This window comes from Giraffa tippelskirchi, chromosome 9 (assembly GCF_054371585.1).
Source record: "Giraffa tippelskirchi isolate mGirTip1 chromosome 9, T2T-mGirTip1v1.2.pri, whole genome shotgun sequence".
In the NCBI taxonomy this organism is placed as follows: Eukaryota; Metazoa; Chordata; class Mammalia; order Artiodactyla; family Giraffidae; genus Giraffa; species Giraffa tippelskirchi.
The window spans coordinates 22,212,717-22,335,810 of NC_137283.1; the positions used below are offsets into that span (position 1 = coordinate 22,212,717).

The following is a 123,094-nucleotide window of genomic DNA, read 5'->3' on the forward strand; positions in this document are numbered from 1 at the left end:
CCGTGCCTCACCTCCCCGCCCCCCACACCAGATGTGCTTCTCCAGGTCCTCTGGAGAAGGTGGCTCAGACAGTAAAGAATCTGCCTGCAGGGAAGCTGGGCAGTGTCTAAAGAAACAAGAATAGTGCTCTAAACTGTATGGAAAGGAGGAACCTGGAGGTATATCCAGGCAGTGAAGGGACAGGGTCCCAGAGGATAGGACGAAGGTTAAGGTACATACTGTGAACTACGATCTGAATTCGCAGAGTGATAGAAAATGAAAGCTCATTAAGACCCAGGAAATCACTCAGCCTTGACCCTCCCCGTTCACAGAGAGAAAGTGACTTGTGATCATAAAAAATAGAGATGATAGCACCCACCTCTCAAGATTGCTGTAAATGCAGTGAGAGGATATGCGCAAAGCATGTGTGTCAACTGGTCTCAGAGTAACCATTTAATATGTGCTTTCTGGTCAGTGAGTGACAGAATGAGAACTAGGTCTTCTGACTTAGAGGAAGTGCTCTGTTTGGCTGCCAGGAAGCCCAGGCACACAGGAAACTCGTAACAAAACATCAGTCATCTCAAGAGTGCAGTCCTGGACCCAAGCTCTGGTCCACTCAGAGGGACTGTAGGTGTCTCTGTTTGGATAACAGTGACTCTCAAGCCCAGTGTATGACCCCATCCTCTTCTTGGGTCCTTAGTTTTGATTAAGCTTTCGGATGGCTAATGTTAAGTCCGTGAGTAATTTCCAAAAATGTATTTATTTATTAGTTTTGTCTGTACCGGGTCATCACTGCTGTGCGCGGGGTCGCTCTAGCTGCAGTGAATCGGGGCTACTCTTGCGGTGCGCGTGATTCTCACTCTAGTGGATTCTCTTGTTTAGAGAGCAGGCTCTGGGGCACACAGGCTTCAGTCATTGTAGATCAAGGGCTCAGTAGTTGCGGATTCTGGGCTTAGTTGCTCCGAGGCATGTGGGATCCTCCCCGAACAGGGATTGAACCCATGTCTCCCGCATTGGCAGGCGGATTCCTATTGGCTGTACCCCCAGGGACACCCCTGTAAGTAATTTTTGTGAAGGATGGTGAGTGGGTGATACACCCCTTCAGTGCTTGCAGAAACGTGTTCCCTCCTTCCAGCAACTGTCACTGTTTACATGAAAAAGAATGTGTGCTGTGGCCACTGCACTGGATACTTTGTCAGGTTGTTTATGTCCTTGGTTCTCCGACCTCTGCCTTCAAACGAGAGCACAGCCAAGAGCAGATGTTACATTGCAGTCATCTTTTGGTCTCTAAGTGGCTCATTATCCTTCTGCTCCTAGTAGGATTAAGCCCCCCGAGGACAGGCACTCCTGTGTGTTTTCTTGTATTGTCAGTTACCGTGGTTCCTGTAACATCACCTTGCACACGGCAGACAAGCAGTGAACATGCTTGTTATTCTGAGTTTGAAGAAGGACAAGTGATTCAGAGTCTGGAGTCTTAGAATGCTTTTAGTCTCTGAACACATTCAAGTTCTGTTCTTAGCTCTGGCCCTGGCTTGCAAATCATCTTAGCCTTTTTCTATCTACTTGGATTTCCAGTTATTAATAGTTTCTCTACCGAACACATTGTTAGATTCCTTTATCCACCATTCTATTTTTCTTTCATTGAAGTTCACATTTCTTGTGCAACCATTAATAACTTTATATGACATATCTTTCCCAATTAACACCCAGACTTTTCTGCTGCTTTTTGAGGTGAATGATAAACTGAATTCAGTGGCAGCTAAGAATGTATTTACTAGAATTTGGGGACCTGGATCATCTTCACACTGTTGAAATCATATTTATTCAGACCCTCATTTGATTGGTTCTTCTTTTCTCTCTTATGTCCCTCATGAGTTGCTTGACTTTCTCACATAGTACAGATGCTATGAGATACTTTATTGTCATTACCTCTGCTTTGGTCATTGTTCTGATGTCTTATTTTTGAGCTGGTAGCTTATGACGTTACTCGATTCCTGGCCTAAGGTCACATCACCGTGTTTTAGAACTGTCCAGGGATTGTCAAACCACAGTCCCCCTTAAGTGTAGAAGAATGGCGAGAGCTAAAAGCATAAGCCTCAACTGTCCCACTTTCATTTGTTATGTTTATTTATTTATGCATCCATGTAAATTTCATCAGGGCAAAGAATTCTGAAACATACATATGTGTATATTTCTGAATATGCGTATATATGTTTGTATGTTTATATATATAAGTACATTCTTATATGCACACACAGGCTTCCCAGGTGACAACAGTGGTAAAGAATCCACCTGCCAATGCAGGAGATGCAAGAGACTCAGGTTCTATCCCTGGGTTGGAAAGATCCCCTGGAAAAAGAAATGGCAACCCGCTCTAGTATTCTCACCTGGAAAATCCTTTGGACAGAAGAGCCTGGTGGGCTACAGTTCATGGGTCTGGAGAGAGTAGGACATGACTCAGTGACTAAGCACACACAAACATGCATATACACATCTACAAACACGCATGAAAAACTCTGATTTAGTTCCATTGTGTGGCTGATGTTCCTAACGCAACCAAAGGACAGAGTGTTTTGAAGTCAGGCTTGGATTCACTTTGGCCAGTGAAATATGTGTGGCGGGGGCAGGTGTCACTGGCAGGCAGGAGCATTTGAAAGGCAGTGCTCAATTCTTAAGCTTTATTCTCTGCCACGGCAGTCAGTGATTATCGACCTGTATAAGATAAAGAGGTGCTGCAAGATTGAAGCAGACCAGACTGGGGATTCATCTCGGAGAAGCACCAAACCCGGAACAGACCTGATTTGGGCCAGAAGCACACTTGTGTGAAACCACTGAGATTTTGTTTGAACGGCCAAACTTCACACATCCTGGCCAGGCCAAGAATAGAAGGCCAAGGGAGAAGATGCTGAAATGAGCCAGTCTAGATGGCAGCTGGAAACAAGGCGAGGACCAGGACCTAGGACTCTGTGCTCCTTGCTTTGCGTTCACCTCCCCCTATGCTCCAGGCGCCTTTAACTGCGGTAGAAACAGCACACTGCAGTGGGGAAAGCTCCTGGATGAGCCGTGAAAACAGCAAACAAGTTTAAAAGCATAAATTGCCCCACATATTACTGTTTTGCAAAATCACTCCTCCTTTGCCTGTCAAGTCAGAGATGGATGGGATGGCAGGAAGTCTTAGTGAATTGCAGCTCTGAGTATCATCACCCGTAATCATTTTTGCGAATAATCCAACACGTTTGGGACTTGAATAGGCTCTGGAGTCCCTGGAAATACTACCATAGCAGTGAAAGATGTATATAAAGGCATTTCTTAGAATCCCAAATTATTCACCATATTACTGAAATATGAAACTGAGTAGTTAATAACATTGTCAACATTTTGAAGGAGCCATGAAATATCCTTACTCCATCTGGTTTTATGCCTGCTCTCTCCCCTCTAGGTCTGCATAAAGCAGACAGGATCCATCTTTCATTCCCTGGTAACTGTGGGATTTACAGGATAATAGATGCCCAACTGCACATCCTGTGACAATGGTTGCTAGACCCAGCACTCACTGGAAAGAGAAGGAAAGAAGAGCTACATAGCAGGATTGAGTTTCTTTCTCTGAAATTCACGAGTCCTCCTCAAGTGAAAAAAGATCTTTCTGCTTGGACAAGTTTTGCAAACTCTTTGTGCTTAATGGAAATTAGGAACATGAGAATTACCAGGGTTTTAATTCCAAAGTTTTTTTTTTTTCCCTTAAGTTACTCACAGCACAACTAGAATAGTTAAAAAAACAGAAAAAACCTCATGAAAACAATGCCCTTTAAGAATGACTTACAGAGCCACAAAGGATTCAAGATCCCTAATTTCAACCCTTTCTTGTCAAAGGCAGCTAAACATGAATATGAATTCTCCACATGGGTTGTTGAAGACTGTGTAGACCCAGCACAATGCTCGCAGCTCCTCTGGGCCATGTGATTCGTTGTACAGGCTGGCACACTTCGGGGAGTGGAAGGGGGCAGTGGGTGCCCTGGTTCACTGGACACACACCGTGGCTGTCCTGGGCCGGTCAGGGTGTGGTGTCACTCTCCCTGTACGTGCTCATACGTCAGGTTGCAAACACAGTGCCGACGGATTCTGGCAGGTACCACACTGGCAGGCTGGGCTCTCTGCTGGGTCTGTGGGATCTCTTAGTTGCCCTGCAGCATGTGGTATCTTTCTAGACCAGGGGTCAAACCCGTGTTCCCTACATTTAGATGGGCCACTCCATGTAAAAGGGCAGCTGCCAGTTTTGGTTTAAGACAGTTGTTCCCATGCATGAATCTAACTTACAGTTGCCAGATCTTCCTGTTTTTAAAAAGAAATTGATAACTGCATGTGCCAATTCATTCAAAAGCTCAAAATGCCACAAAAACCAAACACATCCGTAGAATTCTCACTTGGGGTTCACCAAGTGAACTGTTCTGTCTTAAGAACAGTAGAGGGAACTGTCATACCAGAAGACTCGAAAGGCCTCTGGAGGTGAAGTAAACCTATCAGTTTATATGTGCTTTTGCATAAAAGGTAAAGAATTGGAAGATTTATGCAGTTCCAAAAGTAATGGATTCCTTCCTACAATTTTTATATTTATTGATGCATTTAATTTTTTAAATTATTTATTTTTTGAAATTTTTGGTTGTACCAGGTCTTTGTTGCTGACCACAGGGTTTCTCTAATTGCAGTGAGTGGGGACTACTCCTCATTGTGGTGAATAGGCTTAGTCGCCCCGTGGCACTTGGGATCTTCCTGCACCAGGAATCGAACTGTGTTCCCTGCATTGGCAGGCAGATGCCTATCCACTGGGCCACCAGGGAAGTCCTCATCCCTTCAATTAAAAATGACAACAGAATATGCCTACAAGTAAATCTGGCTGTGCTTTTTCTGAAGTTCATGATTCTCTTTAAAATCTCTTAGGTGTTTGTACTCGCTTGGCTCATTTTATTGGGCAAACCAATATGGACCTTAATCTTCATCCCTGCAGGAGTACATAGGAATGAAATATGTTTCTTTAATCATATAGGAGCACCTTTCCCTTCTCACCCTTCTCCCTGGCTGCCAGAACGACTTTCTCTGCATTACATCAGCCAGAGCTGTGTCTCGGGGCTACCACGGGCTGCAGAAGATCATGGGGGAGGGGACTGGGGCATGACGGACCGAGAGCGGGCATGAGGGACCGAAAGCGGGCATGACGGACCGAGAGCGGGCATGACCCCACGGGGCTGGGCACACCATCGCCCCAAACCACAGGAGGGTTCTTAGGAAGAAGAGAGGAATTGGTGCCGGATCAGTCAACAGTGTCTCCCATTAAGGGTGCCATTCATTTATTCCCTCTGTAAACATTTTTTGAGCACTTACTAGGTGTCGGGCTCTTGGGACACAGGAGTAAACAAAACAGGCACAGATCGCTGACCTCTCCCACTGAGTTTACACTCTTGCAAGTGTAAGAGTGTAAAAAAAATCCAAGGAGGATTTTTTTTTTTAATAATTTTATGTACTCATTTATTTTTGGCTGTGCTGGGTCATCGTTGCTGTGTGAGCTTTCTCTAGTTGTGGTGAGTGGGGCTAGTCTCTAGTTTGAGGGCATGGGCTTCTCACTGATGCGACTTCTCTTGTTGCAGAGCCCGGGCTCTAGGGCACATGGGCTTCAGTAGTCGCAGCTCCTGGGCTCTAGGGCACAGGCTCAGGAGTTGTGGTGCACAGCCCTAGTTGCTCTGAGGCATGTGGGATCTTCTCCGTTAGGAATGTGACCCACGTGGCCTGCATTGGCAGGTGGAGTCTTTACCACTGAGTCTTTACCTCACAGGGAAGCCCAGTGAGGAGGATATTTTTAAAAAGTAAGTTTCACAGTATCTTAGAAGTTGATCAATCCTCTGGGGAAAAAAAATAGATAAAACAGAAAAGGAGAATAGAGGGTAATGAGAGTAAGGGTGGGGTTGCAGTTAGATGTTGGATAATCTGGGAAAGACTCTCTAAAGAAGGACATTTCATCAAAGACCTGGAAGATGTAAGGGAGCAAGTCGTGAATCTACACAAGGAAAAAGCATTCCAGGGAAAGGGAAGGGCTAGTGCAAAGGCCCTGTGATGGGAGTGGCCCCCTGCTTGGTTGAAACACAGAGGCCAGAGCAGAGGGAGAGGTTGGAGGGTCACGGGAGGTCAGAGCAGGACATGGAGGCCACTGGGCGGAAGTGGCTTACGGTGAGATGCGGAGTGATGGCGTGGTTCTGAGCAGGGTGTCACGTGGTCTGACCTGTGCTTTAAGGGGCTCACTCCGGCTGCTTTGCTGAGGATGAACTGTGGAGACCAATAGTGGAGGTCAAAAAACCATTATTCAAGCTACTGTAGTAATCCAGGTGACAGATAATTGACTGCTTAGGCCAAGGTAGTAGCTTTCTTTAACATACTAAAACTATACAGTATATGCAAATGATTTAAAAAAGCAGAAAGGAGCAATAAGGTGTCTTACAAGTCTGTGTATCCCTTTCTGCTAACATAGTGTATAGACATCAGAAATTAAAAGTACAGTGGGGACTTTTTTGATTTGTATTTTCTCTCATCTAATACCAGCCTCACTTTTATCCTATTAAAGGTCATTCTTGAACTATAAGGCAAAGATCTTATACATTTGTCTTATAAGACAAAGCTATAAGTTTCCTTTCGCACTGGTTTGCTGAGTTTCTTATCAATGAACACATTTCACAGAAGCAAGAAGAAATGTGAGCTACGTTGTGTGATGGCTCGCTTCAGGATACAGTTACCCAATTAAAAATAAATGGTGAATGATCATGTTTTCCTTTTTGGTTTTAATAACCAGGGCTTAATCCAAGAAGCCTGCTTGCTGAGATGTTTTTGTTCAGTGGTCACTTGCTGTTACCCCTATTGAAAGACACAGCTATGGATGACTGGGTAGACTTGGGGCGGTGGGGGTAGGGAGGGATGAAATGAATGCAGGAGCAGATGGTGAATGTGAATGGAGGCGAGGAAAAGGAGGCAAATGGGGAGTGGGAGGCGCACAGATGGCAGCATTGGTGACCCGGCGGCCGAGCACAAAAGAAGAAAGAGGCCCAAGTGCTTCTCCAGCCACATGTGCTGACCCCGCCAGGCTCACAGCTGTCCTCTCTTCCCCGCAGGATTCTTGGTTGACCCAGGGTGCAGGGCACAGTGCTGGTGCCACCTCTGGGCAGGACCCGGGAAGGTCAGAGCTTCCTTGTTTAGGAGCCAGATGTTTGCTGTGTAAAGAAACTTCTGCTGGAGGTAAGCACCGTTCTTTGCAATTCTGTAGACCAAGCATTATGGAATCCTATAAACCGAGACTGATAATGTGTATACGTGTGTACTTGCAATCACCCTTCTCCCTCCCTCCCTCCCCTCTCTCTTTCTCTCACACACACATACACACCTTTCTCTATCATTCTCTCTTGCATTTTCCTTTCTCCCATCCTTCACCTGTCTAGAGTGACCATCTTACTTTCAATAACCCATCATGATAGTATATCCTCTGTAACTGTTATTAATCTATAACTTGTAATGGTTATACATAATCATAAACGGCAATGCTGTCATTAACACCGCAGCCATTATTAGCTAGAACAAATCTGAGACACTGCTTGGCCTACTCTCATTCAGGAAATGGATGAACTAATCATGTTTTATGGCCAGAAGCCATAAAAGAATTGATGAAGGTCACAGAGTGGTGGTTTGGGGACAGAAGGCAGAATGGCACTTAAAGTCTCCATCAGCCTCTCTCCCAAGGAGATTTTTGGCTTTTAAGTTTTCAGCGAGCAAACTTTTGGAACAAACATATTTTAAACTATTCGGTTCATTATTTCCCTCAGAGCAATGCTGTTTCTTCCCCTCACCCTTCTCTCCACCAAGAGTGAAGAGACACTAACAAAGCTTTTGTCCATCATCCAATCAGCCCTCTGTGCACCAACGCTGACAGAGTTTTGGAGGAACAAGGAAAAGTAGCCTTATTTCTTTGCCAGGCAGAGATGGGACACCACAGGCTAGCTCCTCTGAAACGGTGGCCCCCTCCCTGGGAACAGGGAGAAGTCTTACAGGCGGGGCTTGGGGCTCGTGGTCTGGGGTGAGGGCGCAGGATCAAAGCAGTGAAGGTGTGGTGTTCTCCTTTCTTCTGCAAAATTTCAAAATGGCCACAAGTGGCATCAGGCAGCTAGGTAACTGGGTCTGGTGGGCTCCTGGTTTACTGCCTGTGACCTTTCTGAAATGAGGAAGGCTACAGGGGAGTGTGGGCGAATATAGCTAATTTACTTCCTTGTACAAAAGAAACTAACACAATATTGTAAAGCAGCTACACTCCAATTAAAAAGAAAATGAACACCAGGTGACTCGGTGGAGTATATGATTCACATAAGTCAGAGAGTGACTGTGGAATTCTTTTGTGAAGGACAAGTCTAGGTGCATGCACTGTGAATAGTAAAAGTTAGAGTAAAACTAGGTTTGCCTAACTCTTACAGGCCTGTTTTGCCATTCACTCTTCCCTTTGTTTGTTTCCCTTGCTTGTTATTAGGAAAACCCCATTTTTTATTTCTCTGGTAACACAATGACTCATTTTAGTTGAAGTAATTAGCGAGTAAGCTATTTTAAATTGACAGTCTCGCTTGCCAATCATAGGCCTTTCTCTGTTCTCTTATCATTTCTAGTGTTTGTTTCAGACCAATGCTTATTAATTTTGGAAAATATATATGAAAACTACTTTTGATTGTTGTAAAGAAACTCAGGTATAACCCAGCCGTCTTCGGAATAACTGATGCATTTTCCCAGTCTTCATGTATACAGTTTTTATTTTAAGGATTGGAGCTAAGGCTGTATAAATGGGTTTCTATTTGCTTCCCGTCTCCCTTGTCAACAGCAAGGTGGAGACTAAAGAATCCGAGCCTGTTTGCCTATGTGTGTAAGATGTCCTACCAGGGACGGGACCAGGCGAGGGCTCTGTACCAAGCGCAGCGAGCACGAAGGGCGGCTGACACGGCGCTTAGTCCCCGGGTGACGGCCCTCCCGCCCGGCGCCTTTCCCAGCAGGCCAGTGCGCTGTCCTCCCCGCGGGCGCCGCAAGGGGGAGCTGTGGCCCGGGGCGCAGCGACAGCGGCGCTGCACCGGCCCTCCCCCGGCGGCCCGGGCGCCGCCCTGTCCCAGGCTCCTTTGCGGGTAAACAGACATGGCCGGCGAGGGAGACCAGGAGGACGCTGCGCACAACATGGGCAATCACCTGCCGCTCCTTCCCGGTAACCGTGTGGGGCCTGTCCCTGGCAGCGGGAGGAGGCGAGGCCAGAGGCGCGAGTGGCGCGGCGGGGCCGGGGAGGCGGGCGGGTGGTGCAGAACCTGTGCGGGGCCACGGGCCCGGGACCGTGGTGTTTCTTGCTGCAGCTCGGCCCCCCTAGTCTAGGGACCAGGGTTTTGGGAGGGAGGAGGCTGCCCGCAAAGGCAGGGACTCCGTGCTCTCCATCCTCCGTGTGCCCAGAACTTGGCTCCAAGGAAATGGCGTGAAACTGGGTGGGGAGAGAGAGAGACTGGGACGGCCCAGCATCCCAGACTTTTCTGGGACTTCATCCCCCTCATAAGAGTGACAGCTAATTTATTAAGTGCTACCGTGTCACCGGCCCTTCCCTAGGCGTTTTGCGTGAATTTTTCCATTTTATCCTCCCCACGTCACTGTTCTGGTCCTGACTTGGTGGGTGAGAAATGAACTGGCAGGTTAGTGTGTGACTTGCGCAAGGTCACACAGTTGCAGGGCCAGGAGTCCTACTCAGATCTGTCTGTCTGCATAGCAGGTGTCTCTTAACCACTCAGTGCTGCGACGGTGTTTGATCTGTTCTTAGGCATGTAGTTCAAGTACATGGTAGAACACGCCCAATTTTAGATACTTAGAACTGGGATGTTAAACTTGGGATTCTCTTTCCTTTATGTTTTGTGAAAATTTAGACCTTGGCCTTATGTTGGAATAGTGAGTAGAAAAAAAGTCTGGAATAATTGTACAGTTTTGTCATGGAATGCTGTAGACAAGAGTTGCATTGCAAGAGGTGGTATCAGCCAAACTAAGACTATTAGCGGAGTCACTTCACTGTGTGCCAGGAAGTGTGTTATGTATCCTGAAGGTAAAAAGAGGTATAATGCACAGTCTGATACTTGAGAAAGTTTATCATGTGTATATGGTTCCTGAAAATAGAACTAGCAGAAGGCCACTGATGTAGGCCAGATAAGTAAATGTCAGAGGGAGGGATTGATTATGGCTGAGACGGACTGGGGGAATGCCCTGTGAAGTGTACTGCAAACATCCAAAAGCATTATGACCTAGGCTAGGCTTGCAGAAGATAAGGCCTGGAAGGTAGGTTGGCTGGGAGTGTTGGAAAGCTTGCATCTCTTGCCAGTGGGATGGTGAGTTGTTCCATGGATTAGAGAGAAGCAGTTGTGGATTTCAGACCTAAGGGAAGCTGTGCTTGGAGGATGACTTTGCCCACTGGGAGTGGTGTGGGCCAGAGGAGGAACAGACTGAAGGCATGCCCCCGCTGTATGGAAAGGACCTCTTCCATGAGAATAGATTAGAATCAGAGTCAGTGGTCCCTCTGGAAGCAACCTAGCTGAACTGGATTTGATTGAAGAGCTGAGCTGTTTTTTTTCAGAGACATCAGCCCAGCTCTGTCCGTGCCAAATCCAGTGTGTCAGGGAAGATGCTGATGTTCTGTTGGCATCCACGTGGTGCTCCTGCATGAGATGAGTCATCCCACTTAACCCTGGTAGCTCTGAACAGTGTGTTTTGTCGAAAAAAATTGAGAGCACAAGGGGCTCAGAGAGGTTGTCAGTATAATAGTCATGCTCCTGCAAATCATGTATGCCTTATTTTTAGAAACATTCAGTTGTCCATACATACATGTAGTATGAGTTGTTTGGAAGAGTAATTCCCTTTAGGTGCTTAAGTAGTTGCTTAATATTTAAGATTTGAAGAATATGTCCCAGCCAAAAAACAAAAAAAAAAGATAAACAGCCAAGTAGGAGGAAGTGGATTTCAGCCATATATAGGAGAAAGGCTAGTTTATATAAGGAAATCATTTTGAGATGAAGTTGGAACAGTTAAAATATAAGTTTAAAAATTAAGGGTTCTACCCTTAGAGCTAAAAGTTGACCTTTAAAACTTTGCATAATAGAGTGCATAATAGAGCAGTAAAGTGTCAAAAGTGCATAGTGAAAGCCATGCTGTCAGAATTGTGAATGCAAGGAAGTAGATGCAGTATATTTTTGTCATCAGTTTAGATTTTTCTTTGTTATCTCTTGGTCTCTTGTTGAATTCTTTTTGGTTCTTAGGAAAATTTTGTATGCAGTGTTAAATCACTGAACATTTGAATTTAAGTTGAAATAATTAGGTTGTACTCTTTGACAAAGCCTTATATCTAAGGACTTTGTAGGAATTAATAGAAAGTCCAAAGCAGTTGCCATATTGAAAACATTTATATTTTCTTGTCAGGAACCTAGCTGGAGGTGGTTAGATTTAAATAATGATATACACAGCAGAAAGTTAACTATTTTGTAAAGCCATTTTATCTATTTAGAAGTTTATTTAGCAATTTGCTTACTTTTTAGCCCTTTCTTCTTTCCTTCCTTCCTGTTTTCTCTAGAAACTCTTGAAAAACATTTGAAAAAACTTTACAGAGATTGTCTTGTTCATGTCTGTCATTTTTCACATGAGGAAACTAGGGTGTCATCATGTAAGATGAATTGTCTACTGTGTCAGAATTGGTTCCTAGTGAGGGAGAAGAGATACATCTCCTGTGCAGAAGAATTTCAAATAATTTATGCAGGTAGTCACCCTTCAAGGAAGTGGGACACAATCCCTACGCCTTAGATGTGGGTTGTGCTTAGTGGTTTGCTCCCGAAGAGTCCAGTGTGGAAAAGAGGGTGAAAGCAGCTTTCCAGTGGAGAAGTCTGACTCACACTACCTCAGCCAGGTGACCCAGGTCAGCTTCAGCAGGTGAAAGTCACGTCAGTAGTGTGCAGCCTTGATAAGACATGATGAAAATGGCTCTTCACCTCCCTGGGCTTCCTCCCCAAGAAAATTCTGACTTGAGGGACATTCTACAAAATGCCTGACCAGTAGTCCTCAAAACTGTCAAGGCCATCAAAAACAAGGAAAGTCTAAGAGACTGTATCAGCCCAGAGGAGGCTAGGGAGACCTGACAACTCGATGTAATGTGGTGTCGTGGACAGGGTCCTGGAACAGAAGTAGCATATTAGATAACAACTCAGGAAATCCAAATAAAATGTGTTTAGTTAACGGTACTATGCCAACACTGATTCCTTGGTTATGGCAAGTGTGCCACGCTAATTAAGATGTTAACTATTGAGAAACAGGTGGGAGGTATAAGGAACTCTACCATCTTTGCAACTTTTCTGTAAGTCTTAAACTATTCTAAACTTAAACATTGATTTAAGAAAAGTAGTTCGAGGCAGACCCAGCCTAGGCCCCAGCCCTCTGGCTGCCTCTTCACTGTGCTGTCGAGATTCCCAAGTGTGTGTGGGGTTCATAAGAACTCCTTCCCACGGGCCTGGAATCCCTAAGAAGGAATTATGTATTTGAACAAAACATAGCTTTACATCTCCATGCCTCTGCTTTTTTTTTTTTTTGCTTATAATACTGTACTTTTACAGCAGAGGAAGAAGAAGAAGATGAAATTGAAATGGAAGTTGAAGACCAGGATATCAAAGAACCCAAGAAACCAAACATCATAAATTTTGACACTAGTTTGCCGACATCACATACAGTATGTAACTTTGTATTAGATCTAGTATGAGAGATGTGTGCATTTAACTGTAGATAAAAGTTCTTGAAAATGAATGACTGCTTTTAGCATTACCTGATATTACCTCATGCTTGAAATCGTGGATGAGGATGTGGGCTTCTTGCCAACTGATAAATAGTATTAAGCTGTAATTTCTAAGCAGTTTGGTACTTTGTCTATTACAAGTAACAAGTAATTCTTTGCACACTTAGCATCCTCCTTATATCTTGGCTAGTAATAGAACTATTAAAGTACTGCTTATTCTCTGTACTGCAGGGTTCCAGGGTGTTATTTAACATACTAGCATTTTATACTTGTCATTGATGCTTTTCAGATATAGAGATGTCAGGCTTAGTCAAAATCAAATATTTTGAGCTAGAAAAATGCTCTTTAATTTGTATATGAGAGATTCTTCACAAGGAATTGAAAATTCTACTTCCAGGAGTCACAAACAGACTTTCCCGTGGGATGCTGATATGGCAGGTTTATTGTTGAAACGTGCGCCTTCCACGTGTGTTTCTCTGTCAGTATGCTCGCGAGTCTGTTGAGCTGTGTTCTGTGGCCTGTCTGTGATGACTGAACCCGTGTGTGTTCTGCAGTACCTGGGCTCCGACATGGAGGAGTTTCACGGCAGGACTTTGCATGACGACGACAGCTGCCCAGTGATCCCCGTTCTGCCCCAGGTGATGATGATCCTGATTCCTGGACAGACCTTACCTCTTCAGCTCTTCAGTCCTCAAGAAGTCAGTATGGTGCGGAATTTAATTCAGAAGGATAGAACCTTTGCAGTGCTTGCGTACAGGTAAAATCTTAGAGCGAACTGACTTTAATACTCTATTGTGCACTCACAGAAGAGGTTGTTTTAAAGGCAAAACTGACTACTATTTTGCCTGCATAGAAGTGTAGACAAGGCTATGAAGTAAAACACTTCCATGAAAAGCTTGGAAGTGGAAGTTGGAGTATTTTGCTATGATCATTACCATCTAAGCCAAGCTTTAACTTTCACACACAGTTACGTTTCTGGTATGTGAAAGTTTTAAAATCATTAATATGTAATGAAGAACATTTCTAGAACCTTATTTTCAAGAGCTGTCTTCAAGAAAAAGAGGGCTTTTACACTGTTTGTAAAGGATGGTTTTTACAAAGGAGTGACTAGTTATTTTTTGTCCCTCAAAATTCCCAAGTTGTCCTCTTGTAGATGAGTGGTAAGTTGAAGCTAAATGTCAAGTGTCCAATGACAACTAGAGGAAATCAGCGGTGGGGGCAGGAAATTGATACAGGAAGTCCCTACTCCCCCCCCACCCCAACCCAGTGCAGAGCTGCTGATAAGCGGCAGAAAGGATGATCTGCTGAATAAAAGAATGTTTAGTTTGGAAAATGACAGTTTAACCCCTGTCAGCTGTGGGTTATTTGCAAAGACCAGAAATCTGTTCTTCTGCTAGTGGGCTCTAATTGTACTTCCTGAAGCCCTCTTTATATATCTCAGTTCCCTGTGTGATTCTAAAATAAATAAAATTAAATAGCTTCGCAGTGAGAGTGATGGCTATAAAGTGTTTTCCCACGTGTATTGCTTTTGTCAGCTTTGCATATTTGAAAATTAAATGTTCAAAACTGTTTCCTTTTTAAAATTTACCTTGGAAGTAATGTACAGGAAAGGGAAGCACAGTTTGGAACAACAGCAGAGATATATGCCTACCGAGAAGAACAGGATTTTGGAATCGAGGTTGTGAAAGTGAAAGCAATCGGAAGACAGAGATTCAAAGTCCTTGAGATCAGGACACAGTCAGATGGGTAAGAAACACTTGTCTGTCTTAAAGCTCCTCAAACATCATAAGATGAAGTAGTTTTCTTATATTTTTTCTGTTTTGCTGACGTTCATATTTTATAGCTTTTAACTAGTTTTTCTTTTCCCTTTCAAAGTGCAGTCTAGGGTTTCTAACTTTGCTGTGCATCATAGTGACCTGGGCAGTAAAACTACCGACATTGGAGTTCCTGCCCTTCCTCCCATCCTTAGAGAGTGACTAGTCTGGGAGGAGGCCACAGCATCTTTTCTGTCCAGGTGTCCATCTGTCAGATGTCCAGGTGACTCTGATGCCCCTCTAGGTTCCGGAACAGTGATGTAACCCCAACAGGCAGTGTCATTTGGGACAGGGCTCCTTTGGGATTGAAGACTTCTCTTCAGATTGGGAGGGTGGGAAGTCAGGGCTCGGTGAGCTGTGTGCAGCATCGGGTGCTTCGAGAGCTGTGGTGCTCACGCTTGCCACCCGCTCTGTCTGGGTGTTGGAGAACATGTACACTGTGTGCCCATCTCCACCACAAATGTTCTGTCACCCATAACGGAGCATATATTTACTAAGTGGTCAGGAAGTGCTTGTCATCTCTGTGCCTTATACAGTTTAGAAAGTCTCTTACTGTTCTATCTAGCACTTCCATTTTGGTGTGACTCTCATGTTAGAGTTTTTTTCACAAATTTAAGGAATACCTCATTCCTTAGTGAGGAATGAATACCTCATTCCATTTTAAAAAATGCAGTTCACTTTTAAACAAACAGACCTCCAAAAAAACCACAGAGCATTTGTCCTCATCACTGTGTATTTCCTTTTATAGGAATGGTTCTTAATTCTGGCGCATAAGAATCACCAGTGAATCACTAGTGAAGTCTTAGATACAAATTCCTGGGTCCTCCCAGCCTTAGGGAATTGATCTCTTATCTGTAGTCACAGTTGAAAATCTTGTCAGACGTCTGTGTTGGACAGGTAGTGTCTCCTGAAATCAAGGACATTCAGAGGGTTTTTTTTTTTTTTTTTTTTTTAAGATTTAAGAATATGAACTGCATGAGGGCAATAACTTCTGTGTGTTTTCACATAGTGGGCATTCATAAATACTAGTGAAGTCAGCCACCTTTGGGGCTTGAGCGAGCATAGGAGAGGAGGGGTGGGTGCCAGAGCCCATGGTGCTCCCCGCCTGCTCCTTCCCCAGAGCGTTTGCCCCGAGGGCTCTCACCGCACTGAACACAGGTACTGGCAGTGTAGTGGTGTGTGTCTGGGTCCCTCAAGATGCAGGCTGCTCAGGCCTGTCGATGCAACTCCTGTGTGTTCTGCAGTTAGGACCATCAGTGTTCCATGGATGAGTGAGCGTTCCCCTGAGAGCCCTGTGTTGAGACAGCAAGCTGTTTGTGCTGTGGATTTTACTGACAGTTCCATTTTAAAAGTACTTCCTACCTTTGTGCTTATAAAATTTTCAATATTTGTGAGTACTATATTCCAGAAACCATAATAGCAAATTGACTTGGGGAAAAGTATATTTCTGAGACTGTCGACATCAGTGACTTGTGATTGTGGAAAATTAGTTTGAACACAAGATGGCAATAGAGCCTTGACTCTGAAAGCAAGTAAACGGATGTGCGTTGGACTCAAGTAGAGATTAGCGTCAAACTGATCAGGTGGGACAGGACTGGGAAAGGGCCTAGTATTCCTTAGACTCACCACCATGGCTATCACAAAAATGTCTGTCTTAAAAGACCTCCATAGAGTGAGAATGCTCTGGGTCCACTGCGCTCCTGGCCCTGTAACTGCCTTCAGTGGAAATGGTGAGATGGCAGAGACTAGAGAGGATATAGTGCGAGCTCCTCTTTTTTCAGATAAGGAACCTGAGTGTGATGAAGATAAGTAGTTTGCCCAAAGCTGTGCAGCTCGTGGGCACCACTGGTGAGTTCTAGGCCCCCGACTTCCAAACCAGTGCTCGTCCCATCAAACCGGAATTCCTCGCTTGGACATTTGCAGCTCAGGCCAATTTCCTTTTCTCTGTAATGCAGGACCAGATGATAGTGATTTGTCTTATTAAGACTCTTCATGTAAACAAGGCGTACTGCTGCCTTCTGACCTTTCCAAGTCACATCTGTATTTCTTTGACATCTTCTGAACAGATGGAATTTTTTTTTGAAAAATTAATAAAAAAGTAGAAATGTATCACTGAATCACTGTAAGACTATTTTAGAAATTTCTGAGTATTTCTTAACATGTAGAGAGGAAGAGGAGATTAATACTCTATTTGTAATTACAAAAGAAGCTCTCATACCTATCATAATTGAGGTGAGTAATTTTTAGTCAAAAGGTTGTTAAAACTAGAACTCATAAAAATATGTATATATATAAATTTATATATATCCTAAACATTTTATTTTAACTTAAAATATGTAAATGCCCCTTCATTCATTTTACATTTGATGGTAAGACATTAGTCTTTCTTGCATTAGTTGCTTTCATTGCATCATCTGTCTGCAGTGCATACCTGTAGTTTTTCTTTAGAGAGATTCCAAAGATACTCACAAGGGCTTTGAGCAGTGAAACCTTCCAGATTCATGCACTTTTGTCCCTGTTAGAATTGTCTGAACCTGATTCGAAAGGATTTTTTTGACTTAAGCTAGTGTTTCATTAAGGCAGTTTTAATTTTGTACTCATTTTCCTGGTTGCCATAGTATTTACATAAATTACAAAACAACAGGGCTCTACTATATAGCCCAGGGAACTATATTCAATAACCATAATAATAAGCCATAATGGAAAAGAATATGAAAAAGAATGTGTATACATACACAACTGAATCACTTTGCTGTGTAGCAGAAATGAACACAACACTGTAAATCACCTATACTTGAATAGAATAAAATTTTTTATAAAGTTCCTTCTACTTCAAAACATATTTATATAAATTATATAGCTATAATTGCACAACAGCTGCCACAAACAGGTTGGGAAGAAACAAAACTAGTTTACGTTAAAACCAAAACTCAGCTGCTGGGAGAAGAACCAGCCATGTGTACAGCAGACCCTGGGGGTGCTTCACAAAGGAACAGAGAGCAGTGCTTTACCCTTTGAGGCAATTTAGACAGCCTGTGTACACTAATTATTAAAACGATCTCTAAGCTGATGTTTTTGCAGCATTAATCTTTGTATCATAATAAAATCTTCAATTAGGTGAGGAAAACATGATTATTTAGTTATTTTTGTTTTTAATTAGCTCTAATAACGTAAGAACATTTGAACATAGTCAGATTTATGTTACCATTTTCCAAAGTCATGTAGACTTAAATTTGAGCTTGCAGGACAGAAATGAAGTTAGTGGAGTGTGTCTAATACTATCATGACAGTAAACCTGCATATTTTCAGACACGTTTAGCTATTTTCATTTAATAAATCAGAAGAAGTATTAAAGTGTCATAAGTTTTTGTGGATTGAGACAGTAGTCACAATGAAAGACCATTTTAGAATTCCTGAATGTGAACAGTAGTGAAGCAGAGACTTGTAATATATTTGACTTCTTCCGTCTGAGACAGTATTTTTCGTTCCAGCATTTGGATGTGTTGATACTTTCTGCATTTGAAAAGTTATCATAGGAGATAATTCTGTCAGTGCCTCCTAAGACAATGGCTTGGGGGTACAGCCTTTTTGGCATTGATTCATGAGAAGATAACTTGCAGTAATGATATTCTCAAGTAGCATTTTTGAATGACTTTACTATATGAGTAGAAATAATTTTTAAAGAGAATATGGACTTTGATTCTTTGCATATTCGGGGTGAATGTTTAGGAATGAGAGAAGGAACGCACATAGAAATAAGGCTACATATAATTCTCTAGTCTTATCCATGTAAAAGGGCTCTTGATTTTCTCTTCCTTTACCTGCTTCTTAGGGTAGGTGATTCATAAGAAGGGACAGATGTAAGAGCTGGGTCACATAGAGAAGTGGGGTGAGGGGAGGGATGGGGTGTCCAAGAATGAGAAATTGTTATAGAAGTAGCAACACATTAGGGGTTGCTGGTATATTGATTTCTTAACTTTATTTCATTTACAGGCTTTGTCTGAAATGTAAAAATAGTGTTTTCCATTCCACAGTGATATAGAAAAATCTTTGGTTACCTTTGGTTTTAACTTTGGTATGATTTATAAACCACAGTATTTTTTGAAAATTTCTTGTATCTTAATATCAGGATCTGATGAATATGTTGAAAAAAGAAAACCTTGAAAATCTTAGTACTTGAAACTATCCATAACACTTAAAACTTAGTAACTGGAGTTAGTTTATCCTAAAAATGAACACTGTGCCTGGTTCTCTTTATTTTAGAATCCAGCAAGCTAAAGTGCAAATTCTTCCTGAGTGTGTGTTGCCTTCGACCATGTCTGCAGTTCAATTAGAATCCCTCAATAAGTGCCAGATATTTCCTTCAAAACCTGTCTCATGGGAAGACCAGTGTTCATATAAATGGTGGCAGAAATACCAGAAGGTGAGAAACTGATTTTTTTATGCATGTTCAAAAAGCGAAGACAGGTTGCTTTTTTCCTGTTTAAAAGAAAGGAACACCAACAACTCTCATGATTCCTTCCCCAGACATCTTCTGAGCAATACTGTGGTTGCATTTGTTCATAGCTGGAGTTTCTAAAAATTTCATAGGCAGCTGTTGATGTAAGAGCAGTTTGCAAAACCAAGTAAAATGTTACAGTACTATGAGGTATTCCCGCTATTATGCCTTTCAAGTTATGAATTATTTCACTGTAATTGTAAATGCTGCAGGAAACGCTTATTAAATGGTGATCACAGGAGATGCTTGGCTCTTGAGTCACAAACACCTGGACTCAGAGGCAGAGTTCGGGAGAGTACGCAGTGGTAGTTGTTTTGCTCCTTGTGGACTTCTGAAAGGCAGCCTGTTTTTGTGCAGCGATATGGACATCACCAAAACTGGCTTGGGACTAGGCGCCCTTTAAAAGTACTGCCTCTGGGGCATTAATTCCTGTGTATATCCTTTTGGCTAGATCGTTCTCGAACAAACACCAGTGAAGCTTGTTTGTACTTACCTGTGAGATTTATCAGTTTTGAGTATAAAATACCTAATATTTATGATTTCTCCCTAAAGGAAAAAAACTGTACTAATCATCCTTTTCTCTTTGTTGAGTATCGAAGGTTTTAATTTTGATATAGATTATCCTAGGGTCCTAATTTGAGGTAATAGCCAGCGGTAAAGAATCTGCCTGCCAGTGCAGCAGTTCAGTTCAGTTCAGTTGCTCAGTCGTGTCCGACACTTTGCAACCACATGGACTGCAGCCTACCAGGCTTCCCTGTCCATCACCAGTTTGAGGAGCTTGCTCAAACTGATGTCCATCGAGTCAGTGATGCCATCCAACCATCTCATCTCCGTCGTCCCCCATCCAACCATCTCATCTCTGTCGTCCCCTTTCCCTTCTGCCCTCAATCTTTCCCAGCATCAGGGTCTTCTCCAGTGAGTCAGCTCTTCGCATCAGGTGGCCAGAGTATTGGAGTTTCAGCTTCAGCATCAGTCCTTCCAATGAATATTCAGGACTGATCTCCTTTAGGATGGACTGGTTGGATCTCCTTGCAGTCCAAGGGACTCTCAAGAATATTCTCCCAACACCACAGTTCAAAAGGATTAATTCTTTGGCGCTCAGCTTCCTTTATAGTCCAACTCTCACATCCATTCATGACTACTGGAAAAACTATAGCTTTGACCAGACAGATCTTTGTTGGCAAAGTAATGTCTTTGCTTTTTAATATGCTATCTAGGTTGGTCACAGGTTTTCTTCCAAGGAGTAAGCATCTTTTAATTTCATGGCTGCAGTCACCATCTGCAGTGATTTTGGAGCCCCCCCAAAAAATAAAGTCAGCCACCGTTTCCATTGTTCCCCCATCTATTTGCCATGAAGTGATGGGACCGGATGCCATGATCTTCGTTTTTTGAATGTTGAGTTTCAAGTCAGCTTTTTCACTCTCCTCTTTCACTTTCATCAGGAAGCTCTTCAGTGCCTCTTCGCTTTCTGCTGTAAGGGTGGTGTCATCTGCATATCTGAGGTTATTCATACTTCTGGCAATCTTGATTCCAGCTTGTGCTTCATCGAGCCCAGCATTTCTCATGATGTTCTCTGCGTGTAAGTTAAATAAGCAGAGTGCCAATATACAGCCGTGACGTACTCCTTTCCCAATTTGGAACCAGTCTGTTGTTCCATGTCCACTTATAACTGTTGCTTCTTGACCTGCATACAGATTTCTCAGGAGGCAAGTAAGGTATCCCATTTCTTGAAGAGTTTTCCACAGTTTATTGTGATCCACACAGTTGAAGACTTTGGCGTAGTCAGTAAAGCAGACGTAGATGCAGGGGATGAGGGTTCAATCCCTGGGTTGGAGAGATCCTCTAGAGAGAGGCACTCCAGTATTCTTGCCTGGTGAATTCCATGGACAGAGGAGCCTGGCGGGCTGCAGTCCGTGGGGTCACAGAGTCTGACGTGACTTAGCGACTAAACAGCAAACAGTTTAAGTTTACAGTAACTTTTGTAAAGCTGTGCAATACTTTTGTTTTCAGACTTGATATAGATGCTTTATTTTTTTAATCTATTTTTTTATTTATTTAGCTGTACTGGGTCTTAATCGCAGCATGCAGGATCTTTCATTGCCATATGTAGGATCTTTAGTTGCAGCGTGAGTGATCTAATTCCATGACAATGGACCAAACCTGGGCCCCCTGCGTTGGGAGTACAGTTGTAGCCTCTGGACCACCAGGGATGTCCCCAATACAGATGCTTTACATATACTTTAAATCATGTTTATTTGACCAGTAGCACAGTGGGAGATTTTGCCCTTCATCATTTTCAGCATAACTTGAAGTGAGTTTGTGGAGGACAGCACTTTTGTACGTGGCTGTGTGGGGTGTTCTGGAATGTGTGGAGTCGTTTAGTACACTACCCAGGAGTGTGTCGGCAGTGGGTGGTGCTGAGATGCTGTGTGGCGAGGTCACTGTGTCAGGGCACTGCCTATATAGCCTCTCAGGATTTAGATAGCTGTGGGTTTCAATCATTGGACATTTTTTCCAGGAGGTATTAAGTATTTCATTTATATAATAGTTCTTCCACACCAAGATTTTTTTGTTAAAAATTCTTAACCATTTAAAAATCCTAAGTTACCTCTTTGCAAAGTTCTGAGGATAGAGTGAGAGTCTGTGGAGTTAATTCCTGACTTCAGTGCTCTGGACAATCAGTTCCGTGTTCTCTCTGCAGGATCTTGCCATCGTAAACCTGAACTTGGGTTAGACAAACAGAACTTGTAAAAATCTTTTGTGTGAATTACTGATTAACTCCTTCCTGTGCTGTGGCTAAAGCACCCCAGCTTGTTCACATTGAATTCAGACATAGGTCTCTGCAGCTGGGCTGTCAGGTGTTAGGAACCAGATCCTCTGACCTTCCCCTGATGTCTTATTGCTCCAGTAATTCTGGATTCTCAAACATCAGCCCTCAGTTTTCTTCATGTTCAGAATTGCCAAGGATTAAACAGAAGGTACCGAGGAGTGAGGAAGATATGAAAGGTGTTCAGAGCTACAGGTGCCTTCATCTGTGTGTGTTTTCTAAGCGTTCCGTTTCTTACACTTTGGGTAGAGTTTCTTAGGTTCTGAAATTTGGATCTAAATCACTAGGCCAAGAAAACACACTGGCCGCTCTATTTTGGACTCCGGGTGTCCTGCAGACTCTGTCTCCCTTCAGAGCCTGCTGGGAGCCGTTCTGCCGGCCTGGCGGGGAGCGCGGGGAGGGGCTGGCAGATGGCGCTGCTGGGGATCCCAGGGGCCCTGGGCCCGTCTCGGGGGTCATCCTGCACCTGTAGCGGACACTGACTTGTCACAGTGCTTGTCTTCAGGCCGACCTGGGGCTCGGGTCCGCCCTCTGTGGAGTTTATTCACATCTGACTGCTCTACCTGCCACGGCCCCAGCAGGGCCTCGTGCATCTTCTTGTCTGAGAAGCGGTTCACGAGGCCAGAACTGGGAGAAGCTTAGTTGACTCTTAAATAACTCACTCTAATTGGGTAGCCACCCACTTTTCCACCAGAAAATGATACTTAAAGGATCTAGGAGTGGAGTGGAGTTTTCCTGAAGTGTATTCAGTTGACCTTGAAACTGTGTGTACATAACCTCTCAACGTTTGCCATTGAAAACAAAACAATTGAAATGACAAAAGTATTTTCGCTTCGGTTATCTTCAATTCTGACAAGGCAACACTGGAGAAAGTGTCCTTAAGGATTGAGAAGTTAGGCCAGTATAATCAGGCAGTGCTCTTCCAAACCCACTTCTGTCTGGAAACTTTTCTCATTCAGTGATTCGATCTTTAAAACTCTTATTTCTTTATTCCCTCTTCTCACAGTGTCTTCTTCTCTTAACTGTTTACTATAGCGAAATTCTCAAAATGAGGAAAATGTTGTTTAAACCTACTTAGAATACAGTGTATATGTTTCTGAGGATACTCTCTCTTGCCCACACATTTGCTTATTTATAAAGCCCTTCCATGTTAATGGGAAAAGAGTGTGAAGTGCAAAAAAGTAAATGTGGAAACGAAATAAGAAAGTGATGGAAGCTCATCTTTCTGGTCTCCGCTAAATTGATAAGCTTTTGCTTCTCATACGGAGCAGGAAAGAACTGAGTGTAACTCAAGGGCGGGACCCTCAAACAGGAGCTCACAGGTTAGCTTCTCAGTCTTCTTGCAGAGTTTCTTTATGAAAACACAGATAAATATTCTTATTTCTTTCGTTTTCTTATGTAGGAGGATCCATGCTGTCCTGCACCTTATTTTAAGAGTATAGGAGATTCTTCTGTTTTTAGTTTTCAGAGCAGTTCTTCCTTGTTTTGAAAGCTGCACAGTATTCTTTGTATTAATGACGGACCTAGACTCAGTTATATACATAGATGACCTTTCATATAGGTCAGTATTTGAGAAGTGAGATTATTGGATGTCAGGGCAACTGCATTTGTAACGTTGACATGCATTTTCACAGTTTCTTACTTTAAGGAGTTTGTTCCTATCTGTACTCTGTCAGTGTTTCAGTAAGGCTGTACAGTATCCAGCTTAATTTTTGCTGATCTGGTAAGTGATATACAGGAGCTTGTTGAAGGTTTAACTTGAATTTCTCTGAATGTGAATGATCTGTGACATTTTCTGTTTAAGAGCATTTCATATTTTCTTTAATTGGAATTGTCTTCACCCCCACTCTTTGTTTATGGCTCGTTCTTTACACTTACCTGTGTGTAAAGGAAGCTTATCCCTTTATCTGCAGTTAGTCTCAAACATTTAGTTTGTCATTTTTGTCTTTTAACTGTACTTCGGTGGTCATATAGTTGAATTTTTTTTAATACTTCTGTATTCTGAATCATAGCTAGAGATACCTCCCTGTGTGAAGGAATCTTCATTCATCCATGAAACGTGCCATTTTTTACTTTTGACTTCATTTTTTCTTAATGACATCAGAATGTAAGCTTTCATCCATGTGTGGTTTCTCTTGGTATGATTCCAGCACCTGTCCCAGGCAGAGCTACCCACTGTCCTTTGACCATTTTCTGAAAGGCTCCTGTGTTCACGCAGCACACCAAGGTGCTGTGTTATAGACCAGACTCGTGTTTTTTACTTTATTTTTCTTCTGCTCGGTGATCAGTCTGTCTGTGCCCCACTAGGATACTGTTATGTAACTGTGGACAGTTTGTAGTTTTGTAAGTTTTGTGTGACCACTAACCCCATCACAGCTTTTCTCTTTTCAAGATTTGTGTGGCTACTATTGCTTATTACCTTATGCATAGGAACATTAGAGTCTGTTTTTGTCTTGTTCCAGAGTAACAATAAGAGTAGCAGTAAGAGCAGTAGTATTTCTGTATGAAAGAGAAGTCCTGAAATGGTAGGCTAAGTGTAGTGTGGGCAGAGACTTCCTCAAGCAGAGGAATGGTTTCCCAGCACACACTGTAAGCTTGTAGTTGTGTATCTTCCATTATGAGCTTACAAGCCTCAGAATCTAGAAAAAGCTCACCATTCCACTCCAGTTCTTACAAGCAAGCAGGATTTGATAAATGAAGGAAGGAAACAAAAACTTGTCATGTTTCAATTACTTGGATAAATTATTTGTATCATTTACATTGCTGACTGTGCTAGGACCTAACACAAGGGACCACCCTTGGTCATCATGTAAACCACTGTTTGGTCTCACAGCTACAGCACCCCTTCCCCACCCAGCTTCAGGTGGCATGCCCTCTGTCAGTGAACAGCTTCTGTACAAAATTAACATGTCTGTAGATGTGCAGGCTTTGTTTTGTATATAGAGAAAATGGGATCATTCTTTATATTTTGTACTTTTCTTCGGTCAGGTGTAGAATCTTCTCTAGTGTAAGCATATTATATTGGACTGTTGTTGATAGATGGTTAGGTTGTTTCCAACCTGTTGCTATTAACAGCACTGCTGCAGTGCATCCTTGCACTGTGTCCGTGTTCTGTGTAACACTTCTCTTTCCAGATTTTCTTGGTTGTTTTTACACATCTGTTTTTTCAGATGAACTTTAAACTACTTCTGAATTCCAATTCATTGGTATCACATTGAATATATACTCTGAGGACTGACGTCTTAATTATTAAGTCTTCCCATCAGTTACTGAAATTTTACGGGAATTAAGTAAAAACATCTTTGTCAAATATAATCATCTCTTACGGGATTCTCTACAAACTTTTTCATCTTTTTTGAAATTAGAATGTCTTCGTGGGCCAAGATAAGTTTTTAAATGTGTTTCCTTCTACCCCAAGATCTTGATTCTATGGTATTTAAGTGACTTTTGTTTTCTTTTCAGAGAAAGTTTCATTGTGCAAATTTGACTTCATGGCCTCGCTGGCTGTATTCCTTATATGATGCTGTAAGTAACTTACATTGAACGTTTTGCTGCTAGGAGAAGCCCTGTCAGAAGGGTCATTAGACGGAACAAATGACGTTTTATGTTTGGAACTGGTGCCATTCATTTAAGGGGAACAGGCAGGAATCATTCTGCTGGGCAGGCCTGACTTCTAACCTATAGATCTTTAGTTTTCTGTCAGTGGATAGTGGCTTATAACTTCAGAACAAGATGTGGCATCTTCGGGTGCATTAAGCATTTAAAATTTTGATGTCAAGTTACAGTTACATTTAGAAAAATACAGAATCCTTAATAGTGTTTTAGTTCTCTTGTAAACAGGTATGCCCACCTCTGTTTCCTGCTTTTAGTGTACTAATTGATGTATTAGTCACGAGTGCTTTTGCAGTTCAAATTTTTTATATTAGGCGTCATGACAGCTTGAAAAATTGAGTAAGAGACTGTTGGGATAGTTCACAGAATGTAGGTCATAAACACAGGCTGTGTTCAAAGCCTGATTTCTGTTAATTTTTCTGTGGTTTGGGGCAGAACCTGAGTATAAAAGGGGGTAAAGGTGTAGTTACTGTCTTGGGATGCAGCAGAGGGTCTTAGTCTTCCCTTGGGAATCGGCCCAGAGAGCTGGAGCTCTGGGCTTCCTGAACTGGGGGGTTGTGAGCACTCAGCACATGGGCAACACTGAAGGAAACGATAGTTCACTCTGCTCTTCAGCAGCTTAAGAGGCATTACAAGTACATAATAGACAAGAGTATTTTTTTACATCCACTTGTGAAAAGAGCGCTCTGATGTCGGAGATAGTACCTGGTAAGGTGTGTAGGTAGCATGTGCTAGTGCAGCTTACAGGGGCCCACAGAAAGGCTTCCTAGAGGGGGGAAGAGGAGAGGGACCCGCAGAAAGGCTTCCTAGAGGGGGGAAGGCGACAGGGACCCGCAGAAAGGCTTCCTAGAGGGGGGAAGAGGAGAGGGGCCCGCAGAAAGGCTTCCTAGAGGGGGGAAGAGGAGAGGGACCCGCAGAAAGGCTTCCTAGAGGGGGGAAGAGGAGAGGGGCCCGCAGAAAGGCTTCCTAGAGGGGGGAAGAGGAGAGGGGCCCGCAGAAAGGCTTCCTAGAGGGGGGAAGAGGAGAGGGGCCCGCAGAAAGGCTTCCTAGAGGGGGGAAGAGGAGAGGGGCCCGCAGAAAGGCTTCCTAGAGGGGGGAAGAGGAGAGGGGCCCGCAGAAAGGCTTCCTAGAGGGGGGTAGAGAGGCCCTTGAGAAGCCAGACCCAGGGGGGAGAGGCTGGAAGGCCAGCCTCGCTAAGCAGGGGCTGCAGTCATTTCTGTGTGAGAGAACATGGAACTTTATTGCTACTAATATGTTAGATTTATTGAGTTGAAAAGCTGGCAGTGAAGTGTAAAAAGTGTGTGAACCTTACTATGGCTCGTTTCAAACAAGGAAACCTTAATGGATAGAATCAAGAAACAGCTACGCGAATGGGATGAAAATCTCAAAGAAGATTCTCTTCCTTCAAATCCAATAGGTATGAAAAATTTCTTCCTGTGATGTTTTGCTAAAATTTTTTGTGAGTTTTCTGTTTAATGAAACCAAAAAATATATTTTTTTTATTATCCTGAAAAAGCATACACATTTGTTTTCATCAATTACAGAAGAAAAATGAGTATTTTTTAGTTAATTGTAACAAGGGTCTTAAATTCTGAGCATTCCTATTTTAGGCATAAAAGGCTCGGGTTGCAGTAAATGGCTTGCATCCAGAAATGCTATCTGGGTATAAAGACTCCTTTCCTTGGTCTTCAGGGTGCCTTTAAAGGTCACCTTAGTTCCAAGACTTACTATTGTATTTACATAGCTGTTAATTAGGTACAATTTAACTATTTTTCTAATCTCTTAGTAAATAAGTGACTTCTAATAACATGGGTTTGATTCCATGTTTAGTTTAAGACATTTACAAAAACAAGTATGGGAAAAGAAGTTACATCCTTAAGATATATATATATATACACACTTGAGAGCTGATACATTTTAGTATTGTTTATAACTGTGTGAAGTGTATTCTCTGGGAAGGGTTTATTTGAAAAGGATGTTATTGCATTCGTAAGTTATCTGATATGTATCTGCTTCATAAGTTTAAAAGTTTGAAAAACCTATCTTGTCTTTAAGATTTTTCTTACAGAGTAGCTGCTTGTCTTCCTATTGATGATGTATTACGAATTCAGCTCCTGAAAATTGGTAGTGCAATCCAACGACTTCGCTGTGAACTAGACATTATGAATAAAGTGAGTAATGAATGTCTGGATGCTCACATTCTGTCTGGGGTGGGAGGTGGGTTGCACTGTTTGGACCAACAAGGCTGTCTGTAGGGTGTCTAGTCATGTAGTCATGGAAATAGAGAACTAATTGTGGTTTGCATTAAAAATATTTTAAAGGATTATTTAAACATTTCATTTGAGATCACTGTTTTGCATTCCTGCGTGTATCCTAGTGGGTCATTAGTTTGGTGAATATGTCAGCTTGTGTCTTCCTTGTTCCATCTTTAAAGCTATAGTTAGAGGAATCAACACTTCGAGCATTTCCCCCACTAATTTTCTCTTAAATATTTTAGTGTACGTCACTTTGCTGTAAACAATGTCAAGAAACAGAAATAACAACCAAAAATGAAATATTCAGGTGAGCTCTTTATTACATTTTCCCAACTGCCGTAACAGAACAACAGGCAAGATTGTATTTCTGTTCCCCATATATTTCCCTCCATTAAATTACAAATACTCAGCAAATGAAATATGGGAAGTTACCTCAGTGGTAGGTAAAGACACTTCTCCTGACTGGGTACCAGAACAGCAGTGGGTGTGGACGGGATTAATTCACAGCAATTGAGTGAGCCTGGTGAAGGAAAACCTCCCGACCACTCAACCTTGTGAAAAATCTGTCAACTGTATCTGTCTCAGCACTTAGGGACGTAGCAGGAATGCCTCGGCTGTATGCACTGCTTCACTCAAATATCAGTTTCACCACATGGGGTCAGAGATAAAAGCAGGACATGCTTCTGGACATGTACTGATGCTGTGTGATACATAGTACTGCTGTTTGCAAAGTACTCAGATGCCCAAGAGTGACCAAATGGAACCTTTTTATTGGACTTCCCCTCTCACCCTTTTTGGGCAGGTTGAGCTTCCTGTATATTACAGTGGGTATCTTGAGGAAGATTTTAAAAACTAGTACTACTTTCCTTTTTGTCATCATGGAAAACATATAGCGAAAGTCACTCAGTTGCATCCGAGTTGTTGCAACTCCAACCCCACGGACTGTACAGTCCAGGGAATTCTCCAGGCCCGAATACTGGAGAGAGTAGCCTTTCCCTTCTCCAGGGGACCTTCCCAACCCAGGGATTGAACACAGGTCTCCCGCATTGCAGGTGGGTTCTTTACCAGCTGAGCCACAAGGGAAAACATACACCAAATAAGAGGTTGCCAGTTTTATTAGTTTTAACTACACTAGAGCTCTTGTAACTTCGTTTCTTAGTGAACTTTGTTAGATTCCCCCCCCCCCCATTTTGACTCTCCTCTGCACTGATTCTCTATTTTAGTTTATCTTTATGTGGGCCAATGGCAGCTTATGTGAACCCTCACGGATACGTGCATGAGACGCTTACTGTATATAAGGCTTGCAACTTGAATCTGATTGGCCGGCCTTCTACAGACCACAGCTGGTTTCCTGGGTAATGTAGTGGCGTCCCCTTTTGGGTTTTGTGTGTGTGTGTGCGTGCTTTAACTGGGCAGTAAAACTGAAAAGAGTATTAAGCAGAGTTGCTAGAATTGATAATCAGAAATAGGCCATGAAATGAATAGCTATTTAAAGATTCATTTCACGAGTGGCTGGAAAAAGTTATTCCTGCGCAGTCTCACTGTACTGTCAGGTGGCAGCTGCAGTTCTTACATCAACTATGCGGTTGATCCACACCCCTTCAGAATGAGCTGACAGGAAAATGAAATATCAACTGTTTCATGATCCAGGAAAACTAGAGTTGACCCTTGAACAGCATGGTTTTGAACTGCTCACTTCCCACTTAGATGCAGGTATGTTTCAATAGCCAAATACAATACTGGCTGCTTCTCTGTTGGTTGAATCGTTAGATGCAGAGATGAATTGCAGATACAAGGACTGACTATAAATCATAACCCCGTGTTGGTCAAGGGTCCACTGTATACCTGTATTTTATAATGTGTAAAATTAAGCAACTGTTACCCAAGCAGTGATAGACACAAAACATGCAGAACCCAGCTTTTTGTCTAGTTTGCAGGCTTTGCTTTTGTTGGCTTTAGCCTGCTGACCTTCAAAGTTTGACTGTGGGACCTACGACACTACCTGAGAACTTGTGAGATCCTTTCGGCCGTAATGCCGACTCAGCCTTTTGATTTTGAAAGAGGCAAGCTGAGCAGGGCTTAGTGACTATATTTGTTATTCTGGACCTAGAACCATGCCACTTGGACTGGCCCAAAATAGAATTAACTGGTTAATAAAAATACTAAATATGGATCCCAGGAGAAAAAGTTTCATTATATGGTTTGGGTGACTTATGGTTTGTTTGGGATTTTTTTCCTCTAATGCCAGGGCTTATATTTTGGATAAATTATGTGACAAAACCATTCTTCTTTTAGAAAAGCAGTCCTTAAATCTTATGTGAGAGAAACACTTACCTCTTCCATCCCCAGTTTAAACTCACAGAAGAAGTGTGTATTTGTATAGGTGATTGCAAACCAACTAAGAAAATGCTGCTACGACTTACAATGTGCTCCTGGCAACCAGCAATTTGGACAAAGACATCTGTATTAATTAACAATTGTTTTTTTTTTTCTTCCTTGGCATTGGAGAAAAAATTTAAGCATGGCTTAAGAGCATAATCAAATAACTTTATAAACACTGATGCATTACCATTACCATGATGACTTGATAGAAATCAGAAAATCTTTTTTGTGAGGTCTGTTTCAGGGAACTGTATAAAATCACAGCTCTGCCTTTGCTCTTCCCCATCCTTGGGACTTGGCTACTAGACGATCTGTCTAACAGGTTTCTGAGGTGATAGGCTGGGATACAGAGATGCATTTCCTGAGCTGATTTACCTTTCCTTCATCTCGTAGGTATGCCTGGACTATTGCCCAGTGCAGGATCTGTGCCAGCCATATTGGATGGAAATTTACAGCCACCAAGAAAGACATGTCACCTCAGAAATTCTGGGGTTTGACTCGATCCGCGCTGTTGCCCACCATCCCAGATACGGAAGATGACATAAGCCCTGACAAAGTAATACTGTGCTTATAAATGAATACAGTAGAGATAAGGTTACTTAACACATTGGTATCCTAACACCAGATCTGCTTTGGAAATTACTGCTTTTGATGCATACCTAAGTAAAAAGCAACATTACATGGAATGTTGCAGTTTCTTAGTCGAACAGGATTTCAAGATTTAAAACTAAGATACTCTATTGAAGAAGATGAAAAGCAGTCTAGAATACTTGGTTTTCAGGAATACCTACTTTAGGAGCTTGGTGCCGTTATCCTGTGGACTCTTGATATGCCTGGTAGTATTATCACTGAGAGGACATGAGACGTCTGTGAAACTGGTGAGCATGTTTTCTGCACAAAACAAATCTGAAATTCCTATAAATTGCTGTAATTAATGCAGTTCATCATTTATTTGATCCTGATACATGGAACAGAATGATGTGTTTGCATCAGTGCTCCAAAGGGCAGACGTTCCAGAAGGCAGGGTGCCAAGCTCTAGTACTGTTCCTTTTTGAAAGCGGCAAGGAAATGCGTATAATGTTAAAAGGGCTTTGTTCCTTTTCTTTGGTTTCTGATTTGTAAATTTTGAAAATAAAGAGTTATAATATGCAGTTTGAGCCCCAAAATAAAAGTTTTCATAACATTTTTTGTTAGTGAATAGTAATATCTCGTGTATTTGGTCAGTGTTTGGTTATTCTGTTCCAAAGTTGAATCTGAACTTAAGACTGTTGTGGAGCACAGATGCTAAAACACGTCTCTTTCCTACAGGCTAGAGGTGATGATGTGTTTCATAGGCTATTTTGTTCAATGTAAAGTGAAGAAACTCTGTAAGTAAACTATAAAAGCAAAACTAAACGTTTGTTTAAATAATGTAAAATATCTACTCAGATGTGGATACTTTAGGTGTAAGAAGTAAGATAAAGTTCTAGACAGAAAGATTTGCCACCTACCTCTTTGCTTACACATTCAAGGGGTTTATTGGGTCCTTTCACATTGATGTAATTTAATACTCCTCCACTGCTTTACATAATTCACTGGGAAAAGTTCAGCTAATTAGGTACAATGTATGTGGCCAAAAATGGACTGTTAAAAGTTTCTTGCATTTTAATTTACCAATATTTTATTTTTCCAAAAATGCAATGAATGCAATGGTTTTGACTGCCTCGACTCGAAACCTAAATTGAGTATCATGTTGCATATTTATGTAAAGAGAGTAAACGAAAAGCAACTTAAGAACGCTCACTGTTGATTCTTTAAAATATGCCTAACCTTTCTTTACCTTTTTACAACTAACCACCACCTCGGGTTTTCATGACTTGACTACTTTACTGTTTTTCATCTAGTCTTACACTGGGCCAAAACTGCCTCTAAAGGGATTCCAGTGTTTTTTTTTTTTTCAGTAACACAGCACATCTCTACATCCAACCCAGCTGTAGTAAGGAAACACTGCTTTTACATTTACCCCTGAAAGAGTGTAAGCTCAGAATGTTCTGTACTGTTTACTGACTCTTGCAAATAAAATATTCTGGTATATAAAATACGCATATAATACTAATCTAAGGTCTTTTAACCTGACAAAACCAGACCTCTAATAGCTTAATCTGCATATGTCCTATAGAACAGCAGGAATTGTAAAATACATGTTGCGTCCAATACATACCTTACTAGTTCTTAAATATCTTAAGCGTTACTTCATAAGCATTCAGTTACTGACCTGTGTGCAGATGTTTTTGAGGCTCCCTTTCTTGCAGCATAGCCCCCGTTACACTGAGTGTGTCACACTTCCTCTTATCTGGGTTTTAACAGAAATATGCTTTTTTGTGTTATCAAGGTCCAAAAGTGCTATTTGCCCATAGTGCACAAAGATGCTCTGACTGGCTACACAGAAAGGAAAGTTAGTTATAAAATGTCAGAATACAGCAGCTGAAATAAACAATACTTCGTGCTGTTTACCTCTTCACCTACTGAAAGCACATAGGCTCAAATCTTTAAAGAGCAAATATGTAGGCCATAACTTTTTTTACTTTAAAGCAACAGGAGTACTGTCACTAAGTATATATGGCACCTGATATATAATGTCTTCCAATAACAAAGGAAATTTTATTAAAATAATGGGCGTAAGAATCTTAAGCTAAGCCTTCCCAGCTTACCAGGAAGTTAGGGAAATTTCATTTTGACAGAGAAAACTACCAACTATATCCTAAACTACAGCTCCCTACAAATATGTCCTGGGTGTAGGAACAACAGCCACTTGGGACACATCTAGTCTTCACATTTTATATGTTATATTTTATGCAAATTTGTTAGCCGTATTCAAACACAAGTTTATTCTGGAATTCAGAAAAAAACTGACACCATATACAATCGTTGTATGAAATTAACCCAGTTATTTCAATTGCAAATACAAAGAAACATGTTTTTCAAGACATTGGAACAATCTTAGCACTGTCGTATGCAATAAAACCAACCAAAAATCCACTTTAAAAAAGCCTAGACAGATCAAGAGATGCCAACTCTACTTTTCTTAGTAGGAACTATTCCAAAAGAATTACAAGCTTCAGTGATAACAAATCAGATTAAGAGGAAGTAAGACTTGACTTTAGTGCCTGAAATATAGTTTTCACAAAATAAGACCTTTATTCTTCTGAAGAGATCCCCTAAGCTGGCTTTTATTCTGATATATATTCGAGTTTCTTAAATCTCACTAAGAGGTAGGGGAAAGAAAACTAGTCTTACCCAAAATTTTCTGCTTTGTAGTCGTCAGCTCTCATGAACTTGAGGTCTTCTTTATGTAACTCAGTAGTTCATCTTTTTCCAATTGGTAACCACTTTTCTTCCACTGTTCTCGCAACTGCTGTAAGAGCACCCCAATTTCTTTTCCGGAAGAAATGCCCACTTTCCTGATGTCATGGCCACTTACAGGAAACGGGGGAATGGACCACTGCTGCATCTGCTTCAGAAGACCATGCTCGCCTTGGTACTTGAGAAGCTCACACACACGAGCAGTCGCATCAGCTTCTCTAGACTGAGGGCCAAAACCAAACATCACCACACTTGCAATGATCTTATGCTGACATTTAAGTAAATGCAATGTGCAAATTTTCATTTAAAATAAAGGAAATTCACATAATACACTGTGGGTCCTAGTATTAATGAACTGGTTGTAGTTAGTGGAGACGATCTATACTCTGACCAAGCCATGAATATACTTACGTCTATAATGAAGTCTTGATAGGGTTTCAGTGGTTCTGAACTATCGACTGCCTTAATTAAATCTTTCCTATTTTTAACAATAAATAAACCAAGATTCTTCTCTTCTTTTGAAATCTTCAACCTCAGATCCAATTTCATGACATCATCGTGTACTTTGAACAATGAGGTCAAGAGAGTCATTGGCTTTGGTGAAAAACCTTCCACATTTTTACTGACTTTGTTAAATTCTTCTAAACTTGCATTAGCAGGTAAGCCTGTAGGGACAAAAGCATTTTCCACCCATTTTTAGATACATTTTAAAAACTCCCATCTTAAGCACACTTTGTTCTCATATACAGAAATGCCCTGGTACCAGGATTCTCTGCTGGTCCATCTGCTCTCCATCTTTCAGGTGAACCACTGCCCACTGCTGCCCTCCCTTCCCACATCTCAAACTGCCACTGTTGCTCTGAATGTTAATTCTAACACCTACTGAACTGTGTGCAAGGCCCCATCTTCTCCATGCTCTACATGTATTAACTCCCTGAAGTTCTCAGCTCTTCCCATTAGACAGATGCTATTATTTTCATATCCCTTTTTTAGATTTGCAAGCAGGAAATAACCCAGGTTACAAAGCTGGTACAAAGTGGTGCAGCTGCACTCAAAGCCATGATGGACCGACTCCCGAGGCCACTCTGTCCCCCCGCACATGCCGCCCTGTGCTGTCCCCTGCCTGGGAAAAACTCCTACTCCCGGCTCCGAGTCGACCATATTTTAAAGTAGTCCATTTTTCCTTTTAGAATTGTTTAACTTTTTTTCCTTATGAAATTTTAAACCAGATGTGTTTCATTGGCAAAAATGCAAACATTTTACATGTTGGACTTACCTATGTAAGGAGCCACATCGAGTTCATAGATGAGATGAATCAGATGGTTCACGTGGCTACCAGTAAGTATTTTTTTCAGTTCCACCCAGATCCTCTCTCCTGATATTCCTGCCAAGCCTTTTGCATTTTCTGCAATTGCTTCCAAAGTCTCAGGATCGTGGTCACCAGGTGTGTCAACAATTTTCCCGTAAAACCTACAAAGCAAACACGTCCAAAAGTACTGCCTTTATGGCTGGCATTTCACCAGAAAACTGTGCTCTTCATTTTCCTGGTGCTACTAGTGAGGTCTAGGAGGGACCTTAGAAATCATCTGGTCATCTACCTTCTCTTGTTTTCTCCACTCAGAAAACCTGAGCTCCAAAAAGTGTAAGCCAGACTGGCCTTCAATAAAGGTCTATTGATTGGTACTGACAGTGGATGCATAAACCAGAGCAGTCTTGGGCAGGTACTAAAACAGGTCCAAGATATTGTCATGGAGTAGTCTTGCTTCCTCAAAGGTTGCCTGTTTGTACACATCAATGCTTTCAATTAAGAGTAAGAGTTTCACATGAAACACATCTCACTGCAGACATGGGAGTGTATTTCATGGACTCTATTGGAAGCATTAAAGTATACCTGCTTTTACCACGCATTTCTTCACAATGCATTTCTATAGTGATCTAATTAAATGACTGTCTGTACCTTAGTCTGTGTCCTGTTATTTGTAAAGAGAGACTGTTTGCAAACACTGAAGTGTAAAGGAATAGTAGTTACTGACAAAATGTAAAATCTGTTAAAGAATATTCTAAGCAGGTCCCAAGCTGTAAAAAATTAACTATTAATAGATACAAGTTAGCCAGTTACAACAGCTTTCAGTGTTATAGTTCAGAGTTGAAGACTGCTACCCACAAAACCATCCAGGTGCATTACATATCTTCCAGATTCATCTAACACATCTCCCATGACCACCTACAACTGTAAGCCACATGAAGGCACACTGCCACTCATGACTGCAGGTTCAAAGCACCCAAATACCTGTGTAATGAATGACTGGTGCAGAAAATGAGAAGACTTAAAGCTGAATTATAGAATTATAGAAAAGATCACCACAGAAAGGAGCGAATAAATAAATGACTTGGAGAATGCAAAGATAAGGCATCTCAAAGTCACAGTGTCCTGTCTTGAAGACAAGAGATGTGAGATGTCACCACTGTGTACACTAACCTGCTGTGCATTTCACATGATGAGAAAGAACTGCACTTTGGTAATAGTAATATTCAAAACTCTAGTATTATAATTTATAAAAATCCTTACCTGAAATACCTTAAAATTCTAAGATAATCTTCTTGTATCCTCTGTTTAGCTTGTCCAACAAATCTAACTTTCTTATTTTTTAAATCTTCATAACCATTAAAGTAGTCAAATAAAGTACCATCAAAACCTAGTCATTAAAAGAGGGAAGAAAAATCACTATTAGCAAATAAGAATTGGAAAACATTGGTGCATATATAATTATTATTCGGCCATAAAGAATGAAATCTTGCTACTTGCAACAACATGGATGGATCTTGAGGACATGATGCTAAGCAGAAGAAGCCAGACAGATACTATATGACCTCATTCTTACATAGAATCTTAAACAAGCTGATAGAGAACAGATTGGTGGTTGTCAGAGGCTGAGGCCGGGGGTGGGGGGGGTACAATGAGCGCACAGAGTCATAAGGGACAAACTCCTAGCTGTGAACTAAGTCCTGAGGAGGCGGTGTACAGTATGGCAACTGTATTAATACTGTGGTGTGTACGCTCAGCTGTGTCCGACTCTGCAACCCCAGAGACTGTAGCCCACTATAGTTAACAATACTGTATTACACATTTGGAAGTTGCTAAGCGTAGATCTTAAAAGTTCTCATCACAAGGGGAATAAAATTCTGTCCGATATTACTTAGACTTGGTGTCAGATATGGTGTCAGATATGAACTAGACTTACTGTGGTGATCATTTCTTGATATATACAAATATCAAATAATACTGTATACTGACTCTAATGTAAGGCTGTATTTCATTACCTCAATTAAAAAAACTAAACAAAAAACTGGAAAACTTAAGAAAATCTACCAAAAACTATCACAAACAGTAAAAAATTAGGGAAAGAGGTACACAGGTGAAGTACTGATATGAGTAACATTCATCTGTATCCAGTACCAAGTGGAACATATAATGGATTAAAAGGCTGCATTTACAATAGCAATAAAAAGACGACATACTAAATAAACAAGATGTGTGCCAGTATGAAATGGGCAGAAACAATAAAACAAGCTGATTTTCAAGTTAATAATGGAAAATAAACAAGAACAGCCAAAATAACCTGGAAGGAAGAAATGATAGTCAAAACTACCTGGAAAAATGTAGTAAAAACTGTAATAAACTATAGGGAAAAAATTTATAGTCCTAACGTAGGGAAGACCTTTCAAAATACAATTACCAAAAGAAAGCAAAACACAACACCAGAGCCTTCAAAGAAATTATTAGTAAATCCAACTACATGAAACATCAGATATTCATTCCTGGACAGCAAGAAAATGCCACAATACAAAGCATAAGGTAACATACCGGGGAAAACATTTAAAGTCAGAATCAGAGACAAATGGCTTTCTATTATCTACAAAAACCTAAATAAGAAAAGCCATCTCTAGAAAAGTTGAGTTAGGGGAAACGTTAAATTGGTGCAGCCACTGTGGAGAACAGTAGGGAGGTTCCTTAAAAACTCAATACAGAACTGCCATGTGTGACCCAGCAATCCCACCCCTGGGCATATCCCCGGGAAAAACCCTAATGCAAATGGACACATGCAGCCGTGTTCACAACAGTCAGGACATGGAAGCAACCTAAACGCCCATCAACAGAGGAACGGATACAGGTGACATGGTACATGTATACAGTGGAACATTACTCGGCCATAAAAACAAAACTGGATCATGATAGAGATGTGGACGGACCTAGAGACTGTCATAGAGAGTGAAGTAAGAAAAACATCCTGTATATTAACACGTAGATGTGGAATCTAGGAAAATGACATAGATGATCGTATCTGCAAAGCAGAGAGAGACCCAGAGGTAGAGAACAAAACATATGGACACCAAGGGGGGAAGAGGAGGGTGGGCTGCACTAGTTGAGATTCACACACACACTACTGGACACCACGTGCAAACAGATAACCCATGACACGCTGTGTACAGCTTGGGGAGCGGTGCTCAGTGCTCTGTGGCGATCTGGATGGGAATGAAATTCAAAAAAGGGGTATACATATACCTGATTCACTTTGCTGTACAGTAAAAACTAGCAACACTGTAAGCCAACTATCCTCAAATATTTTTTAAAGAGGGAAAAAATGAACTAAAAATATATCTTATGAAATATAAAAAGCTTTAAAGATGAAGACTTTTAACTTTAGTTGTAAGAAGTGCACATTTATGAGAGAATCATTTTTCAGACCTACATCAACTTGGCAAGGACCTAAGTCCAATTCCATGTTAGCCAGGGGACGGTGCAATCTGCCCGGGACACTTCTCCGTGCAGCCTTCTGACCTTGGTGCATTTTGAACCATGTGAACCTAACATCTGTTCAGTATGTTATAAACATATTTCTAGCACAATATCATCTCATGTTGAACAAAACAAGAAACTTAACAATTTTAATATAAGGCACATGAAACCTCAGGTATGTGTAAAGTGACCGAGTTCTCCCAGCTATCCTGGGACTTCCCTGATTTAAAAACTGAAAATCTCCTGTCTCAGGGATCCCTTAGTCCAGGCAAACTGAGACAGGTGGTCACTCTGGGAACTAAGATGGAAAAACAGAAACACCTGGAGCAAAGGCACAGGTGCCATTCAACCACCCAAATGCAGAGCTCCACGAGCCTGAGACAGACCTCAGCACCTGGCATCACAGGAAGGCAGGAAAGTAAAGTAACCACTCGTCATGATTATGGCAAATGCAGCCACACTTTTAGCTCAGGCTTAACTCCTGCCAAGCTCTTCTTGGCATTTTAACACTTAGAGCCAATTTATAAGGCTCCAGATTCAGAAAGATACAACAGGAAATGAAAACAAACAAAAAAATTAGACAACAATAAGATTACAACATACATGCAGTATACCTATCTCCTGTTACTTCTCTTACTGAATAGACTCAACTCCCTGGGGACTGTGGAAACCAGATCCTTTTCAGTAAAGGGAAGATCAAAATTTGCAGGAGAAAAAACACAGTGTTACAAAAAGTAAAATAAGAGTTTGAGAAACACAGTGACCATCACCCCCAGAACTAGGAATGCTTTGTCTGATAAGGTTTGAAAAAAGCTTGGATGGGAAAATGGGCTGAAGGTAAAGATCACTCAGTATTACCCGTGTGTATTTTGTTTTGCTCTGAATATCCTTTTTAAAAACTGATGAGTAGAAGTGAGAAATAAAGTTGAGGTGCTGAGCATAATGCAGTGCGTTAAGGACGTAACCTCTGGAGCCAGGCTGCTTAACACATTATTGACCAGGAAACTTTTGCAGAAGCTAACTATATAGACTGAAATACTCTATAGTCAATAACATTCGGGTAACGAATGATGTTATTATTAATATGTTTCTGGTCAATAAACTGTTAAGTTGGAATCCTAATTCAGCAGTTTACTGGCTGCAGGACTTTGAGCAAACCTTCCCTAGTTACACACCAAGATCTGCCTGATAGGGTTGGTGGGAAGATTAAATTTCTGTGATGGGCTGAGAACAATGACTGGCACATTTTATAAGGGCTCAGCAAAAGTCAGCAAACAGTAGCACTGATAAGAATAGCTTTTATTTTTATAAAACAGTATCTTGAATATTAGTTTCTCTCTTTTAGTTATGTCTGGTTATGAGACATTAGTTATAAGGTTTTCATACACTGCACTAGTTGGAGCAGTTTAACGCTAAGCAAGAATGATATAGACGAAATTAACACCTGGAGTTCGACCCCATAATGGAGAGAAAACATGCCTCCAACTAGGCTCCCTGTGGTCATAAATCACCCAGGCTCTGGAAACCCGGGCTCCAATCAAAGCTGTCCGTGACTTGGGCTCAATTACTTAACGTCTCTGAGTCTGCTTCCACATCTGTTGAATGAGTTTAATACCTACCTTATGGAGTTTTCCTGAGCATTAACTAAGCTGAAGTACATCAAGTGAGCACTGATGCACCTCAAGCCAGGGAGGCACCCTAGAAATGTTACTGGGCATTAATGTCATTAGTGAAGCAAGCCCACTTGGGCCTATAGCCCCTTCTCCATCCCACAAAGTGGGTACCACTGCTTCATCCTTTCACTATTACTGTGCCACAGACCAGCTTACTAAGAGTGGGTGCCCACCTCTCTTCTAATCCAATGACTGAACCCTGAAGAACTTGCCTAAAATTTAAAGGACAAAAAACAATGCTTCAATTGCACACAAAAACGCTAACCTAATTCACACTGACTCCCATTATGATCCTCACTGCTTTCTCTCATGAGCAAAATGTTATCCTGAGATGATCAACAGGTTTCCTCTCACATGCCAGGGCTGAGTAGAGACGGTCCGTAAGACGTGGAGCCATGGAGGACTGTGAGGTAGTGCTTGGCACACGGAGCCACAGAGGAGGTGACATCACTGACCGTGTCCGCCACAGGCCCCAGCAGAGACGGAAGGTGGGACATGTGTGCGTCCAAGGCAGGAAAAAGGGGCAAAGCGTGTGTGTGTGTGCACGGTTCTCACCTGAAACCTAACATCTTTAGATGCGATTCATAAGGAACCCTGACTGAACATGCACACGCACCAGGGACTCGCCACGCCCGACTCCTCTAATCCTCGTGATGGCCCGCAAAGGAAGCTGGTACCAGTGGCCTCCCGTCACAGTGAGAGCGACCAAGGCAGAGGAACCCAGGGATCTTGGCTCCACAGTCAGCTTTAACCAACAGCCTGTCTCTTCATAGAAACTAACACAAGCCCTCCTGTGGGAGAACACGGCCAGAAAACAGGTTTCACAGGAAAAGAAAGCATTCGGACTGAATGAATGAAAACCTGATCCCCATGCATTACCTAAAAACATGGAATTTATGGTGAGATCTCGGCGCTCAGCATCCTTTTGCCAGTCAGTTGTGAATTCAACCTCGGCATGCCGTCCATCAGTGGCTACATCAATCCTCAGTGTAGTAATTTCAAAATTTTCTTCATGAAGCTAGAAGTAAATATGTTTTTCAAAAATTAGTTTTCAGTATCACTGGATGGATTGAAAAAAAAAAAAAAAAAAGTAAGTCCTGACAAGTATATCTTCTTTCCTTTTTAAGTCAACTAATACACATATACCTTGAAATACAATGACACCCACAGTATTCAAAGATACATCCAAAGAACATTTTTAAGAAATAATAAACCCATCTTAATTAAAAAAGAAAAGTTTGCAGAGAAAAAATGGCAAGCCTGACAAATTTTGTGGCAGAAAGTAAAATCCCTTAAAGTATTCTGGTTCTTCAGTACAAAACCAGGCTACTCTTTGAAATATTTTTTTTTCTTTATATTTTTTTAATAGCTCCAATTTTCAAAGAGCTGAATATCAATTTATAGAATATAAACCACTGAGCAAAGGACCAACAGAGGAAGAAATACAGGCAACATATCCTGCAGCTCCTTTGCTGGTTATCTTCAATTAAGTTAAAATAAAGTGCCCTGTACATCTTGGGAAGAGAGGTTACCCCCTGCTGGGAGAAGTAGAGTAACTCCCTTACAGTGATGTGTGAGCTCACCCTTAAAAAGTAAGGGAGATCCGGACATGCAGATGAGGGAAGAAGAACAGTTGAAATGAAGAAAAAAGATGAGCAAAGGCAGAGTGGAGAGGAAGAGGGGTACATGTAAGAGCAAGTTCACAGCATAAACAGGGCATCCACATTTAGGGGCAGACAGCAAAAGGTTTTACAAGCCAAGCAGGAGTTTGGGATCTTTTCATTAATCATCACTAAAGTCTGTTCTGGCTTCCCTGATGGCTCAGTGGGTAAACAATTTGCCTGCAATGCAGGAGGCACAGGAGACGTAGGTTCAATCCCTGGGTTGGGAAGATCCCCTGGAGAAGGAACTGGCAACCCACTCCAGTATTCTTGCCTGGAAAATCCCATGAGCAGAGGAGCCTGGCGGGCTACAGTCCGTGGGTTGCAAAGGGTCAGACACGACTGAGCACCTAACACACAAAGTCTGTCTGGAATTCCTCTCAATCTCATGTATTGTTTTCTACAAACTGGTTCTCACTGGGAAATTCCAGAATTAGGAATTTGAGGCACAATTTAACTCAAGGAAAATGGTGCAAATATTGAGACATTTGAAATCTACAGACAACAATGAGACCCCCAGGGTGCCTCCCTCGCCCAAGCAGAGAACCAGAGATGAACCAGAAAGGATGACCCCCAAATAATCACAATTTGAGGCACCATATACAAGATCATGGGAAATGAAAATGAAGATAAGGTCGTGAAGAAAACCCACCATGACCTCTATCCCTTTCTGCAGTCAGTTTTCAAAATGTTCATCAGCAGCCTTATTCCAACCTGGGTAATGCTAGAGGATTTCTCTGGTGTCCCCGGATGAAAAGCCCTCCTGATACTGACAGCAGGGTCCCATCACTAACAAGGCTGATGCTTGCCACACAAAACTACAGTCAATTGCCCAGGGCCTTCTGCATGCACTCCATTACTCCAACAAAGAGACACTGAAAAGTTTCCACACTGAAGGAATGCCAACAGCAAAGACAGAACAAGCTCAAAGGAAATAAAGACATCATCAAAGTACCTAGCCCCTTCATGGATCACAGTCTTGTTGTGGCAAAGGGGCTTGCAGACCTCAATGAAGCTATGAACCATACTGTGCAGAGCTACCCAAAACAGATGGGTCATAGTGGAGAGTTCCGGCAAAACATGATCCACCGGAAGAGGGAATAGCAAACCACTCCACTATACTTGCCATGATAACCCCATGAAATGTACGAAAAGGCAACGAAAGATGAATCCCCAGGTCAGAAGGTTTCCACTACGCCACCGGGGAAAGGCAGAGGACAACCGTTAACGGCTCCAGGAAGAATGAAGCGGCTGTGCCAACGTGGAAACAACACTCCGCTGTGGATGTGTCTGGTGGTGAAAGTAAAATCCCATGCTATAAAGAACAGTATTGCATAGGAACCTGGGATGTCAGGTCCATGAATCAAGGTAAATTGGATGTGGTCAAGCAGGAGATGGCAAGAGTAAACGTAGACATTTCAGAAATCAGTGAACTAGAATGGACTGTAACAGGTGAATTTAATTCAGATGACCACTATACCTACTACTGTGGGCAAGAATCCAACAGAAGAAATGGAGTAGCCCTCATAGTCAACACGAGTCTGAAATGCAGTACTTGGGTGCAACCTCAAAAATGACAGAATGATATCGGTTGGTTTCCCAGGCAAACCATTCAACATCACAGTAATCCAAGTCTATGCCCAAACAGTAATGCTGAAGAAGTTCTGAAGCTGATCAATTCTATGAAGACCTACAAGACCTCCTAGAACTAACACCAAAAAAAGATGTCCTATTTATCACTGGGGACTGGAATGCAAAAGTAGGAAGTCAAGAGACACCTGGAGTAACAGGCAAGTTTGGCCTTGGAGTACAGAATGAAGCAGGGCAAAGGCTAACTGAATTCTGCCAAGAGAATGCACTGGTCATAGTAAACACCCTTTTTCAACAACACAAGAGACAACTTTACACATGGACATCACCACATGGTCAATACCAAAATCAGACTGATGACATTCTTTGTAGCTGAAGATGGAGACACTACATATCGTCAGCAGAAAGAAGACCTGGAGCTGACTGTGGCTCAGATCATCAGCTTCTCATAGCAAAATTCAGGCTTAAAGTAAAGAAAGCAGGGAAAGAGCAGGGAAAACCACTAGGCCACCCAGGTACAACTTAAATCAAATCCCCTATGAATATACAGTTGAGGTGACAAATAGTTTGAAGGGATTACATCTAGTAAACAGCATGCTTGAAGAACTTTGGACAGAGGTCCATAATACTGTACAGGAGGCAGCAAATAAAACCATGCCAAAGAAAAAGAAAAGCAAGAAGGCAAAGTGGTTGTCTGAGGAGGCTTTACAAAGAGCTGAAGAGAGAAAAGAAGTGAAAAGCAAGGGAGAAAGGGAAAGGTACAGCCAACTAGATGCAGAGTTCCAGAGAAGAGCAAGGCGAGACAAGAAGGACTTCTTCCATGAACAATGAAAAGAAATAGAGGAAAACAACAGAAAGGGTAAGACTAGAGACCTCTTCAAGAAAAGTGGAAATGTCAAAGGAACATTTCATCCAAAGATGGCTGTTAAAAAGGACAGAAGCTAACAGAAGAAGAGGTCAGGAAGAGATGGAAAGAATACACAGAATTGTACAAAAGAGATCTTCATGAACCGGATTACTATGATGGTGTGGTCACTCAGAGCCAGACGCTGAACGTCGGCAAACTCCAGGAGATGGTGAAGGACGGGCAAGTCTGGCGGCGTGCTGCATTTCATGGAGTTGCAAAGAGTCGGACACAGCATAGAGACCGACCAACCACAGAGCACCTAGAATTGACACTCTCAGGGAAATAGCAGATGATACTGCATCTGAAACAAGAACAGGAAGCTTTCAAAAATATTCTAAAAAAGACCTTTTGAAAAGTAAAAAAGACAGCAAAAGTTGCCAAGAGAAAAACTGGATGATCAAGTTAAGGCAATCTCACAGAAATTAAATGAAAATATAAGAGACAAAAGATAAAACTAGGGGATCAGTCCCTGTGGCCCAACATCCAGCATTCACAGAGGTTTCCACAAGAGGAGACCTCTGCCCAAGGGGATGGAGTCAGGAGAGGAATGCACACAAGAAGGCCGGCTCAGTGCCCTATGCCAAGGCAGTGCCCAACCCAAGCCAAGGCGTGTCCTCTGCAAATTAAAACCCCCAGAGAGAAAGTGATCAGAAAGGCTTCCAAACCGGGAGCAGGGCATCAGTTCTCAAACAAGGGAGAAATCTGAACAAGTTCAGGCTTCTCAGTGGCAACTCGGGGAGGCAGAGAACAAAGCCTTTACATTTCTGCCTGAGAATGATTCCCAGCCTTGAATTCCACAGCCAACCAAACTATCTGAACAGCATGAATGGAGGCAAACTAACACTGTTTTCACTCAGGCCGACCCCTCTCAGGCTACTAACATGAGGGCATAAACCAAGACAGAACAGCACATGGGATCAGGAACCAGGAGGTCTGACAAGGGAAGGGGCACGGACACTCCGGGATCTGATGCACGGACATCCCAGGGTGAGCGTGGGTGGGAGGAGGCCGACGGCGGCAGGTGAGCTCCAGGAGGAGGAACTGAAACCCGCTGCGGGGATGCCCCGGGCAGACGCGCACGGGCGGGGCACAGAGTGAATGAGCGGCACCCAAGAGCCGTGTCAGAGACACACTACTAGCTGCAGGGAAAACCCCAAGCATGAAACACAAGGAGTGGAGTCAGAGCACATTACACCGTCAGGCTGTAAACAACAGGGAGGAATGTGTTCTGCCAAAAATTGTGGCATAAATGTACTGAGAAAGGTAAGTTGTCTTCCTTGTAGGAAGTCAATAAACAACATCTTAAGACTGGAAATTTAAAATGAGAATGAAACACTGAATCATAAGAAAGGTCTGTTTTAGAAATGTGGAGGGAAAAGGTATTGACTATAATTATTAGCTGAAAGGGGCTGCAACAAAGGAGGGTGCAGGGTTTCACAGGAGGCAGAGGAGACTTTTTTTTTTAATGAGGCTTCTTTGCTATTAGGTTTTTAAACCCTAGAAATCATCTATAAAATTTTTTAAGTTTTCAAAAAAGGCAACGCTGCTCCTGTCAGACTCGTCACTCACCCTGGCAGTGATGGTCCCGTGCTTTTCTCCTTTGTTGTTGATCATGCGGATGCCGACCGACTGGAACAGCTCCTTCATCTGAGCTGGGGTGGCCGTGGTGGCAAAGTCCACATCCTGCGGCTTCACCCCACTCAGCAGATCCCTCACGGCTCCTCCCGCGATTCGCAACTCATGATTTTCCTTGACAAATAATTCTGAGACAAAAAGGAATGTTTTTTATTTCAACAGGTTTCTTTCAAGAATCACAGAAGCACAAGTTCTTCCATCTTTTTGGCACAGCAGAGATAAATGAACTCAGCTTTTTTATATAAAACTGGGAGAACTGGGGCAGGTTGGGGTGGGAGGTGGGAGCTATGGTATACTCTTGGCTGATTCACATTGTGGTATGGCAGAAACCAATACAACATTTCACAGCAATTATCCTCCAATTAAAAATAATTTTTTTTAAAAAATTGGGAGAACAAAGCCCACAGCAATGACGGCACCTGCCTACAGCAGAACGCCTTCAGCAATCATGAGAAGCAGGGAACTGGCAGAATTTTCCTTAGGTTAATTCAGAGTATCTAAATGCCTCAAGGTCATCAATGTAAATCTGAATCACTACCAAAAAGTACAGGGAATACTGTAGAAAGGTGAAGTGTTCCTGCACATCCCTCATGTTTTCTGTTGAAGCGACAGCATTCTGATGCAGGAAGCCATCAAATGTTATTTATCACACCACGTATGGTGAACAGTGCAGCTAAGAATCCTTCCGGCAATAAGCCACATATAAAACCAGCTCATAGCTCTGCTCCAGAGAAGCCACACACGCCAACTACCATGAGGACTGAGTCCAGGAGACCCAGAGCTGACTCCTCTGCAGACAGAGGACAAGGCTGAGTCCACCATAACCACCCACGTGACTGAGGGACCCACATGGAATCCAGTGAGGATGAACCAGGGCCCGGCCTGACTCCCCACCCAAGCTGAACTGCTGCTACGTGGACTCGCACATGAGGCCGGGGTATCCTCCTGTGAACATTATCACGTCAGGGAACATCCACAGGAGACAAGGCCTCTCTGTGACCAGCGTGCATCAAGACACCTAGTAATCACGTGTGAATCAAGACGAGACACACACACTGTCGGGACAGCACCCCTCACACTTAATACATGGGACTGTGGCTTAGCTACCACTTTTATCCTCAAGCTGTGTTCTCCTCTTCCAGGTAAGGATTATTAAGACCATCAGACTAACCCCTGCTTCCTGACACCCTAATCCACAGCAAAGCCCCCAAATCATGTGATACAAGCCCAAATCCTACAAAAAGTTGTTTCTACAGTGGTTTTTCTCAGAGGCCTCGAGGTTCTCCTTGGTCAGCAACCCCCACTCTGCCTGGACTCGCTGAGGGGTGTGCCTGCTGGTCCTCAGCAGGAGAGTGCATCAGAGTTGTAGCACCCCAATCACAACTCAAGACGTCACCCTCCAGCCCCGTGCCAACCTCTGTGCCCCACCATCCTCCTCCTCTACCTGTTCTTCCCAAACCTCCCAGCTCCACCCCTCTGCAGACTCCCTAGAATCATCTGCTGAAAAACCACCAAGGTTGCTCCCTCTACCTCCCTGCTCGACTGAAAGCTCTTGCACCCGGACACCACTTCCGGGAGCTCCTCAGAGGGAGCGCTCATACTCCTCTAGGCCCACACTTCCAGTCAAGCCCCAGTGAGTCCGTAATATAGGGTCCGCGGTTCCTTAAAATAAAACATGAAAATTATCTGTTAGTGCGCAGTTTTCATGAGACTCAGACAGGGAGGGTAAAAAAGAGTTTCATGAAATAGTACTCACCCTTACTATATATACCATGCGAGCTAACCTGTTCTATTCTTTATTTCGTTTCCTCTATTTTTTTAACACTGGTCATGACCACTAAGTTGATTTTATGACCATTGAACAGGTCACACGGACTCTGGTGCTAGAGAAAACTCCTGAGAGCCCCTTGGACAGTAAGGAGACATTCAGTGGAAGGACGGATGCTGAAGCTGAAGCTCCAATACTTTGGTCACCTGATGCGAAGATGCAACTCACTGAAGACCCTGAACCTGGGAAAGATTGAGGGCAGGAGGAGAAGGAGGTGACAGAGGATGAAATGGTTGGATGGCATCACCGACTCGATGAACATTAACTAGAGCAAACTCCAGGAGATGGTGAAGGACAGGGAAGCCTGGCATGCTGCAGTCCATGGGGTGGCAAAGAGACAGGACTGAGCAACTGCACAACAACAACCATTTAACTTACACAAAAATTATTACATTTGGAGCTTTAGCCTCATTAGTATGAAGGTGGGGCTTCCCAGGGGGCTCAATGGTTAAGAATTGGCCTGCCAAAGCAGGAGACGTGGGGTCGATCCCTGGGTCGGGAAGACCCCTTGGAGGAGGAAATAGCAATGCACTTTAGCACTTTTGGCTGGAAAATCCCATGGACAGAGAAGCCTGATGGGCTATCTAGTCCATGCAGTCACAAAGAGTCAGACATGACCTAGCAACTAAACAACAACAACAACAGTATTATATGGCTATCCTTAAGCAAAAGGAAAACAAATTACATGAAATAAACTGACATAAAATTCTATATGAGCATCATACACTATCCTAAACCTCCCAAATTCTTGCACACTGGAAACTAATTTTACATTTGGCAAAACAGCTATCGTGATTTAACAACTGGTATAGTATTAAACTGCACAGTAGCACCATACAACGGCCATCTTTTTTTTTTTTTCCTTTGTTGCTTTTGTGCACTGTTTTCACACAGAACATTATATTTTAGCAAGACATTCAAGTCTTTAGAAACCAGCAGAGATCATATAGAAGTAATTATTTGATTTTCTAACTGTTGGGCATTGCACTAAAAGATTACATCCTTGCCACTTCCACTATAACCTAGAAAACCTGGGCTGGTCTTTCAAGGACAAGGCCATGGGCCCGATACCACCTCTCTCCACCATCCCCTTCCGTTTCCCACTTCCTTAGGACCTCACCTCTCAAGGTAAAGAACACTCAGCTCTTGAAGTCAGGGTTAGTAAGCCGAATGCAACTGTTAAAAACTGTTCAAGGACCTACAGTAATCAATATCCACGGTCTTGTTTCCAAAAGAAAAACACAGAAGGGGCTTCCCTGATAGCTCAGTAGTAAGGATTCCACCTGCCTATGCAGGGGACGTGTGTGCAATCCCTGGTCCGGGAAGATCCCACATGCTACGGAGCAACTAAGGCCGAGTGCCACAACTGTAGAGCCTGTGCTCTGGAGCCCAGGAACCATTAACTACTGAGCTCACAGAACACAAGTACTGAAGGCTTCATGCTACACAGCCCACACCCTGCAACAAGAGAAGCAACTGCAATGAGAAACCCCCACTTGCCGCAACTAGAGGGGGGGGAAACGGCACAGCAATGAAGACCCAGCACAGCCAAAATAAATAAATATTCTACATCCAGTCATTTGGCAGCTATCTTCCAAGAAACCTCTTACAATGAAGATGGGAAGAGTGGGAGCTGGGAGAGACATATAAAGAACAAACTCAAATTCAACTGTAAGTCGGAACCTACAGACATGAGCTGTACACACAGTAGCCACATGTGGTTCCTGAGCATGTGAAATGTGGTGAGTCTGAATTAAGATGGTTTGTACTAAACACAAGATTTCAAAGATTTATAAGCAAGAGTGGGAAATATGTCATTCATCATTTGCACACAAATATGACTTTAAAATGGCGGTATCTTAGATGTACTGAATTAACTGAGATGTACTAAAAAGTTATTAAAATTAATTTCACCCATTTCTCTTTTTCACTCTAATTAAAAATCAGAGTGAACAATCTATTTTAGGCCCCCCACTTCAAGACCATGTGAAACTATGGTCTATAAAACTATAAAACTCAAGTAGTTCTGGACCATTTACTTCTAACATATACCTAAAAATCACCTTATTTCAAGAACAGGAAAGTAGCTTTGTCAATAAGCTAATACAGGGACATCCCCAGTGGTCAAGTGGTTAAGAACCCACTCTGCAATGCAGCAGACATGGGTACAATCCCTGGTGGAATAACTAAGATCCCGCACGTCACAGAGCAACCCAGCCTGTGCCCCATAACTCCTAGCCTGTGTGCCAAAACTAGGGAGTCTGTGTGCTGCAATGAAGATCCCACATGCCACAACTGAGACTGAGGCAGCCAAATAAATATTAAAACAAAAAATTAGCTACTAAAAGGACAGTCATTTTAAAGCAATGGTCCCTTCACCTTCTGGGCATCAGAATTAAGGGAGTAGTTTTTATAAACATTTTTAAGTGCCCATACTCCTCAGAGATTCCAGCCAGTAGGGCAGAGTGGGACCCTAGCATTCGTAAGCTATAAAAGCTCCCCAGGTGAATCTAAAGGACAAACCAACATGTAAGGTCACGTTTCCACATACATACACCTTAATATACTTCCAAAATCACTGTGGACGGTGACTCTAGCCATTAAATTAAGACACCTGTTCCCTGGAAGAAAAGCTATGACAAACCTAAACAGTGTATTAAAAAGCAGAGACATCACTTTGATGACAAAGGTCCATCTAGTTAGAACTATGGTTTTTCCAGTAGTCATGTAATGTGAGAGTTGGACCATAAGGAAGGCAGAGCGCCTAAGAATTGATGGTTTTGAACTATGGTGCTGGAGAAGACGCTTGAGAGTCCCTTGGACAACAAGGAGATGAAACCAGCCAATGCTAAAGGAAATCAACCCTGAATATTCACTGGAAGGACTGATGCTGAAACTGAAGCTCCAATAGTTTGGCCACCTGATGTGAAGAGTCAACTCACTGGAAAAGACCCTGATGCTGGGAAAGGTTGTGGGCAGAAGAAAGGGACGACAGAGGATGAGATGGTTGCATGGCATCATCGACTCAATAGGCATGAGTTTGGGCAGACTCCAGGAGATAGTGAAGGACAGGAAGTCTGGCGTACTGCACTTCAGAGGGTCCCAGAGAGTTGGACACGACTGAGCCTCTGAACAATAAAACACTGCATTTCTAAAGACATGATTAAGAGACCATAAACTCTGCAACGCAACTGTGTGCGCTGCAACAGCAATAGCTGATACCAAGTTGAGAACTGCGGCAAGCACATGAAGCTCCTGTGACCAGACACTTAGCTAAAGCCATTTCCTGTGTCTCTTCCAGATAAGGTTTGTATATGCACAAATGGAGATGACTCCCACTTACTTCTGCTTCTGGTTCTCTCAGAAAGCACTGATACCTGGGCCAGAAATATAACTTAGTGGTGACAAGCTGGGTTCTCAAATCAGACTGCAAAAGTTCAAATCCAAGCTCTCCAGTTATTAGTTATAAAAATGGTGCCAAGGAATTTCACATTCCTAAGCTTCTGCTTCTGCAACAATACAACAAGAGAAAAAGTATCTAATCCTTAAGACAGCAGGCCAAATTCTGTGATGCATATAAAGTATGTGGGGGTAACACAAAAAAGCCGTGCTTTTTACTGCAATCATTATTTGCCTCTTCTCATGACTTGGCTGTAGTTTTGGATTATTCATAGTAAACTCTGCTTTCATTAGCTCAACAATCACAAAAAAACTATGACTGTTGGCTTAAAAACGTTACCTCTCTGCCTCTCCATTTATACAAGCTTCCAAAGCAAGAAGAGGCATCCGACTTCTCACCTGTCAGACTCTTCAATCCTTCTGTGAAAAGTGACTGGAATTCTGGAGACTGCAACTTCATTGTAAACAGAGAGTGCTTCAGAAGGCACAGTCTACTGCAGCTGCAGCTCAGTAACCACCTGCGCCAGGGATCCAGGCACCTCAGCATCTGGGGAGAAAGTCACCACCTCGCATCTACAAGACAAGCATGCACATTCCACGATGAAATTTACAAGCGCAGGACAATGAGGGGGTGCGCAGTGATTTTATTTATCAACAGAGACACAGTCGTCTCCTGATCAGGTGAAAACCAGAAAAAGCTGACAACGTGAGGAGAATTACAACTAGATCTACCTCTGCAGTTACCCGGTTTTGTCCTCCTGAAGCACTTGCTACTATGTTAATACCGCATTCTACTGTTGGGATGCTCTCCTGGGAGACCGGTCTCAGTTAAAGCCTGAGGGGTACAAGGCTGCCACGAACAGTGATTCCAGAAAATGTAACTCAGACACTTGCAGGGACACTTGCTCTCCTCCAGAACATGTCACAGTCGTGTGTACATCAGCATACTTGCCCACACACAACTGAGACTCACGACCCCGAGATGTGTCCTATGCACTGTAAAATAAGACATTTTCCTATCATCTGTCCTTGCTGCCCGCTTCTTCCTCATTCACCATCCGCCTATCCCATCAAGTCTCCTGAATCCCACCCATCCACACTCTGCCATCTGTCGTCCATCATCATCACGCTCCGTTTTCCATGTAGGGTGGGCCTCTGGGAGGCAGCAACAGATCGCAAACCGAAACCGACAGAAACCCAGAGAAGAACCATTCCTTTACTTGGAAAGCAGGTGTCAAAGAGTGGCGTTTCCCACCAGGGGGCGAGTTCTCCTGATCCAAAGAACTGGGGAGGAAAAACACTGCACTTCCTTCCACGCTTCAACACAGAAAACCCAGTGGGAACCCAGGACCTCAAACAGCGTGTCCTGTACCCCACAACAGGTGCTGGAACTAAAAGGGAGACCAGAGGCCCGGCCGCAAGGAGGGAAAGCGCTCAGGGAAGCCCGATGAATCAGCCCGCAGTCAGTGAGATAAAGCACAAACGCGATCTCACGACCTCGACAGTGGGCTCTATTCCCGAGGGCGGAAGAGGCCTCTCACCGCCCCGGCACCCGCCTTCCCCAAGACCAAGCCCGTGGGACAGCCCCAGGGTCCTGCCATCGCTGTTGCTCGCCCCCTAGCAGCGCGCACCCGCACGTCCCCCGCACGCCTTCTCACCGTCCCCACGGCTCCGTCGCCGTTGCATACACTTCCGGGCAGCAGGCGCCGTGACGTCACCAACGCGCGCCGGTCGACGGCAAATGGGAAGTCGCAGAATGGAGTGGGCGGTACTTGACCATGCTCTCCCTGTCTCTCCCACTGCGCCGCGGGCAGCGAACCCTCCTTCAGCAACCTCTGTTCTTCCGAGTCCTGCACAGCCAGGCTTTGCTCCTGGGGGGACCTGAAGGACCAGAGGCTGTACATTTATTTTAATTATACCTCACCGCACCTTTCTCTGGCCCTGGGGTTGTTAAGACACCCATCTGTACTGCATACCTGTGTGACCCTGGACAACTGACACCCACTTCCTTTGTAAAATGAGACTATCAATAGAAGCTATCTCAGGGAATTGCCAGGCTTAAATGTCATGTTATCCCCTAGTAAAGGGGAAGTGCTCAGTAACTGTTTACTTGTTATTCTTGCCTGCTCCCTGGTTGGCACTTGACTCACATTACTATTCTATACCCTAATTGGTGTGGCAAACAATTTAATATTGTAGATGAAACAGACAAATCCTTTGAAAAATACAACTTACCAAAATTGACCTAGGATGACACTTAAACATCTGAATAGCCCTTCTGCTATTAAAGAAATGGAGTTTAGTTCAACAAACTTGTTACAAAGGTAATTCCAGACACCGATGGTTTCAGTGGTCAAATTTATCAACCACTTAAGGAAGAAATGACACCAAATTTGCACAGTTTTTGCTCAGCAAATAAAAGAGGGAACAGTCTTCCTTTCATTTGAGGCCAGCATACACTGATAACAAACTTCAAATAGATACTACCAAAAAAGAAATTACAGATTAATATTCATATGAACACAAAAACAAATACCTCTAATGTGGTATTAGCAAATTGAATCCATCAAGTTGTATAATGTTGGGTTTATTCAGGAAGGCAAGGTGGATTCAACATTTAAAAAACAGTCAGTGTTACTTACAGGGTGGTAAAGAAAAACTGTATGATCTCTACAGTTGCAGAATAAGTGAAACAGAGCTGGACCCTGTCGGGCTCCTGGGCACAGAAACCTTTCAAACAGTTGTCGGTCAGGTAAGGGAGGGGATGCAGAGATAAGTGAGGAGCAGACAAGACACAGTAATGTAGCCTTCAGACAGGGTCCTGGTTCCAACTCAAGGGAGACAAATAACAGTATATTTGAGCTCTTTTACAGAAATAAAATCCCCAACAAATTAAAGATGTTATCATTCTTTATTGTAGACTAAAGGACCAGAGAAGCTCTTCAGGAGGACATGTGAATCCTAAATAGCCAGCGCAATCTTGAGAAAGAAAAACAGAGCTGGAGGAATCAGGTTCCCAACTTCAAAATATACTACAAAGCCGCAGTAATCAAGAAAGTATGGTATTACCATAAAACCAGAAATATAGACAAATGGTACAAGACAGAAAGTCCACAGATAAACCCACCCATCTATGGGCAATTCATCTATGACAAAGGAGGCAAGGATGTGCAATAGAGACAAGAAAGACTTCAGTAAGAGGTGCTGGAAAAGCTGGACAGTGACATATAAAAGAATGAAATAAGAACAATATCTAACACTATGCTGTTGTTCAGTTGCTTAGTTGTATCCAACTCTTCGTGACCCCATAAACTGCAGCACAGCAGGTTTCCCTGTCCTTCACTATCTCCCAGAGTTTGCTCAAACTCATATCCATTGAGTTGGTGATGCAATCCAACCATCTAATCCTGCTGCTCCCTTCTTCTCCTGCCTTCAATCTCTTCCAGTATTAGGGCCTTTCCCAATGAGTCGGCTCTTCACAACAGGTGGCCAAAATATTGGAGCTTCAGTACCAGTCCTTCCAATGAATATTCAGGGTTGATTTCCTTTAGGATTGACTGGTTTGATACACCCGATGTTCAAGGTATTCTCAAGAGTCTTCCCCAGCACACAATTCGAAAGCATCAATTCTTTGACCCTCAGCCTTCTTTATGGTCCAACTCTCACATCTGTACATGACTACTGGAAAAACCATAGCTTTGACTATAGGGACCTTTGTTGGCAAAGTGATGTCTCTGTTTTTTAATATGCTGTCTAGGTTTGTCATAGCTTTCCTTCCAAGGAGTAAGTGGTTTTAAATTTCATGGCTGCAGTCACTGTCTGCAGTGATTTTGGAGCCCAAGAAAATAAAATGTCTGTTTCCACTTTTCCCCCACTTTTTCCCATGAAGTGATGGGACTGGATGCTGTAATCTTTGTTTTTTGAAGGCTGAGTTTTAAGCCAGCTTTTTCACTCTCTAGATGAACTTATTTCTAAGGCAGGAATAGAGACACAGACTTAAAGAATGGACCTACAGACATGATGTGGGGGTGACAAACTGGAGGGAGATTGGAATTGACCAATATACACTACATGTGTAAAACAGATAGCTAGTGGGAAGCTTTAGTGTAGCACAGGGACCTCAGTTTCACGCTCTGTGAAGACCTAGAGGTGGGATGGTAGTGGGTGGCAGCTCCAAGAGAGAGGGGATGCTGTGCTGTGTTTAGTCGCTCAGTTGTATCTGACTCTTTGCAACCCCATGTACTAAAGCCCGCCAGGCTCCTCTGTCCATGGGGATTCTCCAGGAAAGAATACTGGAGTGGGTTGCCATGCCCTCCTCTAGGGGATCTTCCCCATCCAGGGATCGAACCCAGGTCTCCCACAGTGCAGGTGGATTCTTTACCATCTGAGCCACCAGGTAAGTCCAAGAATTCTGGAGTGGGTAGCCTATCCCTTCTCCAGGGGATCTTCCCAACCAAGGAATCGAACTGGGGTCTCCTGCATTGCAGGTGGATTCTTTACCAGCTGAGCTGCCAAGGAAGCCTGACAGAAGGGATATATATATGTATATGACTGCCTAGTCAAGGCTATGGTTTTTCCAGTGGTCATGTATGGATGTGCGAGTTGGACAGTGAAGAAAGCTGAGCGCCGCAGAATTGATGCTTTTGAACTGTGGTGTTGGAGAAGACTCTTGCGAGTCCCTTGGACTGCAGGGAGAGCCAATCAATCCATCCTAAAGGAGATTAATCCTGGGTGTTCACTGGAAGGACTGATGTTGAAGGTGAAACTCCAATACTTTGGCCACCTCATGCGAAGAGTTGACTCATTGGAAAAAACCCTAATGCTGGGTAGGATTGCGGGCAGGAGGAGAAGGGGACGACAGAGGATGAGATGGTTGGATGGCATCACCGACTCAATGAACATGGGTTTGGGTAGACTCCGGGAGTTGGTGATGGACAGAGAGGCCTGGCGTGCTGAAATTCATGGGGTCGCAAAGAGTCGGACACTTCTGAGCGACTGAACTGAACTGAACTGATTCACTTCATTGAAGAGCAGAAAGTAACCCAATACTGTAAAGCAATTATAGTCCAATTAAAAAAAAAAATATCACCTGAGGCCCAGATTGAAGGAGTGCAGGCCCTGCACACACCCTGATCCTTATCAGCAACTTCATCTTTGCTACATAAAACTCCTCACAAAATCCTTCTGGGTTGGGACACTTGGTCTTGAAGGCATGAAAATGCTGTGTTACCCTTTGCCTGGCAAAGGGTAACATCATATCATTTGCTAATATCAGCAAAAAGAATGCCCATTCTCAGTATTTCTTTTCAACATTTTACCACAGTTCAAACTGTTAACATAAGGAAGGAAAAGAAGTAAAAGATATGATAGAAAAAGCCCAGAGACACACCCATGCGCATATGGTCACCTAATCTGTGACAAAGGAGGCAAGAATATACAATGGAGAAAAGACAGTCTCTTCAATAAGTGGCACTGGGAAAAATGGACAGCTACATGTAAACAAGTGAAATGAGAATACTCCCTCACACTGTACACAAAAGTAAACTCAAAGTGGATTAAAGACTTGAACACAATGCCAGACAGACACTATGAAACTCTTAAGAGGAAATCATAAACTCTTAAGAGGAAATCATAGACACAACATTCTCTGATATAAGTTGCATCAAGATTCTTTTTTGATCCACCTTCTAATGAAAATAAAAACTAAAATAAACAAATAGGACCTAATGAAACTTAAGAGCTTTTGCCCAGCAAAGGAAACCATAAAAAAGATGAAACAGCAATCCTAAGAATGGGAGAAAATATGTGCAAATGAAGCAACTGACAAAGGATTAATCTCCAAAATATACAAACAGTGAATGCAGCTCTATGTAGACAACTCAATCAAAACATAGGTAGAAGACGTAAATAGACATTTCTCCAATGAAGATGTGCAGATGGTCAGAAAACATAAAGAAAAGCTGTTCTACATCACTAATTACTAGAGAAATGCAAATCAAAACTACAGTGAGGTACCACCTTACACAAATCAGAATCATCATTATTTAGAAATCTAAGAACAATAAATACTGGAGAGGGTGTGGAGAAAAGGGAACCAACCCTCTTGCACTGACAGTGGAAATGCAAACTGATATAACCACTATGGCAAACAGAGAAGACTCTTGAGAATCCCTTGGACTGAAAGGAGATCCAACCAGTCTATCCTGAAGGAAATCAGTCCTTAATATTCATTGGAAGGACTGATGCTGAAGCTGAAATTCCAATGTTTTGGCCACCTGATGCGAAGAACTGACTCATTTGAAAAGACTCTGATGCTGAGAAAGATTGGAGGTGGGAGGATAAGGGGATGACACAGGATTAGATGGTTGGATGGCATCACCGACTCAATGGACATGAGTTTGAGTAAACTCTGGGAGTTGGTGATGGACAGGGAGGTCTGGCGTGCTGCAGTCCATGGGGTCACAGAATCAGACACGACTGAGCGACTGAACTGAACTGGTGGAGAACAGTGTACATGTCTCTTGAAACACTAAAAATAGAACTATGATATGACCTAGCAATTTCAGTACTGGGCATACTCTGAGAGAAAACCATAATTCCAAAAGACACATGAAACCCAACGTTCATGGAGCACTATTCACAATAGCCAGGACATAGAAGCAACCTTAATGTCCCACGAATAGCCAGAGGAATAAATAAAGATGTGGTGGTTGTTGGTGTTCAGTCACTAAGTTGTGTCCGATTCTTGCTGTCGACAGTTCATGCAGCCCCATGAACTGCAGCACACCAGGCTTCCCGATCCTTCACTATATTCTAGAGTTTGCTCAAAAAGATGTGGTACATATGTCCAAAGGAATATTATTATTGTTTAGTCGCTAAGTTGTGTCTGATTCTTTTCGGATCCCACGGACTGTAGTCCACCATGCTCCTCTGTCCATGGGATTTCCCAGGCGAGAATACTGGAGTGGGCTGACATTTCCTTCTTCAGGGGATCTTCCTGAGCCAGGGATCAAACCTATGTCTCCTGCACTGGCAGGCAGATTCTTTACCACTGAACGACCAGGAAAGACCACTTTGGAATATTCCTCAGCCATTAAAAGGACTAAAATTGGGTCATTTGTAGAGATGTGAATGAACCTGGAGATGGTCATACAGAGTGAAATAAGTCAGAAAGAAGAAAACAAATATCATATAGCAATGCAAATGTGTGGAATCTAGGAAAACAGTATAGATGATCTTATTTGCAAAGCAGAGGAAGAGAGATAAGGACACAGAGAACAAATGTATGGACACCAGGGCAGGAGGGTACTGGGATGAACAGGAAGACTGGGATTGACAAATAAACAGTACTGATACTATGTATAAAACAGGTAACTAATGAGAACCTGTTGTTTAGCTCAGGGAGCTCTACTCAATGCTCTGTGGTGACTCAAATGAAAAGGAAATTTTAAAAAAGAGGGGATATATGTATACATACAGCTGATTCACTTTGCTATATAGCAGAAACTAACACAACATTATAAAGCAACTATACTCCAATACAAATTAATTTAAAACATTAAAAAGTTGTAGTATTTGAGAAGGAAGCAAAACTGTTTTCAGATCACATAGAAGTTTACACAGATATATTAGGAATTGACAAAACTATTAGAACTAGTAAGTGAATCTGACAAGGTCTTAGAAGGTTAATATATAACAATTATTTGCATTTTTATACAGAAGCACGTAATTATAGATTTGAATTTAGATAATAAATAATAAATTCAAATATAATAGTAGTTAAAGTATATGCAAACAAACACAGTATGATGCAGAAATAAATGGAATGATAGAAGCTATATGGCTGGCAACCAAGCATATGTAAATGAATTGAACATCAACAGACAGTAGGAAAATGCAAAGCAAAACCACAATGAGATGTCATTACACACCTAGGGAACATTTTAATTAAAAAAAAAAAACAAAACAGTAATATCAAGTGCAGGTGAGGATGTAGACCAGCTGGAACTCTCATACATTGTTGGTGAAAATGCAAACTGACGCAGCCACTCTGAAAAACAACTTGACGGTTTCTGATAAAGTTCTGTATATACCCACCATACAACCCAGAAATCCTATTCCTATATATTTACTTGAGAGAAGCAAAAACTTACCTTCATACTTAAAAAAAAAAAAAATTACGTGAACTGTCACAGTAGTTTTAGTGATAATCCTTCAAGTCTGGAAATACGTCAACTTTACTTCAAAAATAAATGGATGTGTAAACTGTGGTCTATCCATACAAAGAAATACTACTCAGCAATATAAAAGAATTAACTGCTGATCCAAATAATACATCAAAAACTCCAGTCAAGAAAGCCAGACTCAGGAGGCTACATTCAGAATGATTCTACTTATGGGACTCCCTGGAGGAAGTAAAAGTATGGTGACAGACACAAAAGACTCCAAATAGCCATCACCATCTTGAAAAATAAAAACAGAACTGGAAGAATCAGGGTCTATGACTTCAGACTATACTACAAAACAGTATGATACTGGCACAAAAGCAGAAACACAGATCAATGGAAAAAGGGTATAAAGTCAAGAGATAAATCCATGTATGTATGGTGACCTAATCTATGACAAAGAAGGCAAGGATATACAATGGAGAAAAGATAATCTATTCAATAACTGGTGCTGGGAACACTGAACAGCTACATGTAAATTAATAAGATTAGAACACTCCCTAACACCACTACTCAAAAATAAATTCTAAAGGGATTAAAGACCTAAACATAAGACCAGATACTATAAAACTTAGAGGAAAACATAGGAAAAACACTACTTGACATAAACAGCAGCAATATCTTTTTTGATCCACCTCCTGGAGTAATGAAAATAAAAACAAAAGTAAACAAATGAGACCTAATTAAACTCAAAAGCTTTTGCACAGCAAAGGAAACCATCAAAAAAAAAAAAAAAACCACAAAAAACAAAAAGAAAACCCACAGAATGAGAGAAAATATTTGCAAATAAAACAGACAAGGCACTAGTCTCCAAAATATACAAACAATTCACACAGCTCAAAATCAAAGAACAAAAAAAAAAGATCAAATGGGTGAAAGATCTTAATAGACCTTTCTCCAAAAAAGACATACAGACAGCCAGCCAAGAGGCACAAGAAAGGGAGCTCAATATCACTAATTACTAGAGAAATGCAAATGCAAACTACAATGAGGTGCCACCTCACACTGGTTAGAATGGCCACCATCAAAAACATCTACAAACAATAAATGCTGGAGAGGATGTAGAGAAAAGGGAGCCCTCCTACACTGTTGGTGGGAATGTATTAATAAGTTGTACAGCCAGTATGGTGAATAGTATAGAGGTTCCTTAAAAAACAAAAAACAGAATTACTGTTTGATCCAGCAATCCCACTCCTGGGTATAAACCCAGAGAAAACCACAGTTCAAAAGGATACAGGCATCCCAATATTCACTGCAGTACTATTTACAATAGCCAAGACATGGAAGCAACCTAAATGTCCATTGATAGAGGAAAGGATAATGAAGATGTGGTACATATATACAATGGAATATTACTCATCCATAAAAAAGAATGAAATAATGCCATATGCAGCACACAGATGGACCTAGAGATTGTCATACTGAGTAAGTGAGACACAGAGAGACAAATATCATGTGATATCACTTATATGAGAAATGTAAAAAAAAAATGGTACAAATGAACCTATTTACAAAGCAGAAATTGAGTCACAGATGTAGATAACAAACTTAAGGTTACCAAGGGAAAAAGGGGCTGGGATAAACTGGGAAATTGGGATGAACGTATACACACAAGTATATTTAAAATAGATAACTAATAGGAACCTACTGTATAGCACAGGGAACTCTACTCAATACTCTTTAATAATCTATGAGGAACAGAATCTTAAAAAGAGTGGATACGAATGCATGTGTAACTGATTCACTTCACTGTACAGTAAAAATGAAAAGAACTCTGTAACTTAACTATACTCCAATTTTTTAAAAAAAATAAATTAAACAGAAAAACTAAAACAGGATAAAAAACTATTGAGACAGAAAACAGGTCAGCTGTTGACCAGAGATGGAGGGAGGGGTTTACTACAAAGGAGCATGGGGAATCTGGGAGGGCAGGTTATGGAACGGCTCTGTATCTTGATAATGATGGCAATCGCATGACTATGTCTTTGTCAAAACTCAGAACAGTATATTAAAAAGGGTCAACTTTGCTGTATGTAACCTATACCTTAATAAACTCAACCAAAATATCCTCTTTTTACAAATTAGCAAAAAAACAGCTAGACCATGAAGTTTTTTAAGTATATATTTTAAAAGACTCTCAAGGAATGCTTATTCAAATGAATTTAATTATTAAAGCATTTACATGTAAAGGTAGAAGAACGAACTTTGAGGCTATTAAACTAAAAGGGGAAGAACTTTATACATAAAATGCCCCACCTCAGTATAGTAAAGATGACCACAGCACTACAGAAGTCCTTCCTCTTCCACACAGCATGTTTAGTATTATGTCTTAATACAAACTGGTCCTAAGGGACATCAGAGTTCACCTGCCAAGAACTGACACTTACCATACTGCAATCCTATAGGAAATTTTCTCTTTGTAGAGCATATCATGCAGTCGTGTTTGTGTGTGCGCAGTCGTGTCCTACTCTTTGCGACCCTATGGACTGTAGCCTGCCAGGCTCCTCTCTGCATGAGATTTTATAGGCAAGAATACTGGAGTGGGTTGCCATTTCCTTCTCCAAGCGATCTTCCCGACCCAGGGATCGAACTCACATCTCCCATATTGCCTGCACTGCAGGCGGATTCTTTACCACTGAGCCACCAGAGAAGCTGCAACGTAACTGAAAGCAAATATTATGAACAGAGAGTATTGTGAGAGGAGGGCAGGTTTCTATCATATTCCTAAAAGTACCACATCCACGAGTAGGCAACATATTATTAAAAAGAAATGTTAAGAATATGAGATAAGAACAAATACGTATCAGTAATTATATGTACCAACATTAGGTCTTAACAGTTATCAATTCTCGTCTGAAAACTCACTAATGCTGGTTAGAATATAAGTTTAGTATTGGTTAAAGATTCCCTCAAAAGTGGACAGCTTCCATCTTTCTTCACAAGAAATCACATCTTTGATCCAGTTTATATATTTCAGTGGCCAAAATTTGGCTCCCAAGTATGTAGCTGTCTCTTCAATCATCTAAGTTATGATTGTGTTCTTCTGAAACTAGAGACTCATTTCTGCCAACTAGAGAAGGAAGCAATTACATATGTATGGCAGGTGATGGAATTCCAGCTGAGTTATTTCAAATCCTGAAAGATGATGTTGTTAAAGTGCTGCACTCAACATGCCAGCAAATTTGGAAAACTCAGCAGTGGCCACAGGATTGGAAAAGGTCAGTATTCATTCCAATCCCAAAGAAAGGCAATGCCAACGAATGCTCAAACTACCGCACAATTGCACTCATCTCACACGCTAGCAGAGTAATGCTCAAAATTCTCCAAGCTAGGCTTCAACGCGAACTGAGAACTTTCAGATGTCCAAGCTGGATTTAGAAAAGGCAGAGATCAAATTGCCAACATCCGCTGGATCACAGAAAAAACAAGAGAATTTGTTGGGAAAGGAGTATGTCAAGGTTGTATATTGTCACCCTGCTTATTTAACTTATATGCAGAGTACATGTTGAGAAACGCTGGGCTGGATGAAGCACAAGCTGGAATAAAGACTGCTGGGAGAAATATCAATAACTTCAGATATGCAGATGACACCACCCTTATGGCAGAAAGTGAAGAGGAACTAAAGAGTCTTGTGATGAAAGTGAAAGAGGAGACTGAAAAAGCTGGCTTAAAACTCAACAGTCAAAAAACAAAGATCATGGCATCTGGTACCATCACTTCATGGCAAATAGATGGGGAAACAATGGTAACAGTGCCAGACTTTATTTTCTTTGGTTCTAACATCACTGCAGATGGTGACTGCAGCAATGAAATTAAAAGACACCTGCTCCTTGGAAGGAAAGCTATGACAAACCTAGACAGTACATTAAAAAGCAGAGATATTACTTTGCTGACAAAGGCCCATCTAGTCAAAGCTATGGTTTTTCCAGTGGTCATGTATGGATGTGAGAGTTGGACTATAAAGAAAGCTGAGCACCAAAGAATTGATGCTTTTGAACTGTGGTGTTGGAGAAGATTCTTGAGAGTCCCTTGGACTGCAAGGAGATCCAACCAGTCCATCCTGAGGGAAACCAGTCCTGAATATTCACTGGAAGGACTGATACTGAAGTTGAAGCTCCAACAGTTTGGCCTCCTGATGCCAAGAGCCGACTCACTGGAGAAGATCTTGATGCTGGGAAAGATTGACGACAGGAAAAGAGGATGACAGAGGAACAGACGGTTGGATGGCAACACTAACTCAATGGATATGAGTTTGAGCAAGCTCCAGGAGATGGTGAAGGACAGGGAATCCTGGCATGCTGCAGTCCATGGGGTGGCAGAGTTGGACACAACTGAGCGACCGAACAACAACAAACAGCAGTTGTGAATGTAATACTATTTTCTTTTGTTCATTCATCCATCCATCCAACCAAATGTTTGTTTAGTGTCTTCTATGAGCCAATGATATTTGTGAATACTCACAATAATAAGTTCATCTAACTATTTATATTGTTCTTAGGACAGTGTTAGGCATTGTATTAATAAATCAACCTTCACAAACAGCCAATGAGGACACTGAAGCACAGAGAGGTTAATTTGTCCAAGGTCACACAAGTGGTAAGTGGCACAAGCAGAATGCAAACCCAGACATCTGACCTGGAAACCGTCACTGTCTTCTGATAAACCCGGAGAAACAGACAGGGACCAGGTCCAGCATAAGGCTGGGCACTTCACAGGATGACATTTGGATTTCTTTTTAAAGGTAATACAAAGAAATTAAAGGTTTTCTACATAGGGCTTTTTATAGCCCTATTTGTGTTTTCACGTGATGGGTCTTGCAGCAACATGGAAAATGGCAAGAAGGGCCTGATGCATAAATTTATTATCTCATGGTTCTGGAGGCCAGAAGTATAAAATGGGTATGCAGGGCTAAATTCCTTCTGGGACACCTGGACAAATAATAATAATTTCAACTTCTAGTGGTGCCCTCCCTCCATCTTTACAGCACACCAACATGATCTAGTCTTTCCTCTCTCAGCCTCCTGGCTGGTGCCCTGTGATGATACAAGAGCCCTGTGATAACAATGGGCCCCCTGGACTGCCCAGGATCATCTTCCTATCAAAATACCCTCAGCCTATTCACATCTGCTATGCAAGGCGGTGCATTCATGGGCTCTGGGAACTAGGCTTCGGACACCTTCAGGGGACCATGCATCAGCCTATGCAACCCCACATGTGTGCTTCAGTGACTGGGGGATGGGAAGACACAGGAAACCCAAGGATTATTATGTTACAAAATAACTGACCGGTCAACATGTGACATTCGTTGCATGGACCTCAAAACTGAATATATTCCTCTTTCTTTCTTTTTTTTTTTCTTTTCTGGATTCTAGGCAGGCGGCTTGATTTCAAGTAAAAACACAAGGTTGAACGGAGGCAAGAACTATTAAATGGCACTATGACGCCCTTCAGATCACAGTTCTGTTATTTCCCCTGCCAGGACCTTTTAGCAAAAGCCTTCCTAAACAGATCGGGGCTCCCAGAAGCATTTGCATTTTATATTAGAACAGAGAAGGGAGACTAAGAATTCACATAAAGATATGAATTTATAATGATAGCAGACTCAACCCCCTTGGGGAGATATCTGAAGCAATATTTAGAGAAAGTCAGATAAAAACATAATCATGACAAAATTTTAATATTTTGCAACTTTGAGGTGGTGGTGATTATCTTACCCAAACCTCTCCCTCACATTTTTACTTTTTTGTTTTTGAGTAATTTGCTTAAAAAGAACACATTCTGTTTCAAGTATGTGTTCTTTCTTTGAAACAACAAGTACCTGTTTGAAGAAAAAGTCATTCACTCATTTTGTTCTCATAAAAGTTTAATAGAAGCCAACTAAAGTTTAAGATCTCCCAGAGGACAAATAAAGATATTTCTCAGCAAATGTAGCATTGTGATTTTCATTGGTGCTGGGGGATTTTACACACAAATGCAATTTTATTTTACATTTAAAAGAGGTGAGTAAATAGACAAATCAATTTTAGCTGTTCTGAAATTTCATACTGGGTCATTAATTTTAAAAGATGGGACTTTGGTAATAGTTAAAAGAACAGAAGCCCAAGGGTAAAGACTGAGAATGTGAAGTGAAAGTCACTCAGTCGTGTCCGACTCTTTGCCACGTCGTGGACTATACAGTCCATGGAATTCTCTAGGCCAGAATACTGGAGTGGGTAGCCTTTCCCTTCTCCAGGGGATGTTCCCAACCCAGGGATCGAACCCAGGTCTCCAGCATTGCAGGTGGATTCTTTACCAACTGAGCTATCAGGGAAGCCCTAAGGACAGAATAATCACCTTCAGAATTCTGACTTATCAGTAGCCTCGGATGAGAACCAAGAGGGATCTAAATCAGGTTCCTTCTGATATTCTCCACTGTATTTCTTATCTTCATAGGAATTCATCTGGAATTCCCTGCTGTAATAACACCAACCCCCTCCTCTTCTTTCTTTAACACTGCTTACCCAAGGGATTCTGATAAAACCAAGCCAGATAAAATAAAGACCTTTCCTCGTATCTAGTTGTAGAAACAAAGACGTAATACTCTGTACAAAAATAAAATTGGCATGTAAATGCAGCACTTCAACATACACTTAGAAGACAGTAGAATCAGAGACAGGTTTTCCCACAGGAGTTCAGACAACTTCAAATAATTAAAAGTTTCAAAAGGGGAATCTTCCCTTCATACCTTCCCTGCCTGCCAACATTCAATAAAATATTTACCCCCAGTTAAGTATGTATTTTACTGTTTCTTTTAAGATAACTATCAATTATAAAGTTCTGCCAACCTGGGAAAAATGGCTTTGGAAAACATTATAAAGAAGCTCTGCTAAATAAGTTCTTTAAGCCTCAGTTTACTCATATAAAACAAGTTTATGGGTTATTGTATGACAATGTATAGAAAGCAATTGACAGTTTCAAGCACAAAGGCGGTTCCGTCTAAGCTAAAATGGAAGGCTGATTTCCATTAATGAAGTAAGTTTAACTTTTAGTTAGTTTTTTTACACTCTAGTTAATTTCCTATATCTGGCTTTGAGAGCAAAGAACTGGTCCCTGCAAAATCTTTTTTGCACTATATACTTACACTAAATGATTGCGTTGTTTACTTTCAACTTATACACTGTTATATGTCAATTATATCTCAGTAAACCTGGAAACAATTAGTAAAATAAAACTGATCACTGAGTAAAGAAATGAAAAAGCTTAAGTTACTCAGACTCCTTGCTGAATAAACACATGCTTTTAATTTTAATTTTAGCTACGGACAGTAAGGGGCTTCCCTGGTGGCTCACTTGGTAAAGAATTTGCCTGTAATATGGGAGACCTGGGTTCTACTCCTGGGTTGGGAAGATCCCCTGGAGGGCATGGCAACCCACTCTAGTATTTTTGCCTGGAGAATCCCCATGGACAGAGGTGCCTGGCTGGCTGCAGCTCATGGGATCGCAAAGAGTCGGACATGACTGCGCAACTAACCACAGCAGCATAGACTGTAAATTAATTGATCTTATACTGGGATTGTTCAATTAATACCTAGGATACTATTTAAATCCTGTTGGTTCATTTATTTTTTTTAAATAGCAGCTTTACTGAGACATAATTCACATGTCATAAAATATACCTACCGCTTTTAGTATAGTCACTGAATTGGAAATCATCAGTATACTCAATATTAGAACATTTCATCATGTTCATTACCTCAAAAGAACCCTCAAACACAAGTAGAGAACAATTACAGGGGAAAGTGGAAGCAGGTGGGAGGAATTGGGAGAGTGGGATCGACATATATACACTGCTGAAGCTATATAGAAAATGGACAATTAATGAGAACATACTGTATAGCTCAGGGAATCCTACTAAATTATCTATGGTGACAGGCATGAATGGGAAGGCAACCCAAAAGGGAGAGGATATGTGTATACGAATGACTGATTCATTTTGCTGTACAGCAGAAACTAACACAGCAGTGTAATACAACCATACTCCAATCAAAAATAATGTTAAATAAAACACGAACCTCAAACCCATTTGCCATCACTCACCATTTTGCCCAAATTCTCACCATCCAGCCCTAGGAAACCACTAATCCACTTTCTATTCCCATAGATTTGCCAATTCTAAAAGTTTAATGTAAGTGGAACTATACAAAGCCAGTTCTGTGAACTAGTTTTTTCCACTTAGCTTTATGTTTTCATGATTCATCCATGTTATACCATGCATAAGCACTTCATCCCTTTTTAAGGTTTCATACCATTCCATTACAGAGACATGCCACATATTCGCAATCCATTCATCAGTTGATGGGCATTTTCTGTTGTTTCATTTTTTGGCTGTTACGAATAATATTGCTATGAACAGTCACATAGAAATTTCTGTGTGGCTGTCTGTTTTCAGTTCTCTTGGGTACTTGCCAAAGACTGGAATTGCTGGGTCATATAGCAACTCTGTGTTTAACATTTTTGAGAAACTACTAGACTGTTTTTCAAAGTGATTGCACCATTTTATGTTCTCACCAACAGTTTCTGAGGGTTCCAACTTCTCCACATCCTCACCAATACTACTGCCTTTCTTTTTTATTTTAGCCATCCCAGTGGGTGTGAAGAGGTATTTCACTGTGGTTTTAATTTGCGATAATGATGTCCCGTAGTTTTTCATGTGCATATTGGCTTTTGGTATCTACTTTGATTTGGGTATGTTTGCGTATATATGTGTGTGTATGTAAATATGTATATTACATATATATATGTTAGTTTCTGCTATACAGCAAAGTGAGCATATATATTTCTTCTCAGATTCTTTTCCATTGTAGGTTATTACAAGATATTGAATACAGTTTCCTGTGCTACACAGTAGGACCTTCCTGTTTATCTACTTATCCCAAACTCTTAATTTATCCCTCCCTCCCTTCCTCTTTGGTAGCCATAAGTTTGTTTTCTATGTCTTTGAGTTTATTTCTGTTTTGTAAATAAGATCATTTGTATAATTTTTTTAGATTCCATACACAAGTGATATCATATGACATTGTCTTTCTCTGTCTGACATAGTTCATTTAGTATGATAATCTCTACATCCATCCATGTGCATGTGGAGTTAATTTTTGTATATGCTGTGAGGTATAAGGGTTGAATATAATTCTTTTGCATATGTATTTGCATTATTTATTGAACAGTGATTTTTTTTTCCCTCCACTGAATTATCTTGGCTCCTGTGTCAAAAAATCAGTTGACCATAAATGTGAGGGCTTATTTCTGGACTCTCAATTCTATTCCATCGATCTCTAGTTCTCTAGTATTTAAAAAAAAAAAAAAAAAAAAAAAACTATTCCTGCATTTGTATAGAGTAAACATTTGCAAAAATAGAAGCACAAGAAGAAATTAAAGGTGGTCCAGTGGCTAAGACTCCAAGCTCCCAATGCAGGAGGCCTGTGTTCGATTCCAGGTCAAGGAACTAGATCCTATATGTCAAAACTAAGAATTTGTATACCTCAAGTAAAGATCTCACTGGCTTCAACTAAAAGATTCTGCATGCCACAACTAAAGACTGAAGATTCCAAGTGCCACAGCTAAGATTCAGCACAGCCAAATAAAGTAAACCAACAACAAATATTTTAGAAAAAGAAATGGAAAGGAAAGATCAGTCCCACTGTGGTAGAACAAGCTACTGGTTCCAATTTCCACTCCTCTCTTCTGCTTATATACATGCACGCCCTTATCTTATCAAGGTAGGGGAGTGTACTCTGGGTGTGGGCCGTTTGACTCAGGGCTTGGCCATGCAATTTGTCCTGACTCTTGGGATGTCAGTGAATGTGACACAAGCAGACACTTCAAATGTTCGTGTCCAGTTCATCTTACTTTCCCGCACTTTTGGGATCACGTGAAAAGAATATGCCTTGTGTATCTACTAGTTCCAAGTGAACAACAGATGCTTAGAGCAAACCAGAACCCACTCTGTGATCTGGAATCCGGCCAAGTTTAGCCAGACCCTAGACAAAACTCCGAAGGGTGGGCAAGAAATACATGCTTATCACTGTTTCCCACTATGGTATTTGTGGTTGGTTGCTTTGTAGCAATAGCTAACTAAAACACCTGTATATATATATTTGCACGCCTGTTGTTTTTATTTGGCATTTTTCCATAGTACCCTGTGTTTAACAGTTCTTGATAAACACTTATTATCAACCTGTTTCAACCTTGAAAAAGTTATATATTTCTCTTAACCATTTCCACACTACTTTTACTATTGCACTGAATTGTGTTTACTTCCCCTCTCTCAGATAAATCTTGGTCTGTATTTCACATTTTCCACAGAATAGATTCCTACAGGTAAAAGCTTTAGCAAGTGCCTTTAACAAGGGTTCAAGGAAGAACCGCATAATCCTAATTTCCATGGCATTACTATTCACATTTTCAACTATATTCTGCCTAAATCTGGATTATTTTGCTTCTTAAGAAATGCAGGTCAAAAAGGAAGGGACATATGCACACCTATGGTTGATTCATGTTGTTGTATGGCAGAAACCAACACAACATTGTAAAGAAATTATCCTCCAATTAGACTAAACAGCAACAACAAAAAAACACACGCCAGTTTTTGTTTCACTTTTTGAAAAACCATTTATGTGAATTCTTCCAACATGTTCCATTATACTATCTTTGGACATTCACAGTTTATTCTAAAGAAGACTGTTCTTGCCACAAAAAAATAAACTACACAGAGCTGTGCCTCTTATTTTCCTTGGGTGTATTTGGAAATAGGGCATGGGAACAAAACGCAAGCATATTTCTGTGGGTTTTTAATACTGGCATGGCTGATAAAGTGTCATATACCTAGAAAGATGGTATCAAGGGTAAGAGTGAAGTCTGATTTTCTCTATCCGTAACAGCTTTTGGCATGTTGCATAGATGGATTTAATAAATATTTCTTGAATAAATGAATGTAAGAAACATAGAAAATGTTAAAACAGCCTTTCTGGCCAGAGATTATTGCCCTCACAATGATTAGTTTTAAGGTTTGGAGGATGACAAAATATGCTGCAACTAAAATTAGATGCAGGACTCTAAAAAGTAGGTCACATGGCTGATACTGCATCTAAACTTCTCTGGGTCCATCTTAGCAAATAAATGGATCTCTCTCAGTTCCCAGTTCAACTTTTCCTCTTCCCAAGGAAAATCATGTTTTTTCAGATCATCTAATAACAACCAATCTGGTTCTTTTTCGGCAACTGTTAAAATGATTACCTTGGGAGCCCCAGTGGCTGTCCTTGCAGAAGACATTCACTGACTTGCAGGAAGTCTCGCTAGGGTGCCTGTCATTTTTCATCCTGTAAACTGAACCCCTCATCTCACCTGGCCATTGCCTCTCTCACATCAGTTCTGTGGGGACCTGGGCCCCTCTGTTTCCACTTCTCAGGGGCTGCTGTTGCTCACCCCCATGGGCTAAGCCTGGAGATACCCTTTCACAGGGAAAGACTTCCACCTGCCTCAGGCACTTAATAACATTAAGTGACATTTTCATCTATTCAAACTCTGGGAAACATATTTTTAAAAGTCAGGTTTGCAAGTCACTCGCCTGGAAATTCCCTAGACAGAAGCGGAACAAAGGACAAGAGAACCCGAGTAGGTTTACCTAAATTGAAGGTACTGAGGAGATGCCAGCTGAGATGCTGCACTGGGAACCAACCGAGAGATCCAAGGAGACAGCAGGTCTTGCGCCTGCATGTGCAGGGTGAGTCCAGACTCGACAAGGCCAGCAACTCATGACACCAAAAACTGCGTCTCCCTCCTCTGCCCCGCCCCCGGCACACACCCATCTGTCTGAGGGCTAACACAGCAGAGAAGGGTTAAGGAACCTCTGAAAACTGAAAATTGCTGCTCAGCTCGTAGGGAGCAGTAGATTCCCCATTTGTCTGTCAAATCGTGTGTCTGGTACTGGGTGACAGTGGCGCAAAAAGTCCTCCAGCTGAAGGGAGCACGTGAAGAGAACAGAAATTCTGGCAAGTGCTCAGGGAAAAGTTGATTACCTTGCCACCCAGGAGCCAGGGCTCACTGAAACTCCTGAATAGAGCAAAGCATCTAGAAAGACAGTGAAAATGCGGATGAGACAGTGATCAGATGGTGGCTTATCAGGAAGAGAGAGAGCCTTCACTCAACAGCAGTTTAGTCCTCAGGAGTTTCGTTATAGGGTTAAGGCTCCTCCAGAACTACCTGCTCACAAATGCTTCTTGGTATTTGCTTAGAGGAGCCCTGCTGCCCTCCCAGCGTCAAGGGAATTGGCTGTGAGTCTGTAACCATTACAGCTGGGATGATGAAACAGTGAAGAAGATCTGCCTCTAAGTTAAAAGTGTACCCAGAGATAAGGTTCCTTCTCAGTGCCCTGCGGCAGCTCCTGATGGTAAGGCCACTGCATTTCTCAGTAAGTGGGGATCCAGAACTGATTCATCCCAGAGTGAGCAGATGCCTCTCTCTCTCTAACACCACCCTGGGCTCCACCTCCTAATAATTTCATTACACAGCAGGGGTGGGGGCGGGTGGGGAATAGGAAAAGTGAGAGAATGACTTGTAAATATATGGCAAACTTTTACATGAAGGAATGGGGAAAACAAAACCCCTTAGAACTCTATTATTAGCAGGAATGGAACTAATAATGTTACTATAGACATGTTATCAGGCCAGTCATGTCCACTCTGGGTGTAATCTTCTATTTCTTTGTGTTGGGCTAAGTAACTGAGGTGTGTAGTCTGCGTGAAGGTGAGTCACACTGGAATAAAACCTATGTTTTTTCCTGATTCTTGTTTAAGACCCTTGTTACCCGTGTTGCAGATACTTCCGAGATTAAAATGAGAACACAGACTCTGCTAAGCTTTCTGAGGAAATATATGAGTTTAAAAGATAGGGTACAGGAAAAAATAACTTGATGAGGAAGTCTGAATTAATAAGAAAGTTATAAATGCAGAAACAACAACAAAAAAGGAGATGGTTGCCCCGGCTCTAACTGAAGGAGTCCTGCTTTCTGTTTCTTCTGAGGGTTCTGGGATTTTGAAAAAAACCTGTTTGATTTTATATAAAATCTCCAAAAACTTGCTGATATATCTCACTCGGCTTCAGGTTCGCTATTTTATTAAATATTCACCCCAATCAGTGTAAACATATCTCCATATATACAGAAGAAATGGATGAAATGAATAAAAAAGAGAAAGGAAGACATGGAAAGAAAAATCAGATTCTCTTTATACTCTACGAGCCTACAACTCATTAACACATGAAACGTGACTTTTTATAGCCATATTGATTAATGTATTTGATACCCAATTTAATGAATCATCAGGTCGAAAACTGAATTACCTGGTACAGTCTCTACTATTTCTTATGAAAGGGTATGCCTTCTTTCACAGTTACTGAAAAATATGTTAATGTATGTAGCTATTTGTTAACTGTTTGCATTTCAAACATCATAAAGTTTGGGAAATCAAATCATCTCATTTGTTTTCATTACGTGAAATGCTGCTTGGGGAAATTTTTAGGCAAGGTACCAAGAGTATCACATCTCCCCCAGACAGCCCAGGTTTGCTACGTGCTCCCAGCCTGCCGTGCTCTAATCTAACTTGTCCCTCTGCTAGGTTTTTCCCTACAGAGCTCGACTTGTTAAGGGCTGGGCATTAATTTGCTTTTATTTTGTGTAGAGCCAGGCATACGCAGCATCTGCCCCAGGCCTGAAGCTGTGCTAGGTGCTGGGGCTGCAGCCACGAGCACTGACAGCGTGGAGGTGGTCCTGGCTGTCGGCTACTGAGCATGGTTGGTCATCAGAAACGAGAGGATCAGACCGAAGGAGACAGGTATGCCTGGGAACAGGAACTGTGGATGTGGGATGACATGGCAACAAGTGCAATTAGCTGGAAGACATTTAACCATTAAGAGATGTGCAGCAAACTCTTTCTGCCAGCATTTCCCAAGTACTCAGGGTGGCTGCACCATTTCCACCTTGGCTAACAAGGCTTTATGACTGTGCCAACAGTTTGAATTGCTGAGTTAATATTTAAGGACTATTTCAGAAAATTAATCAGAAGTCCTGTAGTAAGGCAGAAAAAACGGTTGCATGCCTTATATATGTTCCTAATGACTCATATTTTTAGGACTATGTACAATTCTTCACTTGGAGGTAATACAACATACTAGCTAAACATGTCATTTGCATTTTACACCTTGGTTTATTTATTTTTCATCCCCCAAGAGATACGTTTTATTGCTGATTACACTGTACAGGAAAAAAAAAAGGAAGTAAACTCTACTTTTAAGGGTTTAACGGAGCATGAATCCTCTCAGTTGGTTTTCAATTTCTGTGCACTGAAGTTGAGCTTTAATTAGTTGTCACCACAGCTGACTCAAAAAGTTTCTTTAAAAAGGGTAAATACAGCTTTGGTTATAAAACAAACGTCCTGGGCAGCAAAATAATCTGGAAAGAGAGTGGGGAAAACGTAAGTCTGAACTTCAGTAGAATTTGACCAATTCTCAGGAACACTGGGGAAATTCATCTATGATTGTCAGGACTTTACCCCGCTTTCTAGAAACATCTGTACTGTGCACAATGGTGCTCCTGTTTACTCCCAAATTTCAAAGACTATAACACCTACCAGACGCCAAATTCTTAGAGAGCACTCGAGGAATTTTAGATCAACCCAATGAAATATGACAATCTGAACAAGTTATTTCTATAAATTTTTAACGTAGTGAAACAGCCTACTGTACAACAAAGTATTACCCAGCTGACATCTATGTAACAGTATATCATGGATTAAAGAGATAACCCAAAAAGATTCAAGTTCGTTTTCCAGCAGGAGGGACTGCTCTGCCACGGACCAGAAATATTAAGAAGACATGAGCAAAGGCTGAAGGTGCTTTTAGGGAATGAGTAGAGCAAACAGAATTATAGAAAAATACAGGGTCAAATGCTGAAGCTTCAGTAATACCCAGGCTTTTATTGAATTTATCTGGCTCACAAAAAAAAAATGGTTATTCTTGGTAATATTTGGACTCATAGTTGAGTCTTTTGTGTTGTCTATAAGAGAACAACTTCTTTTATTCAAAGTTATCATCCTTTTTAACAGAGAATATCACAATAAAATGTGAAAAAATGTGCATGGCGGTTTTATGGCCGATAAATTGATCATCACAAATTTTTGATCAAATTTGAAAAATAATTCTGTTTTCACCAGCTATAAAAGCAGAACACATAAAAAAATTCTAGGGGAGACTGCTTGGTTATGTGAAATATTCAATTATCTCCACACTGAGGCATGTGATAGTTTATTACTTCAACAATTTAATTGCAATTTATTATTTTTACAAGTACTGTTATAACATACTTCTTACTTTGCCAGTCAGTAAAACTCACTCGGGGAAAATCAATTTTGCATTTTTTTCTGACTGAGAATTCCTCCTAGTAATAATGATTACTGAAAACTTAGAACAGGTGTGATATTATTTCCAGAAATACTGAAATTTCAAAGATATCACCTTCTAACCTTGAAGAGGAAGCTATTTTTGCTGTTGTCTGTTAAGGATCTTTCTTTTTTCACTTTTTTTCTTTTTTTTGGCTGTACTGCACAGCACGTGAGATCTTAATTCCCAGACTAGGGATCAAACCCAGGTCTGCCCCTGCAGTGGAAGCACAGCGTCTTAACCATTGTACCACCAGGGAAGTCTCTAAGGAGTTCTTATCTTTGCTTCTTAGGCTTAGTAAATTACCAAGGCTCGCCTTTAAATCCTTAACATTCTCACTTACTGAAACCTTTAAAAACTCTAGAACAACTGCTTTTATCACTACTGTTGTTTTAAAAATTCTTTTTCTACATGGTATAAAATCGGAGAAAGAAACAGGATGATTCTTAACACAAGTGGCATAACTCTGGATGCAAGGAGAAATGTTGTATGACATCCCTTATATGGGGAATCTAAAAAGAAATGATACAAATGAACTTACAAAATAAAAAGCAACTCACAGACTTAACAGAACCAACTTATGGTTATGGGAGGATGGTGGGAAGGGTGGGGGAAAGAGATAGTTAGGAAGTTTGGGATGGACATGTACACACCGCTATATCCAAAATGGAAAACCAGCAAGGACCTGCAGAGAGAACTCTTCTCAATGTAATGTGGGAGCTTGGACAGGAGGGGAGTTTGGGAGAGAATGGATACATGTATATGTATGGCTGAGTCCCTTCACTGTTCACCTGAAACTATCACAACAGTGTTAATCGGCTATATTTCAATACAAAATAAAAAGTTTTTAAAAAGTGGCATAACTCTGATTAGCAATACTTGAGTTTATCTGAAAAAGAAATTAATTGATTTGTATGCTGTTACTGTCTTCTGTGTTGTGACATTTTACTAATTTCATTAGTAAGTAGTAAAAGTGAAGAAAGTGTGGTTTTTGGTTCTTTCTGAATGTATCCATTAAGCCAATGCCTATCCTCTGTGGTTCTATCAGAATTAAGTTTGAAAAATATCAAATCACTTACATAAAGTTTTAAATTAAAAACCGTGTCACTTAAGTAAGTGTATAAATAGGTTTTACGGTTGGAAGATCTGAAACTGGGTCTGTCTTTTAGCCATCTTTTCACCATTGTAAATTGGATAACTACACACCTTCATCATCTAGTTGTGGGGAGGACAAAACTTAGCAAGCGGAATGTTATTTTTGTTAAGTTCATATGAAAAATGCCTTCTGAAATTTTCAAAGGAAACATTTAAAATTTATAATCTGCAATTCTCAACAAGAGATCTTTCTTTCACATGTTAAAAAAAATGTTCCTGAAACAATCAGTTATGCTAATATTTCTACTAGATTCATTTCCATTGTCTGTTTTTTTATTTCAAATAAACAAAAATATCGGTTTTATTTTCTTCAGGCCTATAACTATGTTTTCATTTCCTTTAACGGGCTATTTCATTCTGGTTCATCAAAAAATTCCACTTTTCCAAAGTCTGAAGTACTAAACACTTATTTCAGGTTTGTGAGACAAAGCGTCTTTTTCCCATGTTAACATATTTTAGATTTAAGTTCCTTGTCATGCTGGACATGTCATGCTCATACGTAAATTCTTATTAATGAAATTGGTAATGATATCTATATTCAATTTGATTACCCCTGTCTTCTACTGTTCAAACATCTGCTGTGGTCTCTCATAGAATATCAACCCTCTTCTATTTTCTTTCCTCTCTTCTGGCTTCGCATGGCTCCGTCTGCCACCATGGATGCCTTTCCTCACTTGTGTGTGTAAGAACTCTAGTACATCCTTTAGGACTCAATTCAGAAGTCTCTTTGCTCCTTATACACATCTTTACTGGAGCAGTTTTGAGGCTGGAGTTACAATGATTGATTTACACTTCATTCTGTCTCTCAGATTATAGATCCACCTTGGCAAGACAAAATCCAAGATTTGTTCATATTTGTATTTCTAACACATAAAGTTCATAAATGTTTGTTAAATGGCCAAATGACTACGCTTTTCTTTAGAAAGGAGCTACCAGCTTTTCTTAGAAATGGCAACAGGTGGCCATTTGGCTTTTTGTCTTTCTGTTTTCTGTAGGATGTGATCATCATGGCACCTGGATTACTGATTCTTTTGGGGGCGGCAGTAATACTGCAAGTAGACTTACTTCCTGATAAAAAATGTAAGCACAACCTATTAAACTCAATAATTAAAAAAAAAAGTACATTACAGAAAAGGATAGTGTTACTTTCTCCTAAATAAGACTCAATTAAGGAAATCATGATTTTTAAAAAAAGGGATGGAACATTTATTCTTATCAGAATATCAGTTCTTTAAACATACTATATTTTAAGAAAGCAAAATTGGCTTAAGTGCATATTTTATGTTGCAGTGGGAAATCATATTCCAAGTGTGGGTAAATGGGCGCTCAGAATAAAGCTGCAGCTGGCGGCCGTATTTGGACACCTTCCCAGACAAGCATATAGTTCAAAGTCCTCTCAAAGTCCTCAGAATCAAAGAATAAGAAGCTTCCACTATGTTTGGTTCAGAAACTTGTTGATCAGTGAGTTTAAGGAAAAAAAAAAAAAACCCATCACGAGTCCCCCACTAGCACTGAGAGAACCTGCTGCAATAATGACTATGTTCTCGTATCTGCGCTGTCCAATGATACTTGACTACTGAGCACTGCATATGTGGCTCACGTAACTAAGACAGTGAACTCTGATTTTATTTAAATAGCCACATGTGGCCAGTGGCTACCATAATGGTCAGTGAAGTACAGACAGAGCCCCAGAAGTCTCTATATAGCAGGTGTGGAGGCAGAGTCGTGGAAAGCTATTCAATATTAAATGTCAGTGGAAATGTGCTGACTAGTAAATTCATCAAAGGTTTCATAATTGTACAATACTATAAGCGAAAGAAGTGAACTCACTCAGTTGTGTCCGACTCTTTGCAACCCCATGGACTGTAGCTGACCAGGTTCCTCAGTCCATGGGATTTTCCACACAAGAATACCGGAGTGGGTTGCCATTTCCTTTTCCAGGGGATCTTCCTGATCCAGGTATTGAACCCAGGTCTTCTGCACTGCAGGAAGACTTTTTACCATCTGAGCCACCAGGGAAGGCCAACTTTAGCAAAAATTTTAAAAGTTGTATAAATGTACGCTCAAGAAAAAAAGACAATAAATGTATTACATGTTAATGCCACTCAGTGATAAAACTGTCACTCAGTGATAAAACTGTAGCTGTATTTTTTTCTTATTTTTTGATCTGTGCTTCCCAAGATTTCTAAGAACAAGCATTGATTTTGTAATTTAAATGAAAGCTTTGATTTTGAAGACAATGTTAGAGAGTGGTTCATGAAGGCGGAAAAAACATTTTCTTTTCATAAATGCTCAGTGAGTAATTTTGCTTACAAGTTTTTTTTACCTTGAATCACAGTAAGAAACAAATCTTTACATCCTGAACCAGTATACAAATATGTGACTATATTTATGGAACAGAAATAAAGAGGTTCATGAAATAGTACTTCTTATGTTTGATGCACCTGATATTTTCTATTCAATTTTATTGCATGTCATTAAACACATTGCTACCCACAAACATATTATTTTAGTCCATTAATAGATAATCACTCTTTGAAAACTATTGTACTGAATAATAATATAGTAAAATATTCATATTTTAATAAAACACCTGTAGGTATTATAGCGGAGAAGGCAATGGCACCCCACTCCAGTACTCTTGCCTGGAAAATCCCACGGTGGAGGAGCCTGGTAGGCTACAGTCCATGGGGTCGCTAAGAGTCGGACACGACTGAGCGACTTCACTTTCACTTTTCCCTTTCATGCACTGGAGAAGGAAATGGCAACCACTCCAGTATTCTTGCCTGGAGAATCCCAGGGACTGCGGAGCCTGGTGGGCTGCCATCTATGGGGTCGCACAGAGTCGGACACGACTGAAGCGACTTAGCAGCAGCAGCAGGTATTATAGGTAAATACCTGGGCAAAGTAAAAAAGATGATGAGCTAAAAACAGTTCTAAAGAAATTTATCCTAAGATTACTTCAGTGTTATACATTCTGATAGCATAATAAAATACTATACTACATAATAAAATATTTAATGATTTTAAAATGTTCCATATAATTAAACATTGTATGGCTTTTTTCTTTTGATCAACAGTTTTACTTCTACCACCAGTCAATTTCACCATTAAAGCTGTCAATTTAGCTCAAGTTCTTTTACATTGGGAACCAAATCCTGATCAAGAAGAAAGCAATGTCCAGCTAGGATATCATGTGAAAATAAATGCTCCACAAGAAGAAGATGTAAGTGTTTATTCTGATGGCAATCCTTACCTAGACTGAATTTTCCTTTTTAAAGGAAATTTTAACTTAAAAGAGAGAAAACCACTACAGAGCTTTCTGTTATATCCCTAGTAGGGCAATGTCTCCATTGAAACGGCTGAGAACTAGTGCCACAGCTGCACTAAAACAGTGGCTCGGAACATTTTTAACTGTGGGGCCAATTCTTCCACTTAACAATAAACTTTAGTAACTTCTGAGCTACAATGGTTTAGATATTGATTTTATGTTGCCTCTAAAATATTCAAAAGAACCAAAGAGAATAACCAAGCAAAAGAGGAGAGGGGCCATTGTACCTAACGGAAGAGGTCAAATTCAAATCCCAGTTCAGCCACTTCCTGCCTTTACTACCTTCCATCAGTCACTTAACATCCCAGAGCCCCAAGTTCACTGCAGGGATATAGTAAAGCACCAGGTACTGAGCTGATGTGCAATAAATCAAACGAAGGGAGAAGCAGTACTCACTATGTCAGTCAATATGGAATTCTAGAGAATTCTCTCTCAAAAACTTACCTCTGGGGAGGAGATTGGAGCCAGAGATGGTGGCCAAAGGAAAATGGAGCCTGAACGGTAGTATTTTGCTTGTTTTCATAAGAAGCAGTTATTCAGGTATCCTTGAATGATTATTTTCTACATTTCATTATGCATTTTTAAAACGTGCACCAATCTAGAACTAGGCAATTTGTTTATTCATTTTTAAAACCACTTTATTTTTGGTAAAAAGCTGCACCTATTTAACGTGTACAACTTGACTGATGAGTTTAGGGATAAGAACATAACCTTGAAACACTGGGTTTGATTTTTTTCTAGCAGAATGACTGCACTGCATTGTGTTTGCATGCCATTTAAAAAGTAGAAGAAAACTCCTATTTGATTAAACAGTTCTCTGAAGGTCATTTCCCCTTTACATATCATGACTTGTGGGTTTTATTTTTAGTACGAAACCAGGAACACTGAGAGCAGCCTCGTAACCATCCTTCACAAAGGCTTTTCAGCAAGTGTGCAGACAGTGCCCTGGAATGACCACTCCCTACAAGCCAGCAGCTGGGTTTCTGCGGAACTTAAAGCCCCACCAGGTAAGGCAGGTCTCTGAGAGCCTGGTTTTAAATTTCAGACTTTTGTAAACGCGGGAAAGTCAGGAAAGGAACACACCTTGCTTTTCTCTGTAAGTTAGTCACTAGTCCCTACAGTATTCTTTTACCTCATCCATGTCCTCTGCAAGACTGAGATCACTTAGTGTGTGTAACCCAGTCAATCCCATCCAGCAGCTCCCTGAAAACACTGAGAATTCTTCTCCCTCCCAGGCTCAGACAACAGGGAGTCGTAAACAAAAGCTGAGGTCTCTCATAATTGGGTTCTAGGACATCTTTCCACTCGCTCCCTACATGAATCCTCTGCTCTTCTCAAATGACTTCCATTCATGACCCCTACACACCAGCACATTCCTGCCTCTGAGCCCTCACTGCCCTGAGCTTACCTCTTCTGCCTGCTTTTCTGAATTCTTCCTATACTTCAAAGCCCAAATCAAATCGTACCTGCGCTGGGAAGCCCCCTTTTTTCCATCCGATGCACGGAGGGATGCTGTTCCTCTCAGAACTCATTCAGGGATGCTGTGCTACTCATGTGGCACAACACACAACATGACATTCTTTATCTTTCACAATAAATAGATGTTAACCCTGCCATGCTGGACTGCATTTCCCTGTGGGCAGGGCAGAGTCTCCTGCTTTCCCGCACCAGCATACAAGTAGCATGTGCTTCAGACATAGTGTTCCCTGTTACACTGGTGGGTTTGTTTATAATTCTATGACCTCTCAAATGAAATTGAAGAAAACTGTGCTGACAGTTCACAGAAGCCATGAGACTGGATAACTTGAGTGCCACGAGGAAAGAGATTAACACCTATTATGTCTATATGGTCCTTCTGTGGAAAGCTGGAGTTTCTAATACTTAAAACCAGTGACACTTACAATTCAAACCTTGAAAACACACACACACAGAGAACAGAGAAAGAAAAGGGGAGAACAGGCCACCGAGTCTTGGGATGTGTGTGTGTGCACATAGCAACAATGGCCTTGGCCAGTCTAGCTGTGGCTAATAGTCATACTATCCTCTCATCACATCATTGCATGAAAAGGCCATGCCTCCCGCATCGTACGTGTGACCAAGAGCAGCGTCATGAAGATCTTCCCATTTACTCGGTAGAACATGATGTATGGACTATACGGCGGCCAGTTCACAATAGGCTTGATGTTACAGGCAGAGACTAATCTGAGGCAGACAGACGGCAGACAGAAGACCACAAATACAAGTCGGCATCTGCTGTACACTAAAGCACATTTCCACCTCCCTGCAGTGAGTAACTGGAGTGGGCCTGTAACAAGCCTTTCAGAATTACATTTCTGCAACCTCAACTGCTCTCTGAGCACACTGATGTGGGGTAACACTAATGAAAACTTCATTATTTCTGCCTTGAATCAGACTGAATTCACACCACATCATTTCTTAGAAGGAAACTGGGAGAGCAGCAGACCTCAGAAACTCTAAACTCTACTTCGCACCGATTATCTGGTCATTTAGTGCCTGGAGAGAGTATATATGCACATATACACACACACATATATGTGTGTATATATGAAGTTATGTGCGTATGTGTGTGTATGCATATGTATACATATATAAGGGCTTCCCAGGTGGCACAGTGGTAAAGAATCTGCCTGCCAATGCAGGAGCCACAGGAGACTCAGGTTCGATCACTGGGTCTGGAAGATCCCATCAAGGAAGGCATGGCAATCCACTCCAGTATTCTTGCCTGAAAAATTCCATGGACAGAGGAGTCTGGTGGGCTACAGTCCATGAGGGTCACAAAGAGTCAGACACGATTGAGCAACCAAGCATGCACGCACAAGTGTGTGTGCGTGTGTATATGCGCACACACCGTACATATATATATACACATATTCACATATATACACATACATATATACTTGCATACATATACATTGCTGTACAGCAGAAACACAGTATTGTACAGCAAAGTGAATTAGCCACACATATACATATAGCCCCCAAATAAATTCAAAGTTGATTAAAGACCTAGATGTAAAGTCAGACACTAAAAAGTTCTTAGACCAGAACACAGGCAGAATACTCTTTGACATAAACTGCAGCAAGATCTTTTTTGACCCACCTCCCAGAGTAATGAAAATAAAAACAAAAGTAAACAAATGGGATCCAATGAAACTTAAAAGCTTTTGCATAGTAAAGGAAACCATACACAAGTCAAAAAGACAATCCTCAGAATGGGGGAAATATCTGCCCACACAGCAACTGACAGGGGTTAATCTCCAAAATATACAAACAAACAATGAGGCTCAATATCAAAAAGACAAACAACCCAATCAAAAAATGAGCAGAAGACATAAATAGAAATTTCTCCAAAGACCTAAAGATGGCCAACAAACATATAAAAAGATGATCAACATCACTAATTATTACGAGAAATGCAAATCAAAACTACAACAAGGTATCATCTCACACTGGCCATAACAGTCATCATCAAAAAATATATACATAAACGCTGGAGAGAATGTGGAGAAAAGGGAACCCTCCTACTCTACTGGTGGGAATATAAATTAATACAACCACTATGGAGAACAGTATGGAGGTTCCTCAAAACACTAAAAATAGAGTTACCCTATGACCCAGCAATTCTATTCCTGAGCATATACTTGGAGAAAATTGTATTTCAAAAAGATACATGCAACCCAATGTTCACTGCAGCACTATTTACAATAGCCAGGGCACAGATGCCACCTAAATGTCCATCAATAGAGAAATGGATAAAGAAGATGTGATACATATACACAATGGAATATTACTCAGCAATAAAAAAGGAGCCAAAGTGTGCCATTTGCAGTGATGTGGATGGACCTACTGTCAAACAGAGTGAAGTAAGTCAGAAAGAGAAAAACAAGTATCATATATTAAGAAGGAAATGGCAACCCCCTTCATTATTCTTGCCTGGAGAATTTCATGGACAGAGGATCATGGAGGGCTAAAGTCCACGGGGTCACAACTGAGCAACCAAGCACCACACATGTGGAACCTACAAAGATGGTACAGATGAACTTATCTGCAAAGCAGAATAGAGACACGGATATTGAGAACAAACATACCAAAGGGGAAGAGGGAGTAGGGTGAATTGGAGACTGGGGTTGACATATATACACCACTACATATAAAACAGACAACTAATGAGAACACATTCTATAGCCCAGGGAGCTCTACTCAATGCTCTATGGTGACCTAAAGTAGACTTTAATACACTAGTGTGTGTACTGAGTCTCCAAAGAGGCAGTGTTCTTTTGCAATGTTGCCAAAACTACTTTCCTTTTGAGCAGCAATCTCTGTTATTCATGAAGCATTTGGATAGTACCTAATGAAACACTTCATTCTCTGATGCAAAGTGGCATTGGAGACCTTCTTCAACTAGCTCTCTCAGTCATAACTAGTTATTGACGATGGAGCATCAGAACCCTGAGGCTGCTGTATACCAAGTTCTGAATGACAATATATCACACTGCTCTTGAATTCTGATATCTATCACATATAAACCCTCCCTGCAAAGAAGCTGCAAAACTTTTGAAGTCAGAGAGTAGGGCTTAGTCATTTTAGTTCATCCCCCAGAAGGCTGACCTTTTGCAAATAGGTTTCTATAACTGTGTGATGACAATTACTTTTTGATGTCCCCAATCCCTACAGGTTTAAAAGAAACTATCAAAAGCTATCGTGGCAATGCTTTGCTCTTTAAAAAAAAAAAAAAATTGTTGGAATAGAATTAACTTACAATGTTGTGTTACTTTCCACTGCACAGCAAAATGTGAAACAATTCATGTCTATGTATATCTGCTATTTTTTCTCCAATTTTTGACCATCTAGGGTCTCCTGGAACCGAGATTGTGAATTTAACTTGCACCACAAACACGAAGGCAGATAATTACACACACTTACGACCATACCAAGTTTCTCTTCACTGCACCTGGCTTGTTGGCAAGGACGCCCCTGACGATACACAGTACTTCCTCTACTATAGGTTAGTATCGATTTTCACTTATGTGAATGGGTTGTTTCCTCCAGCCTTAAAAACTTATGAGTGTTCCAATATAGGTATCGCTCTTGGATTGAAGAATGTCAGGAATACAGCAAAGACGACCTGCAGAGACATGTTGCCTGCTGGTTTCCCAGGACTTTCATCAATAGCAAAGGGCGAGACTACCTTGCAGTATATGTTAACGGCTCCAGCAAGGAAGCTGCGATCAAGCCTTTTGATCAGCTCTTTGCCCTTCATGCCATTGGTAAGACAGGCTTGACACAAAACCAGAATAACTGAACTGCAGAATCTCAGCCATGGGAGGGTTTATAAATATCACCTAGTTTGGCTACTTATCTAATACTGAACGGCCATATGGCTCCTGCTTAAAAACCACAGGGTCAAGGTTTCTCGGCCTCGGCGCTACTCATATTATCTGGCCGAAGAAGTGTCTGTGGGGCTGTCCTGTGCTTTACAAGGTGTTCAGGAGCAGCCCTGGTCTCTACCTGCTAGACGCCAATAGCAATCCACCCCCATTCTCAACTTGTGACAATAAAAAATTTTTTAGGCTTTTTTTTAACCTCAATACCTAATGATCATTACTTTTTTTAATTTTAGTTTTATTGAGGTAAGAGAGGTAAGAGGTAACATGAGATTTACCCTGCAACTCTTTGGTGCACAATACAGTATTGGTGGCTATAGGGACAATGCTGAACAGCAGATCTCTAAAACTTACTCCTCTCTTTTTTTTAACTTTTGATTTTACATTGGAGTAGAGCCAATCAACAATGCTGTGACAATTTCAGGGCACGGCAGTGACTCAGCCATACATACACCTATATCTGTTCTCCAAACTCCTCTCCCACACAGGTTGCCACATAACATTGAGCAGAGTTCTGTGTGCTATACAGTAGGTCCTTGTTGGTCCTAGTAATTCCCCAGACATTTCAAAATGTCCCGCAGGGAATAAAATCCACCCTAGCTGAGAATCCAGGGAAAGTGAGCTCACTGCTGAAAGAAGCCCAGACCACCACTCAGCAGCTCTGGCTGGTCTTGTGAAATGTCTGCCCACGGATCCTGTGACGGGTTGGCATCACCCCCAAACAAGTCTGACTCCGTCTCCACAAGAAGGTCCCTCAGCTATCCAAAGGCAGCCAGGTTTCTCATCCTGAGCTCTCTCTTCCCCAAACCACTGGCCCCCAACTTCTCATGCATTCCTCTCCCAGTCCTCCACCCTCTGGACTCTCTCCTCTGGGTGTTCTTGGGTTAGTGGATCTCCCTCACCATGTGATTCTCTGACTGAAGCATATGAGCTAAGCTTCTGCTTGTTCACTTTTCAAAACTAAGATCTTCTCCCTCATCCTAAATATTTGTACTAATGAAACTCATCGGGAGCCCTTCACAGAGCACTTCTGACTCTCAATGTTCACGGTTTCCGTGACGCGGGGTTATCAGTGCAGACTGTGGATCCCAGCTTCTCCACCCCCTCGCTGAGTGACCTCAGACAAGCTGGTCATTTCTCTGTGCCTCAGGCTTTTCACCTGAAATATGAGGAGAAATCAGTTCTTCCTACAAGGTCTTGGTGACAATTAAGTATGTTAATAATTATAAAGTGTTTAGAATGGTGCCTGGCCTAAGTATCCAATAAATATGCAAAATGTTATTATTTAAAGGATGTGGTTTGTGACATACATATTTGTTTCTACTTGTCCATCATCCATATGTGTATCAAGTGGAGTATAACTTTGTTTAAAGAATCAGAGTACTTGCTAAAGAGGTTATACAATTCTCTTCAATAGCATATTTCAATAGCATATTTTAGGTCATATTAGATGACCTAAAAATGTCACTTTCATTAAAATAGGTAATAAAAAATACTGAGAGAGACCTATGAAACAATGATATTAATATGAAAATGGACACAGCCTGGGACAGACTATGGGCATTTATTTTCTTGTATGATTTTCATTTTATTGAGACCAATTCCTCATATTACTAAAAGAAATAAATGTTCTCTTGGTGAAAAACGTTTTGGCTTAGGGGATGGCAGGCACTGGAGCCAGTGGGCCCCATTCTTAGTTTGTCCCTATGATTCAGTAATTGTGAGATCCAAGTCACATAACTTTAGACAAGTCCATCACTTAGAAATAATTTCCACCCATATCAAGCGGCCATAAAACAATCAAGTGAGATCTCAGGGGAAAGAATTATGGAGTTATAAGCAAAGACAAATTTAGCCCAACCCATTCTTTTTCTGTAAGAAAAAACCAAATCCTCACAACAAACGAAAACAAGATACACAAACCAAAATAAAATAAAAACTGAGGCCCAGAAAGGGGAAGTGATCAGCCCAGCCACACACCTGTTCCATAGCACAGGGCTTAGTTGGGTCTCCAGGACACCTTCTCTCCAGGAACAGGTTTACCCTTAGGTCGGCCCAACTCAGGAAGTAAAAATGGGTGGTGGGGTGGGCCTTAATAAGCTGAAGGAAAGGGCATTCAACCATTTGAGACCGTTTAAGTTGGAATTTTTGAGGTTTATAGGAGATCTCTCTCCTATAGCTGTAAGATGGGAGTCAGATGTGAGCTGCCGGAGTTCTGCGGCTTGCAGATTTGTTGGTTAAATGCTGGAGGAAAATACTTGAGAATATGTAGCTTAGAAATACCTTGAGAAATGTGGGTGGACTGGACTTAACCAACCATGATCACTGAGCTCTTGTTCTCTAACACAGATCGAGTAAATCCTCCAGCGAACGTCACAGCAGAGATCAAAGGAACCTGTCTCTCTATCCACTGGGAAAAACCAGTTTCTGCTTTTCCAAGCCACTGCTTTGATTATGAGGTGAAAATTTACAATGCAAAGAAAGGATATTTTCAGGTAATGATTCCAATCATTCCATTATTTGATGACAGATTTCTTTAAAAAAAAAAAAAAATCTTGTCCATTTGACAGCTCTGGTTATAGCCTGGAACTAACAAAGTCAAAGGTAACTTATGTCTATCTCAGTTTGTAAAAATAAATCAAACCTTACTGGTTTTTTGTCTTGAAAGGACCTATTTTGGGTTGAAAATAATGTGAAGGATCAGATAAAAGTTCATTAGCACTGTTGGGGAAATGGTGCAGCTGCTATGGAAAACAGTACGGGGATTTCTCAAAAATTAAAAATAGAATTATCATATGACCCAACAATTCTACTTCTGGGTACATATCCAAAAAAATTGAAAGCAGGGTCTCAAAGACCTTTGAACAACCATGTTCACAGCAGTATTACTCACAACAGGCAAAAGGAGATGGGCTGCACAATGTGAATGTACTTTTACTGCTGAACTACACACTTAAAAATGGTTAAGATGGTAACTTTTTGTTATGTGTGTTTTACCACAACTTAAAAAAAAAACGCCACCTCATTAGCCCTAAAGGACAAAAAGTTCAAGGGGAAAGGAGCTGAGTGAAAGTCAATATTTATTAAGCATCAACTATAAGTTAAGCTTTGTTAGTACCTGGTTTAATTGCTCAGTCATATCTGACTCTTGTGACCCCATGGACTGTAGCCTGCCTGGCTCCTCTGTCCATAGAATTTTCCAGGCAAGAAGTGGAGTGGGTGGCTATTTCCTTCTTCAGGGGATGTTCCTGAGCCAGAGACGGAAAATAGGGTCCCCTGCATTGCAGGCAGATTCTTTACCAACTGAGCCACCAGGAAAGGCCCTTGTTATACTTACAGTTTCTCTATTATACAATTATACAATGATCATTCCCATCTTACAGGAAAGTGAGACGTAGAGAGATTAAGTAAGTTGCCCAACATCACAGAGCAAAGTAAAAAATTGGAGGAGTCAGGATTCAAACTCCTGCCTTGCAAATTCAATTAGTTTAACAAAGATTTTTTACAAGCTGGCTTCTTAGTGGGAGGTGGACAAATAGGCGCTGTTTCTGCTCTCAAGGGGCCTGGTCTGCAGGATGCACTCGCCCAGTCTCAGAGCTGCCTGACCAAGAGGTCACGTGGATACAAAGCAGGGAGGCAACAAAGCAAGCTCCAGGGCCTCCACTTTAGGGAGAAGAACCGAACAGAATTTTGAAGGATGAATAGAAACCTGTCTAGTGGGAGAAGCAGAGGAGGACTTTAGCCAGCACTTGCCCAGGTAAATATGGCAAAAAACTGGCTTTCTTTTTAAAATTTCTAATCCCCCATATACTGGTATGATTTGCTAGAAAAATCAAGTATAGCCTAAGACAAGCCCAGTGATCCTGAGCTTGGATGCCATGGTAATGTCAAATTGCTATGAGAGCTCCCAAATTATTGTCTCCATTTGTATATTTCCTCATTGAGGACCACAACAAACAGCCCTCCCTCACGCCAGTCCTCCAACACACTTGGAGTGGTCAGGGCCCTAGGCAGGAGGAGTAACCAAGGCTTGAGAGAACATGGTTCCTTCAGCCAAGTGGCAGTAATTCAGTCAGCTGGACATAAGACCAACACTGGAATCATAACTCTAGCTCTGACATTAGGACTTCTCCCAGAATGACTCTAAGATTTTGCTTGGAAAAAGTAGTTTCTCCTTTTAAAACCATGGCCATTAGCAATGGAAGCCACTGGAGTGTTTTACTCCATAGAGAAATGTGAACACATATGGAGAAATGCAGAATTATTTTGGTAGCAGCATAAAAGCTGGGTATGGGTAGAGAGAACATGTGGAGATAGAAATAGCAGTCTCATGGCTACTGTAATGGTCCAAGCAAAAATTGATGAGACGTAAAATGGCAGTGTTTTTAGAGTAGAGACAAGGAAGGGAGAAATATATCCAGGAGTATGTAACGTGGAGGCCCCAGGGACATAAACTTGGTTTGGGGCAGAGGGAATTAGCTGCATGGTGAAGACACTGAGCAGCAGAGGGAATATAGAAGGCTTTGTGAGAAAACAGCCTCAATTCAACACTATACAATGTTAGTCTATGTTGCCTATGACAAATTGGAATTTACTGAGTGTATATTACTAGGTTGGAATACCCAAAATGGTTGTTTTTGCATATCAAAAATGGATTGTTCATAGTTTTAATGTGATAGTTTTAAAATGATAGTTTTAATGTGATTCAACCCAAATATTTTTAAGCTTGGCCTTTACAAAGTTAGGGCTTCTTTATTTGATAATCCATTGGATTGATGGTATTATTCCTATTTTACAGATGAGAAAACTGAGGCTCAGAGAGGTCAAGCAACTTGCTCTGCATTTAGTTAGAGGTTAGAGCTAGGATTCAAGCCCCCTTTTCCTAGATTCAAGGGCCCTGCTCTTTTCTACTTCCTTATGCACCCTCCACCCGTCACTTCTCCTCCCCACCCGCGGCTGGGAGTGACACATTGAAACAGGGATCAGCAAGCTTTTACAGTAAAAGGTCACAGAGGAGATATTTTAGGCTTTGTAGACCGTGCTGCTTTTGCCAAAATTACTCAGCTCTGCCACAGATACAAGCAAATAGGCATAACTGCATTCCAGTAAAACCGTTTGTGGATACTGAAATTTCAATTTCATGTAATTTTCATGTGTCACAAAATACTCTTTATATTTTTCAATTGTTGAAAAATACATAAGTCATTCTTAGCTTGCAGTTTCTGTAAAAACAGGCAGCACGCCAGATATGTCATAGACTGCACTTTGCTGGCACCTGTTGAGTGTGATGGAAGCCATGGGATGTAGTTAGGTGATTACAGAATATCTTGGGACAAGATGAGGGGAGTTACACATCCTGCTATGGGCCACTCCAGTCTTTCACTCTGGAAATATCAGTTGGACCCAGATGGATCATTGAGATCTTACAATTGCCTATTTTATTTATTTTGGTTGTTAGGTTTCCATCGAAGGATGACTGCCAACACATCCATACTGAAGTGATCCAGAAGACACTAAATGATGTGTGTCTTACTGATTTTAAACTGGTTGCTGAACACTGAGTCACCTGCATATGGCCTTTTGGTCTAGTCATTGGCATAATTTAAATAGCATGTTCCGAAGAGTCTTATCATGTTTTTTTTTTTTCCATTTAGACAGAAAAAATGACAACCAATACACTCATTACCATAACTGATGATGTTTCTAAGTATTACATTCAAGTGAGAGCAGCAGTGAGCCCCGTCTGCAGAGCGACGGGGCTCTGGAGTGAGTGGAGCCAACCTATTCACGTGGGTGAGTAACTCGTGCTTATTTTAAAGCAAGTGGCCTTACTTGTGGTTGTAACAGATACTCCTGGAAAGTGGACATGTTCACTTCTGAGTCTTGAAATGCTTTCACTGTCTCTGCTATGCCTTATCCTGTCAGTTGGCTTGCTGCCTTTCTGACCAGAGGTGGATTTACCATAAGAACAGTGAAGTTTAAACATTCAAGCTTCTCACGAGCACAAGCTCTTCCAAAGTTTGGTGACTGTTTATTTTTTTCAGATTACCTAATTGCACTTCTATCCAATTTTTCCAAAATATGTTTTTTTAACTTTGATATAATTATAAATTCATATGCAGTTGCAAAGAAACACGCTGAAAGAACTCATGTAGACTTCATTTGGTTTCTTTCAGGAGGAACCTCTTAAAAACCTGCACTGCAATAAGCTACCCAAAAAAAGTGGCAAGGAATCAATCCACCAATCTTATTCAGATTTAACTGATTCTATATGTATGATTCTCATTTGTGTGTGTTATTTAGTTCTACGCAATTTTATTCCATGCATAGGTTCATGTATCTGTTACCACAAGGGTTCCTCTTTGTGCCCTTTTACACGCACATTCATCTCTCTCCTCCTTCATTCCTAACCTGCCAACTACTAATCTGGTCTCCATTTCTGTAATTTTTCCACACCTAATTTTGAATTCTTATTTTTGTTTCATTTCATAAAGAAGATTCCAAAACTGAATAAGGTCAAGGTCCACAAAATCTGGATTCAGACCCGGGCCTCCAGAAAAAACAGACCTCAGTTCTGTTCAGTTGCTCAGTCATGTCTGACTCTTTGCGACCCCATGGACTGCAGCACGCCAGGCCTCCCTGTCCATCACCAACTCCCAGAGCTTACTCAAACTCATGTCCATTGAGTTGGTGATGCCATCCAACCATCTCATCGTCTGTCATCCACTTCTCCTCCCGCCTTCAATCTTTCCCAGCATCAGGGTCTTTTCATATGAGTCAGTGCTTCGCACAAGGTGGCCAAAGTATTGGAGTTTCAGCTTCAGCATCAGTCCTTCCAATGAATATGCAGGACTGATTTCCTTTAGGATGGACTGGTTGGATCTCCTTGCAGTCCAAGGGACTCCCAAGAATCTTCTCCAATACCACAGTTCAGAAGCATCAATTCTTCAGTGCTCAGCTTTCTTTATAGTCCAACTCTCACATCCACACCTGACTATTGGAAAAACCATAGCCTTGACTAGATGGACCTTTGTTGGCAAAGTAATGTCTGTTTTTTAATATGCTGTCTAGGTTGGTCGTAACTTTCCAAGGAGTAAGCATCTTATAATTTCATGGCTGCAGTCACCATCTGCAGTGATTTTGGAGCCCCCCAAAAATAAAGTCTGTCATTATTTCCATTGTTTCCCCATCTATTTGTCATGAACTGATGGGACCAGATGCCATGATTTTAGTTTTCTGAATGTCGAGTTTTAAGCCAACTTTTTCACTCTCCTCTTTCACTTTCATCAAGAGGCTCTTTAGTTCTTCACTTTCTGCCATAAGTGCAGTGTCATGCGTATCTGAGGTTATTGGTATTTCTTCCAGCAATCTTGATTCCAGCTTGTGCTTCATCCAGCCCGGCATTTTGCATGATGTACTCTGCATATAAGTTAAATAAGCAGGGTGATAATATACAGCCTTGATGTATTCCTTTCCCGATTTGGAACCAGTCTGTTGTTCCATGTCTAGGATTGGGCACCGCCTGTACTCCTATATTGGTTCTGCAGATGTTTTTGTTTATGATTAAATTGACTAGCTTACTAGGCAAATAAGGTGATCATTGTATCTGTCTGTGGGATCGGAGAAGGGTGATGATGGTGGCTCTGAATGAAGGGGCAAATTTCCATTTGTCCTCTATGTCAGATGGTGATTCTATAAGTTGGAGAGGTGGTCTTGCACCATGAAGCTAGAACATGCATTCCCTGTGTTCGTTGTCACCTGTGTATCCTGACCATGCAGGGGGGGCATTGTATGAGAGAAAAGGACAGTTAATAAAAACAACTACTGTTTCTCAAAACTCTGGAGTCTTCCATAGCAAGCTCAAGTTTCATACTAGCCTTGACACATGCTAACTACTTGTTCAGCCTAGAATAGACACTTCTCTCTGCCCATCCTCGGACTCCCAGAACTGAGGAGACAATATCCACTTCTCCTGCCTCACAGGTTATTGTGAAATAGAAACAACAATGTCAGCAGATAAGATTTATTGTTCACTACCTGCTCCTCCCTAAGCACTAAGCCAAAGGCTTTACACACACCCTTTCACCAATCCTATCCACAAAACTGTTTTGTACATGAGAAAAAAAAGTTTTGAACATTTAGACAGTTTGCTTAATTCTGCATGGCCAGAAAGTGGCAAAGAAGGAATTCAAACCCAGGCTGACTGACTCCAACACCTGAGCTCTCAGCCCTACAGCACTGTGGCTGGGGTGCTACAAGCTAAAACCCTGAACAAATTAAAGACTCATTTAAGAGATCCTGGTAGCTAACTGTGTGGTTATGGCTTGTCAAGCCTTGTGCATGTCATATACCGCATCCTATGAGGTAGTTAATGACAGGTACTAAAGGAGAGATTTCTTTCTTTCAGCTAATGCTATGACTTTCTATTATTTAGAAATAAGACACTTAGGCTACCGAGTGTCTCTGCAGGACATTCCTGGTCAGTGCCCACTGGCCCATGTGGATGTTAGGCCAGATCAAAGACACAGCAGGGAGATTTCCAAGGAACGCTGGGGAAGACAAGCGAAGGCCTGAGGGATGGAATACGGTTCTGAGTCTGCACGGCCTTGTTGAGTTGCTGAGTTTCCCAAGGGGAAAGGTGCCCCTAGAGTTGTGCCACTGGATCAGTACCACCTTGTAGCTCTGCCCTCATATGACCCTACTGGGACCCAGAGGAGCAGCAAGAGCGTTCCTGGGAGAGGGAACTGAAAGGAAAAAAGGAACTGAGAAAACAGGCCAAATGCCCCTACTTCATGGTTCGGCCAAGGCCAGTCTTTCCCCCTCCCCCAACCCCCTCCTTCCCAGGTTGAGGCCCCAACCTGAAAAAGCAGACCCAGCACACACAGCCCCCCGGCCCCCGCCCCACCAACGTTGCTTCAACTGTACAATCAAGATCCACTCTGCTCCCCAAGAGGGGACCCAATGGGAGAAACACAAATCCATCACAAGGAATTTTCAACAAGGTTATGAATTTCATCAAATGCTCATACTGGAAGCTTAATTTTGATTACCTGCATTTGGTGGATTTTTGTCTTAATGCTTTGTTATTCCCCAAAGGCACAAAAATCACTGGCCCCAAAGCATTGCTATTTCCAGGTGGCTTCCCAACATTACTGCACACACAGTTTCAGAGATTTTTATTTTTTCTCATGCTGTTGGAGGACCTCAAACTAACTTGGAGACCACGGTGGGCACCTCAGAACTGTGGAGCCAGTTCTAATGTCTTCTAATGTCTTTGTGTTCTGAACTCTCATCAGTGTTGACTGTGAAGAGTTTAAAACTTAGCAAGAAAGCGAGAGACAAATCAGGAGATCTTGGTTTTCGCTGTGGCTGTGCCAGCGTCTAGCTCTCTGATTGAAGTTAGAGATGCAGAGATTAACATTTCATGAGCCTAGTAATCAGAGACTGTAAGGAGAGACAGATAACTTCAGGTCGTCCGAAGGCAGGGCCATCTGTTGTCACCCCTGCAGGGGACAGAGTGGCTGCCCCTGACCTAGTCAGTCACCCCTAATCACCCCAGGTCTCAGCTTCTTCCCTGTAACAGGTGAATTTCCTCCTTTGTAAGTTCTTTCCAAATCTGCCTTCCACATTCCCGGTTCCCCTACCCCTTGCCGTGACAGCCCCCTACCAAAGTGCTGAGGGAGATCGTTACCTAGAATGAGAGTTTATTTTAAGCTTGTTTTTAATTTATTATTCACTCTGCACTTTAGAGCTGACGCCCCATTATTATTTTCTAAACAACAGCTTCCCGGTTTGGAACTGGGTTCATTATCCTTTGCCCTCAGGTATGCCTCCCCGCCATCATCACGGCAAATCTTATTTCATTTACTGCCACCCTGGTCATGAAGATGCACTGATTAATATTACCACTCACCTTATAAATCCATCCTTTCTGGAATTTACTCCCATGCTCAGTTTAGGATCATTAGTGAATTTAATCAATGCAGGCTCTCCATCGCCATCAAGATGATTAATAAACTAATAGGAAGCCCAGGCTCCTCTGGGACATTTCACACGGCTCTTCCTTACCCAGCGAGGATGCAGCAATAATTATGCTCTGCTTGCAGCCCACCAGGCAGTGTTCCCGCTCCATTCATTTCCTCCAGACATCCTTCCTCCTCTCCTACCTTGTCTTATAAATGGTACTCTGGAGCCCTCCTCTTCCATTTTCACGCCAAGCCCCAACTTAAATACCACCTCCCTGTTAGACATTATTAAGTCTACCTCCCTTATTTGAGGGAAATGGGAGACCCAGAGATATTCAATAATTCAGTAGTTATCAAACAGCCGAGAAGTGGTTATTAATGGATAATTTTCTCAAATAGGTGACATATGAGTCAATTAGTAAATTGCAATAAATTCGATTGATCTGTTAACCCACAAGAGCCCAAGGATCTTGATCAAGAGAGAGACACCAGATGAATACATTTTGATTGAGGAAAAGGGAGGATGGAGGAGTCGGGACTGCTGTCCAGCTCGGCTGGCAAGGTCGCTGCACAGTCAAGAGGCACAGGGCCCAGTGGTCAGGGGTCCGCCAGCCTCTGTGCACTCTCCATCTGCCTTGAAACTCTGTCCTCCCATGCTGGGATTTCCAGGGCATGGGATATGTTTTATTTATTCCTCAGATGGAAGAAGCAGTTTCATTTTATCTGCCCTCATTATCAGCTGCCCTTCCTCAACTGGCTTCTCTGCCTTATCTGAAGAGCTAACTTCCCACTTTTCACACTTCTTTCTTAACTTCCGGATTGTTCTGTTCCTTTATTATCTCTGCCATCTCCTGTTTACCAAAACCCTGTGTCTCCTGAGGGGTTCCTGGTCTGAGTGAAGGTTTTCCTTTTCTAAAGTCCATCATCTTCTCCCTCCCTTCCCAAAGCTCAAAGGTCATGCATGAAACAAGCAATAATGAAAACAGTTTGCTACAGTAATGCCTTTACCATGGAAAAGTGGTACGTGCATCCACCCAACCATGTCACCGGTCAGGCTCAGTGGATCTGAGTCCTGCACATCAGTGATGGGACTTTCCCACAGTCACAGGCGTTGCCTCTGAAACGAACAACTGGGCCCTTGATGAAATCAGTATCTAAAAGCCAGGATCTATCAGACGAAGGTTCCAAGTACCAATTAAAATGTAGTTAAAAATAAAAATCTTGCTTTAGGCCTGAGATGTGTAGCATTTACACCCTGGTGAGTAGGGGCAAGTCCACTGCACTTCTCAGATGGCTCAGCTGTGCAGTCAAGGTAAACACGGATGGCAGCTGTCTTTCGGGGCATCTTCTACAACAAGACCTATTACTCATAGGACTGTAAGGACTTCATGAAAATAGCCGGAAGCAGAAAATCAGGGAGGGAAGTAAGATTTGGTGGTGGTGGTGGGGTAATGGAAGCAAGGCTCTTACAGGGAAACTCTAGTGCCTTTTTCCTTGAACTTGACGTTCATGGGCTGTGAATGAGTGAGGAAACTGGGCACAGTGGCCCCAGGGCACATGAAATCAAAAGTTGGAGGGTCCGTGTCCCCTCCCAGGCCCTCCAATTCACCTCCTTCACTTTACACTTTGCTGGCTCCACCCTCAGCACTCAGAAAAAACTATGACACAGTCTGTCTGTCAGTCTGTCTTTAAATCCTCACACTGTGCTGGAAAAGGGAGAGAAACAGGCAGGAGAAAGGTGAAGGGGAGACACTTGTCGAGGGCTCAGATTCACTTTCCACAGGAAATGAATTTTGCAAATTCCAAAGCTTTCATGAAGAAATGGTGGGCTTCTGGGTCAACAGTGACAAAAACTGATAGAAGAATAAAAAGTTGACCCAATAACATGAAAAACCCATCTAGCTTCCCTGAGGGTGATATGCTGCTGCCGCTAAGTCGCTTCAGTCGTGTCCGATTCTGTGCGACCCCATAGACGGCAGCCCACCAGGCTCCGCCGTCCCTGGGATTCTCCAGGCAAGAACACTGGAGTGGGTTGCCATTTCCTTCTCCAAGGGTGAAGAGGGTGATATAACTTGTGGCAGTTTCGGGTTTTCTTTGCGAAGGGGGGATTTGGGGTTGGTAAATGTGGTGGCTGATGTGGGCCACTGCTTCCTGTCACCCAGGCTCCTGTGGTTTCCAGGCCGACAGCCCCACTGTTTGCTTGTCCCCAGTGGGGGGACAGGACAATTCAGCCCTGTGGCCTGAAGGAGGGCCAGCAGGGAGCTTTCTCATTGTCCCCAGATGCCAGGAGCAGGGAGTTCCCACTGAGCTTTCAAGTCCAGCCCCCATCAGCTGGACTTGCCCCCACCAGCCTTCTGTGCATGACCTTTGTCTAATGATGCGCCTGCCAGCTATTAGAAGGAAGATGGGGCCCTGCTCTTGGGGCAGGACTGTGTCTGGCACGTTCACTTATTTTATCTTATGTAGCTTCACAAACACGGGATTTTCCTAATTTAGAGGTGAGAAGAGAGATGCAGAGGAGTTAAGGAATTGGCCCAAGTGAGAGCTAGGAAGTGATGGACAAGGACCTGGAATGCAGCCACAGGACTGGGTCCATGCCCTGCTTTTTTTGTGATGCTGGTCACAGTGCCAGCACAGGAGATGGAGGCGGGTGGGGGTGGGGGGGTGGGGTGGCATGGAGGCTAGTGGCAGTAAAAAGGTCACCCTGTCAGCTCGTGAGCTGGTCAGCCTCCATGCAGACCAAGCAATGGGGACATTTTCATGGACCTCTTCAGGCTCCTCTAGTCTAAATACCTCCTATGAGCTGCCCACGGTGTTCATTTTCACACAGACCTTCCGGAGGGTGAGAGCCATCATGCCTGATGCCCTCTCCTACTCTCCAGTATCCTGAATATTCAGTGTTTTCTTTCCCTTCAGGCCTGAGCTTATGACTCAATCTTTTGAGGATTCTGACAGGACTTGATTTTTAGTCTGGCTTTGACGATTTAGGGAAATGATCTTGGTGCCTTACTGCTGAACACGATGTATTCAATCATAATCACAGTTATAAGAACTAAGATTCATTGAGCAGCTACTGTGAACTAGCACTGTGATGATCACTTTACAGGAATCAACTCGGTCAGTTCTTATCCCTATTGAACAAAGCAGGTGATGGATGCTCCCGAGGGCTCCCTGCTCAGGGACATCTCTTGTTGCAAGTGGGGGAACCCAGATGAAAGTGCTTCAGCCCTGTTTCTTAAGTCTCTGTGAGGACAACTCTCAGTTGCTTAAGCAGGTGGACAGAACAAGCCCAGCAAACCCCTTACAGGGAAGAAAATTCTGGGTTGCCTGGGGCCCTAGAAGACACACAGCCCTGGGTGCTATGTGGAAAAGTCTGCAAAGAAGAAGAAGATGGCAAAGAGGAGTTTTCCACTCAGCTTCACCAAGTCCTGCTAGAGATGAACACAGACCAACAGTCTGGCAGCAATCCCTCTAGGGAATCCTGAATGCATACAAGTATCCACTCACAAACACGCACACACACACACACGCACACATACTCCAAAGCATCTCCATGTCCTTTCCATATTCTGGGTCACTGAGCCCCATTTCCGCAGATGAACGTAGTACAAGTTTTCTGCATTTTGCTCTGGGTCCTGCACTATCTACATTCTGTCCACCAAGGCTGGTTTGGTTCCCTCTTTCAGTCTCCCTAAACCAGGTGAAGCTCAAAATCCACTTGACAGCTGTCTCGGAAAGCTCATCCACCTAAAAGGCATGCTTATGACTTCTGCTTGCATTGTGAGCCTGTGACCCCTCTTGGGGGCCCCTTCACAAACGATGCCAGTCTCCCCCTCCAACGAGGGGCAGGCACAGGAGGCTTCGTACACTAACAAACCTGCATCCTCTCAGTTATCCAGCCCTGTCTGTGTCCTGAGAACTCCTCCCAGTGCCAGCTGGCTTAACAGACAAAGAATATGGCTGCTTCGCTGGAAGAGCCCCATCAATCTACTAATTAGTCTTTTCCCTTGGAACCTATGGTTGAGACTGAAATCAGATTCAAAATCAATATGGGACCCCTGAAAGTCATGCTCATACGAAGAGCTTAAAGGTGGAACAGGCCTCCAAATCAAACTGACTGTGTAAGAGTTATCAGTGTGAACCATAAAGATCATAGAATTCAAGAACAAGTGGGGCTATAGCACCAGCAGGGGGAAGATCTGACAAAGCTCTGAGAGCAGCCAGAGGCAGACCTGGGACCTGTGGGTCCAGGGTCTGGGTCTCTTCAACCACCATCCTATCTATCCTCCTCTCTCCCTTTCCCACCATACACTTCCAGATCATACAACATGAGCAGAAATTTCTTTAGCTCCTTTATTCTCAAGGCTGAATGGCTGAGATGTCAGAAACTAAAGACGCCAAGGTCACCAGAAACCAGACAGCTTGAGCTCCCAGATGCTCCAAGTTGTCAATATTGGGAGAACATCCTAGAATAAGGTGCAGAGCCTAAACTGCTTCTCCTCCTGAGCAGGACAGGTTTTGCGACTTCCTCTTTGTAAAGCTCACCTCTGCATAACCAAACAGTGCTCATCAATTTCTTGAAAAGAAACATTTGTGGCTTCCGTTTCAATGGCACGACAGTCATTCCTGAGTCAGAGAAAAGATTCAAGTTACCTGGAAATACTTGTTCTTCAGAAAATTTCCAATGTCAGAGACCCCAAATTCAAATGAATGATATACCGAGGGGCCTCTGAACTTTTACAGAAGTAAAATTCTTCTTCATTTTGACCCGAAGGATATATACTGTGAGTAATGTTCCCCTACTCAACTTTCAGCAAAGTCAGAGTAGGTGCTGTCTTTAATTTATTTAGTCACATAACTGACTCTCAACTTCATTTTTGCATGAAGAAATCATGTAACATTAGATAATCCCCAGGCAATTTTCCTTTAGTAGTGAATATGTGAACACTTTTTCCTGCCTTAAATTTATCTGCCAGTTTAGGTTTTCTTTGAAGAAAAGGTAACCTCAGCTCTGCTCTCTGGGTTAGTTCTGTCCTCAGGTGATGGTAAGGGAGTGACTCTAAAGCAAAGCTGGGGCACTGCAGAAGCCAGGAGGGGAGAAATGACTCAAGTGCCACCTCTTCCAGGCAGGAACCCTGACTGCTTCTCACCTTGCAGGCATCACCAACTTTTTTTGATCAAAAGAAATAAAATCAGTTGTCTCTCTAAATTTTGCTAATTCATAGAGCATTTTCACTTATCAATTCGAGTACTGAAGTGAACAGCAAGAGAGTAGTTTAACTGAAAAGATTTGTGTAACCGCATTCACGAGTAAACGGCACTCTTATCGGGACCTGACACACTGCTTGCAGTGAATTGCACAATTTGAGATACCAATGGGACCCAGTGTGCCACCCTGATAATATTTACAACACTGCTCATTCTTCCTGCAGGACTCAAGTTTCACCTGTCTAACCCACTGAAAACAGGAAGAAGTTTGCTCCTGACATAACCCTTGCTAAATTTATATCCCATGTGGACGAGTGTGGAATGTGTGAATGTGCTTGTTAGGGGACTTGTATAACGGCTCACCGTGTGGAACGGTGAGCTTCAGAAATGGGGCAGTGAGGCAGGCAGGGTCCCTTATTCATGAAATCAGAGTGGGAAATAAAGTGAGACACTATTTGATTTGGTGGTATTCTAGTTCATCCCAGTTGCTCTTTATATTAGCCATGTGCAGTAAAAACTAGGATTAACAGGACACTCAGTGACAACCCAGAGAACTGAATCCTAATCCTAAAACCACTGAGTGTCTGTGTATTTGGGAAAACAAAAAGTTTGTCTTTCTGAGCCTCTGTTTTTCATCATTTTACAAACTGTTGCTACTGCCTGTTTGTAAAACAGCTGTAAACACGTGAAACGTCTTTTTACATGCCATGGTCAGAGTGAATCACTTAAAGTGATTCGGACCTGATTAAAGCCTAGGGCGGAGAAGGCACTGGCGACCCACTCCAGTACTCTTGCAAAGCCTAAGGACAGCGTTGCACATGGAGAGATGTTTAGGATGTGTTCTGTGAAGCGCCTGCCCACGCAGTGTATTTTGGGTCTGGGGGGCGGGGTCCCTGCTCTGTGGTTAAGAGCACAGCTGCTCGGCATGTCCTGGCTTCTCCCCCGGCTCCCCGACTCCACTGCAGCTCCTCCATCCATCAGATGTGGACAGCAGTGCCCACCCTGAAGCGCTGCTTTGAGAATTCAACTGAGATTACACAGGAAGCCCTTTGCAGAGTGTCTGGTACCTAAAGAGTGAATGTAAAATATGTATAGAAAATAACCTATTGGTGACAGCCGGTTATTGCTGACTTTTCTTTTTTGTTCTTTTTTACTACTTTCACCAATGAAAATATACTGAAATTAATTATGTGAGAGATCAGGATACACAAAATGATGGTGCCCTGGACTGAGTCAGGGTACTAGAAAATGTGCTGGATTGAGAGCGTTCTTAAGGGTCCTATTTCAACTCCCTTGTTTTTACAGATGAGGAAGCCGAGGCCCGGAATGGCCACCTTCACAAGACTAGGCAAAGGCACAGACAAAAGCAAGCACATGTAAACCCATGGCTGATTCATGTCAATGTATGGCAAAAACTATTACAATATTGTAAAGTAATTAGCCCCCAACTAAAATAAATAAATTTATTAAAAAAAAAAAAAAACATTAAAAAAAAAAAAAAAAAAGCAAGCCTCTCTCACAAGTATGGTTGGTTGTGATGCACTGATGTAAACTGACCAGTGAGGAAAGGAGGCGGGGGTCTATAGTGAATGAGGACAATCAAAGTAACTTCCAAGGATTCCAGTTTGGGAACTTGGAAGAGAGAAGACCAAAATCAAGAGGTCATGAGGGAAGTTGCTTTGACGCGAAGAAGGGTGTGAGTTTAGTTTTGAATCTTGTCAGCTTTGAGGCACATCCCAGTGGGTTCCACCTATGGGCAATCTCAGATCCAGACTAAGAGATGGGCAGGAATAAAGAGTAGGAGAGGATGCCATAGAATTAAAAGATGAAGTTGTGCTCAACAAACTTTTCAAAGTTCAAAGAATAGATCACAGTGGAAAAATACCAAGAGATCAAGGTTGAGCTGAGAGGGCCAGATGAAATTAAGAAGGAGGGAAGGAAATTATATTGAAGCAGAGGAAGATTTGGGTAGAGGATTCAGTGGCTTGGTTTCCAGGTGGGCATAACCATCAAGTCTGAAATTCAGAGGAAGGTCAGGGAAGATAAAGTTGCAAAAAGAAACCAATCATCCTTTGGCTTCAACCAGGAGGAAGTCAGCTGGGATTTTAAAAAGTGGTTTCTGAGATGGGAAAATGAAGCTGCCTGAATTTCTTATTCAACAAATGAGTCTAGGAAATAAAGCAAGATGGTATTTGATGATCACTGAGAGAGATGGCAGAGCAAAGTAATGGCTTATTCAAGATAAAGGGTTCTATGAATATTTGAAAGCAGAAGGGGAAAGATGGAGGAGAGATTAAAGCTGTTGGGAGGTAGAGGATCAACCCCAAGTAAGAGTTCTCAGGAAGCAAAAATAAAAAAAAAAAGTGCAAGAGATCAAGGCAACAGTGGAATCATGACCATTAAATCCTTAAGACATCTCTTCATCCTGACACCTTGAAAGATTTGAGTTTTATGTATTTTGGGTTTTTCCCCAAGTCTTAACATATTTACAAGGACTTGAAAATTGCACTTACATTTACTCCTCATTTTATAAAAGCCAACTGTTAATGGCCAACTGAGGATTAGGACCTCCTGGTGAGGTGTGCCTGTCTCATCCCTGTATTTAGAGCTGCTGTCACTTAATTATCTGTGTCTTTATTTACTTAGCGTTCTTCCCTCAACTGCAAGAAGTCTCAAATGGGTTTTTTTTAACTCTGTCTCCCGGCAAGGTGTATAGAGTCCAATACACAATGCTGCTGCTGCTAAGTCACTTCAATCGTGTCCGACTCTGTGCGACCCCATAGATGGCAGCCCACCCGGCTCCTCCGTCCCTGGGATTCTCCAGGCAAGAACACTGGAGTGGGCTCCTATTTCCTTCTCCAACGCATGCATGCATGCTAAGTCGCTTCAGTTGTGTCCGACTCTGTGCGACCCTATCGACAGCAGCCCACCAGGCTCCTCTGTCCACAGGATTCTCTAGGCAAGAACACAGGAGTGGGTTGCCATTTCCTTCTCCCCAATACACAATAGGAACTCAATAAATATTGACTAGATGGGTGAATAAAGGAATAAACAAACAGAAAGGACAGTATATTCGAGGGATAACTCAATACTTTCATCTTCTCTAAAAATGAATAAGGAAGTTTAGTAAGCAGATTATTCCCTAAACACCATTTGGTTTTTCTTGAGTGCATTTCCAGTACCTTATAAAAAAAAAAACAAAAAAAAAATCACACACACCCCAGAGCTATCATTAAAGCCCATAGAAGGATCTACCCCCTGAATGTAGATTAGAAGGAAATTTAACTTGAGTTGGATGGCATTTACTTTCTGTACTGAATCAGGGCAGTTAGCATCTACGTCCCTATCTGTGGAATGGACATGATTCTAAGATCTGCTTTGAGGACAATTAAGATGGTAAATTCTAAGACTATAAATGTTGGGAAAGACTGAGGACTAGGGGGTGGCAGAGGATAAGATGGTTAGATAACATCACTGGCTCAATGGACATAAACATGAGCAAACTCTGGGAGACAGTGGAGGACAGGGAAGCCTGGTGCGCTCAGTCCATGGGGTCACAGAGAGTCGGACACAACTTGGCAACTGAACAACAAGATTGTAAAGTACTTTCAACCGAGTTTGATACCTTTGTTATTACCTACAAGTATTACTCCATACTGTACTTCCTCTAAAAGTCCAACTTTGTAAGATATTTTGATTGCAACGCAAGTAGGTTACCGAGTAGGCTTACATTTTTATAGCTTTTCCATCTAAAATCCTTACTACTCACCCAAAGCTCTGAACTCCAAGATCCAGGTGGAATATTATCTAGAATATATTCCATAAATATCTGTTCAGTGATTAAATAATGTTTTAAGATTAAAAATGGCCTCATTGCCATTGTTTCATTTCACTCTCATATCAGCTCTGTGAGATGGATGTCGCCCTGCACCCCATTTTACAGATAAGGAATCTAAGACTCGGGAAAGTTAAGCATCACTCAGCACCTGCAACTCAGACCCAAGCCTCGTGATGCCCTACTGTAGTCATTTCTATTACCTATTGCTAATTCTAGTTATGATTTTTCTTTCTTTTTTCATTAGGGAAGGATGATCTGAAGCCCTGGACAGAGTGGTTCTTTATTGCAGTTATGGTGACCATCTGTTTCATCTTGTTAATTTTCTCACTCATCTGCAGAATGTAGGTATTTTTTTTTATTTTGGGTGCTTTCACTGGGATCTGAATATTGAATTACATTCTTGCCAGGCATTCACTGGATGGAGGGCTCTTGTTAATAGGTGGAATCTGCAGTATTTTTGTGTCTTCCTGGACAGCCTTTCCAAGATGCTGCTAAGTCACTTCAGTTGTGTCCAACTCTGTGTGACTCCACAGACGTCAGCCCACCAGGCTCCCCCATCCCTGGGATTCTCCAGGCAAGAACACTGGAGTGGGTTGCCATTTCCCTCTCCAATGCATGAAAGGGAAAAGTGAAGCTGCTCAGTCGTGTCCGACTCTTAGTGACCCCATGGACTGCAGCCTACCAGGCTCCTCCCATGGGATTTTCCAGGCAAGAGTACTCGAGTGGGTTGCCGCTGCCTTCTACCCTTTTCAAAATGAGTGTGGACTAAATAAAAAACTGGGAAAAATCAGGTGATTTATAGAAAGTAAACAGAGCTCAATACAGCCTCAGTCACTGGGTGTCCCCTTCTTGAATTTGCCGACAGTCTGCCACTTTCCGTGCAGGTTTTACATTTGTGTTCTTTTGCTTCCTTGACTGTCTTCTCAGTCCTTGGTTGCTTCTGTTGAGCCCCCAGGGCATGTCTGTTACATCTCAGGGAGAGGAAGGCAGCCCACTGGATGCTGAAGTCACCACAGTGCCTCCTGTGTTATGATCCCCAATTATGAGGTATCGACTCCTAGCCTGGCCCTTCTGTTATCTGCCCCAGAGTAGCTGATCGTTCCCAGATTCTACAGTATCATGCAGATTCGGCCACCAATCCTAGAGCCTGCCAAAGCCCCCGTAGGAACTCCTCAACCCTTCTGGTGTCCAGGAAGGTCAAGTGCCACTTAGGAGGCTGCAGAATGTGTTCTATCTTAGCTTTTTCATGGTTTAGAAAATGACTTTTAGGGGACTTCCCTGGAGGTCCAGTGGTTAAGACTTTGCCTTCCCGTGCAGGGGGTTGGGTCTGATTCCTGATGAGTGAGCTAAGATCCCACATGCCTCATAGTCAGAAAACTGAAACAGTTTTTTTTTTTTTTTTAAGAAGCAGCAATACTGTAACAAGTTAAAGACTTAAAAAATGGTCCACATTAAAAAAAAAAAAAAAAAAAAACCTTAAAAAAGAAAATGACTTATCTTACACAGCTTCAATATTATAAATGTTATATAAGATGGCATCTATACCCGGGTGGGGGGTGGTGGTGGCAGTTCAGAAAAGAAAAAAAAGTAGACCGCGAGCCAACACCTAGGAGGAAGGGCACATCAGCAACATAGGTGACCTGGAACCCCACACATTTGATGTCCATCATTGTCAGAAATCAGGTCTGATAACACCAACATGAAGCAGTTGCCATTCTGTCTTTCTTGGATCAGAAGTCACATCAAAGCCTTGCAGTACCCCTGATCTTCAACTACTATTACTAAGTAGGTACTTGCAAGTCTTTGTCAATGAAGATTTTGAATTTACAAATTGGCAGGTTTAGGGATTAACCAGGTCAATGTTTAGAGTAGCTAGTAAAGCACAAGAAATGCTGTTTTTGCTCATCTATCACCCTCCTTTACTCTGTTTTCAGATGCCACTTATGGACCAAGTTGTTTCCACCTGTTCCAGTGCCAAAAAGTAATATTAACGATTTCTTTGTAACCATCAACAATGAGGTAATATTGAAGGTTCTCTAATATCATATCTGCCCCGGGACCAATGGGTCCTGTCACTGGGTCACTTGTTTTCCATGTTACAAGAAAGGGCTTTTACCCAGGAGGCCAGACGTCTTCATATTGCTTTAGTCACTCTGCTCTTTGGCTGAGTGTTTTAACACATGTTCATTACAGTCTCTGAATATTGCAAAGGTCCTACTCAATTATGAGGGTCCTCACCAGTCAGAAAACCTGAATTTTTATTTTCTATCAGCCATCTTTTAAGTGACCTTGGGCAATTCCTTCAACCCCATGAGATTTGACTTCCTTTTCTGTACAGTAACAGGCATAGATGCGTCCAATGACCTGTTTAACTCTGAGGTTTTAAGAATTCATGTTTTTGCCCCTGAGTACTCCTAAGTTTTTCAGAGGAATTTTTCCTAGTTTCTAAATACCAAGAACCATAGAGCAAACAAATGATTTCCCCAAATATGGTTTTGTAGGTGCCATTATGCACTCAGAGCACTTAGGTGTAACCACTCACTCACTCATCAACATGTGTTCAATTGTTCTAGCATCAAGTGGGAGAAGTAATCCTTTCTCTAGTGAATTGCCTTGGTGTCTTTGCTGAAAATAAGCTGTCCATGCATATGTGTGTCTATTTCTCGATTACTGTCTGTCTGTATGCCATTACAACACTGTCTTGAAACTGAAACTTTATTGTAAACATGGAGACCAGGTAGTTTAAAACCTCCAAACATGACTGTTCAAAGTTGTTTTGGTTATTCCAAGTCCTTTTTATTTTCATATGGTATGGCAACACACTCCAGTATTCTTGCCCGGAGAATCCAATGGACAAAGGAGCCTGGCAGGCTACAATCCATGGGGTCACACAGAGTCGGACACGAATGAAGTGACTTAGCACAAACTTCAGAGACAGTTTATCAATTTTAACAAAAAAGGCGCTGGGATCCTGATCAGGTGATTTTGGAGAGAAGGAACATCTTACCAGTAATGAGTCTTTCAATCTGTAAAGGCAACATCTCACCTTATTTATTTAGATTTTCTTTAATTTCTGTCACCAAGGTCTTGGGCTGTTCAGTGTATTGATACTCAGTTGCTTGTCAAATCTGTCCTTAAACTGAATGGATATTTACATTAGGGGCCAGGGGACTTTCTAATAAAGAGCCAGATAGTATACGTTTAAGGGCCAAATGTTTATCATGTAGTCATCATACGGTGAAAGCAACCACAGACAATATACAAATAGCTCTGGGCAATAAACCTTTATTTACAAAAGCAGGCAATGAGCCAGACTCAGTCCATGGGCTGCAGACTGCAGACCCTCAACAAGGAGTTTTCTTAACAAATTTAGTTTTCTCTTTGATAAAGTGATTCATGGTTGGAAAAGTCAACTGGTGACTAGTTGTTGGGGAAGATGAGTCGATCAGACACTCACCAAAATGGATCACTGCAGGAAGCAGTGACCTTCAGAGTTAGCAGTTTGCTGGGGTGATTGAGCCAATGATAGTTACTGGCCCAGCGAAGTAGAGGGTCAAGGCTGGCCCAAGACCCATGCCTGCGCTCAGCTCCACCCCTGTGGTCTCCTTTACCAGGGGACCCTCTGGCTTGCTCTCGTTAACCCACAGTTTTCTGGAAGGTGAGTGTGGCCCCCCGGGAAAGTTGTTTTGCTTCATGTGAATTCATGCTGTGGATCCCTTCTGACTCTGGCACACTCATGCCTGGAAAGCACCTGTGGTTTAAGCAGCAGACTCAAGTTGTTTGTCCTGGGCTCTTAATGGCACATATTAATGCTGGTATCTCATTTCCCTTCAGGACACCCAAAATTTCCTTGCATATTCTGAGGCTGATAAAAGAAACAGGCTTAACAGTTTACTGTGTAAGTTTGCAGTTTGTTGTTAATTAAAATCAAGTCATGTATGCAAAAAGAAGAACTCCAGGTAGACAGGCTGGTTTCAGAATAAGCAAAGGATTCATGATAAGCAAAGGATTCACGCCAGAGCCCGTGACTGCCGGGCTGCTCCTCTGGACAACACGCTCTCCTCTCACATTTGGGGAGGGGGGTGGTGGAGAGAGAGAGAGAGAGTGTGTGTGTGTATGTGTGTGTACACGCGCGTCACTAAGTCATATCCGACTCTTTGTGACCCCATGGACTGCAGCCCACCGGGCTCCCTTTTCCAGGCAAGAATACTGGAGTGGGTGGCCATTCCCTCCTCCATATTGCAGTGGGTCAGGTGAGAAACAGATCTGTGCGTAGGGGTGCGGGGAGAGGAAGGGGCCGGGTTGGGGGGAGGAGCAGGGAGAATTGGGAAAGTGAAGTGTCACCTTCAGCTGTCAGTTCTACCTCCCATGCCCTCCACCTGGGAGAGCGAGTGACTCAGTACAGAGCTGACCATGGCTGGGCCCCAGGCAGCAGCGTCCCAGCCTTGACCTCCCAAAGCATAGCCTGTCTGATCCCCTTTGGGGTCTCCACTACACTGACGATGACGGGGCCCTTTAGACCTACTGACAACCCACCAGGAAGCCTTCCGCTGATGGGAAAGGAAACCCTCTGCTTTTCATCACCGCTGGCTCCTCTGAACTTGATGCTGGCACCCGGAGTCCTGGGAGTCAGAGGGTGGCTACCATCCCAGAGAGGCCATTACACACATTTTTGCTTGTCCAGGCCTGAGTCAGAAATTATTTTTTTACGCTCAAGAGACTCAAGGAAGGAGAGGGAGAGAGAAAGGAGGGGGATGAGCTGGCTGAACAATAAAAAAGGCTCACTTAAAGACAAACAAACAAACAAAAAAACCTCTCATTCTAAGCCTTCCATTTGTTACAGACTGGTTCCCAGCCATTCTTCATTTCCACACTGGGAATGAGAGACTGAGTAGATCACAAACCACTCAAAGTGCGTAAGGCGGAGCCTGGCTGCTTGGCCCATCTGCATATTCAGTGCCTCACAGGCGTCCAGGGCAGAGCCGTGCTAAGTCGTTTCAGTTGTGTTCGACTCTTTGGGACCCTATGGATCACAGCCCACCAGGCTCCTTTGCCAGTGCCGAGTAGGTATTAAAAACATGCTGAATGACTTCTCCATTGTTGGTGGGACTTGTAGGTTGGTACAGACACTGTCCAAAGAAGTATGGAGGTTCCTTAGAAAACTAAACATAGAATTACCACATGATCTAGCAATCTCACTCCTGGGCAGCATATATCCAGACCAAAACTCTTAATCCAAAGCGATGCATGCCGCCCTATGTTCACAGCAGCACGATTCACAACAGCCAGGACATGGGAGCAACCTAAATGCCCATCGACAGACGAATAGATAAGGAAGATGCGGGACATACATACAATGGAGTACTAGCCAGCCATAAAAAAGAACGAAATAATGCCATTTGCAGCAACATGGATGAAACCAGAGATTAACATACTGAGTGAAGTAAAAAACAGAGAAATCTCATATGATATTACTTACACAAGGAATCTAGAATATGGCACATATAAACCTATCTACAAGACAGAAACAGTCTCATATACATAGAGAAGAGACTTTAGGGAGAGGGAGGAGATGAGGGAGATGGATGGGCTGGGAGACTGGTGTTGGTAGATACAAATGGTTACATTTAGAATGGATAAACAAGACCCTAACATACAGCACAGGGAACTATATTCAATATCCTATGATAAGCATAATGGGAAACAATATATAAAACAACATACATATTTGTATAACTAAGTCACTTTGCTGTGAAGCAGAAATTAGCACTACATTGTAAATCAAATATACTTCAATTAAAAATATGAAAAAATATACTGAATGAGTAAAGGAGGTGGAGGAATACGATCTCTTACAGGAGATTTATTTTTGGTCACAAATTTTATAATTAATATTAGCATTATTTATAATAGCCAAAATAGGACACAATACCCAAATTTAGGGGAAGACTATAATAAACTGTGGATAGTGTAAGATGAAGCTATTCAAAATGATACAGCCAAAAAACATACAATCATGCTTCAGCATCTGCAGGGGGAATGGTTCCAGGAGATTCTGTGGGTACCAATGTCCGCAGGTGCTAGAGTCCCTTATATAAAACAGTGAAACCCATGGATACAAAGGACTGGCTGTAAGTAACTTAAAATATGATATGATGTTGCACAAAAAGCAATCAACTTATAAAGCTCTTCATGTAACTGTCAAGATAAGTCAACAACTAGAGAAAAGGGCTGAAGAGACAGTGGACTGTGCTTGGGAGGTAAGTTTATGGGTGTTTTTTGGTCTTCTTCCTACTTCATTTTCTGTATTTTCTTCAGTGAACATTTACTATTTTTATGAGCAAAATGACTTGAAACCAACTGTAAAGAAATTCAAAGAATGGAAAAGTTCTCTAGAAAACATTTAAGGAAGGATGATTTGTTTTGCAGAAAACTGGTTCCAGTGAAACAGAAATTGAAGTCATAAGTTATGTGGAAGAGGCTGGATTTGAGACCTTGGAAGACTCCGTGTTTTGACTGTCCCTGGAACATTCTCAAAAACAGCTCATGCTCACGAGCCTCAGTGATGACAATGTGAAAGGCTGCTTCCTGCCTGGCTAAGAGCAGTTTGGAGTTTACAGGACACTCAATTTAGCTGGAAGATGATGCAACCAGACAAATCCCTGACAAGTGCGGATGCCTCATCACAATCTCCTAACACACACTGGGCGACTGATTCGTCCATCCTGCCAGGTCTGATCTCTGCACGGGCAGCACCTCCTCATACTCCAGTCGCCTGATCTGCATTACTCACCTCACACATTTTTGTGCAAGAGAGACCGTTATTAAGGCTAACGTCAGTTATGTTTACTCTGGTAGTCAGCCACCAATAGTAACAATCAACTAAAATCTCAGGAAGAAAGCATTTTGTACCATTCTGGAATGAACATTGAAGTTGGATTCAAGACTGTCTTTCCTACTGCAAGTGGGAGCCATGGTGCTTTTATTCTGAGTTCAGGAATACTTTTTTTCAAGTAATGTGGGGGTGTGGGGGTGTGGGTGTGGGTGTGTGTAGTGGAGGGAGACAGAGAGAGGGGAGAGAGGAGGGAGGGAGAGAGGTACAAACAAGTTAGCATCACTGCAGACAAATTAATTTCAAACCATAAGGAGCTAAAGAATCACTCTATACCCAATGAGGGGACAAGATTTTATTTGAAGATTATATTCTCAAAGGCAGCTTGATATTTCAGGAATACACTGAGAAAGGCACTGGGTGGAACTGTGTTGGAAGAGGATCACTCTATCAAGAATGACTTTTCTGAAGGGATGTCTGCTCGCCAAGACTTCAGAGCAACTTGCTGGGCATCTGGTCAGGAAGGGCTGGATCAACCCCAGCGTCAGAGGTTTGGAATGGGTCCTACACAATCCTCATCAAACATCCCAACCTAGACAGGAATCCCTCCTCTGACACCCTCATGTGCTGCTGGTGGTTTAGTCACTCAGTTGTGTCAGACTCCTTGCGATCCCATGGACTGTAGCCTGCCAGGCTCCTCTGTCCATGGGATTTTCCAGGCAAGAATACTGGAGTGGGTTGCCACTTTCTTCTCCAGGGGATCTTCCCGGGTCTCCTGCACTGCAGGCAGATTCTTTACCACTGAGACACCAGGGAAGCTTGACATCTTCCTGTATTGTTTGTAACTAGATCCTGGGCAGAGCAGGGGTAGGAGGGCAGCTGGAAATTGAAGAGACCCAACAGTGCTGACTGTACAGGGCCCTGGAGCAGGAAGCTTAGGACTGAGAAAGGTCACAGTGCTCAGAACGGCCTCTGCCAGGGCCCACTCTACATACTTCTCATACTTGATTTAACCAGTCAGCTCGATCTAAGAATGGGGAAGGCTGACTACCAAATCCTTCCAGGGGCTGTTTTCCTGATAAACATCCACTGCATCTAGCAGGAAACTGGGTCCAGGAAAACAGGCATAGGGATCTGGCAGCTGTCAGTTACTGCCTACTTTCAAGTGTTAGGGAACAAATGTGCCCCACTTCCCATTCATATGTTAAAACTCTACAGCCCACTGCAACTGCATTTGGGGGTGGGGCTTTGGGGGAAGATGCAGCTGAAATGCTCAGGAATGGGATTAGTGCTCTACAAAGAGACCCCAAAGAATTTCTCTCCCATGTGATGATATGAGAAGTTGGCATTCTGCAGCCAGGAAGAAGACTCTCACCAGAACCCCAGCATGCTGACACAATGATCTGGGACTTCCAGTCTCCAAAACTGTGATAAATAAATTTCTGTTGTTTATAAGCCCCCTAGACTGTGTGCTTTGTTATGGCAGCCAGGTGTCAGGAGCTACACCAGATGCTATGCACACATCTCTCTAACCCTGAGAAGCCCACGTGGTCAGTATTATTGCTTCTGTTTTACAGATGCAATCACTGAGGCTCAGAGAGCATGTTAGGAAATGGCAGATCTGAAAGACAGAGTGCCTGAAGAACTATGGACAGAGGTCCATGACAATGTACAGGAGGCAGTGATCAAGACCATCTCCAAGAAAAAGAAATGCAAAAAAGCAAAATGGTTGTCCAAAGAGGCCTTACAAATAGCTGGGAAAGAAAGAGAAACTAAAGGCAAAGGAGAAAAGGAAAGATACACCCATTTGAATGCAGAGTTCCAAAGAATATCAAGGAGAGATAAGAAAGCCTTCCTCAGTGATCAGTGCAAAGAAAGAGAGGAAAACAATAGAATGGGAAAGACTAGAGATCTCTTCAAGAAAATCAGAGATACCAAGGGAACATTCCATGCAAATATGGGCATAATAAAGGACAGAAACGGTATGGACTTAACAGAAGCAGAAGATACGAAGAAGAGGTGGCAAGAATACACAGAAGAACTGTACAAAAAAGATCTTCCTGACCCAGATAAAGATGATGGTGTGATCACTCACTCAGAGCCAGACATCCTGGAATGTGAAGTCAACTGGGCCTTAGGAAGCATCACTACGAACAAAGCTAGTGGAGGTGATGGAATTCCCATTGAGCTACTTCAAATCCTAAAAGATGATGCTGTGAAAGTGCTGCACTCAACATGCCAGCAAATTTGAAAAACTCAGCAGTGGCCACAGGACTGACTGGAAAAGGTCAGTTTTCATTCTAATCCCAAAGAAAGGCAATGCCAAAGAATGTTCAAACTACCACACAATTGCACTCATCTCATACACTAGCAAAGTAATGCTCAAAATTCTCCAAGCCAGGCTTCAACAGTATGTGAACCATGAACTTCCAGATGTTCAAGCTGGATTTAGAAAAGGCAGAGAGGTACCAGAGATCAAACTGCCAACATCCATTTGATCATCGAAAAAGCAAGAGTTGCAGAAAAACATCCACTTCTGTTTTATTGACTATGCCAAAGCCTTTGACTGTGTGGATCACGATAAACTGGAAAATTCTGAAAGAGATGGGCGTACCAGACCACCTGACCTGCCTCTTGAGAAACCTGTATGCAGGTCAGGAAGCAACAGTTACAACTGGACATGAAACAACAGACTGGTTCCAAATCGGGAAAGGAGTTAAGTCAAGGCTGTATATTGTCACCCTGCTTATTTAACTTATATGCAGAGTACATCATGTGAAATGCCAGGTTGGATGAAGCACAAGGTGGAATCAAGACTGTCAGGAGAAATATCAATAACTTCAGATATGCAGATGACACCACACTTATGGCAGAAAGCGAAGAAGAACTAAAGAGCCTCTTGATGAAGGTGAAAGAGGAGAGTGAAAAAGCTGGCTTGAAACTCAACATTCAGAAAACTAAGATCATGGCCTCTGGTCCCATCACTTCATGGCAAATAGATGGGGAAACAATGGAAACAGTGACAGACTTAATTATTTTGGGCTCCAAATCACTGCAGATGGTGACTGCAGTCATGAAATTAAAAGATGCCTGTTTCTTGGAAGAAAAGCTATGACCAACCTAGACAGCATACTAAAAAGCAAAGACATTACTTTGCCAATAAAGGTCAGTCTAGTCAAAGCTATGGTTTTTCCAGTAGTCATGTATGGATGTGCGAGTTGGACCATAAAGAAAACTGAGCACCGAAGAATTGATGCTTTTGAACTGTGGTGATGGAGAAGCCTCTTGAGAGTCCCTTGGACAGCAAGGAGATCCAACCACTGGGAACCCTGGTGTGCTGCAGTCCATGGTCACAAAGAGTCAGACACGACTGACTGAACTGAACTGAGGGGTTGACCACAAGCCCAGGTGACCCAAATAAGGCAGAGGGGATGGTCAGGAAACAAGCTAAAGCCTGGATGGGACCAGGACGGCATTAACTTTGGAGAAGCTGCAAAGATGGGCAAAGTATTTGATCATTCTGATTGATCTAGAATCTCTGTGAATGGTGTTCAGGAACCTGTACTATTCTCATGCTGCTGCTGCTGCTAAGTCACTTCAGTCGTGTCCAACTCTGTGTGACCCTATAGACGGCAGCCCACCAGGCTCCCCCGTCCCTGGGATTCTCCAGACAAGAACACTGGAGTGGGTTGCCATTTCCTTCTCCAATGCAGGAAAGTGAAAAATGAAAGTGAATTCGCTCAGTCATGTCCGACTCTTTGTGACCCCATGTACTGCAGTCTACCAGGCAGGCTCCTCCGTCCATGGGATTTTCCAGGCAAGAGTACTGGAGTGTGTTGCCATTGCCTTCTCCGATTCTTATGTTAGGCACTCTCAAACGAGCACATCAGAATCACCTAGAGGGATTATTAAAGTGAATCAGAGTTTGTGATTGAGCAGTTGTGGGCGGCATCTGAGAATCTGTGTTTTTCCTAAGTTCTCAGGTGATGCCAATGTTGGTTTCTCAGTCCCAGTTTGAGAACAATCGCCCTGGGTGATTCTGATGAATATCAGTATTTGACATCCCCCCCCCCCCAAATAACAAAATAACAATGAAGAAATGAAGAACATCCCTGGTGGTACAGTGGCTGAGACTCCGAGTTCCCAATGCAGGGGATACTGGCACCCAGAGTGGTAAAAATGAACACATACACCTGAAATGAAAACCAACAGCTGAGGGAGTAGAAAAGGCTGGGGCGGGGTGTGGGGGGACCAAAACTACCCCCTTTTCAACTGATTTCTTGATGTCTGATCTCTTTCAAGGAGGGGTGTGTGTGTGTGCTGGAAACCTAGGACTGTGAAAACTGTCTCTGCCTAAGAGGCTAGATGAGAAGAGAGCCACCCCGAGTGTGGCTAGTCCTCTGTTTGGAGAGAGGGTCTCAGCTCCTCTTTTAGAGTGACTGACAGTGGTCCCTAAGCTTTTTGGCACCAGAGACTGGTTTTGTGGAAGAACAATTTTTCCACAGATGGGGGCTGGGGATGGGGAGGGATGGTTTTAGGATGATTCAAGTGCATAACATTTATTGTGCACTTTATTTCTATGATTATTTCATCAGCACCACCTCAGCTCATTAGGCATTAGATCCCAGAGGATGCAAACCCCTGCTGTAGGATGTACCATCCAGGATGATGGGACTCATATGAAATGCATTTTTTATCTGCAGTGTCTGGGACAGTCCCTGACTTTTAGAAGGGATAAGTGTTTACTGGATCCTCTTAAACCTTCTTGCCACCCTGGCACAGATCCTTGCAGATAGCTGGAACTAAATAATATTTGGCAGAGATCATCAAGGCCTAAAATAAAAGCATGGAAAAGAGACAGATGTATAATATGAACCTGATCGGAAATAACCAGGAGACCTGTGTGTGTCTGGCCACCTGGCTGATGCTGCCTGGGTCTCTCTCTGCTGATGCTGTGGCTATGGTGTAATGTGTGAGTTGCCACAGAAAGGACTTGGCTTTTGAGTGGTGTGTTCTGTTTTCACTACCATGTCATGGCAAATCACAGTGTGAGCACTTCACAGTAAACACCCTCATCAGCAAGTGGATTAGCTGTGGGCACTCATCTCTTTCCGTCAATTGCCAGGAGGGTGGACAGCTACCTTCCTCCCAAGAGCCTTTACAGTCACAGGCTCAGAACAAACAGTGGTTCTGCGTGACTGCCTTTCCAATACGGATTTTAGCCCCATCTCTTCAGTATTTGGGATGCGCTGGGGAGACTGGAGGGGGAAGGGCAATTTGCCAGCAGCTCAGCAACCTGGGCCTTATTGAAATGCCTCAAGGCTTGATGCTGTTGATGCAGCCTGGGGAGGAACTCTGTGTGGGCAGAGAACATCCTGATTAAAAATCCAAACGTTTTCACAGGGAGGCCTGTATGTGTCAGGACCATCTGTTGGTGGAATTAATAAACCTTAGGTGCTAATTTGTTAAGGAAAAAAGTAGATATGTGGAAGTGAGAACAGAAAACTGAAAACAGTCTTTGATGGCATGAGGGAAGATGGAAAACCTGATTAGACTTCATGTCAGCCCAAGGGTCTCCACCTGTGCAGGTATTCCTGCTTTCACCGACGACAAACCAAGTTCCAGAGCACAAACTTTTCGAAAACCATTCCCTTTTAAAGACTGACCCTGGTCTCTCCCGCCAGTATCCCTCTTTTTAAGGCAACAGGTGTGAATGTAAATGCGGTTCAGAACGAGAAACCTTTAAAACAATTGATAGTGAACTGTCCGTCTGCAAACTGAACATGAGCACATTTCATTTCCACCCCCAAATCTTGGCATTCTGTGTCCTCACTCTTGTCTGCATTGTCTCTGAGCTAGGACCAAGGCAGCAGCCTCTCAATATCCTGGCCTCCAATATTGCCCTTCTTTGAAACATCTAAGCAAAAGCGCATCTGCAGAGCTCAGCCCCTGTCCAAAACGCTTAAGTAATTCCAGCACCTTCAAGTTCAAGCTTCCTTTAAAACAAAGCCCCCTCTGACTTGGTTCCTCCGTCATCTCTCCACCCACATCCCCAGGGAGCACCCCTCTATCACAAGCACCATGTCCCTCAAATACCTCCGAGCGTCCGCCAAAGCTTTCTCCGAAAGAAAAGCCTTTTCCATCCCCAACCTCCCCTCCCCCATCTTGTTGACAGTTTATTTTCTAAGTTCCGGCTCTTTGCCACCAGGAAGTCTCTGTTCCCCAGGTACCTTCTGTTGGATGCTACTTTTATCACTTATATTATTTAAACTTCTCCTGTCTCGTTTAAAGTCGAAACATGCCGAGGTTGAGCACATGGCTCTGTTTGTCACCGTGTGCTTAACAGCAGGGTAGGAACTGGGAAAACTCAGACAATGAAAAAAGAGAGGTAGTTTCTTAAGCGTAAGCCGGAAGAGAAAACTATAGTCACCTCAGACGAAACGAACCAAACTCGAAGCACCAGACTCACTTTATTAAAGCTGCGTGGGAACGGGAGAAATTAAATCACCTCTCGATTTTAATAAACAAGTAATAAGAGGCCCTCCCTAGCGGTCCAGTGGTTAAGAGTCAGCCAGCCAATGCAAGCAACACAGGTTCCATTCCTGCTTCGGGAATATTCCACATGCCTTGGAGTAACTACTGAGCCGGGGCACGAGGGTCCGAGCCCCACAACCAGAGAAGCCACTGCAACGAGAGGCCCGCTCGCCACAACTACAGAAAGTGCCCTCAGCAACAGAGACCCAGGGAAGCCAAAAATAAATAAAAACAATCTAAGGGACGGAAAAACAGAATAGGAACTCACAGTTGGCGTCACTCTCCCCTCAGGAACGACTGCCGCAACCTCGTGGGCTAACCTTCACCTGGGCGGCCGGAGCCTCTGCTGAGAATCGAGCTTCCGGGAGCTGGGACCACCCCTTCCGCTCACGTGACCCACGTGCCTTATCTTAACGTTCTAATAGCCTCTTTTCCCCATAAAGGTGTGTTATCAGTTTTGTTTCATTTATTAAACTAAAAACCCAAGATTTACCCCTGCCAGGTGATAAAAATGAATGAATGCATCAGCCTGGGGGAAAACTGTGGGAAATAAATCGACACTTAAGTCACTGATGTCACAGTTCAGAGGTCCGCCAGATTCTGAAAGAGCTGGATCCTTAAACCTTTTCAGCTGTGAGAGCCATCAGCTCCAGTTCCTTGGACACACACATACTATCCTCGGTTAAGGGGTCAGGGACTTCAACAAACCAACAGAACTTTAAACAGCAAAGCTTGTGCTTCCACCCTTGGTGACATCACTCTTCAAAGAATTGATCACGCTTAGCAAGACCCTGGAATTTTGCACTAGGAATGAATTACCTCAATAAGCAGATGACTTACCCGCATAAGCTTGCCAGATATAGCAAGGAAAAAGAAGAGGCCCAGTTAACTTTGAATTTCCAATAAATGTTGCAAAAACAACTCTGAGACACTGGAAGCCAAATAAAACAAACAAGCAAGGAGACCATTTGTAGTTGAAGAAATCCAAGAAGTGGAGGGAGACCACCGTCGAGCAGAAAACTCACCATACCTGAGCTGCATGCTCTCTCCCTGCAGAAACCCTACGCTGCCGCTGAAGCTTTCTCCAACGGAAACGCCTTTTCAATTTTTCCCCCATCTTGTTGACAATTTATTTTCTAAGCCTTGGCTCTTGCCACCAGGAAGTACATGTTGCCCAGTTACTTTCTGTTGGATGCTACTTTTATCACTTATTATATTATTTAAACTTTTCCTGTCTCATTTAAAATTAAAACTCTGAGGTCGAGAACACAACCCTGTTTGTTTACCACTATGTTCTTAACAGCAGGGCAGGAACTGATTGAACTTAGACAGTGAAAAAGAAAGGCAGTTTCTTAAGCGTAAGCCAGAACAGAAAACTATATTCATCTCAGAACAAATGAACCAAATTGAACCCTGCCAGTGCCCAGGTCACCTTTCAACAACCTGTGTACAACTTCCTAGGAAGCTCACTACCCTTCTTGTTGGGAAGCAGTATCTGTATCTATCTAGCTATCTGGCTATCTACCTGTCAACCTATTGGTATAAATATCTAAGGGTTTAGAATAAGGCTTGGAGTCATAAGAGACCAGCATCTGAATTCCTGGCCTCTCCAGTCAGCTGTGTGACCTGGAACAAACCTATGAACCTCTCAGCCTTGGTCCCTCCTGTACCAAATAGGAATAATACATGGTAACTGCAGATTTGCAGAGACCGGCACGTGCTTAAAGCATTATTGTTGTCAGCTATTATAATTACCAATGCATTTCTCTGTGGTATTGGACAAAACACTGTGACTGGTCCCCTGGCTTCCCCACCCAGTCTAACTCCACAAACGAGGAGGTTTTACACCAGCCTCAGAGTGTCTCTATCTCCTTCATCCTGTGGCCCTTGTGGGGTCTCTCTTCCTGACTCCCTGCCGCTCCTCTGTGCCTAGAACAGGGCCTGGTACATAGGGGGCACAGGTTCCTCTGAATGGCTATCCTGGGCCTGGTTGGAATAAAGAACCCCTCCACCTCTCAACCTCAACCTCAGACAGACATCTCCCCTCCCACCTCACCACTGTCTTCTCACCGACTCAGTGTCCTGACTGCCTTTTGGTTGAATTTAGCAGACCAGTTTCTTACCCTCTCTTGTCTTTCCTCTGAGTAAATCCTTATTTCTAGGTTTTGAAATGCACTGAATTAAGAGTTCTAAATTCTTTTGTTTTTTATTATCACTTTTTGGCCATTCTGCATGGCATGTGGGCTCTTAGCTCTCCGACAAGGAAATGAACCAGTGCCCCCTGCACTGAAAGCACAAAATCTTAACCACTGGACCACCAGAGAAGTCCTGAGAGTACTAGATTCTTGTCCCAACTTTCTAACTGTCTGTGTTACCATGGACTTATCATATCACCTCTTTCCCTCCATTACATAAGTGCAAAGGGATAAAACCTGCATATCCTGCTTCTTAGTGTGAAGAGCACTTTGAAAATTATTTTTAAAAATTCAAATTCAAGTCATTACACTTTGTTAGTTAAAATCCCAAGATATATACATTTCCTGGAATGGTTTGTGTGATTCCTAACAATTGGTAAGAATATATAGCAAAAGTCCAACTTTCAGAGATTGGGGAATAAAAGGATAGTAGCTGATTTTGTCTAAATTGTGAGCTCCGTTGAGTGTTGTAGTCTACACTTGGGTTGTGGAATTGGAACATTTAATCTGCATGGCCCACTTGGCATGAGGGGAAAGGGGGCTCCTTTTGGAATGAGCATCCTGACTACAGGTGGTGATCAGCAGGGCAGAGCCTGGCAAAGTCACTCCAAATGCTGCCCTAGGTTCTTCACCTTCCAGCTTCGTCAGGGTCAGAGATGGGGGTGAGCAGGTGGGGTTAAAGGCCTGGCACTTTGTGACAGCAATCAAGAATCACAGCCAAACTTTAAGCCTGAGATATGCTCTGGTGATTTAAATACCACATAGTATGTACTGTATAGCACAGGGAACTCTACTCAATGCTCTGTAGTAACCTAAATGGGAAAGTTCCCCAAGAGTGGGAATATATGTATACATATGGCTGATTCACTTTGCTGTACAGTACAAGCTAATATAACACTGTAAAGCAACTATACTCCAATAAAAATTAATTAAAAAAAAGATACTTAGAATATAAACCTATAGACGTCGCATGCAGTCTCATGAGTCCCTATTTTGATCAATAATATGCTTGGGGGTTTCTGAAGTCACTTTTGTATGTATGATCTGCTGACAATAAAACTAAAAGCTGAAAATGGTTCAAGAAAAAGTAATACCATGTAATGAACTGATACATATGTGTGAGTACTCATGATGTGCTGGAATCAGAGAAATAAGAGGTCAATGCCAGAGAGGGAAATTGAGGGAGGACTTATGGAGAACTTGGTATCCGACTGAGGACCCTACTGCCTGACTTATTTTATTAACATAATTACACGGTTTTATTTTATTAACTGTATTATTAAAATTATTAAATATTAATATTTATACTAAGAATTTAAAATATTTAAGAAAAAAGTGATAATGGATATCTCAGGTGAGTTCAACACTCATTTTGGTTATGGAATGCACTCACATCCTTTGTCCGTTTTTTGATGACCATCTCAAGTGACTTTGGAAAAAGAACAATGACTTATTTACAGAACAATTTGCTAATGTTGGGAGAGCTGTGATTGTAGAACTTTACAAATGTTATCTTGTAAAATAAGTGGCAATTGTCTGAATGCATCCCTGGCAATCAGACTCCAGAATTCATATTCTTAGACACTGTACTAGGCTGCCTAGGTAAGGCCCCGGTGTCTGTCATTTTGTCGCAGAACACTTTGGGGGTAGATCCAGAGATTGACTATAAGTATTTGATTTTAAAAGGCTTTTTCCCGAAATCATTATGGTTGGCCAGAGAATTCTTCTGATTGTCATAAAGGAAAATATAGCCAACTCTTAAACTACAATGAGATACTACCTCACACCAGTCAAAATGACCATCATCAAAAAGTCTACAAACAATAAATGCTAGAGAGGGTGTGGAGAAAAGGGAACCCTCCTAAACTGTTGTTGGGAATATAAACTGGTACAACTACTATGGAGAACAGCATGGAGGTTCCTTAAAAAAACTAAAAATAGAGCTACCACATGATCTAGCAATCCCGCTCCTGAGCATATACCTGGAAAAAACCATTGCTGGAAAGGACACATACACCCCAATGTTCATCACAGCGCTGTGTACAATAGCCAAGACATGGAAACAACTTAACATTAACAGAGGACTGGATAAAGAAGGTGTGGTATATATATACACAATGGAATCTTATTCATCCATTAAAAAGAATGATATAATGCCATTTGCAGCAACATGGATATACCTGGAGATTATTATACTAAGGGAAGTAAGTCAGAGAAAGTCAAATATCTTACGATATTGCTTACATGTGGAATGTAGAAAAATGATACAAATGAACTTATTTACAAAATAGAAGCACTCACAGACTTAGAGAAGCAACTTATGGCTACCAGGGGGAAAGTGTGGGGGTGGGGGGAGGGATAGACTGAGTTTGGGATTGACATACATATACTGATATATTTAAAATAGATAACTGACAAGGACCTACTGTTTAGCACAGGGAACTCAGCTCAATGTTCTGTAGTAACCTAAATGGACAAAAAATTTGAAAAAGAACAGATAATTGGATGGATGTAACTGAATCACTTTGCTATACACCTGTAGCTAACACATTGTTAATCAACTATACTCCAATATAAAATGAAAATTAAAAGAGGAAATATATCCAATTCTTGATTATCTATGTTAATGGAGGTGAACAGCAGCACTGATAATCCAATATAGTTTGTAAAAATCACCTGGTGGTTGATTACATTACATTGCTTTAAAAATTACATGACATTTTAATAGCTAATTATGTACTATTTATGGACTTTATAGAATTCAACATTTTTGGAGCATATTTGCTGTAGGATATGGGTGGTTGGAGAAAAGGAAAGATATTCCCATCTGAATGCAGAGTTCCAAAGAATAGCAAGGAGAGATAAGAAAGCCTTCCTCAGCGATCAGTGCAAACAAATAGAGGAAAACAACAGACTGGGAAAGACTAGAGATCTCTTCAAGAAAATTAGAGATACCAAAGGAACATTTCATGCAAAGATGGGCTCGATAAAGGACAGAAATGGTATGGACCTAACAGAAGCAGAAGATATTAAGAAGAGGTGGCAAGAATACACAGAAGAACTGTACAAAAAAGATCTTCACGACCCAGATAATCACGATGGTGTGATCACTCACCTAGAGCCAGACATCCTGGAATGTGAAGTCAAGTGGGCCTTAGAAAGTATCACTACGAACAAAGCTAGTGGAGGTGATGGAATTCCAGTTGAGCTATTTCAAATCCTCAAAGGTGATACTGTGAAAGTGCTGCACTTGATATGCCAGCAAATTTGGAAAACTCAGCAGTGGCCACAGGACTGGAAGAGGTCAGTCTTCATTCCAATCCCAAAGAAAGACAATGCCAAAGAATGCTCAAACTACCGCACAATTGCACTCATCTCACATGCTAGTAAAGTAATGCTCAAAATTCTCCAAGCCAGGCTTCAGCAATACGTGAACCATGAACTTCCAGATGTTCAAGCTGGTTTTAGAAAAGGCAGAGGAACCAGAGATCAAATTGCCAATATCCGCTGGATCATCGAAAAAGCAAGAGAGTTCCAGAAAAACATCTATTTCTGCTTTATTGACTATGCCAAAGCCTTTGACTGTGTGGATCACAATAAACTGTGGAAAATTCTGAAAGAGATGGGAATACCAGACCATCTGACCTGTCTCTTGAGAAACCTGCATGCAGGTCAGGAAGCAACAGTTAGAACTGGTCATGGAACAACAGACTGGTTCCAAATAGTAAAAGGAGTCCGTCAAGGCTGTATATTGTCACCCTGCTTATTTAACTTATATGCAGAGTACATCACGAGAAACGCTGGGCTGGAAGAAACACAAGCTGGAATCAAGATTGCCGGGAGAAATATCAATAACCTCAGATATGCAGATGACACCACCCTTACG

The 123,094-nt window shown here is 42.1% G+C and overlaps 3 protein-coding genes across 20 annotated transcripts; 2 read left to right on the forward strand and 1 right to left on the reverse strand.

Moving 5' to 3' along the window:
- Nucleotides 1-552: 552 nt before the first annotated feature.
- Nucleotides 553-31,403, forward strand: CRBN (cereblon). 4 transcript variants are annotated; one of them, XM_081528198.1, is made up of 12 exons: nt 553-715; nt 7,128-7,251; nt 12,657-12,769; nt 13,387-13,589; nt 14,429-14,578; nt 18,910-19,069; nt 25,434-25,496; nt 26,916-27,000; nt 27,639-27,754; nt 28,081-28,145; nt 29,062-29,193; nt 30,614-31,403. In XM_081528198.1, exons 1-12 carry the CDS (start codon nt 698-700, stop codon nt 30,792-30,794), a joined length of 1,410 nt encoding a protein of 469 aa, XP_081384324.1. In that variant the 5' UTR covers nt 553-697; the 3' UTR covers nt 30,795-31,403. The 4 variants fall into 4 exon arrangements, with proteins under 4 accessions (XP_081384324.1, XP_081384325.1, XP_081384326.1 ...); XM_081528199.1 differs by lacking the exons at nt 553-715; nt 7,128-7,251 and adding an exon at nt 9,161-9,247 and having other exon boundaries at nt 12,660-12,769; XM_081528200.1 differs by lacking the exons at nt 553-715; nt 7,128-7,251 and adding an exon at nt 9,161-9,241.
- On the reverse strand, nt 28,134-117,368 carry TRNT1 (tRNA nucleotidyl transferase 1). Of its 15 annotated transcripts, XM_081528218.1 has the most exons (10): nt 52,274-52,741; nt 51,786-52,049; nt 51,453-51,626; nt 45,761-45,954; nt 40,913-41,051; nt 36,132-36,258; nt 34,839-35,032; nt 33,974-34,227; nt 33,497-33,785; nt 28,134-32,638 (listed from the first exon to the last, which is right to left on the reverse strand). In XM_081528218.1, exons 3-9 carry the CDS (start codon nt 51,598-51,600, stop codon nt 33,528-33,530), a joined length of 1,314 nt encoding a protein of 437 aa, XP_081384344.1. In that variant the 5' UTR covers nt 51,601-51,626; nt 51,786-52,049; nt 52,274-52,741; the 3' UTR covers nt 28,134-32,638; nt 33,497-33,527. The 15 variants fall into 15 exon arrangements, with proteins under 15 accessions (XP_081384344.1, XP_081384341.1, XP_081384339.1 ...); XM_081528215.1 differs by lacking the exon at nt 51,786-52,049 and having other exon boundaries at nt 51,453-51,600; nt 52,712-52,741; XM_081528213.1 differs by lacking the exon at nt 51,786-52,049 and having other exon boundaries at nt 52,712-52,741.
- On the forward strand, nt 71,027-111,934 carry IL5RA (interleukin 5 receptor subunit alpha). Its single transcript, XM_081528704.1, has 12 exons — nt 71,027-71,035; nt 72,108-72,203; nt 76,896-76,980; nt 78,981-79,126; nt 80,100-80,238; nt 84,104-84,257; nt 84,332-84,519; nt 86,986-87,131; nt 90,291-90,429; nt 103,892-103,988; nt 105,582-105,666; nt 110,077-111,934. The coding sequence occupies exons 1-12, from the start codon at nt 71,027-71,029 to the stop codon at nt 110,161-110,163; spliced, it is 1,371 nt and encodes a 456-aa protein (XP_081384830.1). The 3' UTR covers nt 110,164-111,934.
- Nucleotides 117,369-123,094: the final 5,726 nt, after the last annotated feature.

Bases quoted from the DNA above. Each gene is read 5' to 3' on its own strand.
- TRNT1 (XM_081528215.1), bottom strand. From the start codon at position 51,600: ATGCTGAGGTGCCTGGATCCCTGGCGCAGGTGGTTACTGAGCTGCAGC. The intron at 45,955-51,452 runs GTGAGAAGTCGG...TTTTTGTCTCAG, and splicing joins AGGATTGAAGAGTCTGACAG to AATTATTTGTCAAGGAAAAT. The intron at 34,228-34,838 runs GTAAGTCCAACA...TTGTCCCTACAG, and splicing joins CGATGTGGCTCCTTACATAG to GCTTACCTGCTAATGCAAGT.
- IL5RA (XM_081528704.1), top strand. The intron at 79,127-80,099 runs GTAAGTGTTTAT...TTTTATTTTTAG, and splicing joins ATGCTCCACAAGAAGAAGAT to TACGAAACCAGGAACACTGA. The intron at 80,239-84,103 runs GTAAGGCAGGTC...TTGACCATCTAG, and splicing joins GGAACTTAAAGCCCCACCAG to GGTCTCCTGGAACCGAGATT.
- CRBN (XM_081528198.1), top strand. The intron at 14,579-18,909 runs GTAAGAAACACT...TCTTTATTTTAG, and splicing joins ATCAGGACACAGTCAGATGG to AATCCAGCAAGCTAAAGTGC. The intron at 29,194-30,613 runs GTAATGTAGTGG...TTCATCTCGTAG, and splicing joins GACCACAGCTGGTTTCCTGG to GTATGCCTGGACTATTGCCC.